Below are 121,896 nucleotides of genomic sequence, written 5' to 3'. Positions count from 1 at the left end.
CTCGCTATGTAACTCATATCTATATTTGTGTTCTTATAAAGTATAAATTTTGGTTTGATTTATAAATAAATTAAGTCAGCATATATATATATATATATATATATATATATATATGAAATCTAAGGAAAAAAATCAAATAATTGTTTTATTTTTTTATAAGAATATTTTACATAAAAATTATACCCACTCGCATTTTTTAATAAAATTAAATATTCATATATTTCAGGTGTTTAAAATTATATCTACACCAATATTTAAGATAATCTATTAATTTCTTTCTTTAAATAATCAAACAAATGTGAAAATCTATTTTAAAATTTAAAATCTAATTTAAAATTTTTAAATCATAAAATCAAAATTTTATATTTGTGTAATTCGTTTTCTTCAGTTTTCCTATTCAAGAAAAGGAGAAGATACTGTTGATTGATTTCTTAATTAATTAAAATTAGAAATATCACACAAGAGATTGCGAGGTGATGTGAATTGGAATTCAACGAGGAGACATTCATGCATATCTTGATATATTTCTCAATTTTTTTCATCTATTTTCTTATCAGGACGAGAATATCTAACACAAAACAGTAATAAATTAATTACAAAGTAATAAAAAAATATAAAAATAGATCTAAAATATAGATAGGTTTAATTTAATAAAGGAAAATTGGTCAGATAATATCCCAAGTAATTAAATTTAAACAAAACAAAAAGGAAAATAATAATTGTGATATATGAGAGAGATCCGCCGACAAGTGATAGGTTTGACCTTTCCTTGGTGTCTCTGCCTGCTCCTCAGACACACAAATAAAAATGACTTGATTATAAAACATAGTCCCTGTAGTTTATTAAAAATATCTAGTTAGTCCTTATGAGTTCAAAACTATATATTTGATCCTTATTATTGTGCTTCCTATCCTTTTATTCCATTTCATTTTTTCTAATTTTAAAAATAGAAAAAAAAGTAAATAATATGAAAATTTGTAAGAGAAAAGAAGGTTTTTTTTTAAAAAAACAAAATGTGTGTTTGATTAATTTTATAGAAAAGAAAAGATACATACAGAAGAGATTTAAACATATTTAATTGAAGAGATATAGATCAAAACATAAAATAAATATGTATTTAAAATAGTTTTGAGATGAATTTTTATTTTTTTAAATAAAAAATATATAAAACATATCTCCTTTATCTCTGTTGTTTTTTTTCTTAAAATATTAACTAAGTACTATTTAAATACTAAGTAGATGTTTAATATTGTGATGTAAGATATTTTTTAAAACTGTTTTTTGCTTAAAAATATATTAAATAGTTTTTCTTTTAATTTTTGATATCAATACATTAAAACACATTTTTTAAAAGCATTCAGAACTAGAAAGCTACTACCACACTTCTAAGAGTTTGTTTTGTATTGTGGTAACAATTACTTTTTAAAGTGTTTTTTTGCTTGAAAATACATCAAAATAATATATATATTTTTTATTTTTTAAAATTTATTTTCAATATCAGCATATCAAAATGATATAAAAACATAAAAAAATAATTTTAAATAAAGAAAAAAATAATTTGTTTTTCAAAAATACTTTTAAAATTAAAAAACAAACGGGTATAAATACTCTCTAAAATTAAACTTGATTTACATTAGTCAAAGGATTATTAAGTAATTATAAAAACTAAAGGGACTGTTTAATTTTTTAAGACTAAAGAACTAATATATAATTTACTCAATAAAAAATTATTATTTGAGCCGTCTCTCTTTTCCTCTTCCTTCCTCACAAAAACACCTCCTCCTCTCCCTGTCTCAGAAAACCCCCAAGACGAAGACCCAGATTTATGGATATTATGATAATCACAAGCAGCAGCAGCACAAGGGTTTCTTTGGATTTGACTGTTACATCAATAAATTTGGAGTCTTTTTCTATTTCTTCACCATTGTTTTCACCCTTTGATTGCTTGACCTTCTTTAACAACCTTCCTGGATAGCCAATTTTTCTTCTTTTTTCGTATTTCTGATACCTCATAAGGAAAAACGAGGTACTTTCATCACTTTTGGTTGTTCTTGATTCAAAACTTGTTAATTTATGAATACATATACAAGCAATTCTACTTCTTTTATGAATAATAAATCAAGGAGAGTCAAGTCCTCTGGGTGGGCTGCCTTTGACTTGAAACAGAGGCAGAAAGATGGTGAAGTTGATGGTAAGAATCCTTTTCCAGCTATTGGGGACCTGCCAGTTACTGGGGGTTTGAGGAGGAATGATGATTTTGGTGGTTTATCTTCAAAGTCTTTCTCTTCTGTGCTCCAACCTCCTGCTTCTGCTGGTTTTCCTGCTTTGAAGACACAGAATGTTAATAATTTGACCGCCAAAGTTGCTGATTTTTCTGCTTGTTATAGGGATTCCGATAAGGTTATTGAGGAGAAGAATGGTGGGAATGTTTTATTGGATTTGCAGAGGCTGAAAGAGATTCATGGCTGGGCTGATTGTAGCTTGATTGAGGATGTCATGGTCAGTGTGGATAATGATGCTGAAAAGGCTTGTGTTTTGTTGAATGGGATGGTTTCTAATGCTGACTTTGACGAGGATGAGGGAGCAAAATTTAACTCTGGTTTTAATAAGAGTCTTGCTGATGATATTGCTGATTTGAGCTCGACTCTTGAGGATGCTCTAAAAGATAATGATCATAACAATGATAATAACAGCATAGAATTGAGGGAGGATGTAGGTGTTTCCTCTTCAGTTGATGCTGCTGCAAACATGAAACTGATCTTGGGGCACTTGAAGTCTATACCTGTTGAGCCTGAATGGGAAGAGGATGATGTTTACTTGAGTCATCGAAAGAATGCTTTGAGAATGATGAGGTAAGTGTTTACAATCCCTCTGCGTGTTCCTGAGTAGGATGATATACTTCTTTTTAAATGAATTTCATTGAATGCCTTGTTAGGCACTGCTAGGCTGTAGGTATCAAACAGCGTAGTTATTATACTTGTCAATTGAAGACAACCGAGCTAGAACCTATGGGGCTGTGTAGCTCGACTTTATGTTGTCTGGGTTACATCACCTTATTCTCTTCATCATTTAAGTGCCCATATTAATATTACCTCGTTATTGTTCCCATGATTATGATTTAAGATTCATAAAAGTAAAGCATTTATCTTGAAATGCTTTGGTTTGGGAGGAGTTGCTTTTGTTATGATGATGTATTGAACTTTAAGAATGGCAACACCTGAAAGTCTCAAATTTTTTATTGAAAGGATGTCATGTTTGTAATTAAAGGATGTCTCGTTGTCAAAAGTCACATAGGAAAAGGGGGAGGGAGATACGGTTTCCACTTTGATAGCTATTTTGTAAGCTGTGTCAAAATACTGAAATTATAGAGATAGAGTTTCTGGTATTTTGAAGGTATGATGAGCATTTTGTTTTGAAGCTATGCCAGCTCTTATTATATTGAGTTATACTAATACGTGAAATACATTCCTTTTATCTGTTGGCATGTTCTTGGTCCTTATAATGTTTTAGAAAATAGTATTTCTCAACTCATGGTCTGGAATTGCCTATGATAAACATGTATTATTTGATTTTATTATGGTCACATTAGATTTTGGGAATTCTCAAAACCTTCCATTGAACAGGTTAGCATCTCAACATTCCAGGGCTGCCACTAATGCCTTTTTAAGAAGGGATCATTTTTCTGCTCAGCAGCACTCATTGAGAGCTCGAGAGAAATGGTCGGCTGCTGAACAACTCAATGCTAAGGCAGCCAAGGAAATTTTAAGCATACGAAATAGTGACAATGATCCATGGAAATTAGACTTGCACGGTCTTCATGCAGCAGAGGCTGGTCAAGCCTTGCAAGAACACCTGCTAAAAATTGAGACCCTGGTTCCAAACAATAGGTCAATTTCTCCATGTAGAATAAAGACAAAGAATGGGATTTTACATTCTTCACCATTTGATGCCTTTAGTACTGTAGATGCAGAGAACTTGGATAAGCAGCAGGCAACATTTAGACAGAGGCCAACATCGTTACAGGTCATAACAGGTATATCACTTCCCTCACTGAATATTAATGGATGTTTCTGTTCATTTGAACTTTAAAAACTATCAGTAATTGCTTTAAATCCACCTCAGTCCAGTTTAAGACAATTGTATACTGTATCAAGTGACATGGATGTGAATCTGGTCAATATTCAGATTCATCCCTTGTTATTGATGACCCCTTACTGTTTAATGTGTTATGATATGATAATTATTAACCATTGGCCCTTAAATCACATAACAAGCTCGCATGCATATCAAAGGGCTTGTTTTGTAAAACTGTCTTAGGCATATCATGTAGACGTTCACCCAACAATATACTAGACATCAGCACTTATTTTCTTCTATTCTACTGCAGGTGTAGGCAACCATAGCCGGGGGCAAGCTGCACTCCCAACAGCTGTGAAAAGTTTCCTCAATGATAACGGGTTAGAGATTCCCTCATCTCCTTCTTTCCTATCTGTTGTTCATACATTAGAAAGGAAAAAAATCACGTTCTAGTACACTTTTTTCACAGATATCGATTTGATGAGACGAGGCCAGGCGTGATCACTGTTAGGCCCAAATTCCGTCACAGATGAACTATCAACTAGTATACGAGAGTTCCGAATCATGTTATTTCACCCTGAGCCATAGATGCTACTTCATTGTTTTAGTTTGAGGGAATATTTCCGGCTTTGACTCAGCTTTGTATTATTAGTAAATGTTTGTTGAATGACACCCATGTATATTATTAGCTTGCATGATCTTTTTCTGTACTACGGAAATAATTGGCTCATTCCGTTATGGCAACCTCATAAATTATCGGGATCTGCCTCAATGTATTACACCTGAGTTATTGGTGGATTTATTAATGTTCTTGCTTCTGGATGGATGTTTGTTTACTCTGATTCCTGATCTTTCCCATCTTGACAAAAATGATCACTACCAATGCAAATTGGATGTATAATCATTCTTTAAGAGAAGGGGGCGGAGATGGCTCGCCATTGTCAAGCATACCAGTTTCGGACAATCCCATACTTCAATTTCTTCCAGAGATTTGCATGTCAGATTTGCACTACAAATGCTTCTCAATTCTTGTAAATATTTCAGTATCAGAAATCTTAAACTTCGGCAGATGGGATCTATGATGGAGTACCCGCTGCAGCTGCTGTTGCTTTCTTCACCCATACCCCTTCTTCATGTGATCTTGTTCCTCTATCTCCTCTATCTTTTACAACCTTAAACTTCAATCCTCACCAGGTTTCCGAGGTTTGGCAGCAAGACAAGAGGGAACAACTTCTTTATACTGCTACATCCAGAGCAATATAACTTTTTAAGACCAGAAAATATACCATTATAAGATGGCAATGATAATGGAGCAAAGCAGAAAGAAGAAGATAAAACAAAGCTAATCCATGCTAATGCAATCCTCAATGTCATTGAGCTCCAATTCAGTTGTATACTTTATCAAGGTACTGAAGATTTGCAGGTGAAATAACTTTCTGAAGCATGCTACTTCCTGTATGAGCATATCCTCTCCCATACATCCATTCCATTCGTGCAAATATTTGCAGGTAAGATTTGCAGCAAAATATTGCTCAACGATTAAAAAAAACATTGGATCAATATTAAATGAGAGGTTTTTCATCCTTAATCATTAAAGATTATCAAATAATTAAAAGCCAAAAAACTTTAAAGCCAATCAAATTCTCATTTGAAATCCCATCTTTAAAAAGGCTGTATCATCCAATTCAACATTAATATAAATAAAGTACACAACTTAAAAAAATTTCTACAAATAATAAATAAACAGAGGAATTAAAACACGATGCTAATCAGTAATTCAATGATATATTATTTATATTAAGGGAAGAGACATATCCTACCAAATAGACTTTACAAAGGGAAGAAGGATATCCTTAGTGTTAGGATGCTCCCACTCCACTACTGACCCCCCTGTTCTTTAGGATATATATCAATATCCTTAAGAGAAGGGGGAGGAGATGGCTGGCCATTTTCAAGCAACGGAAGACAAATTGGCATCCTCTTTAGCTTCTGGCATTTTCTTATCCAAATTTTTTTGATAGAATCGCAAATCAATTTTGAACTACAAATGCTTTTCTGTTCTGGTAATTCATACAATACTTCTTAATTTTGGGAGTTTGAATTCAGTGCTGCTGCTGAAGATTTCTTCACTCATAACCCTTTATTCATCTGATCTATTTCCTACTATCTCCTCCAGTTTCTCACAATCAAAAACTCTAATCTCTTCCAGGTTTACAGAAAATATATCATTATATAGCTAACTCCCCAATAAATACAGTCCAGCATTACGCCAATAATCTTCTTCTTTTCCGTTTTCAAACATGAGCTTGGATCTCTTTAAACGTGATGCTATCGATCCAGTGCTGTAGCCCTTCAGGCGAAAGGGATTCTCCTTGTTGAAGTCATAATCTTGATCGGACTGAGGTCTCGTTGTTGCTTCTGCTAACCCACGGCATGATCACAGTGGTTAATTTCCTATGTTAGCTGCTTCTAGCTCTTTATGTCTTCTTACTCGATCAGGAGGCTGTGTTTTGCGGGTGGATTTGCTCTTCTTCTGCTACAAGCCTAAGAGCTGCCTGTTGCTGTTTTATCGAACAGATTTTGATATGTATTTGCGGCGAGTCATGAAGCATCTCCCGGATTAGTTTTGCTTCTCATTGTTCTCCTTCGGTTTACTCCATTACCTTTGTCACCAATGCAGCAAGTTTTCCACGATTTCTTTAAGCCAATTATTTGCAGGCTTGGTGAACATAAACAATGATTCTGTAACCATAACATCTTTGTCAGTGAATTCTGCAACTCAGTCAAGTGCACAGTTGCAGCAAGAAATGAATCAATTGCTCCACTGTTGTCAACATCAACCTGCCAAAAACCCACAAGGAATTTGTTCAATTACCACTCAATTAACTGGTTGAAAAAATAAATAGAAACTACAGCAGTTTACAGCAAGATTAAAATGAGTGACAGAAAAACAGACCAACATTTTAATTATCAGATCAGGAAAAACCTCAAAAGAAAAGAAATCAATGTTACATCGAAAGCAGAACTGAAGAAAAATCAACTCCAAGCAACATGTTATTGCACTGCAGAAGGTACTAGAAAGCAATATCAGTGCATTTTAAGGAATTGTACCAACAAACCTGCGATGGTAGGCTTCAGCAGTGATTAAGTGAGTATAAATTGAATTTGGACAGAGTGAGTGCCAAAGTCTTGGTCCCATGCCCTCATCTCCACTGTTACATATTCTGAAGGTTAAGAGAAAGTGCATCAAAACCACTAAACGATTATGTATGCTAAAAGTTGATCTTAAACCAAGAACACGTAGTTAGGAACTGTCAGTGGCCCTTTAAAGGAAATTCCAAAAAGATAACTTGGATGCCTCTTCATAAAAAAATAAAAAAAAAAATCATGCATAAATCACACAAACAAATGAGTGAAAAGCTTGGCCTTCATTCATCTCCAAGCATACAACTCCATTGAGAGAGGTCACTAATGCAGGTAGAAGATAGAAAGATAGCAAACAAACACAGAGAAGACATGGATTTTTTATGAGCAAAAAGGTTAAATTCACAGTTTTATTCTAAAAGTAAGTATAATAATATTTGTAGAGGTTTACAAGACCATTAAATAAGTCAAAAAACTTTATTTCTGCTAGAAAACAAATCAAAATCCAAAAGCATAAAGAAAATTAACACAAAATCCAAAATAAAACAATATATCCAAAAAAATCTAGAAAAAATAACAAAATGAACCCAAACATCATTATTTAGGCTTAATTTCAAGAGATCCAACAGCCTAATGAAAGACAGAGGTTCTTAATAAAAAAACTACTTGTAAAATAACCTAAAAAAATTAAGCCTGATCCAATAAATAGGCATTTTATTATGTCTTTTTAAGCTATTCCATGTTTGAATTTTTTAGGCCATCCACATGGTCTCTCTGTGACAGATGCTCATTCGACTACTCAGAAACTTCCGTTTTTACAAAGTCCGGTTACATGAGTCACATTCCTGTTATTAACTCAATTGCCTCGTTCAATGTACCAATCTGCCTTACAATATGTTTAGCCTATTACTTGAGGGACTCCATCTCCATATTCGATCAGTCTGTACTGTATGCTAGCTAATTCACCAGTTATAAAGGCATGTGAAGAAAAGTATCTGATGAAGACCAGCAATATAACATAAAAGGCTAGAAAAGAAAATAGCCAAGAAACTTGGAAGTCATATCAAGTACCAATCATGAATCAGGCACAAGGACAAAATAAAACAGAAGATCAAGATAACACGGAGTCCTTAGGAGAACATCTGCAAGGGGGAAGACTTATACAAACCAGAAGCTGAAGGAAACAGATACCAGAGATACAAGACTTGTACAAACCAAAGAAATGATCAAGTGAAGATCGAGAGGCTTACATCAAATTTGATAGGCATTTCATGAACTCCAAACAGAGAAAGAAATCAGATTTGTCATAACACTGAATCCACATGGAAATTTGATTGTGTGAGCATATGCTGCACAATTAAGAATCATAGATGGAAACCTTTAAAAAATGAACCTATCGTTACAAATCAAGAGTAAGACTGGTCTAACAAGCATGGCTAGGAAAATTTGACGACATTACCTACAAGTCGATGATTAGATCTTTCAGTGCTCCAAGATAGCATGATTCCTAGACCATAAGGAAGGGGCATGTAGGGAGATATAAGTTAGGAAAAAAGAAGCAGAGAGATGGGAAAGAAGAAATCTCAAAAAAGAAAATGACTGAGGATTAAGGCTTACCACTAAGAAAATGATTTTTGAGTCGCAAAGGATAGCAGGACATCCTCTCACTTGCATGATATAAAGGACAAACATGAAGTCAGCTTCTTGAATTTGCGGGGTTCTTGCCAGTTCTTTGATGGTTTTTGCACTCCAACCTGTGTGGCAGAACAGAAACAGTTTATAAAATGGAGAACATAATCAAAGGGTTTTTGAGAAGCACACATACAAGTAGAACATATCACTTCCTTTTGGACGAATCGTATCTGAAATCATATAAGATGAATCGTGAGTGGTTGAGAGATACTCAGATAGACAGGAATTCAAACATGCATACCAAGACATAAAACAGCGATGACTAGAAGAACATCCTTAGCATCAGGATGCTCCCACTCCACTATTGTCTCCCACCGTTCTTCTGGTTTCATATAGATGGAAGGGGGAGGAGATGGCAGTCATTGTCAAGGATATCAGTTCCGAACAAACCCACCATTCCTTTGGATATATAATCCTTTCTTTTAAGAGAAGGAGTAGGAGATGGCCAGAGAGAGAAATTAAAACATGGTAGAGTGTAGGCATGATACTCACAGGTCTTCCGAAAGGAACCATTCCAAATCCATCATAATCATCGATCTCAAAAGAATAAAAAGCATTCAATCTCTTTCCAGCAAAATATTGTTCAACAGTAAAGACTTTGAATCAATGCTCTCTTTCAATCCATGTAAATCAGAACGTTGTCTTCCTTCACCATCTGCCTACAAAAAAATAAACAAAATGAGGCTAATGCATGTAAATCAGTAAGAATTTTTTTTTAAAAGGTTGGGATGATAACAACAAAAAAAGGAGTGTAATGGTCTTGAGAAAACCTTGTAGATGAATTGGCCAGAATGTGTTGCTCTCCAAATGTTTCACTTGTCTTCGTCTTGCTTCCTTACTAATATACATACATCAATCATGAAATGGTTATGGTTGAGGCTAATTCACTAAAATTAAATTAGAGAGAGAGAGAGAGAGAGGAATTAGAACAATATGCCTACCTATATGGGGGATAACTCGTATTCGTCGGGTCCCAAAAACTCTACGAAGGGACGAAGGACATCCTTAGCTTTAGGTTGCTCCCACTTCACCACTGACTCCCACCATTCTTTTGGATATATCTCGATTTCTTTAAGATAAAGGGGAGGAGATGGCTGGCCATTTTCAAGTAACGGAAGATAAATCGGTATTCTCTTCAGCTTCTGACATTTTACTATCCCAATTTGTTGGAGAGAGTCGCAGATCAGTTTTGCACTACAAAAACTTTTCAGTTCTGGTAATTCATACAATTTTAGAATTCTTAACTTTGGTAGTTTGAATTCGATGTTGCTGCTGCTTTCTTCACCCATATCTCCTTCTTCATTTGAACTTGTTGCTATTATCTCCTCCATTTCTTCACATTCTTCAACTCTAATACATTCCAGGTTTACGAGGTTTGGCAGCAAGACAAGAGGGAACAACTTCTTCGTTCTTCTACATCCATAACAATGCAACTTTTTAAGATATGAAAATATACCTTTATAAGATGGAGATGGAAGTGTAGCTGCACAGAACCAAGAAGATGAAACCAAGCTCTCCATGCTATTGCAATAGGAATTGTCCATGACCTCCAGATCAATTGCATAATTTATAAGAGAGGAAACATCATCACAATAAAAAATGATCAGTTGTTGAATGTCATTTGGGAACATGACCTGAAAATCTCCATCTTTATTGATATCCAAGTTACCCAACCAAACAGTTTTACCTCTATAATAACTTTCTATTTCATATTCCTCAAACTGTCCTACAAAAATTTTGGTACGTGGTTAGTGGTTGGGTTTCATCTCGAGATTTGAGATACTCCATAAAATCAGAGTAACCTTCAAAATGGCATTCCAAAGTTTCCAACTTTCTTAAGCACCTTACTTCCTTTCCTTTGACTGTTATCGGAGCACTAGGAATCTCCTCCTCTAATGCAAAGACTTGCAGCTGAGAGAATTTAGGTAATATCCCACTAGGAAACTCCTTTTCACCACATGCATGGAGTCTAAGATACCTCAGGTTGGATAGACATTCCATTCATTGAGGCATCTTTTCAAGTGCAGTCAAACAAAGATCTAACCTCCTCAGTGCCCTAGATTTTTTAATGATCGTACATCCCTTAAGTTCTCGCAGCCAATGAGCAATAATGCAGTGAGACTTATCAAGTCAGAGACAGAATCAGACAACTTTTCAATAAATGTGTAAGATAGATCGAGGACCTTGAGCCCAAGCAAGTGCTTGAAAAATGAATCTGCAATAAATCGCAACCCTTGATTAAGACATAGCAAATAAAGTTGAAAGATTGGGACACCTTGGTGAATGGCTTGAGGGAATTTCTTCAATTTGATTTTCTATTAGTGAAACTCTCGTAAAATTCTCCGTCCACTCCTCTGCAGTCGGCAATTTTCTTATTTGTGCACCTGCTTTAACCATGCCTTGAGAGTTCTCTTGCTGTATTTGGATGGCCATGTCCCTAATCAAATCATGCATCTTGACAGCTCTAGCACCATTATCATAGATAAATCTTTCCAATAAACAGACATTTTCAAGTTTATTAAGCATTGTGTGGCCCTCGTCATATGCTGATTGTCTGCTCCTTGCTCCTTTCATTATTCCCTCGTCGATCAAATATCCTATCAACTCCTCCCTTGTAATAACACGATTTTCAGGAAATAATGCACAATATAAGAGACATTGTTGTAATGCAAAATCATCTAACCGGTCATAACTAAACCTTAATAATTGGTATACCTCATCTTCCATGTCCTTCAATCTTGATTCTTTTAATTTCTTTAATGTATTCCTCTCCACTCATGCAGGTCATCCACTCCACTCAAGCTTCCTGCAATTGTAATAATTCCCAAAGGCAAACCCGCATATTCCCTTGCAACATCTATTGCAATTCGTTCCACTTCTAGAGAGAATGCTATGTCATGTCCAAGTTTCTCTATGAACAAAGTCCAGGCTTCTCTCTTAGAAAGTGGCTTCACTTTGATTTTATGTTGGCTACCTATGCGTTGACAAATCCTCTCTGATCGAGTTGTCATAATCAGCTTGCATCCTTTCAATGAGACAGGAATCCCCACTCTGTATAGTTCAAAAGAGTCCCACAAATCATCTAAAATGAGAATCCATTTTTTCTTCTTCGTTAGTTCTTTTGACAATTCCATAGCTCTATGCAGCTCATCCTCTTCATTGGAAAGATTTAAACCTATACGCCTTGAGATATTGTTCTGTAATTTATTAATGTTGAAATCTCGAGACACAGTAACCCAATAAACATGATAAGAAATGTCTGGTCTTCTGAGAAGCTCATTATAGATATGTTGCAACATTGTCGTCTTCCCAACTCCTCCCATCCCGTAAATGCCAATGATTAATACGTCATCATTCATTAACCAGAACCATATCATATTCGTATTCTCTTCAAATGCTCGACCCACTAGCTTTGTAGAGCTAGTAGGTAATGGATCTCCTCTGGTCTCACTTGTGTTGTATTTAAGGCCTCTGAAAGAGCTAGATCCTGCTCCAGGCTGCGCTACTTCTCCAGTCCCGTTCTCTAAATCATCCTCCATCAACAAATTATGGAGCTCATCCCAGTTTATTTCAATCGCTTGACCCATTATATCTAATGCTTGTATCCTTCCTGGGTCTCCAGCCAAACTGTCGACTTTATTGTTTCGTTCTTGTGGGCTGGCTGACATGGCATAATCATTAGCGTTGCTTGAACTTGCTAAGATTTTATGTCTTTTGCTGCCACCATGCATAGCTAGGAAGGCGGCTTCTTGAACTTCTCTGGGAACCTGACCACAAATGGAAACACCATGCCCTCTCTCTCCTGATAACGAGGCCCTAAAGTATAAAAAATACATAGATGTCAAAATATTCACAAAAAAAGGTAATTAATTGAAGTTAAATTAATTTAAAAAAAACATTCTAAACCTAAAATAATAAGTCAAGAGTTGCCCATTCAAATCCCGTGTTGTATGTTTGCTAAATTAATCTAAATCAATAACATTTTAGTTTCTTTACAATAAAATCATGTTGTTTTGGACCAAAAAATATTATCTTATTTTAAATAAAAAAATTAAAAAATCTTTGAAGTTGATTCGGTTGAGTCAACCAACTCGACTTATTTTAATTAGATCAAACTAGATTTTATCATGTTAACCTATAAATCGATTCAAAATAAAACTCAATCCTAGTTAAGTTTTGGATTAATAGTTTCCGGATTGACTCATCAACTCAAGTTTGTTCTAGGGTTAATCTATTATAAATCTTTTATATTCACCTAAAAAGATCAATTTTGTAAGTATTTAGATGAAAAAAAAGGAAGAAGCAGATCTGAATATATGATGATATGAAAGAGATAGCTCCTTTTCTTATATAATATCTACATCTTGTCTTATTTTATTTTATTTTATTGAAAAACAAATTCCACAGCTAGTCAATAGTTTTAGGATAACCAATACGCCTTGCAAAAATCAAGCAATTAAGCATGGAAAACAGTATGGTATAAAAATGAGAAAAATAACGAACATATAGTTTACCTGTGCCTGAAAATTATTCCCCAACTACGTGATGGTTTTGCTCAAATCAGAAAAAAATAAAATAAAATAAGAACAAAGAGAATGGTTTAGAAAATGGAGGTGTAAGGGAAAGGAAATTACTGTAAAACAATGGTAGATGTGGAAGATATTCTTACAGTAGCAACCCTTAGTAATTGAAATGATAAAGGCACATCAATCCACTGTACTTTACCTTGCAATCAGGGATAATAACAGTACCTAATCCCATTGAATTAGTATTTAATATCATACCTTCCACGTATAATATACCTTTAGAATATCTTATTGTATAGTATTTAATCAACAATATATGTTGTGGAAACTTTACAAGAAATTAATACTTGAGTTTCCAGTGTTAAATGAGTCTTAGGTTCCAAGAACTTGCTCAGAAAGACAGAAACTAACGATATATTTGGCGATGTGTTGTGGTATGGTTGAAAACTTATTTAGAGCTATTATTTTTTAAAATATTTTTTATTTTAAAATATATTAAAACAATATTTTTTAGTTTTTTAAAATTTATTTTTATATTAAAATATCAAAACAAACTAAAAATACCAAGGAGAACTCTATCAATAACTTCCTTGAGTTGTAGTTTTCTCTGCCACAATAACACACGATGGTGCAACAGTGCACTGTCTATATCCCACATATGCTCAGCATGGATTTACTTTGTAGCATTTTTGGTTCCCGAAGCCTAGCCAACCCCCAAGTCCCTGAGCTCCCCAGCTTTTACGGAAGCGCATGTAAACCAGTTGGATATATAAAACAGAGAAGCAAAATTATGGCCAGGCCATTCATAAAGATTAAGATTTGCCAATATTTGCAAAAAAGTATGGCAGAGAGTTAAACATAGTTTATCTGAGCATCAATCAGATGTTTTAGATCCATTGGTAGTGAGTCCTAGGGCATCTCCCAAGTTAAATGTGCTTCTCATTGTTCTCCTCCCGATTCCTCCATTGCCCTTCCTCATCATTGCAGCAAATTCACCATAGTCTATTTGTCCATCCTGCAACACAATTTCCATGATCACATGTTGTCAGAAGCTCCTACAACTACCAAAACAAATGTAATGTGCTTCTGAATGATTTGTCCGAGTAAAGCTCCGAGATTCTTTATTTTATGAGGGAAAAAAATGGATTGAAATGACAGTACATAATGGACTTACATTATCTTGATCGATTTCTTTAATCATCTCATCAAGGTGGAGCTCGCTTAGGCCAAACTCTTTGCAAGCTTGTTGAAGCTCATCAATGGTTATGTATCCACTGCTATCTTTGTCGAAGAATGAGAAAGCAGACACTAAATTTTCCTCTCTCTCCAATTTATTCAAGTGCACAGTGGCAGCAAGAAATTCACCATAATCAATTGTTCCACTGTTGTCAATATCAGCCTGCCAAACATACCCACAAAGCATGCACTTGTTCATTTTCAAGTCAAATGAATGGTCGAAAAAACAAAACAGAAACTACAGAGGATTCGAGCAAGTTCTCTTACAGCATCCATCAGATCCTTTATCTCAGACTCCATTAGTTCAGAGCCTACTCGCCTTAATCCATCTTTTAATTCATCAAAAGTTATTGTTCCACTGTTGTCTGTGTCTATCATTTTGAACAACTCTTTCAAACCACCAATCTCTTCTTCAGAAAGCCTATCTGCTATGACCTAAAATTCATTACAAGAATCACTACGCATCAGTTCAGTTGAGGTCAGCATTACACCATACAAACATAGCTACACTCATAGCTACACACATATGTGAGCAAGTGCGTGCAAGTGAGTCTGTATAAGTTTGTTCCAGGTATCAAAATTAATTATGAGTACTGAGTTACCAAACAAATGAAAAAAATTACAATTTCATTGAATATGTTAAACAACTAAGATTTAAAACTTAAGCAAGTAGAGTACTATATATCCAGTATCCCTCTATTTATATTATCTTCATGTTTCTTTAACATTCCATGTTCGTATTGAATCCATTATGAGTAAGATACTGAGTTTGACAACTAAGTTGATGATCTTTTGGAAAATGACTCCGACACCATGTTAAATATGATATTAAGGACTGTTGACTTTTCTAATCTACGCGTATGCAAGCACTTTTCTTATCTCTGTGTATGCGAGCAAAGAAGTCAATAAAGGGACCACCAAATAAAGTAGTTGTCATGCAAATAGTTGAAGCATCACTAGGCCCTGGTTTTTTAGAGGTAACATAATCAGTTTACTTAACAATCAACATGGTTGATTTAGTCATAGTTTTTTTCAACGGAACCAATAATATAATCCAAGAAAACTACTACACATCTGCAAGAACCTTACACGCAAAGCCATCTTCTTAAGCTTGTTCATTGCAGAGAACTGTTTCAGCCGCGATAAAACAGCAGAATCAAGAGGTTTATCTGGGGCAATTCTGTCATCCACGATCCATGGGTGGCCTGCACCACAGGTCACATAGGTATCATGATGCAGCAACATCCATCAATAATCACTGTGCTGGAACTTGTTTAAGCCTAATACTCCTAAATCCCTGTTTAAAGAAAATTGAAGAGTCTTACAGAGTACTTCATGGGCAGTTAGTCTTTTCTTTGGATTCCGTTCAAGCATTTTTCTAATCAGATCCTTGGCACTGTCTGAAATACTAGGCCATGGTTCGGATTCAAAATCTAATTTGCCTTGCAATATCTGCTTGAAGATCCCGATTTCAGTTTCTGACATTTATAGCAGAGTAAACGAAGAAAGAAATTATTGTCAGTAAAAGTCAGTAGCAGAAAAACTCAATTCTTAGTAACCATCCCTATCCAGAACTTGATTTGCCATCAGCACAGGAATAAAAGAATTATTACCGGCCCAAAAAGGCGGTACACCACTTAATAGTATGTACAAAATAATTCCTGCACTCCATACATCTGCTTCAGGTCCATAATGTTTGCGCAATACCTCTGGCGCAACATAGTATGGACTCCCAACAACATCACAAAAAGTTTCGCCTGAAAATCCACATAATTAAGTATGCGTCAGACTGAGGCAGACAACAATATCAAACGATGATAAGGTTGTGTTAAATAGCAATGGTTTCGGAGCAATGAGGGCAAAAAGTTGTAATTTTGAAATGTGACGCAATAATTGACTACAATCCACTTTGAAGATTTCTATTTATTCAGAATCATTGTTATGAAGTTTACAGGTACATGCAGGCAAACACGCATACTGTCAATCATAAGACAGAAGTTGTTTCCCAGGATGCAGAAGCTTACAATAAACCAAAGGAGTTTTTTTTTTCCAAAAGAAAATGTGTAAATGACATTTGTATAAGAATCTGATAACCTATATGAGGCCAAATTGTCCACGTATAGATGAGGTGAGAGAGAGAGATTTTAATAATCAGGTTTGAGAAAACTTTAAGATGAGAACACTCAGGATTTCAACAAGAGGAAAAGAAAGGAAAGCTGGAAGAATAACTGAAATGGTTGAGGGAGAAGAGAGGTGAAGCATGCACTGCTAGAACCTCTAGAAAATGAATCAAATTTAATTCATTCAACACAAGGACTAACACATTCGAAGTAAAATAGCTACCAAAAATAATCAACTTCGTGCAAACATGTTAAGGGATCGTATGAGGTACTGGCAAGCAACTTGTGACTAATTCTAAGCAATTATCTCATCTTAGAGCACTAGAATGGAGAGTATTGAGCATCAAATAACTTTGGTCGAGGGAAAAGAAACAAAATCTTTGAAGCACAACCACATTGTAGTTATATATTTCTTGGTTAATTATTGAAACATTGACTGCTGGGAGCACGCTGCGATAGTTGGCAAAGGCTCTTTTGGTCCAACAATGCAATGGCCCTGATTGGGTCCCCCACTTCAAGATAAAATCAACTATTTCAAGCAAGGAAGTATTCAAAGCCATTATTAAATGCATGGACACGCTTGACCAGAAAAATGATGCAGGTTCATTTTGAATGGTCAATGTCCAAGACTTCAAGGGCCACATTTCTGATTGAAGGGATCAATCACTCCTTGAAACAAGCTCATTGAACATTTGGTGTTCAATTCAAAAGCATTTCAAGAGATTGTGCAAGTTCGAGCCAGAGACATTAGTGTCTTAGTGATGATCAATTGTATTAGTAAAGTCCCAATTATCAAAAATCAATCCCAACTAAGGTAGTGAATATAATGATAACGAGGGTTTGGACATACAGTGAATGAACACACACATAATCCCAGATCAAAATCTTAATCAAGTCAGTCAAGAAAGCAGGCAACCCAAATCTAAATTCAATCAATAGCACCAAAACAAACACTAAATCTGAAGAAAAATAAAACCCATCAAAGAAAACACAAGCAAAACATAAAAAAAATTGGGAAAAAAGGTAACACCAAAGAACTGAAGGAACCAGACCTGGCTTGTAGAACACAGAAAGCCCAAAATCAGTGGCCTTAAGAGGAGCATCCTCCTCAACACTGTGAAGTAAGAAGTTCTCAGGCTTAAGATCTCTATGCATGACACCAAGTGAATGACATGCCTCAACAACCCCAACAATAGTTTTCATCAATTTAGCAGCCTCTTTTTCACTATAATGCCCTTTCTTAACAATCCTATCAAAAAGCTCACCTCCTTCACAAAGCTCCATCACCAAGTGAACACAAGAAATATCTTCGTATGCCCCACTAATCCTAACCACATGTGGGTGCTCTGACAAATGGTGCATTATCTGGATTTCTCTCCACACATCCTCATAATCTTCTTTGCAAAGAAGCTTTCTTTTTGGTATTGACTTGCAAGCATACTTTTTTCCTGAGGTTTTATGCGTACAAAGAAAAGTCGTACCAAACTGCCCTTGACCAAGCTTCCTCCCTAAGCTGTAATGGTCTCTTAAGTTCTGGGTCTTGTAAGGAAGCACCCATTTAGGCCTTGATGACAGTGGTGGAGCACTAGACGATGAGGGTTTTGGTTGATCATCCATGGTTAGAGACTCAAAACCTGGAGCGGGTTCGAAAGGAGTCAAGAAAAAGCTTCAGTCTTGGGTCTTGAATCCCTCTCTCCTTTTCTCTCTCTCTCTCTAGTGATGAGAACTGAGACAGAAGACTTTTTGCGCTGTCTGATGAATGGGTAAACTATAGCTTACTCCTTATAGTCTGAAACAACTCATTCATTAGTATTTGTAGTTTCATAAATTATATACTAATACAAAGTTTTTAAAATCAAAGTTATTAAACCCCATTCATCGTTGACCTATGATCCAGTCCAAGAAATATTTTACAAGTTTAATAGGTTAATTTATGTTGATTCAAGTTAATTAAAATGATGTTTTTTTAATTTTTTAAAGTAAAAACTACATCGTTTTGTAAAAAAAAATTAAAAAAATTAAATTGGATTTTGACAAAGTTTCTGATGTCAACTTTCTTCTAATTGTTTTTTAAATCTATCCTAGGTCCTAGATTATCTAGGTCCCGAGTTGAATTTATGCTATTATTTAATTTATTTGTTTCTTGATAAATAGAAAATTAGAAGTAGGTAAGCTGAAGAAATTTAACGAGAAAAGAAGGATTTTATGAAAAAAAGAACCAATGAATTAACCAAGGACTGTTTAATTATTTTTATATACTACAAGGTTTAATTAATTAGTCTTAATAATCTATAGGGACTAAGTTGCAATTAAGTCTATGATGAGTAGACTAGATTCTCTTTTGGGACACGGACACGAGTCTCTCTCTCTCTCTGTCTAGATTTCGATTGGAGCTTCTTTCTTTCTCTCTCTAGCTGACTGTGCATCTAACTTTTTCCCTAACTGAGATCTAGACAAATTCTCTTGTCTGTCTGAGATACCTTTCTCCCTTTTCTATGGGCTGCTTTGGCTTGTGGTTTGCGATCAAGTGGCCGGAGTCTTTCATTATTTTAGCAGCAAAACCTACAACTTGGGCTTTGATTGTCCAGAATTATGAGCAACTTTCATAACTCAAAAAATAATTCTTTTTCTGTTGGAATGATTCATGTTTTTTTTTTAATAAAAGATATATTTGGATTAGATTTTAGTTCATCTTTTTAATCTTATTAAAAATAGAGTATTCAAATTAGAATTATAATTTTAAAACTTGATTTATATAAACTATGAATTCAAATAAAAAAAATTAATTCAAGTTTTATTTTTTAAAAATATATTAAAACAATCCATATAAAATAAATTTTGTAGTAAAAATCAGCGAATGTTAACCTAATTAAATTACAGCACTTCCTTCTCTAGTTTATTTTTTTAAAAAAAATCTTATACCAATTCTAATGTTATATTAATTAGATTTAGATAATTCATGTTTATTCAAAGTTTTTTATTTTTTTTAAATAAACGATTCCATACAAAAATAAATTTTGTAAGAAGATATCTGTGAATTTTAACCTGATTAAATTAGACCACTTTCTTCTTTAATTTATTTATTTTAAAAAAAACTTAAATCAGTTTAAATCTTAAATTTTTGATTGACTTGTTAAAATGGTTTTGTAACTCTAATTAAAATTAGAGAATTTATAGTGATATGAAAAGAACATATCTATTAACTTTTAAATGAAAAATAAATTACTCTTTAAAAAAACTGTAAAGTTATAAAAAATGTTTAATTATTAAAACAGAAAAAGGTATTTATTGTGCATTAATGTTCATCGTAAAAGTTTATACATTTGTAGTTTATAGTTATATATAGCAGGAACAGTAATGCGTTTGAATTGATAAACAAAAAAAATTATATAATTGAAGAGCGATCCAATTTCTCTATACATCTATGGTGTGGTTCTGTACCTATTTTTGTTGGGGATACAAATGATACGGTAGATGCTGGGATGTGTCTCAAGAGAAAACTTACCTGGACAATAATAATAATAAAAAAAACTTTTGAGTAGAGCTTTGTTGCTATTTTGGAATGGAAAAAACAATAGAGATAAAAAAAAATATATGTTTTTTATATTTTTTGTCTTAAAAATATAAAAAATTAACTTCAAAACTATTTCAAAAACAAATTTATTTTATCTTGTGTTTTTGTTTATGTCTTTTTTAACAACATGTTTTGGAATTCTCTAAATTGAATTCAATTCAAAGATTTTAATATATATTATTTTTGTTTAGAACCATTTTAAGTGTCAATAATATAATTTTAAATGGAATTTAATTTCTAAAAATGATATAAAAATAAATTAGAAATCAACTTCTTTAATTGACTACACTAAAAAAAAGAAATTAACGTTGAAACTAGCTTCTTAAAATAAACGTTTATCCATCTCTTTTTTTTTAAGAAACCTTGGAAAAAATAAGGTGGAGGTGATAACAGTAATATAAAAAATAAAATGAATTCAATTTTTTTTAAATATGTAAATTCAATTTATTTGTCAATGTAATTAAAATTAAATATTATAATTAAATTTACTTACACTAGCGAATTGATCCAAATAGTTTACAATTAAATATATTTATGTTTTTAATCAAATAACTTAAGTTGTTAGGTGAAATTCTAATAATAATTTTATATTATTTTATAATACACCAACTCCAACTTAAATGAAAGTTTTTCGGCTTAAAACTCGTATAGACTTACATTATTTTATGTTTAATTTTTATCATATAAAGTAAAAATATAATAAGATTTAAATTCATAACAACTTGATCATTAAAATTATGATATCATGTAATAAAAATATTTTCACATAACTTTACTTATTAACTAAGATTCCCATTATAGTTTTATATTACTAACCGAACCTAATAAAATGTCTAGGGATAATAATGATAAATATCCGAACTAAATTATAACAAATTCAAGTGTAACATACAGAAGCATCCATCATTCCAAGCATCGAAAATAATATTTAAAATGATGGGTAAAATTAAACCTTTTGTATTCATCATTGTTCAAGTTTTTTTTACTGAGAACCATCCTGATGGAGGCACAAAAGGAACAGTATATTTATAGTATGGTCCTTGAATAACCAAATGCTATCACAAGTACTTTTCATCTTGCAAGTTGCTTGGTGGGACAAACAAACAAGGACTTGTGATGTCGTCGCTTGTTCTATGCACCAATTATTATCTTTTACAAATGTGTCTTTATGCATATGAGTCTATGCGGGAAGAATCAAGCAATTCTGCCGATGGATCCCACCTTTTCTTGGCTTTTCTGCCACACATAGATTCAGAAAATGGGAATTTTCCAAAATAATTCATTTGATTTGCATGTTTTGTTTTCTAGTTTGTTGATGATTTGATATGACATAAATTAACGTTGGTTTGAATTTTGAAGTGATTTTAACTTCAATTCATTTTTACAACATAGATAACACTTGGACATGTGATTTTCCCTTCATCTATGATGGAATTTACCTTGAAAAATATGAATGAAAAAACAAGAAAAACTAGATTTTTTACAAAATGGATCAAGCAGAGAGTTTTATTAGTAAGTAATTCTTTTCTAATAGTTTGCTCTCAGAATAGAGATTGTAACTTCTTAAATAACTATTAAATCGAATTTTACAGGATAATAATAATCAAAATCCTAATTCGAATAGAAAATAACATAAAACCTGAGAGTACACAAGATAGGTTCTCAGGGTCTCCTCCGGGAACCCGCAGAAACAAACCCAGTCCTGATGAACAGGAACAAAGGCCAGCTTTGAAGTCCTGTTTTACCCCCTCAATTCATACAAAAGTTGGATCACATGCAAGAAGCACACACATCATCCAAAATGTCCCATCTCTTAGCATTTTAGTTACTTCACAGCAAAAAAAAAAGAAAAAGAAGCTTATAGACACAGACGGGATAACGCAGCAAGCCAGCAACTGGCAAAAACACAGAAGAATGTTCTGGTGAAGGAGCTACCAGTACCTAGAAAATAGCACTAGCAAGGTTTTCAATAGATGATTCAAAGCCTGTCAAGGCAGGTTTTTCAGGATCCTTTTGTCGCTAAACGTTGCAAACACAAACAACTACGAATATAGAGGGGGGGGGGGGTGACAACAGGTTAGGAAGTACAAATCACTACAAACTAAATATTAATCAAGGTCCCTTGCCTATAAATACCAAGCTTTGATCTATAGTCATGGAGTCTTTTCTTGATCCTTTGTTGGAACCCGGAAAAGACTGTCAGTAACCACGAAAATGTCAAACACCCGGTCCTGGATTAGTTTAGAGAACTTCAAACGCCAGATGCTCTGGAATCCAAGCTGATGAGTTGAGGGGCAAACTGTTGCAGCTTTCTCTTTTGCGACATCAGCACTCATGCTAGTGGGGACGTCATGGATCTTTTTGTTTCGAGTAAATGGCATTAGTGCACTGCGTATGGGTATCTCATCTAATGAAACACAATTGCTTTATGTTTTCCAATCATTTTCCCTTTTTTTCTGAAATAGTATACTCTTGCTTCTTGCTTGGTTCAGTCGATAGCACCCGATCATTATGGCCAAGACTTTCAACACTAAATCAATCAATGACTCAAGAGATTTTGCACAATATTTGTCTTCTCATTCCATGTTCGGCTCCTCCTATTTCATCTCTGATAACCTGAGCTTCTTTTGAGGTGACTTCTAGTGGAACTACTTCAAAATCTCTGGTATTTTTGTCACTCGAAAATGGTATGGACTCTGCGACTTGACGAGGCAAGAAACTAACTTTGGTTCCACTATTAGTAAAAAGAAATGTCATCTTTTTGCCAGGGTGGAGGTCGTTGTACTGGTAGAATATCGTTGCGGCTGGGTTTTTTTTAATGGTTATCTTGTATCAGGATGAAGTTGATGGCAGTCCCCTGTGAAACAATATAATCAAATATTTTGTGGTTGCCATGTTTTTTCTACTATATATGTATACATGTTTTTTTTTTCTTATATTTATTGACCGAGGTTTCTTCCATTGATTATGGGAGCACATTTTCTAAGCGTAATACCAAATTGCAACTGTACTTCTGAATGTGAATACCTGATAAGGCTGGTTTTTCAGGATCACCTTCTTCTTAAGAAAACCAGGGCTTCCACACTAAAACAGGGTGAGGGGGTGCGTGTGTATGACAAACATAAACAGCTACGACAACAGGGAAGGGACGGAAGTACATACATATTATAAACAGCAACGACAGCAAGGCAGCAAACTTATTAAAGCCCTCTGCTGATCAATACCAAGCTTTTACCTATGGTCATGGAGTCATTTTTTTATCCTTCTTTGGCACCCAAACGAGAGTATCACTATCTAGAAAGTGACAAACAGCAGGTCCTGGTTTAATTTTGAGAACTTGAAACGCCATATGGTCTGGACTCCAAGCTGATGTGTTGAGGTGGCAAACCGTTACAGCTTTCACTTTTGTGCCATCAGCACCCACTAATGGAACCTCATCAACCTCTGTGTCTGCGATTACATGGCAATAGTGCACTGCATAAGGATATCTCATCTTGTGACACACTGCTGCTTTATGATCTCCAATCATTCTCACTTCGGCTGAAACCGTATACTCTTGCTTCTTGCCTGCTCCAGTCGAGAGTACCCGAACATTTTGGCCAAGCCTTTCAACAGTAAAATCAATTAATGACTCTAGAGATGTAGCACAATATTTGTCTTCTCCTTCCATCTTTGGCTCCTCGCATCCTCCTATTTCTTCTCTGATGACCTGAGCCTCTTTTGAGTTGACTTCTAGTGTAAAGTACTTCAAAATCTCTGGTATTTTGTCACTGGAAAATGGTATAGACTCTGCGATTTGACGAGGCAAGAAACTAACCTTGGTTCCACTATCCGTAAAAAGAACTTTCATTTTTTTACCTGGATGGAGATCGTCGTACTGGTAGAATATCGTTGAGTCAGGGAGGGCAGAGTTTAGGGATTTTTTATCGCCTCTTTTGTAGCCTCGTTTGCTATAAGTTATTCTATATCTTCTTAGGATAACAGCAGCACTTACGTTTTCATTAGCGAATTCTCTGGTGATTGAAGGATAATGACCAGGTTGTAGAAGATATCTCAGGGCTTTTGGCAATGGAGTGTTGGGCAACCTTGAGTACCAATACTTCTCAGTAGGTGGAGAAATATCGCTAGGGAGGAAGGTGGCAACTTTCTTTGGTAAAGGGACATTGTCAGCAGCCACAGCCACTGTCGTGTGGGTTACACCGATGGTATTAGCAGCGGTGGAGAAGGTGATGTAGAGGGAGAGAGTAAGAAAGAAGGGGAGGAGCAGTGCACAAGAATTGGCGAGAGACATTTTTTTGAAGATAATGAAGAAGTGAGCAAATACTATAACAAGTACTTGCCATCTTGCAAGTTGCTTGGTGGGACAAACAAACAAGGACTTGTGATGCCGTCGCTTGTTCTATACACCAATAATGTTATAATTATCTTTTACAAATGTGTTTTTAGGCATGTGAGTATATGCGGGAAGAATCAAGCAATTCTGCCGATGGATCCCACCTTTTCTTGGCTTTTCTGCCAAACATAGATTGAAAATGGAAATTTTCCAAAATAATTCATTTGATTTGCATGTTTTGTGTTCTGGTGAGGGAGCTACCAGTACCTAGAAAATAGCACTAGCAAGGTTTTCAATAGATGATTCAAAGCCTGTAAAGGCAGCCTTTTCAGCCTTTTTAGGATCTTTTTGTTAAGCTAAACGTTGCAAACACAAACAACTACGACACTAGAAGGGGGGTGACAACAGGTTAGGAAGTACAAATCACTACAAACTAAATATTAATCAAGGTCCCTTGCCTATAAAGACCAAGCTTTGATCTATGGTCATGGAGTCTTTTCTTGATCCTTTGTTGGAACCCGAGAAAGACTGTCAGTAACCACAAAAATGTCAAACTCCCGGTCCTGGCTTAGTTCAGAGAAGTTCAAACGTCAGATGCTCTGGAGTCCAAGCTGATGAGTTGAGTGGCAAACTGTTGCAGCTTTCACTTTTGCGCCATCAGCACCCACTAGTGGAAAGTAAATCCCATTAGTGGGTGCTGATGTCGCACCCACAGTGTCTTTATAAATGAATAAAGAAAGAAAAGATGTATATTCCATATAGAATTTGAGAAAGTAAATCTCTCTGTTCTCTTATCGCTTGAAGCCAAAGAATAAATCATATATATATTGTTCCTTAGAAGGTGGTTACAGAAGGCAGGAAAACCAGCTGTAATGACAGCTGGTATAACTGTAAAACAGCTATGACAAGTTAAGTAAATCACGTAACAGACTCTTCTAGCCTTGGTTTATCATCCCCTCTCAAGTGAAAGGGTTTGGCAACTATACGAAGCTGAGTTTTGAGGAACAAAAACCTTGAACTTGTGAGGTGCTTAGTCAATAGATCTGCTGGCTGCTCTTCAGTCAATAGATCTTTCCTCTTGTAACTTGATCTCAGATGAAGTGAAGATCGATTTCTATGTGCTTCGTTCTAACATGAAACACATAGTTCTTGCAGCAAGGGTTGCATCCTGTTGAAGATTGCTTCAAGAGCTGTCAAAGATTTTTCTGTTTATGTTATTTCTAATTCTCAGGCAAATAATGAGCTATTGTCCTAGTCTCTAGGAGTTAGTTAATCTGTTATCATGTTAACAGATCACAGCATGATTTAATGTTAGAAGTTTGCAGTTCTGTTTTTCTTAGTTTGAATATATATGTGTAACGATTGCAATGAAAGTATGCAATCAGATTATTCATTCAATTTGAAATAAATTCAAATACAATCTTTGCTGCCTCTTCTCTTCTTCCTATCTTTATTTCTTCTCATAAACATTTCTCTTTTAAATACTTTCACATCTAAACAATTTCAGCAGTAGCTAAGGCAAGGCTTCGATACTTAGATTCTAGACTACTGCGAGACACTACTTTTTATTTGGCAGAGGACCAAGAGATTAAGTTACCCCCTAGATAAACCAGATGTTAATCATTAGAAAACAGAGACTACAAGCTTGTATATTACTGTAATCAGATAGAGAGCAAATAGAGAGAACTCAAAGAAGTGAAGAGACTAAGAAACCATTTGACAACGTGGTGGCGTCTGTTTGGTAACACATGAACGCGAGTTACTGTTCATTGGGTCCCACGTGTTACAGCGTTTGAAACGGGAGAAAATGAGAAGCAGCTCCTGCCTGCTTTTTGCATGGCTCCACTGTTCACTAAACAATTTTATTTTTTTTTAACAGTGGAGGCATTTTTTTTTTAAACAGTGGAGGCATGCTTTCACTGTTCAGTGAACAAGTTTTTTTTTTTTTAAACCAGTACACTTAATTAGTTTCACTTGCATTGTTCACGTGAACGTGAACAACAACTTTAAAAAAAAAATTAATTTAAGGTGAATTAAATTTACTCGTACTGTAATCTTAATTTTATTTTTGATAATATTTTACCTAATTTTGTAGTTTTTGTCGGATGAATTTTGTACGTAATGAAATTATAGATAGTTTTTTTGTTAAAGTTATTTTTTATATATAAAGTGTGACTTATTTCATGATGTAATAGCAATAGTTAAATCCATAATATTTAAATTAAAAACCATCAATATTAAAATATATTTTTTAAAATTATTTTATAACCTCAATTTCAAAAGCATTCTTAACCAAACACATTAAAACTACTTTTTCTTCAACCTCAATTTCAACCACAGTTTTAACCAAATACCTATTTTTTCAAACCAACCTCAACTAAAAGTACTTTTTATAAAACAACTTTTTTTAAACCACAACCACAACCACTACCGCAATACCAAACACACTCTACATGAATTCCTTTTGTTTATTCAACTTAACCTCAGTCACACGAGATAATTGTTTATATAGTTGTAGTTAACAAACTAACAACCTTCAGCTAACAAACTAATTGCCTGCTATATTATGATTATGACAAGTGTCACAATCTAAAGTAATATACTCTAACATTCCCCCCTCAAGATCAGACTTGGAGAAACCAAGCATGAGATTGCAACAATGGGTGCGAAATAGAGGAGCACTCAACCCCTTGGTAAGAATATCAGCAAACTGTTCTTAAGAGGACACAAACTGCACTGAGAGCTGGTTACGTGAAACCCTTTCACGAACAAAATGCACATCCACTTCGATGTGCTTAGTCTTTTGATGCTGAACAGGATTGAAAGACAAGGCAATGGCTGACATATTATCACAAAAAAGAACAGGCACACCAGGTAGTGAAATTTGTAGAAATGCTAATAACTATTTTATCTAATCCAATTTAGCGGAGGTGAATGATAAAGCACGATACTCAGCTTCAGTCGAAGATCGAGAAATAGTTTGTTACTTCTTAGAGGACCATGAAATCGGATTGTTGCCCAAGAAGACCACCAAACCAGTTGTAGACCGCTTGTCATTAGGGTCCCCTGCCCAATCAGCATCACTAAAGGCTTTTAACTGCAAATCACCTTTAGTATAGGATAGACCAAGCTGCATAGTGCCCTTAAGGTATCGCAGTATACATTTAACAGCAGTAAAGTGAGACACCATGGGATTCTGCATAAACTGACATACTTGATGCACAGAAAAAGCAATGTCAGGCCTTGTGAAAGTTAAGTACTGCAGAGCCCCGACAATGCTTCTAAACAACGTAGGATTTGAGTAAGGTTCCCCATCCTTTTTGAGTAGCCAATGGTAAGGGAGACATGAAGTATCACAGGGTTTAGCTGCAACCATTTCAGATTTAGTCAACAGATCCTCAACATATTTAGTCTGTGATAGAAACAACCCGGTGGCAGTTCGAGTAATCTGGATCCCCAAGAAATAGTGGAGGAATCCTAAATCTTTGATATCAAATTTAGTAATAAAAGCACTAATAACTTGTGGAATTGCACTAAATGCACTCCCAGTGATAATAATATCATCCACATAGAGAAGCAGTATCACAATCACAGGACCAACATGTTTGACAAACAAAGAGGAATCAGAGTAGGTGGTTTCAAACCCCACAGAAAAAAGAAACTGAGTAAACTGATCATTCCAAGCCTTAGGCGCTTGTTTAAGTCCATAAAGAGATTTATGCAACTTACACACGAGATGAGAATGATTGGAATCTTCAAAACCAGGAGGCTGAGACATATAAACCTCCTCTTGAAGAATGCCATGCAAAAAAACATTTTTGACGTCTAATTGTCGTAAAGACCAATTGAAATGTGCAGCAAGAGCAAGAACTAACCTGACAGTTGTAGGTTTCACAACAGGACTAAACGTCTCCCCATAGTCCAATCCAGGTTCTTGACTGAAACCTTTAGCAACCAACCTTGCTTTATGTCTAGCAATAGAGCCATCGGAGTGTCTCTTGGCCTTAAAAATCCATTTACAGCCCACCAAATTCCTGTTTGCTGGCAATGAAGCTAGACTCCAAGTGCTTTGAGCATGTAAAGCATTCACTTCTTCTTTCATGGCTTGTAACCACACGAGAATTTTGACAGCAGACTTATAACTAGATGGTTCAACCAAGGACATATCAGCACCTCCCAAGTCCTGAATACTAGCTGAAAAGACCTTCTTCCTAAGAATCCCACTCTTGCTTCTAGTCTGCATTGGATGTAAATTGAGGGGAGGAATAGACAAGACCACTTGCAAATTATCAGGAATAAAACCATGAGATTCTGAACCAGAAGTAATGTTGATATCAGGTGCCACAGGAAACAGAGGAGAGGCGTGGAGTGGAGCAGCAATGGACTGGGAATGAGCAGAGATGACAGAAAGGACAGGTGTATGGGTATGAGGAGGAGGAGATGGAGAAGCTGGGATGGTTGGGACAATTACATTTTCTGGAGTTACTATAGGCACAGGACAAGTGGAAGGTTGGCAAGGTGATCGTGATGTTAGTGTGTTTGAATGTGTAGACAATAAATCTGGATATGGAAACTGTTGTTCATCAAATGTAACATGCCTAGAGATAAACAATCTCATTGTATGTACATGATAACACAAATAGCCTTTATATTTTATGGCATATCCAAGAAACACACATTTTGTAGTTTTAGCCTGCAATTTGGTGCTATTATAAGGTTTAAGGAGAGGAAAACAAGCACATCCAAAAATTCGTAGATGATTAAGGCTTGGAGATAAGCCGAATAACATCTCAAAAGGGGAGCTATGATGAAGAACAACAGTAGGCATACGATTGATTAAATATGTGGCTGTTTGACAAGTATAGGACCAAAACTGAGATAGTAATTTGGCTGTTTGTAACAAGGTGATAGTGGTTTCAATGATATGTCTATGTTTCCTCTCAGCTTCCCCATTTTGTTCAGGAGTCTATGGATATGAGAGGTGATGAGAAATGCCCATGTCAAGGAGAAAATTCTTCAATCTAGTGCTGGTATATTCTCCCCCCCATTAGTTTGAAGAGTTTTAATGGTGGATGTAAATTGATTAACAATAAAGGAATAAAACAGAACAAAAGTAGAGAACAAATCAGACTTGTTTACTAAAAGAAAAATCCAGCAATATCTGGTACATTCATCAACAAAGATGGTGTAGTATCGATAACCATCAACCAATGTACAAGGTGCAGGACCCCACAAATCAGTATGTATAGTTTCGAAAGGAATTACAGACTTATTGACATGCTGTGGAAAAGGTAGTTTGCTAAACTTCCCTTCAAGACATGGATGACACATTATAGGTGAGGTGGTTTTGGGAACATGCACATTAGCTTTATGTAACATCAAAGAGACAATGTTATTTGTAGGATAACCTAACCTATGATGCCACATATTGGACTGAACAAGTTGACCAAGAAAAACCTGAGCTGGATATGGCTGCTGGGAATTTGAAGGTGAGAAGGAGTGGATAGAATACAATCCATTACTGCACAACCCCCTGTAAATGATCTTCCCTGTGGCTTTGTCCTGAATCCAAAAACAGAAGGCATCAAATATAAGCCAACAATTATTATCAAGGCAAAGTCGATGGACTGACAATAGATTCTGAGTGAGTTGAGGAACACAAAGCACATAATTCAATTTAAGTGGAGAAAGTGATGAAGTAATGGTAGAATGACCAATATGAGACACTGTGAGACCTTCACCATTGGCAGTGTGAATTATTTCATTTGTTGGATACGGTGAGGCCAGTGACAGATTGCCCAAATCAGCTGTCATATGGTTGGTGGCACCAGAATCGGTCAACCACACTTGTGAAGGACCTGAAGAACATGAGGATGGAGAGGCAGAGTTAAGCCCCGTGTGCATGGCTTGTATTGGGGGCTGTTGGGTTGCTCTGTGTTGTGCTGATGTGACTGATACATGTTGAGAAGAAGCTGGAGATGAATTATACTGCAAGTTCTGTGGTGGCAGATGATAATAAGGCTGTGGAGAATAAGAAGCATTGGTGTGCACCCCAATGTAATTAGGACCCTTATCATTATAAAAGCAATACCAGGTGGAATGATTACTTCTTCCACAAATGTGACATTTTGTATGTTGAGGAGACGAATTTCCACAAAATGGGGCAGTGTGGCCCTCAGAGTTGTATAATTGACAAATTGGAAGCATTGATGCAGGAGGAGTTCGAAATTGCTGACCAGGAGATGAACCAAGAACTCCCAAATTAGAGTTGGGAAACACATGTGGCAAGGGAGAAAATGCTGGTCTAGAAGCATAAAATCTAGGTCCCTGAGTAAAGTGGCCTCTACCCCTGTGCTTATTCCCATTATAGGACTGAAAGCCTCTATTATTCACCTGAGATTGACCATGATTTACAGAGAAACTTTGTGACTGAAAAGGAGCCCCTCGTGTGGAACCTGTATTGGCAGCCATAGCTGTCATAAGAGGATTATAAGCTGAAGTGTCAACAATCACTTCTTCTACAAGTAATTGCGATCTAAAGTCTTTCAATGAGATCACACTTTATGCCCTCTAATAACACATCTGAAGGTGTTATATTCAGTAGGTAGACCATTCAAAGCAAGAATAACAATATCTTCATCTGCAAAGAAGACCCCAGTTGCAGAAAGGTAGTCCCTAGCCTCTTTAATTCGATGAAGGTACTGGGAAATTGAATCTGACCCCTTTTTAATTGTTTGCAGATTGGATTTCATCTGAAAAATGCTAGTCCTAGATACAATGGAGAATTGTTCCTTCAACCTAGTCCACAAATCCTTAGAACTTATACTACCAATTGCACAGGACATAGCAATAGGTGATAATATGGCAGTGATCAATTGCATAATAGCTCGGTCATGCATTTTCCATACTATATACTCATCAGTAGGGGAAGAAGAAGTAATACCAGATTCATCAGAGTTTGAGTCATGTTGAGGTGGACAAGGGAGCAAACCATTAACATACCTCATAATTCCATTGCTTTCAAGCAACAGTTGCAGCTGAAAGTTTCAATTGAGGTAGTTCGAATCATCAAGTTTGACATTAACTGATGTAGAAATAGAGGGAATAAGAGCTGTAATTGGAGATTGAAGTAGTTGAAGTTGTGAAGCAGTCACCATCGTGATTCTTGGATCAATCTGTGAATGAGACAATATACCAAACACTTGTTGTGCACAATTCAGAAAAATTACCAGTCAAGAAATGAAGATTAACACGAAGCACAAGAAACTTCAAATGTAAGTAGAACTGCAGAGGAAGAACAAAATTGAAGTAGAGGTAACAGAGAATATGGAAGCAACAGAGGATCAAGAATTTTAAGCGTGAGCAGCAATGTGCTCTAATACCATGTTAATCTTTAGAAAACAGAGACTACAAGCTTGTATATTACTGTAATCAGATAGAGAGCAAATAGAGAGAAGTGAAGAGACTAAATGAATTCCTTTTGTTTATTCAACTTAACCTCAGTCACACGAGATAATTGTTTATATAGTTGTAGTTAACAAACTAACAACCTTCAGCTAACAAACTAACTGCCTGCTATATTATGATTATGACAAGTGTCACAATCTAAAGTAATATACTCTAACACCAGATACCCACTTAAACTTCACCTATCATCAGGTTGAGCACCCTAGTCTACATCTATGAATCCTTTTATTGTCAAGTGGCTTGAGGGACTTAATAATAACCCATCTTGCATTGTTCCTCTTAGATACCACACGATCCTTTTGACTAAAAGCCAGTGAGCTGAGGTTGGCTGTTGCATGATTGACATGCCTTACTAACAATAAAAGCAATGTAAGGCCTTATTATTGTAAGATACTGAAGTGCCCCTACTACACTTCGATATTGAGTAACCTTTTCTATAGAATTACCATCAAACTTGGACAAATTCTGCCCAACAACATCAGGTGTTTTTACTGGTTTGGTATCAAACATTTCAGTTTTATGCAATAGATTTGAAACATATTTGGTTTGGCTCAAATTCATAGAGCCTTCATTATAAGAGATCTCTACACCTAGAAAGTAGGATAACTACCCCAAGTCTCTTAAGGCAAAAACAAAGTCAAGCTTAACAATGAGTGAAGAAATCTGTGTTGATTATATCATCAACACATACAAGGACTATCAAAGTTGTGGATTCACCAAAGTGTAGAAACATAAAACTATTAGTCCTAGAATTGCTGAATCCCCACTATAAAAGAGCAGAACCGAGTCTTTGAAACCAAGTTCCTGATGTTTATTTCACACCATATAAAGCCTTTTTCAATCTACACACTTTGGTTGGGAATTTACTGTCCACATATCCAGAAGGTTGAGACATGTATACCTGCTTTTCTAACTCACCATTTAGGAAAGCATTATGAACATTAAGCTGTCGAATTTCACACTTAAAACTAAGAGCAACAACAATATGATTTGAATAGTTGCAACCTTAACAATTGAACTAAAGGTTCTTAAAATAATCGAGACCATGAGTTTGGTTATACCTTTTAGCTACAAGCCTGGCTTTATACCTTTTTATGCTTCCATATGGCTTGTGTTTTAGCTTGTACACCCACTTACAGCCTATTATATTAACATCAGAAAGTTGTTCAATAAGATCCCAAGTGTGATTTCGACTCAATAATAAAATTAACAAAATATGAAAAAAGACCGTTAAATAAGCCATGTTTTATTTAATTACAAAATATAAAAAAAGATACATCATTCAAACAAAAATTGAGAATTTTTGCTTACTTGATGTGGGAATCATCCTTAATAAAATTTGAATCAGAATAGGGATGTTGATAAATTAAGTGTTGAGGTGGTCGGATTTGTAGTGGAAAGTTGATTTATGATAAAATAGAAGATATGTTGTTTGTTTATTACAGATATGGGAAGAAGAAGGAGAAATGGATGAGCAGGAGAGAAGGGTTGCTCATCAGGTCATAAATTTAATATTACAAATAGATTTATTGATGGGTTAATTTCTTTAATAATTTTGTATGTAAAAATGACATGTCATTGCACATTTCTACTTTTTTTTTATTCTTTTTTTTCCTACTGTAATTCCCTTGGTATATACTAAGATAATATTTCTTTTGATGTTCATCGATAGATACAACGAGGGACTATTTTGTCAGTAAAATTCACCATAATCTACTAACATAATTTTTCCATCAGTGTTTCTGTTTGTAGTTATCAATTTTTTAATAGTACGCATGTAGTATATGCACAACTAGGTGTGTTGCACATAGCTAACAATTTTCATTTCAAGTGTTTGCTCTCTCAAATAATTCATTTATACAAGAGTCAACATGTTTTTTTTTATAAAGATCCAATGGAATGAAATAAATCAAAATAATGTAATGGCTAGAAAATAAAAAGATGACATGGCAAAAAAAAAAGATATGAGAAAGAAAAGAATGTAAGAAAAAAAATTAGGTATCAAAGAAACATCAAAGTTCCAATGATGAAGCTTATAGTATCACTAGAAAGATTTTGTGAAATGAATCTATAGGTACTATTTAAAGTCAACATTGGAGGTAGCGATGAAAGTCTAGCAAGTGAGCATGTCCCTACTTTTAGACTACTCATCGTTTACTTTGAAGTTGACTTTTCATGGTGTCTATAGATTCAACACCATGCAAACATATCTTTTCTGTGGTACTTGGTGTTTTATCGTCAGAGTTTTGGTGTGTCTTTGATGCCTTCATTTTTATTTTCTCTTTCCTATCTTATTTTTTTTTGCCATGTTATTTTTTCTTTCTAGCTATTATATTATTTTATTTATTTCATGCCATTGAATCTTTATTAAAAAAAAAACATGTTGATTCCTGAATAAGTAATTTATTTAAGAGAGTAAAAACTTAAAATGACATTTGTTAGTGACATGCGCAGCACACCTTATTGCGCATATACTAAATGTGGGTATTAGCTACTATTTAGTTTGGAAATTATTTTTTCAGCTGTTTTGAGAAAAACTTGACTGCAGGTACTTTCTAGATGCATTGATACGAACACATGAAAGTTCATGGAAGAATCACCGAAAATCCAAACCTGTTTCATGACAAGGGCGTGCAGGATGGCTGTCACGGGCGACAAGGGTGTGCAGGATGGTTCCATATTTTAATATTATTTTTTTAAAAAATATTGTTTTAATTTTTTTAATTAAATATTATCTTTGCCCGGATCCTGAAATACTCGAAAACCACCAATCGAAGTAGAATTGACCAGTGCCGAACAATTATTGGTCATGAAAGGCGCTCCATTCCCCGCACATAGTGTTGCCGTTTTAATTGACCACTGCCGAACAAATTACGGGTCACCAAAGGCGCTCCATTTCCCCCCGCTTAGCGTTGCCTTTTTAATTGCTATCTCCTGTGCCAAAATAGTTGAAAACATTTTTCAAGGAAAGCCTTCAGAAAAATTTCAGAATTATCTTGTTTTTGTTCAGAAGAGAACTTGTAAGTTTTAATTTAGAGAAGCTATGGATTTTTAATTTATCCCGCTTTCAAGTAGTCAACGACATGCTTTTATGTGAAGCCGGAATTAGAAAAAAATAATAATCATGTTTGATTCCTTACAAATATTCTTATGGTTAACTGGGAATCCTGTGCTTGATTATGATATTTTCATCTCCTTTAACTTTTTTTCTTGATTTTTCTTTTCTTAGCATTTATCTAACGATTTGATAATTGTGTGGGCACAGGATGAACGTTTCTGGAACACCAAGAGTGCCAAAGGTTAGTCCCGATCATGTTTCTCTTGACATTGCCAAATTAGCAGAGTCCGTGGAACGAAAGTTGAAAAGCTTGCGTTCCTTTTCAGATCTGTGTTTCATCTACAGAGTTCCAAAACGACTACGTGAGTTAAATGAAAAGGCTTACACACCTCAAGTAATTTCCATTGGCCCATATCACCATGGAAAAAAAGAGCTACAAGAAATGGAAGAGCAAAAGAGACTGTACCTGAGGGAGTTTCTTGGATTGTGCAAGGTAAGTGTGAAGGATTTTATTGCAGCTATTGCAGAGAGAGAGAGTAGATTGCGTAATTGTTATGCAGAAACCACTGATAATCTAAGTAAAGAGGAATTTGTGGAAATGGTGTTGCTGGATTGCTCCTTTCTCATCATGTTCTTGCTGAAAGCATTTTCCTTTGATATCCAAGAAGCAAATACTGACCGCATATTCAATAAACTATGGATGAGAGAAGAAATACAGTTTGATTTGTGCTTGCTTGAAAATCAGCTTCCATTCTTCATTGTTGAGGACTTGTTCAATCTATCCAAAATACAGCACCATTGTGAGGAGCATTCCATGATTGAACTTACTCATGATCTCTTGTCAGATAAATGGTATTCATGGGTGCCAGAGGACATTTCGAAGCACTTCAAGTTGTCTAAAGCAGAGCATTTTGTTGGCTATCTAGCAATCTGTCAGCGGCCATCACAGCAGATGCAGCCAACTAAACTTGAAAATTTAACAATTCCTAGTGTAGCAGAGCTCCATCAAGCTGGAATGAAGTTCAAGGTAGGGTCCAGCATAAACCTACTCGACATAAAATTTGATGACAATAAAGGGACGTTGGAGATTCCACATAAAATTATAGACGATCATACAGAAATCCTATTAAGAAATCTCCAAGCCTTTGAGCAATGCCATTGCGGTGTAAATATATATGTATGTGACTACATTACAATGCTCTCTTTCCTTGTCCCCTCAGCTAAGGATGTGGAAATACTCGTTAAGAATGGAATCCTAGAAAATTGTCTCCCTGATAATGAAGCAGTTGCAAGCCTTTTCCGCAATCTTTCCAAGGAAAATACTCTCGCCATTGACACTTTCTACTATTCTGGTTTAGTTGAAGATCTGAACAAGTACTGCGGAAAACGGAGACACAAATGGAAGGCAACCTTGAAACAGAAGTATTTTGACAATCCATGGACAATAATCTCTCTTGTAGCAGCTACTGTTCTTCTCATACTCACTATCACACAAACAGTGTGTTCAATCATTCAAGTTGTTTGATTATGCTATTTCAGTTGTTTTCTATAAATTAACGGTGTATTCTGTAATCACATCCTATGAAATTACTATATATGTTCTTCAATAACTAATCAATTTTTCCTCCCTGTCTTGCTTTCTCTGCTACATAGTTAGCATAAATCAATTTTTTCTATTTGAGTTGACTCATTTCATTGAAGTCGCTACATTTTCCCCCACACACTGTTGCCTTTTTATTTCTATCTTCTCTTTTGGAACTTGTTTTCTCTTCATCAAAATTTTTTTTTTTTGCTTTATTTCTGTCTGCACTATTCTACTTTGATATATATTCGACGCTTTTCTATTGCTTTGTTTTTTCTAATCATATACATTTTGGAGTGTTAAATTCTTCGGAAAAACTTCACATAACGCTTTTTTCTATTTTTTAGAAATGAAGAGAGATCCTAAAATAATAAGAAAAGTAGAGAAAAGAATCTGAAAATATCTAGAAAAATAAAGAAAATTAAAACAACATATTCAGGGCTGAATTTAGGCATAATATTATCGACCTTCGATGAATACTAGCCAACCCGGGTAATTTTAAAAATTCATGAAAAATCATATGGAAGATAGATAAAGAAAAATTGTGCCTATTTTCTAATGATATAATGTTTAAATGATAAAATTATATCTATAAAAAATAATGAGAAAAGGAAAAAAAATAAACCAAGCAAAAACAGACCAGCATTCTAAATCTGGGCTAAAGTCTTAAATTTATCATCCTTTAAATCCTAAATCCGAGTTCAATCAATAAATTTAATTTTCAACTAATTTAATGTTGAATCATGAAATAATAAAAAATAAATTAAAAAAAACTCTTCAAATTAAAAAATTAACAATCAAATAATAGGGATCAAATTTGATAGGAAAAAACTCAATGAGGATGAAATTGTGAAAAAAAAAATAAAAAATAATCCCAAACATAATAAATAAAAATAAAAAAAATAAAAAGTAAATTTGAAAAATAAAAAAATAGAAGGGGTGAACTGAAAAAGGATTGTAATTTGACTTAAAATAATTTAAGATGATATTTTTTAAATTTATCACACAAAACCAGAACCTTTAGATTTAACAGTTACATGTTAAAGGATGGTAAAGGAGCATAATATATCTAAAACCCAGCACAATTCAATGGTGAAATACAAAGATATAGTCATTCAAGTTTATGCCATCAAGGTACTTTCTCTCTTTCATTTATTCATCCTAGGTATTTTTTATATAATTTTGCTATTTATATAGCAAATCTATAAAGAAAGATTCACATCATCCAATACAATTTAATAATTACAGTTGTTCCATTTAGGCCCTAGGATGTTGATTAAAAATTTAAAAATTAAAATGAATAATAAAATAAAACATTATTAAAAAGATAGTAATAATAATAATAAAAAGAAAGAAGTAAATATGTCCATGGATCCCATCTTATCTTTTCTTTGTTGGTTTGCTAGCCATATCTCAAAATGGAAAAACCCAAAAGAGCCCATTTGATTCGCTTTTTTTGCTTTTTTTGGATGTTGATGAGTTTTTTTACCATAATTTATGATTGAAGTATATTTTATGGCTACTTGATTAAATCTTACATAATTGTCGAAACAAGTAAAGTTTAGATTCACATCCACCTCAACATCATTTGTAAATTAATAAGCTTATTCTGTAAGACAAATACAGTAAGTTTATTACATGCATAAACCAAATCAGTCTATTTTTCTAAATTTCACTTGATTCCAAAACTTAAAAACTTGAGCACATGCCTGCACTGTGATCCGACTGTATTTTGAGCCACAAAATATTATTTCACAAGAAAGTAGGCACTCAGGGTGTCTCATCCGGGACAAATACAGTACTGATGAACTGGAACTAGGGCCACCTTGAAGATGTCATATTATGTCAACTTGAAGATGTCGCATTATATGTAATCTGATCCTAATGCTAGGAATCACACACATAAAACAAACTGCCAGTAAAGCTGAGAGGCACAGATGTGGTCATGCAGCAGCCGGAAACTCGCCAAAACATCCCACAATGATGACATCAACTGATTTTCTAGCAAATTGCAGTAATTAAATATTATACAAGTTTGGCCGACACAGAATGATCACAGTCATAGAGAACTTCAAGTACATTAACTTAACTGTAAAGGAGAGCATTAGTCATAGATCCATTACAATCCCAGATCCTAAACAAAATAAACTTGTATAGCTAGGCAGGCGTTAAAAGGATCCACTCCAAGGTGTCGAACTTCATCGATATCCCAAGAACAGTAAAGCGTGATCTCTACAATTAGCATCTTATATATAAGGTATGGTTCGTGTAAGTTGGTTCATTAGGTGGCCAAAAGGTCAGATGCCGGTCCTATTGCTTTGGATGATTTGGAATCAGCTGGAGCTCTTGTTTTAGCTTGTAAAACCTGTACAGTGTCTAAAGATCTAATTCCCACTCCTCTACGGGTAACTGGGTTTCTTCAAAATGGAACGAAAGATCACTAACATCCTATCTTCATGTAAATGCTTCAGGAGATGTATCGCTTTGATGTCTGTAAAGTATTAACAGCATTGGGAATCTCCAGCAGCCGGTCCTGGCTTAATTTTGAGAACTTCAAACGCCATAACTCTACGTGCAGGCAAGCCATCAAAGCATCTAATATATAATGCACACCGCACAGAAAATACACTTGGATGACGTCTTTTACTAGATGCATGTATTCACATATGTGTAAGCATATCTTACTCTTGCTACAACACGTTTCAGAATAATCAAATTTTTCCTACGATAATGTAATTAAGTGTCAATGCAACATGGCTGTTAGTTCTTCTTGATCGGAGCCTCCTCACCCCTATATAGATAATGTCACTTAGCTCTCTATCTTCAACCCACTTGTTTCAAAAAATGTCTCCAGCAAGTTCTTCTGCCCTGCTCCAACTCTTTCTTACTCTCTCCGTCCACATTACCTTTTCAATCGCTGTCAATACCATCGGTTTAAGCGGCAGGACAGTGGCTGCTGACACTGTCCCTTCAGCAAAGAAAGTGGCCAACTTCGTCCTTGGCGATATTTCTCCACCTACTGAGAAGTATTGGTACTCAAGGTTGCCCAACACTCCATTGCCAAGACCCCTAGGATATCTTCTACAACCTGGTCATTATCCTTCAATCTCCACAGAATTCGCTAATGAATAATTAAGTGCATGCTGCAGCTACTCAAAGAACCTATAAACAAGGATATAGATCTGTCAAGCATAAAACAGCCATAAAGTCTGCCCTCCCCGACTCAACGATATTCTACCTGTACAACGATCTCCATCTAGGTAAAAGGATGGGAATTCATTTTACTAATAGTGGGACCAAGGTTAGTTTCCTGCCTCGTCAGGTGGCGGAGTCTATACCATTTTCGAGTGACAAAATATATACGAGAGATTTTGAACTACTTTGCACTAGAAGTCAACTCAAAAGAGGCTCAGGTCATCAGAGATGAAATAGGAGGATGCGAGGAGCCAAACATGGAAGGAGAAGAAAAATTATGTGCTACATCTCTGGAGTCATTAATTGATTTTAGTGTTGAGAGGCTTGGCCAAAATGTTCGGGTACTCTCCACTGACGCAGGCAAGAAGCAAGAGTATACTGTTTCGGCCAAAGCGACAATGATTGGAGATCATAAAGCAGCAGTGTGTCACAAGATGAGATATCCTTATGCAGTGCACTATTGCCAAGTAATCGCAGACACAGAGGTTGATGAGGTTCCGTTAGTGGGTGCTGATGGCACAAGAGTGAAAGCTGTGACAGTTTGCCACCTCAACACATCAGCTTGGAGTCCAGACCATACGGCGTTTGAAGTTCTCAAAATTAAGCCAGGACCAGCTGTTTGTCACTTTCTCGATAGGGATACTCTCGTTTGGGTGCCAACGAAGGGATAAAGAGATGACTCCATGACAATATGTCAAAGCTTGGTCTTGATAAAAGGCCTTAATAAAATTTGCTGCTTTGTTGTCATAGCTATTTGTAATATGTATGTACTCCCGTTCCCTCCCCTGTTGCATGTCTTACCTGTTTGTGTTTGTAATGCATAAGCACTCCCCAGCCCTATTGTGTTGATCCCTTAAGAATAATAAAGAAACAGGACACTTACAAAAATTACGAATCACCACGGCAACTTGGTATGCTTTAGAAAATGTGAGATCCCATAATCAATGGAAGGAACCTCAGTCAAGAAATAAAATAAAAAAACAAAAATTTGTAAACATAAAAAGAAGAAGGAATTTGGACCGTAAGAGAGTGATATATAAAACCATTCTTTGTACTTCAATTGATAAATTAAATTTTTGAATTGAAATTATTTGATATGATATCAAGATTTAATAATTAAATAATTACAAGTTTGAATTTCACTATATAAAATCTAATTAAGGTGAATAGTATTGGTGAGTAGAATAGTATTGGTGAGTAGAAAACCTTAAAGAAAGCTGTACTAGGTGAAGGAAATACAACAAATCTTTTAGTAGATGAATGGTGACACTATAGGTGACCTGAGGTACCAAATAAATGGTGGGGTGCTGCTGTACAAGGAAGGAATTTATATCTATAAAAAATTTCCCCTCAAGTCAACAATCATTTAGCATATATATGACAATCCAACAGTAGGTCATTCAGAGATAACCCTAAGCCAACCAATGAGGGATTTTTGTTAGGTGGGAATGAAATTTAAAGTAAAGGACTATATTAGATAATGTGAGGCATGTCAAACAGCCAATGAAAAAAGCATAAAATTCAAAATAAAACATGAAAAAAAAAACACAAGAAAAATAACAAAATTACCAAATCCATGGGTTTTGAGAGAGATTTTTTATATCTAAAAAACCAAAAGTACATGTAGTGATGTAGTGGCTATTATAGAAAAAAAAACATTTTCCAAAAACTCCTATAAAAATCTAATATTGAAATAAAAAATTATAGTCCCACTAATTTATAAATGCATCTTCTATGTCATCTACATAATATGTTTGGAGCATATCCTTATTTAGTTATGACAAAACTATATATGACTACTCAGAATCATTTGTTATCACAAACTCAACTACATCTAAGACCCTAATAAAAAGAAGAAGATATAACCAAATGACTAAGTCATCTTCTCTAAGAACTTCTTGTTTGTACTAAAAAACACTAATTGCTTGAATTCATAATTAATTTCAGCTAATTCATACAAAATCCTTAAATTCAATAATTTATCCAAACATTCAACGCCACACAAAATTCATTAAAATCCAACCTATCTGACAAATCAACAAAAAACATAATTGATCAAAACTCATCCTAATTCATGTTATTTTCATGTTCATTTGCATGAAATATATCAACTCTAATTATATAAATTCATGGTAATTTATCAAAAACTAATCAAAAACCTTAATTTCAACAACTTAGCTGACAAATCACCGCAAGCATAATTGATTAAAATGAAACATAATTCATGCTATTTCCATGCTCATTATTAAAAATCAACCCTATTTTTATAAATTAATGGATATTAACACAATTCAATCAAACCGTAATTTTAAACAAACCTAATTTGTAAATTAAACTTTAATTTCAAATAAGCACAAATTAAACATAAATTAACTATGAAAAACACTAGGGAGTGGTGGAAGTCTATGCTCGTGACTTGTAAAGTGGTGTAGGGTTTATACTTTATGGATGGTGATTTTGACACTAAACTTGGTGAGATGGGAAGAGTGATTTTGACATAAATTAACTATGAAAAACACTTAATTAATACAAGTGTAGTTTGTTTTGAAAAGTGGTGTAGGGTTTATACTTTATGGATGGTGATTTTGACACTAAACTTGGTGAGATGGAAAGAGTGATTTTTGAGTGTATAAAGTTGTGTTTGTTTTTTAGGTAATTTTTATGGTTGTGAGTTGAAAAAAATTAGATTTTAAAAAATATTTTTAATTATTGTTAGTTGGATTTAAATATGTGTTTAGTAAAAATTATGGTTGAAGTTTATATGTAACAAAAAAAACATATATAAAATATTTAAATAAAATAAAAATATTTACAAAACTCAATTAAAACATATATAAAAACTACTACACAAAACTTATATTTTATATTTAATTTTTTAATGACTCTCACAGCATAAAATACACTTTCCTTGTTACTAAATAAATTATTGTATTTGTTTCACCACTAACATGAAAAACAAACGAGGTTAAACTAGCGGACAACAAACACGATATAAAGCTAGGACGGCAGTATCGATAAGTTTTTTAGAAAGAAAGAATATAAACAGCAAGTTTTTTATAAAGAGAAAAGCTACAACGGTGGTAGAGAAAAACAAACCAGGTTAAAATACAATTTAAAATTATAACATTCAATGGATATAATCACCATATCTAAACGTGATATTTTTAAATATTATAATTGTGAATTATCACGTATACAAAGTATACTATATGACTAATTTTTTTTTAAACTATACAATTTTTTGTCAATATTTCTAATTTTCTTCGCTAATATACAAAGTATACTATTTGATCAATTATCGCGTCTTGAATGCCGGGCAGACAAAGACAGGAGTGAGGGAAGGCGTGGTCACTATCAACCCCACACACTTGCACCGCCCGTAAGAGAGAGCGCAAGGACAAAGCTGCCCTCACTGCCTCGAGCAAGCAGCGCTGACAGCTCTGTCAGCGAGCGTCAAAAATGGAAGGAGTCGATTGCAAAATGATATGCCTCATTCCTTGAGCAACCCCATTTCTCTCTCTCTCTCTCTCAAACCCTATTGGCTACCAAGCAGACCTTGTGTCTTTGAGCTTGTCTCTACCTTTGACTTGTCAACTTCTCACTTCACACGCGTGTTGTTTTGCAGGATATAAACAAATTTACCTCCATAAATAATGTCACTTGCTCACTTCTTCATTATCTTCAAAAAATGTCTCTAGCCAATTCTTGTGCACTGCTCCTCCTCTTCTTTCTTACTCTCTCCCTCTACATTACCTTCTCCACCGCTGCCAATACCATCGGTGTATCCCACACGACAGTGGCTGTGGCTGCTGACAATGTCCCTTTACCAAAGAAAGTTGCCACCTTCCTCCCTAGCGATATTTCTTCACCTACTGAGAAGTATTGGTACTCAAGGTTGCCCAACACTCCATTGCCAAAAGCCCTGGAATATCTTCTACAACCTGGTCATTATCCTTCAATCACCAGAGAATTCGCTAATGAAAACGTAAGTGCTACTGTTATCCAAAGAATCTATAGAAGAGTTTACAAACGACACTATAAAAGAGGCGATAAAAAATCCCTAAAGTCTGCCCTCCCTGACTCAACGATATTCTACCAGTACAACGATCTCCATCCAGGTAAAAAAATGAAAATTCTTTTTACGGATAGTGGAACCAAGGTTAGTTTCTTGCCTCGTCAAATCGCAGAGTCTATACCATTTTCCAGTGACAAAATACCAGAGATTTTGAAGTACTTTGCACTAGAAGTCAACTCAAAAGAGGCTCAGGTTATCAGAGAAGAAATAGGAGGATGCGAGGAGCCAAACATGGAAGGAGAAGACAAATATTGTGCTACATCTCTAGAGTCATTAATTGATTATAGTGTTGAAAGGCTTGGCCAAAATGTTCGGGTACTCTCGACTGGAGCAGGCAAGAAGCAAGAGTATACGGTTTCAGCCGAAGTGAGAATGATTGGAGATCATAAAGCAGCAGTGTGTCACAAGATGAGATATCCTTATGCAGTGCACTATTGCCATGTAATCGCAGACACAGAGGTTGATGAGGTTCCATTAGTGGGTGCTGATGGCACAAGAGTGAAAGCAGTAACGGTTTGCCACCTGAACACGTCAGCTTGGAGTCCAGACCATATGGCGTTTCAAGTTCTCAAAATTAAGCCAGGACCTGCTGTTTGTCACTTTCTAGATAGTGATACTCTCGTTTGGGTGCCAAATAAGGATAAAAAAATGACTCCATGACCATAGGTAAAAGCTCGGTATTGATCAGCAGATCAGGGCTTTAATAAGTTTGCTGCCTTGCTGTCGTTGCTGTTTATAATATGTATGTACTCCGGTCCCTTCCCTGTTGTCGTAGCTGTTTATAATATCTATGTACTCCCGGTTCCTTCCCTGTTTATAATATCTATGTTCTCCGGTCCCTTACCTGTTGTCGTAGCTGTTTATGTTTGTCATATACACGCACCTCCTCACCCTGTTTTAGTGTGGAAGCCCTGGTTTCCTTAAGAAGGTGATCCTGAAAAACCAGCCTTATCAGGTATACACATTCAGAAGTACAGTTGCAATTTGGTATATATGCTTAGAAAATGTGATCCCATAATCAATGGAAGAAACCTCGGCCAATAACTAAAAGAAAAAACAAACAAACAAACAAACATATGTATACATATATAGTGGAAGGAATTTGGACTGAGAGAGAGTAATATAAACCATTTCGATTAAGTTTTAAGATTTATATGCTTTTAACATAGTATCAAATTCTTATTAAGTAGTTAATTAAGAGTTTAAATCGAATCTTGGCACGCTCGTTTTCTTTACTTAAATTAATAAAACTAAATATAAAATAATAATGATTCTGTATAAGTTTCAAGTAAAAAAAACTTCCATATTATGATTGCACTGCAGCACTCTCTGCCGTCCATGAACTGGTCATGAAAAATAGTCTTATAGTGTTGTAACTGCCATATAAGAGAATAGATATGGTGACCCTACAAGGCGGTTTAAAGAATCATAATTTTGAAAAAGCTTAATGACAGTCTGAAAACATAAATTACTAGCATGATGCTTGACTGAAACAGAGGGACCAGATGGCGATGACAGGTTATCGCACACCAGAAGATCTTTGAGTAGAGAAATTCGCACCAGAAATATGAAAATTCAAGCTACACTAAAAGAAAACAAAATGATTAGGAGACAAATTTTTTGAGTAAGATGCTTGAAGTTGATTCTTTCAATGAAATTGATACGGTGCCATAACTATTTTCAGCTGGAGAGCAATTTGGATATTGAGATCAAAGCCTTATTGTGGGAAATATCTATGGGTTCCTTTGCTTGGAATTATCGGGTATATCAGTTATGATCCACCCATGGTTGCTAGGGAGTTGGGGTCTCAGCAGTGCATTCCCAGAACTCTTGGTTCGGACCAATGTGGTAAAAGTTTTAAAGACATAGCCTCCTCGAGCATGATAGCTCAAACAAGAAAGCATGGGATATTCAGGGAATAGTAGAGCAACTATTGGCCCAAAGAGAGCTTATTATTCCCAACTTATATATACACAGTGGCGTCGTAATAAAAGGAGGTATTGTTGTCCTGCAACATTGGAGTCTTTCCAGGAGAACAATAACAGAGAAAACTTTTCCAAAGTTTCACAGAAATGAAAAAAAAAAAAAATAGATTCACCAATTTGGTCGACAAATGTTTTGCTGAAATATAATATTATTTCTAAAATTACAGTTGTTACACTTAGGCTTTATATTCCGGATGTTGATTAAAAATTTAAAAATTAAAATGAATAATAAAATAAAACATTATTAAAAAGATGATAATAATAATAATAAAAAGAAAGAAGTAAATTTGTCCATGGATCCCATGTTATCTTTTCTTTGTTGGTTTGCTAGCCGTATCTCAAAATGGAAAAGCCCAAAAGAGCCCATTTGATTTGCCTCTTCTTCTTCTTCTTCTTCTTCTTTTTTTTAATGTTGATGAGTTTTTTACCATAATTTATGATTGAAGTATATTTTATGGCTACTTAATTAAATCTTACATAATTGCCAAAACGATATGAAAGAGTGAAGTTTAGATTCACATCCACTCAACATCATTTGTAAATAAGCTTATTATGTAAGAGAAGGAAAGCAATTGTAGAGAGTAAGTTTATTATATGCATAAACCAAATCAGTCTATTTTTCTAAATTTCACTTGATTCCAAAACTTAAAAACTTGAGAACATGCCTGCACTGTGGTCCAACTAGATTTTGAGCCACACAATATTATTTCACAAGAAAGTAGGCACTCAGGGTGTCTCATCCAGGGACAAACACAGTACTGATGAACAGGAACCAGAGCCGCCTTGAAGATGTCATATTATGTCAACTTGAAGATGTCGCATTATATGCAATCTGATCCTAATGCATGGAATCACACACATCAAACAAACTGCCAGTAAAGCTGATAGGCACAGATGTGGTCATGCAGCAGCCGGAAACTCGCCAAAACATCCCACAATGATGACATCAACTGATTTTCTAGCAAATTGCAGTAATTAAATATTATACAAGTTTGGCCGACACAGAATGATAACCATAAAGAACTGCAAGTAAATTAACTTAACCGTAAGGGAGAGCATTCGTCATAGACCCATTACAATCCCAGATCCTAAACAAAATAAACTTGTATAGCTAGGCAGGCGTTAAAAGGATCCACTCCAAGGTGTCGAACTTCATCGATATCCCAAGAACAGTAAAGCGTTATCTCTACAATTAGCATCTATATATAAGGTATGGCTCGTGTAAGTTGGTTCATTAGGTGGCCAAAAGGTCAGATGCCGGTCCTATTGCTTTGGAATCAGCAGGAGCTCTTGTTTTAGCTTGTAAAACCTGTACAGTATCTAAAGATCAAATTCCCACTACTCTATGGGTAACTGGGTTTCTTCAAAATGGAACGAAAGATCACTAACATCCTATCTTCATGTAAAGGATTCTGGAGATGTATCGCTTTGATGCCTGTAAAGTATTAACATCATTGGGAATCTCCAGCATCTGTTGTTCTATATATTGCAAAGTACTAACCTAAATACTCTTTTCCTCTACTTCTGCCAAGAAAACCTACATTGCTAATGGTGATCTCTATAATAACCAACACTTACTTAAGTTTGAAACGTGTTATACCAAGGATAATGTGTTTACACTCGTAAATTCATGCATTTATTACAAACATGTCATATATAAGTGTATTTGTTGTGATATATGAATCTAAATTGCATGCTTGCATGTAGAGTAAGTGTCGAACACAAATAGCAACACCATATGGTCATGGAGTCGTGTTTTGATCATTTGCTGGCACCTAAAGTCCCAAATTAGAGTATCACTTGCAAGAGAGTGACAAGCAGCCGGTGCTGGCTTAATTTTGAGAACTTCAAACGCCAAATGGCCTGAACTTCAAACTTTTGTGATTCTTCCACAAAGGTCACAATGGACATGATTATTGATGACTTTTATAATAAATATACAGAGCCAATTGCACCAAAGGAGACACAGAGAGAGAAATTTTATTCGAATTAATGTCCTAATCTTGAAATGAATGTCATGCCTAATACATCCTTTTTTTTTATAATCATCGAGAGTATATTGAAAAGGCTATAAAGCGAATAGCCAAAGAGAAATACAAGAGATAAAAAAAAAAAAACTGATCTACTACAGCAAACAACAAGAAGACTACCTAAGATTTCTTATTACACCATAATTTGATGCCATCAGAAGATCTTAAGAGGTCATTTCCTGTATAATTGAAATTTAAATCTTGAGTATGCAACCAAATAGCAACCCGATGAAGGATGGTGGAGAAACAATCAAACAAGTTTATAGTTCCCTCCTCAAAAACAATTTTGTTCCTCAGCAACCATATACCCCAAATAGTACTACTTGAAATTAATCTCCAAGCTGATCTTTGGAATTTGCCATGTACCATTTCGGGCCACTGCAGAAGCAGCAAGTCAATTGTTCTCGGTAAACAACATTGGATACCCCACCAATCCAAAACTTTCATCCAAACACTCCTAGAAAAGTTACAATGTATAAAAAGATGCTTTGAGGTTTCCAAATTTGAGCTGCAAAAGACACATGAAGCTTGTGTGGCAGACAAAACAGTCCGTTGATGAAGAAAAGCTCTTGTACTAACTTTGTCCTGTACTGCCAACCAGAGAAACACCTGAACTTTCGGGGGGGGGCCTTTAATCCAAACATTGGCTTCGAAGACTCTATCAGTCGCAGAGAAGGTATTGTCAATTAGGGTGCAACACGATTTAACTGAGAAGCTTCCATCAGAGTTGCATGGCCATATAAGTTTGTCATCTTTTCCTTGACGAATTATCGTTGGCTCCAGCATTGAGAGCAAATGATGATATTGTTGCTCTTCATAAGATAAGAGCTTCCTACGCCAAACCAAATTCCATCGCCATTGATCATTCACCCATTGACCCATCTCATTAACCAAACCATTCCGAAAAGTAGAAATTTTGTAAAGCTTAGGGAAAATGCTACGTAAAGCATTTGATCCTATCCACACGTCAGACCAGAAAAAGATGGAGGATCCATCTCCAATCTTAAATTTAATGTTTTCACGCAATACTAAGCCGATGACACTATTTGGATCCAAGATTGACAAAACATCTTTCCAAAATGGGGAAATATGACCATGCAATTTTGGGATTCCATTCTCGAAAGTTGGGGAGTAAAAATGGGTTGTTACCTGTTTCCATAAGGCATGGTCTGGTAAACTTAGCCTCCATATCCATTTGAAAAGCATGGATATATTTTTTGACATTAAAGAACCCAACCCGAGGCCTCCTTCTTTTCTAGCTTTCACAACAATACACCACTGTACCTTGCAGATTTTCTTTTGCTTCGCCACTCCAGATCACAAGAATCTTCGTTGAATAGATGTTAGTATATTACAGACACCTTTCGGCATAAGAAAAGAAGACATATAATATACTGGCAATGAACTCAAGACACTTTTGATTAGGCAGATACGTCCTGCCATACTAAGCATACGACCTCTCCACATGCTCAACTTTCGTATGAAATTCTCAATAATAGGCTTCCATGTAGACAATATTTTAGGATTGGATCCTAAAGGCATGCCTAGATAAGAGCAAGGCAAGAAATCAAATCTGCAAAAGACTGAATATGTCATACTAGCACAAGTATCTTCCCCAACATTTATGCCAATTAAAGAGCTTTTATGGAAGTTAATGTGCAAACCTGAACAAATAGCGAACCACAACAGGATCCTTTTAACTGTTTTGACCATATGAAGATTAGCAGGCATGAAGATCAAAGTGTCGTCTGCATATTGTAGGTGACTGAGGTAAAAGCCGTCTCCAAAAGGGATACCTTTGAAAAGATCATTTGAAGCTGCTCTTTGAAACAAAACAGATAATCCCTCTGCTGCTATTAGAAAAAGGAATGGAGAAAGGGGGTCACCTTGGCGAATCCCACGGCCCATCAAGAATTCCTTAGAAGGAGATCCATTAATCAGCACTGATAATTTTGCAGTGGAGATGCAAGTGTTGATCCAATTAATCCATTTTTCACCAAAACCCATATGCCTCATAACCTGCTCTAAATAATCTCACTGCACACTATCGAAAGCTTTGTGAAAATCCACCTTAAAGATAAGGCTCGACACTCTGTGTCTTTTCAAGGAATGAACTGCTTCATTGGCAACCAAAAACCCATCAATTATTTGCCTCCCTGCCAAGAAAGCTGTTTGATTCTCACTGATAAGGTCATGCATAACCGCTTTCAGACGGCTAGAAAGAACCTTAGCCATTATCTTGTAAATGCCATGAATCAAACTAAGAGGCCTGAAATCTTTGAAGCCAACTGGGGAAGCTATCTTCGAAATTAGATGAACATAAGCATGATTGACTCCTTTTGGAAGCCTACCTGTTTTGAAGAAATTCTTGGCCAGGTCTAACAGATCATCTGCAATGAAATTCCAAGCAAGCCTGTAGAATTTGAAATTGAAACCATCTGGACCCGGACTCTTGCTCCCATCACAATCCCAAACACTCTGCTTTAATTCTTCCAAAGTGATATCTCGCTCCAAGCTAGCTGAAGAAGAAGCCGAGAGTGTTTTAAAACCAATAGGCCCTAAACCAATTCGGAATCTATCAGGACTTCTGAATAAGTTGGAGAAGTAGTTAACTGCTGCATCTTTTATGATCAGTAAACCTTCAACAACAGAACCATTATGAACCACTTTCAGGAGATGGTTTTTAGCCCTCCTGAAGTTAGCAACTAGATGGAAGAAACGCGTGTTGCGATCTCCCAGGTGACACCAAATTTGGCGAGACTTTTGACGCCACATGCTTTCTATATGCAAGTTACATTGCCACTGTTTCTTGATCAATGAATCAAGCGAGTTCTGCTCTGCAGTAGATAATTGCCCATACTCTGATTTCTTTTCTATAGCTGAAATATTGCTTTGGATCAATGACAAAGCAGTCTCCTGATGCCCAAAACCAACCCTATTCCACTGTCTTAGCCGAGTTGCCATAAAGCTGAGCTTCTTAATGAGCTTGAACTGACCTGAAAATTCATTGCAAGCTTCATCCCATATACCCTTTACGATATCTTTAAAATTTGGATGATGGAGCCAACAATCCATGAATTTGAAAGGAATCCAACCTTTTTCTGCAGGTGAAACCCCTAGGATTAAAGGGCAATGATCAGAGAACCCTCTTGGAAGCCGTCGAAGAGACAGAAGGGGGAATTGCAAATGACAACAAGGACTAGAAAAAATACGGTCTAGTTTACTCATGGATCCCCCACGAAACCAGGTGTACAAACCCTCTGACATGTTGTACTCAATTAGGTTGCAATCATCAATAAAAAGTCTAAAAGCCGTTGAACCCACCTTATTAATGAAGCCACTGCTTCTGTCACTTCGCAACATAGTTTCATTGAAGTTACCTGCTAAAAACCAAGGACACTCAAAAGCAGCCTTCAGAATACGAAGGTCTTTCCAAAGAAGAAGTCTGTCAGCTTGATTGCAAGGGGCATAAACACCTACCACCGCCCCTGAGAAGCCTGTCAAGATATTCTGCCCAAATAACCCGATCCAACCATGACCATACTCCACTGATGATACCGCAAACTTAGAGTTATCCCACATAGCCAGAATGCCCCCTTTAGTACCTTCAGCCTCATTACCAAACCAAGAAACATTACTGACGCTCCATAATTGAAAAACCAATCTGTCTGAGTAACTTTGTAACTTAGTTTCAAACAAAAAACAAACCTCTATATCAAAATCCCTGATTAACTTTGAAACTGTCCTCTTCTTTCTAGCTAACCCCAAACCACAAGAATTCCATGAAAGAATCTGCATAAGAAAAGAGATTTAAAATCCTTACAGAACAAAGAGGAACATCTGCTCACTGGGATGCTTCCCAATCAGCCTTCTCTTTACGCCTTTGCTGATTTATATAGGATGTGAAGTCATCTAAATTGTGAGGTTTTTCAATCTGCAAAACCTCTCCTATTTCCAGCATTAAACAAACCTCATCACCCTCAGAAGGTTTATTGTTTTCGTCATGAGCTAGCAAGTTCCTCCTGTTACACCTCTGTATTGTTGAGTCCTCAGAATACATCTCACTCGTATTGACTGTTTCATTCAAACTTCCATCAGCTGTAATCATCTTTGTACGTCGCAACTTCCTTCTTGTTTTTGCAGATAGAGCAATTGCACTCTCTTTTGTGTTTGCATCAGAGTGTAAAATAACTGGGTGATTCATGTGTTGCGGTTCCAGAATTACTATGGCTTGAGGATTGTATGTTGATTGAAGGGCTAAATCATTGTTTGATCCAAATGAAATAGAGAGCGTCAGATGGGCTTTGAGATCCACTGCCATAAACTGGGCTTTCAATCTAGGCCAATACAATACATCTTAAAGAGTTTCCTCCCTCTCTTGTTATTTTAAGTTTAAATTTTGAGTCTTAATATAAAAAAAAATTGTTCTTTTAAATTTTGGTACTCAGGGTCTCTCATCCAGGGACCCGCAGAGACAAATCCAGTGCTGATGAATAGGAAACAAGGCCGGCTTGAAGTCCTAGTTTCTCAACTCATCAAATCATTCAAGTGGCTGTGGAGGTATAGTAACCCAGACACTAGGCTTTGGAAGGATGTGGCTTCAAGTGCACACTGTCTTAATCACTCCTTTCATATTTCAATGGAAGAAATTAAAGACAAAAGTAGTGCATGGGGGAAGAATCTCTAATACTTAGTGTGTTCATATCCTATCCCTATTTAATCCTCACTCTATTTAATAGCGTTAAATTCTCACTCTAATTGTTAAAACTTTTGATTTTTATAAACTCAGTTGCTTTACGTGGTTATTTTACGTGGTTATTTTTAGTTATTTAAATTTTAATAACTAAAAAGTTACAAGCTTAAAATTAAATATACAGTAGTATAGATTTATGTAAATTTGAAATTAAAAAAAATTTCACTTGAGAATATATATTAAAAAAAATAAAATTATTTTTGAAACTATACTTAATACTTTAAATTTTAGATTAAAATATTTCTTTGATATTCTATTTCATATGCAAAATGGCCATAAAAAACCTATGTTGTAAAAAATATAAAGAACTTTGAGATCCCATATTCACTTTCTTTGCTACTTAATTAATAATTCTTACATGATAGTCAAAATATATGAAAGAGTAAAGTTTAGATTCAAATTCACCTCAACATCATTGTGAATAAGCTTATAGTTCAACGTAAACAGTGTTAAAATAATTTCGAGTTCAAACCTCATATTCGCAATGGTAACCAGTTGTAGAAAGTTTATTATATGCAGAGAGCAAATGATTCTTTTTTCTAAATTTCACTTGATTCCAAAACTTAAAAACCAGAACACATGCCTGCAATCGTGAATTAAGAAAATCTTGGCTATATGAAGCTCCTAGCTTGACAACAACGTTAATGAAAACAACTAAAACACATACAGAGAGTCTCTCCAGAAAAAGCTTGACATGTCCAGTAGCTTTACTATTCATAAGGGAACTTCACTTCAATGTATTGAGTAACAAACGTAGAGTCGAGGATTACAAATTCAAACTTTGAATAGATAAGGCGGGTTTCTTAGGATAACCTTCTTATTAAGCAAATTGCTAACATCTTGGACAACAGGACTTCCAAGAAAACAAGGTGGGGGGCTACATGTATATGACAAACACAAGCAGCAACGACAACGGGGAAGGGACCGGAAGTAAATGCATATTATAAACACTTATGACAACTGGGCAGCAAACTTATTAAGGACCTTTGCTGATCAATATCAAGCTTTTACCAATGATCATGGAGTCATTTTTTAATCCTTCTTTGGCACCCAAATGAGAGTATCGCTATCGAGAAAGTGACAGACAGCTGGTCCTGGCTTAATTTTGAGAACTTGAAACGCCATATGGTCTGGACTCCAAGCTGATGTGTTGAGGTGGCAAACTGTCACAGCTTTCACTTTTGTGCCATCAGCACCCACTAAGGGAACCTCATAAACCTCTGTGTCTGCGATTACATGGCAATAGTGCACTGCATAGGGATATCTCATCTTGTGACACACTGCTGCTTTATGATCTCCAATCATTGTCGCTTTGGCCGAAACAGTATACTCTTGCTTCTTGCCTGCGTCAGTGGAGAGTACGCGAACATTTTGGCCAAGCCTTTCAACACTAAAATCAATTAATGACTCCAGAGATGTAGCACAGAATTTTTCTTCTCCTTCCATGTTTGGCTCCTCACATCCTCCTATTTCATCTCTAATAACCTGAGCCTCTTTTGAGTTGACTTGTAGTGCAAAGTAGTTCAAAATCTCTGGTACTTTGTCACTCGAAAATGGTATAGACTCCGCAACCTGACGAGGCAGGAAACTAACCTTGGTCCCACTATTAGTAAAATGAATTCTCATCCTTTTACCTGGTTGGAGATCGTTGTACAGGTAGAATATCGTTGAGTCGGGGAGGGCAGACTTTATGGCTGTTTTATGCTTGACAGATCTATATCCTTGTTTATAGGTTCTTTGAGAAACTACAGCACTTACGTTTTCATTAGCGAATTCTGTGGAGATTGAAGGATAATGACCAGGTTGTAGAAGATATCCTAGGGCTTTTGGCAATGGAGTGTTGGGCAACCTTGAGTACCAATACTTCTCAGTAGGCGGAGAAATATCGCCAGGGAGGAAGGTGGCAACTTCCTTTTGTAAAGGGACAGTGTCAGCGGCCGCAGCCACAGCCACTGTCCTGCGGCTTACACCAATATTGGTATTGTCAGCGGTGGAAAAGTTAATGTGGAGGGAGAGAGTAAGAAAGAAGAGGAGGAGCAGTGCACAAGAATTGGCTGGAGACATTGTTTGAAACAAGTGGATTGAGAGATGTTGAAGGAGGGAGCAAGTGAGACATTATAAATAGAGGGAGTGAGGGAGGGGCCTTCCATCAAATCGCACTACAAAAAAGTACATATATAGAAGTAGAAGTTAATTATATTTAGTTCTAAGTAGGTAGTTTATAGAAAAAATAATTTATCAGTATTTGTGTTTTCACTATATATTAAATTTGTATGTTTCTAAGTTTTTATAATTTAGTAATTTTTTCATTTCATTTTTTTATTTTATTTTCTGTTCATTTACATTTCATTTCTTCTACTTAAAGAAAATTATACAAAGGAATATCTTTCACTTGTATCCTTCGTGATGCTCCCATAATGGTCACAATGCACGTAATTTATAATAAATATACAGAGCTAATTACATCACAAGAGAATTCGTCGAGAAATATTTTTTTTTTTCATGAATAATGCACTAATTTGGAAGTGGATGTCGTAGAAAAAAAAAACTCCCCTATTTATAATTTCAAAAGATAAAAAATAATTCTAAAATTATTACAGAGATATAATAAATCTTTGTATTTGTTCCTTTAACTGAGGATATTTGTATCATTCGTTTTTATCTTGAAAAAATAAATAAACACAACAAAAGAGTTTTCTTTATTATTATTATTATTATTATTATTATTATACATTCTAAGTTCAACTTTGGATTGGTATTAAAAAAACTTGAAAATTAACTCCAAAATAAGTATCCCTACTGGTCAGAATAAATAAAAAAATTAAACTTAGATTCACGTACGTGTGACAATATGATTATCCACATGTAGGAGCTCTAGAAGTAATGTCTGCTAGCTAATGTAATTAAAAAAAATGAAGACTAGAATAGTGATAAGGGTCTGAATTAAATTATAACGTATATTCAAGAAAGATATGCATCCACTGTATCGAGAATATTTGAAATGAGGAGCTTGATTAAATCTTTTCTCTTCATTTTTTTTTTTAACTAGTAATGTCTGCTAGCTGATGTAGAGCACAAAATGGAACAATACCTACAATGGTTACTTCATTAACTAAATACCAAGGACTCGTAATTAAGTTGCCAACTTGCAAGTTGCTTTATCTTGTATATTTTATGTAACCAATACTTATCTTATACTTTAATGGTTGGATATATCCTACAGTTTCTTTGGAGGTTCGAATTTCACTTTATTTGAATATTATTATGTATAGGATAGAATTACTTTCTATAACAATTCCCATAAATTAAAATTTATGAAAAGAGTTATTATTTATAGAACTATGAATTAAAAATTATAAGGACTACAAGGAAATTAAAAGTTTCTGGATTGTCACGCCTCCAAAGACTAGATAGAAATTAATAGGTTAATTTGATTTAATCATGGGTCAAATTAAATTTTAATTATATTTAAGAATTAATTTGGACTCAATTGAAGTATTTAATTAGTTACATGGACTTAATTCTATTTTAAATGGATCAAATTAATTTTATTAAAGGCTTAATTGGTAAAAAAATTAAGTTTGAGAGCATAATTTGTACTTACTTGAGAAAATTAAAATTTTAGGAGACATAATTTAATTTTCGTCAAGTCAATTGATTGAAATTATAGGCAAAATCATAAAAAAATAGTTTTAAGATCAATTAGGGGTTAAATTAAAAAAAAATCAGAGTCAATGACCAATTTGCAAAATGAGCAGAACTATAGGGACCCACTTGATTGAAATCAGGGGTGCAATTGAAAAAAATTAAAAGTTTAATAGTCAACTGAGGGTCAAATTATTTATATTCAAAACCAAAGACTTTAATGAAAAAGGTGCATAAATCTAGGGCTTATATTAAAGTTTTTTAGGGAAGAAATTGCATAAAATTAAAAGTTTAAAGTTAATCAAAGGTGTAATAGAGATAAATCAAAAATCAAAGGATCAAATTGAACTTTACCAAAACGGCACCCTTTTGTTTACTATTCATTTTCCTTTTTATTTTTCCTTTGAAAAAACTGTCGAGAAGGCTACTTTACTGGTGCATTTAATACCTCTACTTTTTACCAAATTTGGCAAAATTTGCACTAAAATAATCACCTGACATTAGAATACACCCCAGTATAGTCTATTTTGACCGATTGATACCATAACAGTCGTGATGCCAGTCTACAGAGGCCAACACAAGTAGTCTTTAACTGCCAAATTTGACCATTTATGGTATCTACTTTAAACCAACTGTTGAGATCCTTTTCAGCCAAACCAAGGGTTAAGATTTGACACCATTAAAGACAAAAGATCCATCTTCCACCCCTATATATAAATAGAGATGGATTTAAGTCTGAGGTGTGTTGCTCAATTGGTCAGACCCTAGGTTTTCTCCCTAGAGGCCACCAGTTCGAGTGCCACAAACCTCAAGGTCATTGGAGGCTTACATGATCATTAACTTCAGGGTCTTAGAGAATTAGTCAAAGTGCGTATAAGCTGGCCCGGACACTCATGGTTATAAAAAAAAATAAAGGTGGATTTCGTGGCCTAAGCATGGAGAAAATCAGGTCCAAAGCCACCCAAAAATTAGTTTTCCCTAGTTTTCCTTCCCAGTTGACACTTCTCTCTCTTCTTTCTCTCTTTTTTCCACCTCTCCAGCCACTTCCACCTCAGCACAACTGTGAACAAGAGTGGCGCAACCTTATCCACCAACCTATCTCCTCACTAACCATAGAATAGCCACCGCGAGCTCTTTTTTATCTCTCCTCTACAAGTTTCTTCTCCTTTCTCCCACAACTAACGTTGGCCACCATTTCTATCACCAATGACTCTTGAGCCACTAATTAAACCTCTTGATCACAACTGAAACTCTTTCACCAAATGAGCTTCTCCTCCTTCCATCCCTCTCTCTTCTCCCTGCAACCTACAACCATTTTGGTTGCATGCAAAACGTGAATTGTTCACGTTCTACAATATAATTAATTGGTAGTGGTGGGATAGACTTGATTCGGCTTACCCATCTGAGCTGGGTTAGGTCCAACCAATTTGAAAAAAAAAAGGACCAAATATGTTGGGCCAATATCAATAAAACCCTTTTGGGCCGCTAGTTGGCCCAAACAGGTTGGGTCGACCCAGCCCAATATAATAATAATTATAATATAATATTATAAAAAAAATATTTTCTTGCATTTTTTTACCGATTTTGTATGCTATCAAGTTGCATATTTACACTATAAGATACAGATCTGGTATTATAATAATTGGTTTTCTTCAAAATGTTTCTGAAATTTTTTAAAAATTCATAAAAATTTCATTTTTTAATTAATTTCTTCTTTCAAAAAACAAAAAAAATATTTTGTTTATACGGCCAAATCCTAAAAGTTTTTCAAGACAAAAAATTACATCTTTCTCATGTTTTAAAAATATGAAAAATAATAGATATCATAACCAATTTATGATTATTTGTTAGGGTTTGACCAAAACATCAAAAAACCTTTACAATCATTTTGTTCATTTTATATTAGGGTTTAGGTTTAGACTTTAATATTTGAGGGTGTAAAACTACACAATAGAGTATACTCTAAGGTATTAAAGATACAAAGTGAAAAATAAATGCGAAGTTAATTTTGAACTTTAGAACGGTTAGGATTTTAGCCCAATAAGGTAGAGACTTTCTCATGAAAGAAGATCTATCTTGGATCTTAAAAAAAGACCAACGAGTAGAAACTTGACTTAGAAAAACAATCAAACAACAATGCAGTTTACCTTAGGTAAGGTGCACTATGGGTGATGTGTCTTCTCCTTACACAATCAATCATTTACTTAGACTCTCGCAGACCATAGGTTTCTTAGTAACCTTAATATTAAGTGGTGACTTCTGAACCCTAATCTTAATTTTATGATTCAACTTAAAAACCTTTTTCCTTTTCCTAACAACTACCCTTCTTAGGGAGGCACCACATTCCAGAGTGCGTCGTTTGACGTTGCCCCATGACGGGATGGCTACTCCACTGGGGAACACCTTGTCTTGTTGGACTAAGTTTTGCTTATTTGATTATTTGTCTATTTGTCGTGATCTGTTTAATTTTAGCTTGTATTTTTACTACTTTAGCATTTTTATTTCTTATTTATGAATAAGTACATCGGGTATGGGTTAATGCCCTCATGATTTTGATTTCATGAGTAGACCTAATTCTATGTTAAGTGGGAGTAATGACCTTCCTCATGACTTTCAGTCGAGGTTCAAATTCATGAAACATCCAACTATGAATTGAATATTTACTCGGTAATGGCAGTTACATTGTGCCCCAACCATTTCTTGTAAACTCTTATATTGCCTTCATGTAAGGTAGTCATTGGGCAATTCATAGATCTTTTGAGACTAGATAGAACGTTTACCCTCATATAATGACCCTAGAACCTTCCTTTAGAGCATGAACTCCTTAGATATTTATTTTGCATGGATTTTTGCAATCCATATCCAATATGTATGTACATACATTTGCATCCATACACATACATCCATTCATTATAAATAACATATATACATATGCATTAGGTTGAAATATAGGTCCTCAAAGAATCTACAACACCTAACTTTGACTAAGAAATATGGAACACGAAGAGCGTGCACACCGTTATGTTTATTTCTAAGAAGAGTTGGAGTGTTTAAAAGCAAGTGTGGCTCACCTCACTAACTTACTCGAGCAAATACTTAGAAATGTCTTTGGTGAAGGTGAATTATTTTAAGTTAAAATTCTTTTTAGTTTTGATTCTTAACAATTTAAAAATGTGTTAAATTTTAAAATTATATTTAGATAATTGATGTTGTGTTTGTATTGTATAATTTAAAGTTAATTTTTATTTGAATTTAAATTGAAATCATGTATGTTGAATTAATATTTTGAAATTTATATATAAAATGTAAAGTGCAAGACCTCATAATGAAATGCCAAAATACTCTGAAACTCAAATTTATTATTACAATAAGAGAAACAGAATGTCAAACAAAATATAATTGACAACCTTGGTTAGGAATCCCTATCATAGCATATATGAATATCTATTCTCCTTTATTAACCGATAAAGGCTCCTCAAAATCAATCAAGTCTTTGACCGCTGCAAAACCTAAATCTTCTTGTTCTTATACATTTTTAATTAAGAACACTTGTGGCTCATACTCCACTTTCCATTGCATTCAAAACATAGGCCTTTCCAATGTTAGTTTTTGAATTGATAGGCTAGATTTTAGATCAACTCTAGATTGGTCTAAGAAAGTGGGTTTCCCTTGAATCTTATCGGTAATAGGCTTCCAACTTCAATAAACAACCATTAGGTTTTCCTCCTACATTTGAGCTAGCCTATAGGCCACAACAAGATTATAAGGATTTATCATCCTAACCCTAATTTTGATTTTCTTTTTCAGTCTTTCTAAAAACGAAATCAAATATTGAGAATCAAATAATACTCAAACTTTGTTTGAAATGAGTTTGAATTGGGATTTATAGTTTTCTATCGTAGTAATCTACTTTAGGTTGATAAGTGCTTTCATAGGGTCATCATAAGCAGATGTCATAAATTGAATCTGCAAAGACTTCACAAAAGATTCTCAATTGGTAATGGCTTCAATTTCTTCCATTTCTGGAAACCATGCAATGTTTTCCCTATTAAAGAGTAATATAAAACTGTTTTTGAGACCTCACCTAATAGTTTAAGTTTTTGGGTTGAGATAATAATGCAATATGAAGCTAATAAGACAACAATAGCATAAAAACCACTAGAATGTTAATGAGCGAAAAGCATTGTAGGTGTAAACTCTAAATTCATAATTTGATTCTCTAAAAATTAAATATATGGTGGCTATCTTTTTAAGAGGTTTTCAAAACCTTTAAATAGGCTAGGAAAACCTATCTATACCAGGAAACAACCTAAAGTCCCAAAACATCAAGGAAATTAAAATAAAATCCAAAATAAAATAATAAATCCAAAAAGTCCAAGGAAAATAACAAAACTAGCCCCAACTAGCAACTTTTAGGCCTTATTTTAAGAGATCCCATGGTTTAATAAGCAATGGAGAAGCTTAATAAAAGAGAAATGCCTATAGAATTTCCTGGAAAATTTTGAGTCATATATAATAGTTGGATATCATGTTATTTCAATTTTAAGGTGCTAACTTAGTTTGACATGACCAAACATCTTCCTCTTGGGTATAGACCTATCTCTGCTAGGTCATCCACAAAGTCTGCTTAGATCAAATTCTCATATGGTAGTGTCAGATCCTCACTCGAATACTTAGAACCTTTGGTTTCAACAAGCTCAGTTGTATAATATGGTTCTTTGATATGATATTAAAGCTTTGATAATCAAATAATCATGAGTTTAAATCTCATCACTCCCATTACAAATAATAAAATTAAGTATAAGGTGGTGTGAGTTTATACAAGTTTAAAGTTTAAAAAGTTTTCATTTGAGAATATATGTTAGAGAGATATAAAACTATTCTTGAAACCTTACTTAATAATTTTAATTTTAGATTGAGATAATTTTTTAATATTTTATTTCATATAAAAAATGATGATAAACAACCTAGTTGTAAAAAATATAAAAGAAGTTTGAGATCCCATGTTCACTTTCTTTGCTACATAGATAATTCTTACATGATTGTAAAAAATTATGAAAGAGTAAAGTTTAGATTCAAATTCTCCTCAGCATCATTTGTCAATAAGCTTATAGCTCAACGTATATAGTGGTTAAAATAATTTCGAGTTCAAACCTCATATTCGCAATGGTAAGTAATTGTAGAAAGTTTATTATTATGCAGAGACCAAATGATTCCTTTTTCTAAATTTCACTTGATTCCAAAACTTAAAAACTTGAACACACGCCTGCAATGCGATCCAAATTGATTTTAAGCCACACAATAAGCTCCTCCATATTAGAAGCTTGAGTTGTTCTGCAACAATATAAATTCACAAGACAGTAGGTCCTCAGGGTCTCTCATCCAGGGATCCGCAGATACAAACCTAGTCCCGATGAACGTGAACCAAGGCCAACTTTATGACCTGTTTTCACCACTCAAATCATACAAAAGTTCAATTACATACAAGAAGCGCACGCATCGACCAGATTGCCCCTTCTCTTGGCCTTTTGGTTTACTTTACAGCCAATAAAGCTAACAGGCACCGATGTGTGATAATGCAGCATCGGGCAAACTGACCAAAAGATCCCACAATGATGACTTCTTTTCTAACAAATTGTAATAACTAATTATACAAGTTTGGCCGACACAGAAGAGGATAAACATGAGCTGCCAGTAGATTAACATGAAAATAAAGGAGAGCAATAGTCATTAATCCATTACAATCCCATATCCTAAACAAAATAAACTTCTATAACTAAGTAGCCGGTAAAAAGGATCCACTCCAAGGTGTCCAACTTCATCTATATCCCAAGAACAGTAAAGCGGGATCTCTACAATTAGCATCTCATATATAAGATATGGTTCATGTAAGCTGGTTCATTTGGTGGTCAAAAGGTCAGATGCCGGTCCTATTGCTTTGGATGATTTGGAATCAGCAAGAGCTCTTGTTTTAGCTTGTAAAGCCTGTACAGTATCTAAATATCTAATCCTGCTACTCTATGGGTAACTGGGTTTCTTCAAAATGGAACAAAAGATCACTAACATCCTATCTTTTCTATCTTCATGTCAAGGCTTCAGGAGAGGTATTACTTTGATGCCTGTAAAGTATTGACAGCATTGGAAATCTCAAGCATCTGTTGCTCCATCTTCTTTCTCCATTTTCCGAAGTCCTTGAACATTTCCTGCAAAGACAGTATATGAACCGTGTGTTTAATTGAGCTCATACACCATGATAGGAGATAACGAGCAATTTATTTTGCACCGGCTATTATCAAACGTCACCTGAAAAAATGAATTGTCAAGTTCTGTCTTGGAATTGGCCGTGGCAGATGAATCTGAGGTCATATTAGCTTTATCTTCCTCCATCCTATTGGGTACCACCCCCTGCATATCTCTGTTTATACCACAGAAAGGCACAACAAACCTCAGATCATTAATAAAGATCCTTTTTCCTTTGTGGAGGGAGGAGTGTTTTGATAGATATAGTTCAAACACAAAGCCTTCTGTACCTTTTCTCAAAACTATGCATTGAAATTTTATGTCCTCTACTTACAAAAATAAATAAATAAACAAGAAGAAAAAAAAATTATCACCTTTTCATTTTGGCCATTTCTTCCTTGAGCAGCTCCAGCTCTCTTGCACAAACAGGCTCCTGAGAGGGGCTATCACAGGGTTTCAACCACAGTTGAGAGGCATTGTAGGGTTCTTTCAATGAGGCATTATACCCAACATTAACCAAATCCATGTTCTCTAGCCAAGGTGCAAAGTCTTCCCCTTGAATATTATCCAAGTTGGTGCTCTCCAACCAGTCCTCCCATCTTTCAGAAACTGGACTCAGGGTATTGCATTGCTTTGATGATTGCAAGCTGCTTAGTGAATTTGACATTTCCTTGAGTTGTTGTTCAATCTTCGACTTCCATGCCATCATCTCCTTATACTTTCCCTGTCCAAAGGAAAATTCAAGGGCAATTGATTGAGGTACACTGACAGGTGCAAAAAGTACATCAGAAGTTGAAGAAAGAATAAACAGAAGATAAGGTATTCCTGTGGTACCTGTAAACCACCCAAAGAACTTGAAATCTCCATCAGGCGCTGGTCTGTCTTACCTCTCCATTCCACAAATTCCTTGTAAATATCCTGTTGAAATGACAAAGACTTCAAATGGAGCCCTATAAAGCAATCCTAATAATTATGTTCATTTACTCCAGATTGTAACTCAATATTTACCCCAACATGGTTAGCTTGATGTTGCTCTTGATTCTTGGATACCAGCTCCTCCATATCCCTATAAGAGGAAGACTTGATTATTCAAGGAAGACAGCACACCTAAGCTTAAATAATTAAGATTTTTATCTAGTACTGTCTTTATTTACCTCGTCATTTTTGCTACTTCCTTTCTAAGCAGACTCAATTCTTCAGCAGAAACAGAATCCAGTGGCGCAACACTACCAGGCCTCAACCAGGATGGGGGAACATAGTTTGGATCTGGTACTCCAGCCTCCTGCTTAATTTTAACCAGGTCAGCACTCTCCAGCCAATACTCCATTTTCCCTTGAGTGTTATAACACCGACAGAACCGCTCAGTGCCACCCGGTGCCACCTTACCATCAATGTGCTTCAGTAGGTGGTCTAAGAGTCCAGTGTCACCAATGTGTTTACGAGCTACCATTCGCAGTGCTGACCGGGAAATGGGTTTCTCAAACACTGCCCCCTCAGCCTTCATGACCTCCAACATACTTTTCTCCGCCTGATTATACCTTCAAAACAGAAACACCATTCACTTCAAAAGGCACCATATGACGTGTTAACCCAACTGATAGGAAGAAAAAGAAAAATGGTTTACCATGTACCTGACTACTGACCATCTATCCATGACATTCTCCTTTTTTACTGCTATGGGATTCTCACGCTTTATTTGCTTACATTTATAAACAAGGCTAGTTTGCTTTGCTTTAGAACATCTCACAGCTCGTGCTTCTCTGGGTTCCTGAAGGGCATGATGCTTCCTCTTCTTAGCTTCTGGCAACACAAGAGACTCAGTTGTCCTAGCTTCATCATCTTTTACTTCTTCTTTGACAATGGCAGATGGAAATTGAGGGTTATTCCCATGCCCGGTGATGGCAGATGGAAGTTGAGGGTTCTGCTGTCCATGCTTGATAATGGGAGATGGAAGTTGAGGGTTATTTTCCCCTGGAGATGGATTGTTGTCAATGAACTCAATATGCCTGCTGATTCCCCATTGTACCATTCCAGTGCGTTTGATCTCCAACAAACACTCCCCTTTCCTTGTACTTTCTTCTCCACTGCCACAACTTTCAGGCGATTCTGAAGCACCTGCAGAAAATGAAGCACAATGAAAACCTCAAAAACACAACTGACTCCATGCATATGATCCCGTTGTCCAACAGAACAGGCTTTTAATTTCCACTACCTTTGTATGACTGCGACATCAAAAAGCACACGATCCCATAGTCCAGAAGCACACGTTATAGTTAAAGCTTCCCTTCAAACTATCTACAAAACACAAGAAAAAAATACAGTGTAAGCACTTTTACCCCTTGCCCCCCCCCCCCCCCCCCTCTCAATGAATGAAAAACACACAGCCATGAAAAAACTTTGTTAGATTAAAAATCAACTACTCTTCATATAGATGCACAAGCATGCACACAATGCCCCCATCAAAAACTTTGAAAACAAACATGATTACGCTGGTTCCTACAATAATGCAGCATACACCATGCATCAGTAATGAAATCTTGCGAGTTTTCACCATGCAGAAACCATCAGGTTCAATCATATGTCATATACATGGTAAACATACCCCAAACAAAAAGAGAAAAGCAGCAATCAAAACATTAAAATATGTTGCACTTTGTAAGTATGCATTGAGCAAGGAAACCCAAAGGAAAGAAAAACGAACAATAAACACATCAGTAATTGCATTCAAAACTTTTCAGTGTCCACATTCTTCGACAAAACAGTTTTCTTCCAAACTTATATACATACATACACACATGTGTGTACATATATACTGATAAAAAAAACAATTAAATGCATCACAAAACAACGCAGAGAACACGAAATCCAAAAACAAAAGGCAAATGCTTTTAAGTCCAACAATAACATCACTTAACACATCAAACTAAGATTCTTTCAAGTTCTCAACCAGTGCAAAGTAATAAAACAGCTTTCCAAAACACCTTGCCATCAGCATTTTCAAAATCTTTCACATACTTCCATAAGCATCATGATCCCACCCTCCAACAAACCCTCCTTAAAAAAACTATAAAAACAAAAACCACCGTTTATTTTTCTTTACCTGTTTGTTTCTTAGAAAAAAAAAATTCATGATCTCCACACCCATTCCCCTCTACTTTCCTCTTTTCCTCACAACCAAGCCACCAGAAACCCCATGCCCTTATCCCCATCACGCCGTCTCAGAAACCAAAACACGAAGAAGCCATAAACAAAATCAGGGTTTAGGGTTTTACCTCAAAATTAAAGGGTTTCTTCCTTAAACATTCATCAAGACATTGTTAAAAGAAATCCTAAAAAGAACACGAAAAGGAGGGGGGGGGGGGAATCGCAGAAAAAAAAAAGGATCATAGAAAGAAACAGTTAGGGCTTGCTTACCTTAGTGTGTTGTTGAGAATTTGTTGTCTGATTGATGGGTTTATGGAAATTCGAAGAGAGTCTGGAAGGTGTTTGTTTGTTTGTGTTAGGGCCGACACTGTAGCCTTAACGAAAAATGTTTTTTCAAGAAAAATAAATATAGAAATATTGAAATAATAAAATAATACTAAAACCCTAGCCAAACCAACCGCCAATTTCTCCTCCCGTAAAACAAATCTGAGTTTATTATTTTGGGCCTTTAAATAATAAAAATCATATGTTATTCTTTATTATTAAATTTATTTCGGCCTATCGAGTCCTAATCGAGATCAAATTTTTAAAAAAAATAATAAAAAATTAATCTAATTTGACTTGTGACTTGGTTGTTTCAATAGATTAACATTAATAAATCAACTGGTGACCTAGACTTAAACTGAATCACGAATCTAACTCTAATTTAATAATTTTGATTTAAATTATTTTTTAATTATTTGGATGGGTCCTTTTTAAAAGCATTTAAATTTTAAGTATATTTGGTATTGTAATAATAATTGTTTTTTAAAATATTTTTTATTTAAATTTTTTTTAAAAAAATTAATTTTAATTTTAATAAATCAAAATAATTTAAAAATATCAAAAAAATAATAATTTTTTTCAAAATCACAGAGCGTGGCGGAACAAACTCTTTGTTTACTATAGGTGAAAAAATGGTAATTGTGAGTGAAAATAAGGGTATTGAAGCAAGAAATAATTGCAATGTACAATTAATTAAAGAGCCAGGTCATCGATGAGCACGAACAATATAGAGAATTAATATTGGAATTTTTAGACTAAAGTGATTAATTGATTATTTTGCTTAACCATGGGGACTAAGAACAGTTAACTCAAAATATTTAAAAAATTTCTTTTCTTTTTGTTTCCTTTTACAAATTTATTACTGCAACATTATTCTTCTTCTTCTTCTTCCTTTCACAATCATCTTTTTATTGCTGATGTTGAGATTAAAAAATAATTTGATTGTGACTGCCAATTTGGTGTGTTCCTCAACAATTATGTTCAATTGTATTGTGGGAAGTTAGGTTGAGATTAAGATGATATTACTTGGACTAACTTATAAGAGGATAAGAACATACATGGATGGATTTTTTTAAACCAAGTGGATCTATTGATTAGTTTGCTGAGAAATTAGGGACCAAATAATAGTTTAGTCAAAATACTACACTTTTATCCATAGTTTTTAAACTTAAACGGAGTCTAAGATCTGGGTTAATTTTTTTTACAAGTTAATTTATATTGATTTATGTCGATTACAATATTATTTTGAATAAAAATTAAATAATTAAATTAAATTTTATATCGGGGAGTGATTTTTTTAACGTCATTAGCGGCAGGAAGCTAGGTTTAAAAGAATAAAAATAATTGTTTTTTTAAGTATTTTTTTATTTAAAAATATATATAAATTTTTTTTATTTTTTAAAAATTATTTTTTATTAGAAAACATTAAAAAAAATAACTTTTTTAAAAAAACAAAAATAATCACTATTGATATCAAAAAAAGAACGGATTTGCAGAAGCGTGTAGGAGAGACGTTTTGATGGGAATTTCTGGGTAGGAGAAATTTGTAGGCTTTTACCTGGCTTCTTCTCATTGTCCAAGCTTCACGAGCCGTTAAATTAGATATATACTTAGTTAAATTCACTAATTGTATTTCAAACCATCCAATTTATACATTTTTCTAATAAAATTGAATTGTGCTATTTTCAATTACAGTAGCCAATTGAAATTCTTATTCAACAGTTTAAAAAACATTAATTTCATGTTTTTTTTAATTAGTGAAACATGGTTTTAACAGCTTAGCTAAACACTCACGAAAAGTGTGTTTTGGTAATATAATATATAACGTTTTTGTAAAATTATTTTTTATTAAAAATATATTAAAATAATATTTCTTATATTTTAATTTTTTACATCAATGCAATAAAATCAAAAAAAAAAACCCTCAAAAGCATCAATTTTATACTTTTTGAGGGAAAAAAAACAATTTAAAAAACCTTTGAAAAATAAATTAAACCACAAAAACAAACATCCCCAATTAATATTTAATACCATTCCTGGCAACAAAACCCAAGGATTGTATTATTTGTTTTTTTTTAAATAAAAAAAACAAACTTAGCTAATTTGCCAAATATATATATATATATATATATATATATATATATATATATATTTTACCAAGACAAATTCTGCAGACTACGAGCACCAATGATCGTCATCAGGCATCAAACGCCCATATGCATCTTTTCATTAAAATATCTTTACAATTGCAAATATGTTTAAGAAAGTACAGGTATAAAATATTTGAAGAAAGAAGAAAGCAGCAGTCTCTATATCAAATCAACTTGTAAGAATGCAAACATAGTTTGAAGTTCGAATTTACGAGACAGTGCACAGACTCTCACCTCCTATTCCATGCCTCCTTACCCTATATCATGTTTTGCTTAAGAGGCAAAAATGAAGGAAAAAAACTTCTTCCTTCTCCATGGTAAAATTGGGTCATCTTCAGACAAAATTCCCACCATGTAATCAAAATTAATGGGATATATATATTTGTCACATATCAAGGGAAAGATGAATCTAGATCATCTTGATTCTCCTATCCATGCTATTCTCTAAATTCAGTTACTTGTGTACCAGTTCAGGGTTCAGACATGTTTCTTCTTCTCTACGTTGGCCACAGCCAACCGTTGACGTTTCTTCCAAGCTGGAATCCTACCCGGGAAAGCCCATTTCAGCAGCCTCTCCCACGTATAGCAGCTCAGAAACATGAGAACAGCCCAGATCAAAAGCTTGTTCCTCAATTCTGGTGGCAAGGGCACCAATTTCAACCAGTCATTCAAGTTCCTGAATAGATCAGAGGTGATCACTGTGAAGAAACCTGAAGCAGCCAAGAGGGCGTATAGGAACGGTTTGCTTTCTGTGATGCTCTGGTTGAAAGGATGACCGATATAGTTCACAGCAAAAGTGGCTAGCTGAAGCATCATGCTCACCATGTATGAAACAGTGTTGACAAGATTCGGATGAAAATTAGAGTCAGGCTCGATGCATTCATCAGGCATGTATTTCTCAGCACTTTTCACAGACAACATCAAGAAAAACAGGTGGATAGCAAACTGTCCCATGAGAGAAAGGAAGACGTAGAAGCAGAAAATATTAGGGTGGGGTCTTTCAGCTGAAAGTGTGGGAAGGGGCCGTGCTTGGGAGATGAAAAGGAAAAAGGCAGCAGTGAAGACGCCACTGATTGTCGCCTGCACATCACCAAGCTTGACGCCATCCAGATACATGACGCTCAACACATATGCTGTAGCAAGGCAGTTAAGACCAAGTATTTTAAACATCTGGAGGGTAGTCACTAAAGTACTTCGACCCTGACGAATTATGTCTGTCGTGGGGGCAACCGATGCATGCTTTGCTGTGAAGGGGGAAGCCATTGAGGCATCTCCGAGCTTGACAATGGGGGCTGAGCGACCATCACCCTCCTCGTTCATCTCTTCCATTAGCTTCTTCAACCTCTGTCGTTGCATTTCTGCTGGTGTCAGATGACGGTTACCAGCTGATTGGCTAGCAGAATCTGATCTTGATACAGCTTTACCTCTAGAAGAGCTTTCTCCATTTAAATTACTAACTTCAGGCTTCGGTTTTTTTGACTTTGAAAGCTTGGGAGTTCCATCTTTAGGTGTTTCTGATGACTTGTTTCCACTTTGTGTTGGAGGCACCGCATTCAACAATGCAACTCCTACGTGGGCCTGAAAAAAATGTATCAAATATTTATATTTCTCCTGCAATTTCTGGTTTTGGTACTGTGAAAACAGTTATAATGCTTTATTGTTGTTTCCTTATAAAGACTAAACGAGTTTTAGATGCCAAACTTCTTGTTTTATCTTCGCAGTTGTATATGCATCCCTAAAGGAGGTCTATCCTACCTGAGCTGAAATAATGAATTTCAATTGGTCCAAAAATTAAAATAGTAATTAAGAAGGAAAAAGGAAGAACCCTGGTTTCATGGACTACAGGGATGACCATCCAAGAATATGATCAGTAAGAATTAAAAGGTGTTTTACCAAACTTATTCGTGCACAAATAATTGGCAAATGTGTTTGCATTTATTATCATCGAACTTCAAACCAAAGATCAATTAATAATTAGCTATGAACTTCTTATCCACACATCCAGAAACAATACGTGCATGATAAAATTGGAGATTATTTACTCAAAAAATGAAAGTGCTGTACTTACCTGCTTTAGAGCACCAACATCATTGGTTCCATCCCCGCACATCAGAGTGATCCTCCCAACTGTTTTAAAAGTGGTCAAGATAAGTTCCTTTTGCTCTGGAGCAACTCTTGCAAAAACCTGAAACCATAATAATGGACATGCATCATCAAGATGAAACCATCATGGAAAATGATACCCAGATAAAAATGTGATTTAAAACCTTGACATAAGGGATGACTCGTAGAACAGCAGAACTCTGTTGCAACATTTCAATGCAGTCACCTCCAATACAGAGATCATGGGTCTCTGACAATTCTTCAGCCTCTTTGTCACTGACATTAATTGCATTTTGTTTTTCTCAGACTAAAGAATAAAAATTACAATTGATAGAAAGAGCAAGCAGGCTATCAGTATGTAGCATGAAGCATCAAAATAGACTACCCCCACTTTTCAAGAGATAATAACTTTACCCATAACTAATTCTCTCCATTTCATCAGGCGATATCCACTCATATCCCTGTCCACTCGATGGACAAAGAATTAATGCTGGTTTTGATATGATATGCACTTGGCTAGCAACATGGCAAGCTGTCAAAGCTTGGTCACCAGTGATCATCACCTGACAATAGAGAACAACATCATGAGAGCGCTATTTTCAACCAAACAAGGAATGTTTCAAAATTGCAGATACTCAATTTCCATTTATTGAGTACTGAAATATTGTGCTTAATCCACTAGGCTTATCCCTTAAACCCACAAGGGATGCTTCTTGAATCCATTAAAAAGAAGTTTAACATCTAACAAAAGATAGGTTAAAGCAACTTAAGCATACATGCAAATCCAGACAAAGTAAGCCCCATGCCTCATCACAAGAACAAATGAATGACGTGCATTTCACACTAAACTGCAACTTATTACTGTAATTATTCCTACAAGACATAAAAATCTCTAAATAATAATAAAAATATTAACATTAATAATTTAACAAAACAATTGGTGGAAGTATTTTATACTGCATCAAGCAACCATGAACTAACATGTATGAATAAACAAATTGTTCCCATCAAGTTTAGATTCAGCCAACTTAAAATAGTAAGAAGTTGCCACTTACCAAGTCATGAGACGAATTCTTTAATTCAGACAAAACAGCAGCTGAATCCGCTCTTATAGGGCAGTTAAATACCTGTTATTACCAGCATGTAAGATGACAAGAGTACAGAAAGTAACTACTAATAAGTGAATAATTAAACAAGAGCCTTTTTTTTTTGGTCTTGGGTGGGGTATGATATAACTACTGCAAGAAAATAGAAGGATTTGTTGCTTACAGCAAAGCCAGCAAATGTAAGACCAGTCTCCACTACATCTCTATCCAAGCTTCTAGCTTCACCAACCTTCATGAAAAAGAAAAAAGAAAATAAAAAAACAAAACAAAACAAGATAGGATATAACAACTTAACGTGAATACACATTAAACAATTTTATATAATGAGAAAATCCAAATAAAGTAAGCCCATCACAGGAACAAATAGGTGATGTGCATTTCACACTAGACTACAACATAGCACAGTAACTATTGCTCCAAAAATGACAAATTCATTTTAACTACCTGGGACAATTTGCTGCTTGAATTAGCCAGGGTAAAAGCAAAAGTTTCAAAATTGGCATTATAGAGAATTAAATTGATGCAATAAAGAGAAGAGAGAACTAAAAAGAAGATAACAAATATGTAAATTTCACATTCCTAAAATCTCCAGGGATGCACAAGCCATGTAATTCAATGTGACTTTCCAAAGAAAACAAACACTAGTGGAAATAGATGTGATACTTTCACATGAACAATAGTACAGTTTTATCCCATAATTGTATTTACCAGTTAAGACTCAATGTACCCTCAACATCTAGCCTTATGAATAACAAAACAATAACATTGGGAATCCAATAGTCATATTAGATGTGCAAGCAGCAAGACATAATAATTTCTTTCATGAAGAGTAGGTTCTAACAACCCTTTTCCTGGGTAGGTCAGAAAACCAAGTATCAAGTACATAAAACAGCCAAAATCAAAATGGAAGATACTCACTATTTAAGTAAAAATCAAGGAGAGAAGAAGCAAAAGGTATCAGAAACTTACTGTCATGTCCGGAAGGTTCTTGAAAGCAAGGGCCAGAACCCGAGACCCTTGACGTGTGTATTTTTTATATGTATCAACATATGATGATGGCAGATCAACAAGTCTATCCTGGATTGTTTCAGGAGCACCCTAAAAACACCCAAAAACATCATGATATTACCTTAAGGACAGTAAGATAAAGCCTGCTATAAAATCAGCTACTGTATTTCTCATATTATTGTATTTGCAAGACAAGGAAATAAAAAAAATGATCAATAGTCAAGCAACAAATAAGAATGTTGGGATGGCAAAGAATTTGCAAAATGTTTGTCATCATGTAGCAGTTGATGCCTAGGACCATAATTAGATTAGCTTCCAATACGCTCCTTTGTGAAAAAAATAAAAAAAAATAAATGATAGTAGTCCAACTAAGTGATTGAAATAATTAAAAACAAAATAAATATTTGCAGACTCGTTTGCGCACACAAACAGGTCAATAAACCTAAATCAGCACATTGCTAGTCAAATTCACTCAAGCACATCAACTCATACAAAAACCATATGCAACCAACTGACCTTCACGAATGCCAAGAATTCCTCTTGTATGCGAACAACAACTGCCATTCGTTTCAAATGGGATGCAAAGTGGTGTCTCTGGACAATCTGAACAGCATTACCACCTCCTCTGCAATTAATAAGAATGGTAAATAATTGCATTGAACTTGATAATGAAAAAACCCTCAAGCATAAGAATGATTTGGAGTATGTTTTGATCTGTTTTTAATGTCCTTTCATTTTCTCCATTTCATGTCCTCATTAGTACATACTTCATGTCTACATGGTTTACCTCCATATAGCATTTTCAATACATTTATCACTTGTCAAAATATAATTTTTCAGAGGAAAACTGCAAATTTCATGCACTCAGAAAAATAAATAAACCAATATATCTAACACATTGAAACTCCCTCCTTATAGACCTCTTAGAGTAGATGGTAGCCTGGTACACTGACTCATTGGATTACGATCCAGAGTTTGTTACAAAAAAAGACTGTCATGAAACCATTTGTCTTCCCCACTAGCTACCAGCTAGTTGTTTCACAGACTTGCTCATCTGAGGAATCCCAATAGACATGATAGTTTGTCTGTTTATATGAGAATTGAAAACCAGTTTGAAACTTAATAGTTGAGTGATCTTCTCCGATTAGCTAGTTTGGACCATAATTAGAAAATTTAGAATGTTCCAAACAAAAAGCAATACATGAAAATGAACTCAAACTATAGTGCAAACTCGTCATTGCCTGCAATCAAGTTCCTTTCTTTTTCCTTTTCTTTTCATGACTTGTTTCCCTTCAATTCATTTTCTTATAATAGCAATACAATATAGAAATTTTTTTAACAGATCAGGAGCATAAAAGATCTCAACTAAAATATATTATAGTCAGAGATTAAGCAGACAAGAGAAGGACATTACATAAATACAAATGAATCCATAGAGCACTTCCACAACTTACTTCTTGGGCATGGCCTTTTCATCAGATTTATAACTCCAGTCTATTCCCTTCAGCGCAGCCTTCTCAAGTGGATCACCAACCTGCAAGCAATTATGAAAGTGTAATATTATCAAGGGACAATGAACATATTGAGAGGGTTTTAGCCCATGTCACACAAATGCTAATATCAGAAAACAATTTGCTCATGCTAACTGGAAAACATTACAAGCAGGGCACTTCACGATGCATCAAGGACAATGAATAGCATGCAATTTGGCTTTTCTAGTGGGAGAAAATAGAAAGAACGCTGAATTCTGTGGTGCTTTCAGTAAAATCTAGCAGCTAATTTCCAAAGACCTCAATGAGACTAATTCCAAGCAGTATCATTTCATGTTTCATTCTCTCAAAGATGTGTTCTGCAGAAACAGCTCACACACTGCATTACAGGAGGAAAGGCTTGGAAGCTAATAAAACAAAATGATAAGATGATAATGGATACAAACCTAATAACCTGATGCACCAAAATTCTTACAGGGCTGTGTAACAATGCCTAGCATTGATGACTGACCATACCCTCCTTTTTACTTTTACATTTTCCATCCATTTAAAATCCAGAATTAGTATGGAAATGTGAAATAATAAATCTGATCGAACTCCATCCTTGGCTTCTAATTGATTCTCAAAAAGGTTAGGAGCCAGAAGGTATCTATATAGAGATCTTCAAAGTTGATTCTGAGTCCAGTTACTAGTTGTGACAATCAAAGGAGGATCAAGAAGAGGATGATTCAAATCTCATTCAAACTTCGATTTCCTTCAGCAAAAAAGAAGCAAACATCTCTTTACGAGTGTTAATTTCATGCAAGCCTTAAAGTCCTAGAGGCAAAAAAAAAAGCCAATCAAGTTCATTATTTATCAAATGACTACATAAATTACACAGCGGAGCCAGCTCAAATTCTGATTATAAGAAAATGAAACCTTATTAACTGTGAAGTTTAGGGTGTATTAAAATAAACTTTATCTGAGCCATCATAATAGAATAAAACCTAATTTTTGCATCCATACATCAATAGAGGCATTTTTTTCTCTATCAGCTGGCAGAGTACATTGGAGGAATAGGCAGCAGGTGATACACTCATTATGGGAATACAGGCCTTTGTAAAATGTGCACATCTTCATAGATGAAATTTACAACATAAGGAGATTCAACTATACCATAAGTTTGTTTATATGCTGTAATCTTATGCATTTCAACTAAATTTCTTTCATCCAAGGAAAAACAAATGTAAAGGTGAACTGATGGAAAGTGGCTCACAACCAAAAATTCAGGGATTCTAGGAACAGTATGCCAAAAATTATGTAAGCATACCAGCTTGTTGTCCACAAACACCAATGCGTGACAAGAGGCCAAAATCTCAGCTGTACAGGCAGGCACTTTGGTCATATCAGTTTCTAAATCTGTACTCTCTGTCTGCCCAACAACACCACAGAACTCCTGCAAACCAACAGGAAGAAAGCAATTTGAATAAGGAATTTGATATCAATAAACTGATGCGCATAACATCACATTATGTGAGAAGCGTACCATGTCATCTGATGTGAGTGTTCCAGTTTTATCAAAACAACATATATCAACCTGCAGACAAAAATGATGATAGCAATTAATATAAGATAAAATATAGGAGCACAAACACTAACATTCACTGCCCCTGATCACCATTAAGGAAACAGCTTCAACATACAAACAAGAAAAAGTGTTTGTCATAACAAGTACTGTACGAGTCTATGAGTTGATATTTATACGCATGTGTTCAGTTTTTTAATAGGCTGCAGTTTCTTGTTAAGACACACCAACTCTAAAACCTTTATCATATCTTGAAAGCAAAAGAAGGAATAGCAACCCAACTAAAACAGGCATGGCAACCAATTCATTTCAGAAAAGTAAACAACATTGCTGATTTAATGAGAAGAGTAGTGATTGAAGGACTGACAAGTGAGAGAAAGAAAGGATGACCATCTGACTGAGTTAACTTACCTTTCCTGCAAAAGGAATGCGAAAGGGTTCGGTACAAAATATTCCACGCCGAGCCAATGCAATAAGAGATGTATTAACTGCTATTGATAATTCCATCGGCAGCTCAGGTGGAATCACAGATGTTATGATAAGTGAACAACTTAGGAAAAGCTTGTACTTGCTCCTTGTGGGATCCTCTAATCCCTGCATTAAGGAAATCCCATTAGCATAGGACAACTTGTACAGTATGCTTAATAGTACCTCAAAAAGAAAAAAAATCACTTGCCTTTTTAAGTACATAACCAGCAGCAATGATTGCAAACACAAGTAGAAATAGTATGAACAAGCCACTTTCCCAACTGTTGGCAGTAACCTTCAGCAAGTACAATAAAATGATAATTAAAGGAGGACCAGAATCAAAACGTTTCAAGAAAGTTTCAGCAAACCTTACTCAACTAAGAATTAAATTAAGTACCCTTTCTGTGGAAAACAAAATGGTCCTCATCAGTTTCCCTTGACTCGTTTCAAACCCAGTTCGTAGAACAACAGCTAGACAGCCGCCATCGGGAGCCCTTAGGGGAAAGGTCTAAGTCCATGAAGAATTAAGGTTATCAGTTGAAACTGTAAATACACTAAAAAAAACAAGGAAGGAAAAGAAGTGCTCAAGAATTCAATAAGCAATGTTGCTAATTAACACGACCAACCTTATCTGGAGTATGCTGCAATATTTTAGTCCCGCCAAATAAAACGTGGTTCTTATCACGTTTGGCTGATAACTTCTCCTCAGTTCCCCTACCCATGATTGAAACCTAAAAAAAAAATTCCACTGTCAGAAGTTCTAAGAAGCAAGGGATTTAAACAAATACCAAATATAAAAACCCAGCAGCCTTGGAGATAATTGCTAGCATAAAAAAGACTTTTTCTTTATCCTTTTGTTAGAGACAAAACATAAAAGAGCATCATGTCAGTCTAACAAAGCTGCAGACAAAATATAATTCAATTGCAGTAACCATTTTTATATGAAAAAATTTAGGCTTCATATTAGAACATTGTAATCACAAGCATTAATAAATGAACACAAATCTCACAAATGGCCCGTCACATTTTTTTTAAGAAGGGCTTGTAACAATAAAATAGCCTATTTGTCAAAGCCCAACAACCCAAACATAAAACCTCCATCCAGATCCTCAACCACATGCCAAATCTAGTGTCAGATAATAACATTTCAAAAGCTCTTAAAACAACATTTATTAGAAAACAGAAAAGAGACTACCTTCCATTGGGGAGTAGACTCGCCTGTGAGAATGGCTTCATTCACAATGGCACTTCCAGCCAATAGAAGCAGGTCAGCTGGTACAGACTTGTCTTCCCCATTCTGACCAGAGGAGCGTCCAATGGAGACAACATCCCCAGGTAAAAGATCAGTTCCAGAGAGTTTCACCCACCTAAAATCATGTTGATGGCATGATTCCACATATCTACCATAATTATGATTTACAAAAGCACTCAAATCACATAAAAAATACATACTTCCCACATCGATGCACCATTACAGTCTGGGTGTCCACTCTAACACGTCTTAGCTCGCTTAGAGTCTTCAACCGACTCTTTGCCATTGTTGACTCAAACATGAACAGCATAAAGAGGGTGAACAAGCTGTAGTACCAAAATTCATCCAAGCACCAAAGCCCCACACAGAATACCTATACAGATACACATTGCAAACGCCAGAGGAGAATGTCAGAATGAAAAGATAAAAAGGGTAAAGCATAAAATAATAATACAAGTTGAAATAGAGTCCTAATAATAGAGAAAAAGAGAAAAAGGATGAGGATTAAGGACAAAACCTGAAATACAAAAAAAGGCTCCATGCACTGCTCTTTCAATAATTTTTGGAATGTGGGTTGCGGATATTCAAATCTATAAAATCATAAACAATCCCCATCAAGAAGTGGAACAAAATAAAAACACAGATAAACAATGCTTCAAATGTTCAGGCACGATGAAAAATTCATGATATCATTCCAGGGACAAGAAAGAGCTATGTCGAATCCTTATTTAATACATAGAAAATCTAATAGACAAACAATTCAAGACATCAAAAGTCCAGCAATTAAGTTCCATATACAAGGGATTAAATTAAATGCATTTGATGTAGTAGTTTTAAATGAGAATGTGGAAAAAAAAAGTTAGATCAGAAGAACCTAGAATCTAATATTGTCATTCCAAATGATAAAATCCCTCAAAAGTTAATTTGGTTTTGCTATCCTTAACAAGCATCAACCAAAAGTTAGTCCCACTGTTCATTTATTGCCATTAATACTGCAAGGTTATTAGAAATGAAAATCCAGAAAAATAGCAGGATCAAAGGAACTGGTGCAGAGACACTGGAAGCAAGAAACAAACTGACAACCCACAAGGAAAGAGCCAGTTAACAATGAAATGGAAGGACACTTGGGAGACCTTTTCCCATGAAAAGATTGATATACTCTGGTATGCTTAATTTTATAGATCACAAATATTGGACATACAAATGAATGAAACAGATAGAAAAACTCACACATTCCGTCCCCATTTCTCAGCAGCAGCAGCTACCTTAGCCTCAGAGCCATGGCCAGTGCTTTTAAGATAGTAGCCAAATGTTTCCTTGGTAGGGTAAGGAAGCTTGCGAAACGTCCCATTCTCCTTTGAATAGATGAAACACTGCTTTCTGAAATCAAAGTAGAATTCTTCCACATCCCCTGACGTTGAGGATGCTGCTGACTATGCATGCAAGTAAAGGAAATTTTCAGGGAAAAACAAAGAGTAGGTGACAAAGCGAAGTTATAACCATATAAACTAGAAAACTCAGTATTGATTAATCTTACATAGTTAATAAAATTACTCTCAACTCCTAATGCTGCCTACGGATTTAGATTTGACTTTGGGTGCATATTCAAGCAAGGGACAAAAGGAGATATTCAGCCAAGCTTAAATTCAGTGAGAAAAAAGCTTAAACAATTGGTTATGCAAGTTGGTTTTAAGTTTTTTCAAGCTATTTTCACTGATGCTGTTTCTAGTTAGTATGGTCAAGGGCAATTCTATAATTTCCTGGACCACAGGAAATTTAGTGGTATGGTCAGGCATTTATTTTCCTGCTTTATTTCTTTTCTTAGTCATTAAATAAGTGACTTGTTTATGTTTCTTAGATAGGAATCCTCATGCTTTACTACATAGGAATCCAACTGTTAGCAATAACACAAGCCGATATAAACATGCTTCTGGTATTTCAATGGAATATGACCAAATTATTATGAATAATGTGCTGCCTTTTACTTTGAGAGTGTGATGCTTTCCTCATCAGGGAGTGTAATTCCTTAAAACCCCAGTGTGATGTTTCGGTTCTTATTCTAGAAGTGATTCCTTGGATCTATTAGTGTTAGTAGTTTTGTTTCTTTTTTCTTTAATTTATATACTCTCAGACTTGGGTTTTCAATTTCTAAAGCCCTAAAACATTATAATCTGCAACTCCAGCAGTAAAAAAAATCAACTACAAACTTCCACAGGATCACCAAATGTAAGTTGTAACTTTTGCAGTTGAATCTAGGTCAACCATCCAGTGCAAAACTCATTTTTCAAATCATGCAATACTTTTGAAAAAGTCATATGACATTAGAAACAAGCATATTTGCAAAATGATGATAATGGCATTTTTAAACATGACATACAAAGGTTAACAGAAGTTTATTAATTTAAACTTTTTGATTAGGACATTGTCCTGATTTAATTCAACTTGAGACACTATGTCGACCAATCAATGTAGACAAACCCTCCACTACCAAAGTTCAGAAAAATCACAAGATCCCATCGATAAAAACTCCAGCCAGATGACCCACTTCCTCACCATGAAATTTCAGAAAATGATTTTTGCCCATTTGAGCATTTGTTCCCATTCAAAATATATGAAATTAAATGAAAAATATGCCACCATACCAGCACATGCATTGCATTCAATTCTATCCTTAACTCCCCTGAAAAAAAAATTAGTGAAGTGAATCCATTTTTAGCTTTCATCCAACCTTCATCCTCACCACCTCAAAAATCATCCAACTTTCATCAAATCCACTAACAAAAACTACATTTCCCTAGCAGCTAAAATACCATCACCACCATGAGCACACAATTCTTCTATCATTCTATAGTTGACATCATTTTCACTCCCCCGAAAAAACAATCTGCAAAATGAATCCATTATTATCCTACATCAACTAAGAACATCCAATTATCAGTCCAATCTACCAACATAGAGAGAAAAAAATCATTTCCACTTAAATAAATAAATAAATAACCCTTACTTGTTGACGAATATGCAAGGGCACAACTTCTTTAGAACCAGAAAACTTCGCCGGCGTAACTTTACATGAATCCGCAGCATAAATATCATTAACCTAAACACAAAACCCCCAAATCACAAAACAAAACCCTAACCAAAGCCCCAAAATCCAGAACCAAACACACGCAAACAGCTATCTTACCTTACTATACTGAACAAAGCACTTGAAATCAACAGACCAGGCAGTGAAAAGCAAAGCCAGAACATGAATCGAAACGAGTCCACCAAGAACAATTAAAGCATCAACAATGTCAATGCTCGGCACAATCGTGACCATCCAAACCGCATACAGAATTGCAAATGGCAAAATATCGAATCTCCATGGCCATTTCTTCTTCCTTATCAAATCTACTCTCTCCACTACTTTCCCTCCTACATTAAACGTCAACACCATCGCTGTCCAGGATCGGATTAAACCCTAATCAGTCCAAGAAACTCAAATTAGAACCCTAAAGCGTAAAGCATGGTGGTAATTGGGCTGAGAGAGTGAGAGGAGATCGGAATCGGTTGCGACTCAGAGTGTTGAGTTGTGACTCGGTCGGGTTAGTGGAGGAAACTCCCTAAAGCGTGAAGTATTGATCGCAGTAACGAATTTGAGACAACATAAATAAAGCACCCAAAGTTTGAGGCTTAAAGCAATTATATTATAGTCCTTATAGTTTGTACACATTATTAATTAATCCTTATAGTATAATAAATAACTAATTAGTCCTTATCATTTAGGATATTTTAAAGCAATGATTGGCCAATGACCAATGGTGACCATCTTCAATTTAATATCATTATTTTTTCTCAAAATCTCATCAAAAATTCAAATCTTTTATTTTTTTCCTTTTTCTAATTTCTCAAGAAATAAATTATTAGTGATTTAAATGGAGACATGATTGTTTAATTCATACGTGACGATAATAATTCTTTATAAAAATTAAAATATTTTTTATATATTTATAGTAATAACAAAAAACTACCAATGCAATACAATTAACTTTCTTATATTTTATTTATAAAATAAAAGTATAAATAATTTGTTAATAACTTAATACTATAAATTTTATTTACAAGATTACGAGTCAATTTTGATTTTTAAACGGATTAATTTATTTTTTTAGCCTAAATTAATTTAAATCCTGATTTTAGTTAGATCTCAAATTAAGTGACCAGACTAATTTAAATTTGATAATTATACCTCAAGTACTTTAAACGCATTCAAAGTGTAATCATAAAATTTTTTATAATTATAATGCAAAATTGGAAATAACATTTGTTATTAATTAATCGAGTTTGGTGCCCAATTCCTTTGATTTAATTTTTAATTTTTAAAACTTATTAAAGAGTGTTTGGATCTGTAATTATGTGTGGGAAAATATTGGTTGAGCCATTGATAACAACATCTCATTACTAAAGGGATCGTAAACAACTTCCAATCATGGGCAAACAACATTACTGGAAATTAACCATGTCTTCTAGACCTGACAGAGATTCATTCCATTGTCTAGTCTCAGAACAACATGCATGCATGCATGGAGAATATATACTTTTTTTTTTATTGCTTTAACCCTAATCGACATTCATATTCTCCAGGAATTAAGCTCTCTCTGATGAAAACTTCGCTCATAAGAAAATTGCTCATAGGTGCTGGAGGGATCGGATCACAAGGGATTTGCACAGGTGAGCTGTTAGTGACAGACCGCAAACAAGATAAAGTGTACTGATTTAAGTTAAAGCTACAAAAAGCAAAAAGGTGGAACACGACTATTGCTTGTACTGATTTAAGTTAAAGCTACAAAAAGCACAGCTTCCTTTTGCTTGTGCTCATACATTTTCAGATGAGCTTTTTCAAAGATGGAACTCTGGGTGGGTCCACACGTTAACTCACTGAAGCTCGATAATTGGCTTCTCCTTCTTTTGTTGAAGTTTTTAGTTATATGCAGCACTAATCAAAATAAATAAATTAAATTAAATTAAATTAAAAAGAACTATGAACTATCAGTAAAGTTGTTCCTTCCTTCCTTCCTAGCAACTTCTTTCTTGTCAAACAACACGACTATTTTCCTTTCCACATCTCATCACAATGAACTAGCTTAACCTATACTCTTCTCTGATCTGTGCTTCTTCTTCTTCTTCTTCTGAATACTGCCACAGCAAACCAGCACTTGAAGAACATCGATCATTAGCTGAATCCAGGTATATTATTTTTTGTTCTTCACATGTTATTATTGTTTCGATCTTTTAAGTGCCAGAACAAGTTGTAGAAATTTTATTGAGAAACTTTGGAGTTAGGATCATATTCTATAGTTCCCAGAACTAATTAAATTTGTCTTTCTCTGTTTCTGTAATTCTTGAATTCATTGTTTTTTCTTTTTCATTTCTTTACTGTTTTTATTTTTTTTTAATTTCAGTTTCAACATTCCCTTTTACAATTAATGTAACCTCCATTAATTTTCATTCAATATTTTGACCCTGATCGATCCATTTTGGCATCATGTTGACAGATCCTTTTCTTTTCTTTTCTACAGAGCCACTGATCAAAATGCTTCGACGGGATGGTCCGGTTTTGCATCGTGTTGACACATCTTTTTGGGAATATGTTGAAAAGATGGATGGTGGTCGCAAGAGGTGTAATTTTTGTAGGCATTTATTTGCCAAAGGTACTTCCATTTCGAGGATCAAATTGCATTTAGCAGGAGTGACATGCCGTGGTGTTAAAATTTGTGGACAAGTGCCTCAAGATGTCCAAGACGCAGCCCTTGCAGCAATTGATGGCCCTCCAGAAAAGAAACTTAAAACTGTAGCAGGCTCAAGCAATAACGAGGTCACGAATGCAATTTCAGCTTCAGCACAACAACAGAACAATGAAATGATGATGGCACAACAACGAGAAGATCTTTGGCTCGAAGATTTGATGGCTAGCATCCCTATTGAAGACATGGAGCTTCTGGAGAGAGGTAGATTTCATGAGAGGCCATCATTTAATCAAGCTGATGAGCATCGAGGAGATCCATCCCAACCAACACATGATCAACTCTGTTCTCCATCAGTAAACAATGATGCCACCATGAATGTTGCACAAGACGTAGTTGGAGTTCAGGGCATGGAACAAGGTGGGGAGGAAGAGAGACTTTGTTCGCATTTAGACATGGACAATAGCATGGAAAACACTGGTGAAGGATCTGTTCAGCATGTTGACAGAATTGTCTCTCCTTGGAGACACGCGATTGATGAAAATTATAGTAGAAGAGGTGCAACAGAAAGATTAGTGCAGCCTGGCGTAGGTGGAAGCTCTTCTGGAGTCAATGTGAATCATACTGCCATTTCAACCAGTCCACAAGAAAAAAACAATGAAGTCTACAATTTGACAGGAGATGGAACAAGTATACAAGCACCAGATATGTATGAAAAAAGCTGGGTGGAGAAAATTAATTCGTTAATGGATGATGGTATACAGAATGCGATTGGAGTCGCGCAGCCTGGCGCAGGAGCTAGCTCTTCTGGAGTCCTTAAATACAACCCAAGTGAGACTAGAGGAGCTCCTCTACCAACTGGCTCTACAAAGCTAGTGGGTCGAGCATTTGAAGAGAATAAAAATGTGATACGGTCTTGGTTGATGGACAATGAAGTCTCTATCATTGGCATTTACGGAATGGGGGAGCTGGTAAAACCACAATGCTGAAACATGTCTATAACGAACTTCTACAAATTGCAGATATTTCTCATCATGTTTACTGGGCGACCGTATCTCAAGATTTCAGCATTCAAAAATTGCAGAAGAAGATCGCAAAACGTATAAAGTTATCTCTTTCTAATGAAGAGGAGGAGTTGCACATAGCTGCGGAATTGTCACTGGAACTAATGAAGAAACAAAAATGGATTCTAATTTTAGATGATTTGTGGAATTCTTTTGAGCTACAAGAAGTGGGAATTCCTGTACCATTGAAAGGATGCAAGCTGATTATGACAACTCGATCAAAAGAGGTTTGTGGACGAATGGATTGCCGAAACAATATCATAGTGAATCCTCTTTCTGATGGAGATGCTTGGACTTTGTTCAGGGAGATCCTTGGACATGACACACATCTCTCTACAGAAGTGGAACAAATTGCAAAATCTATCACAAAGGAGTGTGATGGTTTGCCGCTAGGAATTAAAACAATGGCTGGAACCATGAAGGTGGTGGATGGCATACACGGGTGGAGTAATGCTTTAGAACGACTGAGACAATCAAGAGTTGGGCCAAATGGCATGGAAAAGGTATTTTCATCATTGAGATTTAGTTACACCCACCTAAGCGATGTAGCTCTGCAACAATGTTTCTTGTATTGTGCATTATTTCCAGAAGACTCTGCTATCAATAGACTGGAATTGATATGTTATTTGATTGATATGGGAGTAATAAAAGGGCTGACGAGTAGGAAGGCAGAATTTGATGAAGGCCATTCGATGCTTGATAGACTTGAAAAAGTCTGCCTATTGGAAAGAATACGTGATGGTGGTGCTGTAATGATGCATGACTTGATTAGGGATATGGCCATCCAAATACTGGAAGAGAACTCTCAAGCCATTGTAAAAGCCGGTGCACAATTAAAAGAATTGCCGGATACAGAGGAGTGGAAAGAGAAACTTACGACCGTTTCACTAATGCACAACCAAATTCAAGAGATTTGTTCCAGCCATTCAGTGAGGTGTCCAAATCTGTCAACCTTATTGCTATGTAGTAATCATAGGTTGCGATTCATTGCGGGTTCACTTTTCGAGCAAATGCATGTGCTCAAGGTCCTCGATCTGTCTAAAACAGCTATTGAATGTTTGCCTGATTCTGTCTCTGATTTGGTGGGTCTCACTTCATTGTTGCTCAAAGATTGTCCGAGGTTAAGCCGTGTACCAACATTGAAAAAGCTCAGGGCACTGAAAAGGTTAGATCTCGCTCGTGCTCCACTTAAAAACATTCCTCATGGCATGGAATGTCTATCCAGCCTGAGGTATCTAAGAATGAATGGATGTGGTGAAAACAGTTTTCCCTGTGGGATATTACCTAAACTCTCTCACCTGCAAGTCTTTAAACTAGAGGAACAGATTCTATGGGAAGAAAGAAGTTACCCGGAGGAAAGATATGCTCCAGTAACAGTTGAAGGAAAGGAAGTAGGATGCTTGAGGAAGTTGGAAAGTTTGGAATGCCATTTTGAAGATCACTCTAACTACCTGGAGTATCTCAAATCTCGGGATGAGACCCAATCACTAAGCATATACAAAATTGTTATAGGACAGATCAAGGCACATGAACTTTGGGAATTCAAGTACAGTGGTCAGGGAAGTAAAATGGTTGTTTTGGGTAATTTGAATATCAATAGAGATGGAGATTTTCCGGTCATCTCCTCAAATGACATTCAAAAACTAATTTGTAAATGTATCGATGCGAGAAGTTTAGGCGATGTTTTGTCATTAAAGTATGCAACTGAACTGGAGTATATCAAGATTTTGAATTGCAATAGCATGGAGAGGTTGGTTTCATCTTCTTGGTTATGCTCTGCTCCACTACCACAGCCATCTCCATCTTATAATGGTATATTTTCTGGTCTTAAATGGTTTTATTGTTCTGGTTGTAAGGGTATGAAGAAGTTGTTCCCTCCTGTCTTGCTGCCATACCTTGTAAACCTAGAAAAGATTGTTGTTGATGGATGTGAGAAAATGGAGGAGATAATAGGTGGAGCAAGATCGGATGAAGAAGGGGACATGGGTGAAGAAAGCAGCATCAGGAACACCGAATTCAAACTCCCAAAGTTGAGAGAACTGTACTTGGCAGATTTACCAGAACTAAAAAGCATTTGTAGTGCAAAACTGATTTGCGATTCTCTCCAAGTAATTGAAGTAAGGAATTGCAGTATCACGGAAATCATGGTTCCATCTTCTTGGATTCGCCTTGCAAACCTAGAAGAGATTATTGTTGAAGGATGTGAGAAAATGGAGGAGATAATAGGTGGAGCAAGATCGGATGAAGAAGGGGACATGGGTGAAGAAAGCAGCATCAGAAACACCGAATTCAAACTCCCAAAGTTGAGAGAACTGCACTTGGAAGATTTACCAGAACTAAAAAGCATTTGTAGTGCAAAACTGATTTGCGATTCTCTCCAAGTAATTGGAGTATTGAATTGTGAGAAGCTGAAGAGGATGGGAATTTGTCTTCCGTTACTTGAAAATGGCCAGCCATCTCCTCCCCCTTCTCTTGAATTCATCAGGGTAGATCCAGAAGAATGGTGGGAGTCAGTAGTGGAGTGGGAGCATCCTAACGCTAAGGATGTCCTTCGTCCCTTTGTAGAGTTTTGGTAAGCATCGTTCTTTCTGAATCTCTCAATTTGCTTTTAATTTAAGTTTAATGAATGAGAATCAATTGTTGTGTGTATACAAGACAGGAAAATTCTCAATGTATCTACTGTACTTGGTGTGGAATTGAATGACTCTCTCATCTTTTGCTGGCTTCAAAGTTTATGGCTTTGAATTACTAATTGGTGATCTTTCTATTTAATAAAGATTAATGGAAAGAAAGCATATTGCCTCTTCCCAATTCACTATCATCAAATATTGATCTCAAGTTTATGGCACTGCAAAATCTTTGTTTGCTTCTCATTCCTTTTTGCATCAAACATCCAGATTGGTTCAAATGAAATGTCCTTCATTTATATTGCCAGTTTATATATATTTTTTTCAAATAATCTTTTTCAATTATTATTTTTTGTAATTAAAATTTAACATTATATATCCATCCTATCAAATTTCTCCACGATGAACATCTAAAAAAACATTATATTAATTTATCATTAAAGTAACCCAATAAAAGAATAGATCTACTCAGTCACCTTAAATTAAATCACCGACTAGTAATAAATTATTTTTTCAAATTACAGGGGAATCACTATTCACATGTACTCCACAGTGTATTACTTTTTTTTTTTTTGCACTTTTCCCTTTTTTTGACCCTTTTTTCACCACAGTGTAGTATTTTCCTTTCTTTTTTTGTTTTTCCATCAGTAATTTCTTCTTCTTTTTTTCAAAATTATCTTTGTCAATTTTTAATATTGAGCTGGTTAAAAATTTTGTTTTGTAATTTTTTTCCTTTAAAATACTGTGAATTGTTACGGTGTTTTCCCATATGATTTTTCTATTTTATTTTTTTATTTTTTAAAATTATATTTATTGATTTTATTTTTTTAATATTGAGCTAATTGTGAATTTAGTTTTGTAATTTTTTTTCTTTAAAACATTGTTGATTGCTACAATGTTTCTCCACATGGTTTTTTTTATGATTTTCTCCAAAATTATCTTTTTTGATTTTATTTTTTTAATATTGAGCTGGTTAATAATTACAGTTTACAATATGTGAGGAAATCATTATAGCTTTCCTCGCAAATTATTGTGGTCCCACATGGTTTTTTTTTTATGTTTTGTTATGTTTTTTTCCTAAAATTGTCTTTGTCAATTTTATTTTTTAAATATTAAGCTTGTTAAGAATTATAATTACAAGTACATACAAGTAAGGCTAAATCATGCGGGGAAAACACTGTAATTTTCCTCACAAAACACTATGGATTGATATAGTTTTTCCTCACATAGTTTTTTTCCAGTTTCTTTTGTGTTTTTTTTGTAATATTTTTTTTTAAAATTATCTTTGTTGATTTTATTTTTTTAATATTGAGTTGATTAGAATTTAACTTTATAATAAAGCTTAATCATGTGGGAAAAACACTATAGCTTTCCTCACAAAACATTATAGATTGCTATAGTGTGTCTTCACATGGTTTTTTTTCTTATGATTTTTTCAAAATTATCTTTGTTAATTTTATTTTTTTTAATATTGAGTTGGTTGAGAATTACAATTATAAGTCATTACAAATAAGACTAAATTATGTGGGGAGGTACGTAGCTTTCATCACAAAACACTGTGAAGTGCTACAGTGTTTCCAACAAGGGTTTTTTTCCCCTTTTTTTTCATGTTTTTTAATTATATTTTTTTCTAAAATTGTTTTTGTCGATTTTATTTTTTTTAATATTAAGCTGATTGAGAATTTAGCTTTGTAATTTGTTTTTCTTTAAAACACTGTGAATTGCTGCAGTGTTTCCTCACACGATTTTTTTATGATTGTTTTCAAAATTATCTTTGTTGATTTTTTTCATATTGAGTTGGTTAAGAATTATAATTATAATAAAACTAAATCCTATGGGGAAAGAATTGTTATTTGTTTTTTTTTTCTAAAATTGTCTTTGTCAATTTTTTTTTTTAATATTGAGCTTATTGAAAATTTAGCTTTGTAATTTTTTTCTTTAAAACACTTTGAATTGCTGCAGTGTTTTTTCACATGATTGTTTTTTATGATTTTTCCCAAAATTATCTTTGTCAATTTTTTTTTTAATATTGAGTTGGTTGATAATTATAATTACAATAAAACTAAATCATATGGGGAAAGCGTTGCAGTTTTCCTTACAAAACACTGTGGATTGCTACAGTTTTTCTCTAAATGTTTTTTTTTATGATTTTTTCTAAAATTATCTTTGTCGATTTTATTGGGAAAGCACTGTAGTTTTCCTCACAAAACATTGTCATTTGCTACAACTTTTTTCCTCACGGGTTTTTTTCCTTCCAAAATTATTTTTGTCGATTTTTTTTTAATATTAAGTTGGTAGAAAATTTCGCTTTGTAATTTTTTTTATTAACAGAAAAGCTAAATCATATGACGAAAGCACAGTATCTTTCCTCACAAAATACTATGGATTGCTACAAATCATTTTGTTCAGTCTCTACGTTTTTTATCACCAACACAACTTTTTTTTCCGTCATGAAATATTAACTCCATCGTATTTTTAGTTTTTATTACTTATCTAGCGCTAGTTAACAATTATAATACTATCATGTATATTTGTTTTATAAATCCACGGCAGCACGTGAATATACCATCTCGTACAAATATAAAAGAGAAAATAAATTAAGGAAAGATAGATATTCCTGGATTCTTATTACATCCTCCAGTTATAATCACAAGAACAGAAGCAGCTTGCTCGAGGAAGTCGGAAAATTTGGAATGCCATTTTGAACAAGTCTCTGACTTCGCAGCGTTTCTCAAATCTCAAGCACTGGGCATGGACAAAAATTTTGCCCGATTGTGGAACGAATATGAACATAAGATAATGAATACAAATTTTCACACAAGTAAAGCACTCGGGTTTGAATCACTTCAGAATCAGCAGTGGAGATTTTCAGGTTTGTGCGATGTTTCATCATTGAAGTATGCAACCGAACTGGATGTCATGCGTTACGGAATTTTCACTTCAGAATCAGCAGTGGAGATTTTCAGGAAGATTGTAACTGGTGGAATTTTTGGAAAATACCGTTGCCCGAGATTGAGTTGTAGTCTATGCCTTACGGAGAGATGGTTCCGCCGTAATAACAAGATGATAAGTGGATTGAAATGTCCACAAAAGTACAGATACGATCAAGATTCTTCCATTCGTTCCAATTTCTTTGCCAGAAGTGACGCTGTGTTAACGTATTGCATTTCGCAGTACTGGTGTATGATTTGTAAGCAATGCATCTTGTATTGGAAGTTAGAGGTACTCGAGAAAAGCCCCTTGTTAATAAAATCTTGTGTAATTTGAGGGTACTGTTTTTGAGTTGCAATCGGAAATGGCTCTTGCATTATTTGTTCATATTTGTGCTCTGCTCCAATGGAACGTAGAGAACATTGTTGTTTGACCTGATAAAGAGCGTGAAACTTCTGACATAAAACAAAATAAGCATAAGAAAATCCCAAATAAAATAATCTGACAAGAAAAATGAAAGAAAAAGTAAAACTAGAACCGGATACGTCTGCGGGAGAAGAGAGGTAGTATCAAATTTTGCATCCAAACAGTCTTTTTTATCATACTATTTTGATTTTTTTTAAGTAAGGACTTCTGTTTAAATCACTCAATGGAAAGTGAAAAATGGCATTGTTTCTGAGAGAAAAAAGCAGAATTGAATGGAAATATGGATGAAAAATCTGAAAAATGGATGAAACTAGTAATTTTATAGTTGGAGGCTTCTTTTTTTTCTGTTCATCTTATTTAACCGATTAATATTTTATCTTAACAATTGTAGGAAGTTTCTGAACAGATATCCATGTATAAAACGAAGCAGTAGAAATTAGAAGTTGCTGATGAACCCTTTCATGAATAGAGAGTATATCTTCATGGAATCGATAACATTGACTTATTATCTTTAGCTTGATCGTTTAAAGCCTGAGTACGATCTGCTGCAAAAGTTATCAATGCCCCCCCGCTTCTGATTCAAGAGCGCAAGAAATCCTTAATCATCTGGAGAGAACGATGATGTCTGAAAATCAGACTTGTTACTTTCGAAAGAAGCAAACGATAGAAACTCACAGATATCGGAGAATTTATTCTCATGGTCATTCGTTTCATCCTCCGAGGCATCAACTCTTTCATTATCATCCTCTGTTTCGCTGACACTTGCTATGGATTCCATTGAAATAGGCAAGAAGATAATTTCAGAACTGCATCATAAAACCATTTCAAATAATATCTTACATCATTAATTTTTCAGTTTCGCAACACAAATTTTTAAGGCTAGGAACCAGTCAGTTCATAAAAACAATGCGACAACCAGACTGGGAAGTTAGACGTTGCCTATTACAGCCTGTGTTGTTCACAAAGTCCTGAATGAGCTTATGCTATGGTATATTTTTAATATTTTTAATTTAGATATTATTAAATATTTAAATATTTTTAATTCTAGTATCGGTAAATATTACTAAAAAAAAATATAGTATTTCTAACTCTACTTCAATGAATAAATTAATAAAATAAATTTAAATTTATGTATATGTATTTTTTTAAAAATTCACAAACTAATTATACAATGAAATATTAAAAAAATACTTCATGATATCACAATGGTTTGGTAAGATATATATAAAAACAATATAAGGATGTGTTTTGCCCAATATATTTTTTGTCCAAACCGGCTGGCTGGGCCGAGTCCTGGCCCGGTCTCAGCCCCCTCATTTTCTTTTTTTTTCTGTGGTGGTTCTGACGCAGCCGGCCTGGTCCGGCTGACATAAACAGGAAACAAATGAGTTACAATTCACTTGCTACAGAAACAGGAAACAAGTGAATCGATTCACTGCTACTGTAGCTCTGAATTATAATTCACAGCTACTTAGCACGTGAATTATAATGCAAAGGAAAACGGGGAATGAAAAACAAAAAAACTCACCTGATGCGGAGAGACGAGGTCGAAAACGATGGTGATGGCTTGCTCTGGACAACGCTTCAGTTTTTCTTCTCTGTCTGTCTGTGTGTTCCTGGGTTTTTCTGTTCTCTCTAGTTTTCCTGCGTGTTCTTCTATTTTCTGGGAAAAGCCTCCTCCCCTGTTCGTCCTCCTGTTTGCGTCCCCTGTGCACTTCTGGGTTTTTCACCTCTGGTTATGTTTTGTTCACCCCCATTCTCCCCGTTTTCTTTACGGGTGAGATGAAGAAGATGAATAGTGTATATTGAAACGACGCCGTTTTTGGGATGGGAACGGCCGTTTGCAATTTGGTCCTTTAGGTTTTGACATTTTTTAATGAAGCCCCTGGATAACATTTAATTGGACCCCTGTATGTTTGCGACTTGTATAAACCAGTCCTTGGTTTCTGAGTTTTCCAATTAAGTCCTTAATTGACTCTTCAACTTTTAATTCTTTCACATTTACCCCTAGAAAAATGAATTAAGCTCCCTACAGTACCCAGTATTTTTCACGTTTGCCCCTGAATCCATTAATTAAATTAATTCCAAGTTCCATTAAGTCCCAAAACTTATTAATTCTTCAATTAAGCCCTTGCTTTGGTTAATTAAACTAATCCAAAGTTTAATTAAATCCTCAAACTTCCAATTATATTGAATTAACCTTGATTTTAATTTATTCTTCATTCATTTCATTTTTATTTGTTTTTCATCATCATTTTTTCATTTTTTTTTTCATTTTTTCATCATTTTATTACTATTATTTTATTTTTTTCATTATTTTTATAGAAAATATAGTAAAAACAAAAATAAAAATAAAAAAATAAAAAATTAAGTTATGATAGACATCATTATTGATAACATGAATTATCTTTTAAAAAAATATTTTGTTGGAATAATTATATATTTTTTATTTAGAAATGTTAAGTAAAGATTAATATTATAGTACTGATATTATAGTACATAAAAGGAGCTATGTTGAATCAATGATGTAGAACTATCATGATTTATATTAGTTATTTTACTTAATTATAATATGGTGTGATTGATGTTAGGTTTTATATTAATATATTTTTAATCATGATAATATTACTAGGTTGTAATATCTTTTTAATCATTAATTATAATATTACTACGTTGTAATATCTTTTTAATCATGACGCCCAGTTAAAGTCTTCCTTGGGAAAAAAGCTCCCAGGCTTTGAAAAAAGGTTCGTGGAAAAAATGCTCAAGCAAGAGCTATAAAGAAATTTCCTTGCTCCTTTTCCTTTACACGTTACCTTTTTATCTTTGGTAATTATTGCCTTACTAATAATTTGCAAGAAGTCACATTCTGTCTCCGAAACAATACTGGCTCTACTAATCTTCAAGCGTCAGTACTTTACTCTTGATCAGCTAACCTTTCCGATTGCTGCAATTTGGTGGGATCCGACCATCTCATAAACACCATATAGAGGTAAACAGTGAGATTGTTGCTTCTGATTGCATGCATGTAGTTTTCTTTGTTTTCATCTTCTCAGTAATATTAGTTTTTGCATGACAGCAATATTGACACTAAGAAGATTGCCAGAAAATAATTGTTACAGGGGATTGTATGCTGTCGTGTTTTTGCTAGCAACTCTTCTTTCCTTCTTTGAAACTATATATAAATTTAGGGACTGACTTGGAAATTAATAAAAAAAATAATAACCGTGTTTGGGTAGTTGAAAGAAAGTGACGTCCCAGGAATAGCCCTTGAGTTCTGAGTCTGAGACGTCAAACTAAGGCAGCTGGAAGCCGTATTGATCAGCTAACATCTCTCTCCGATTGCTACAATTTCATAGCTGCTGGAATCCAACCAACCCTTTCGTTATATACAGGTATAACTAACCTCTTCTTTTGCTTCTTTCTTGTTTCAATTTCACGCCTCTACTCAAAACAATAATTTGAAAGCTTTACGTTCATACATATCATTGACAAGTTTCTTCTATTTTAGAATGCAGAAGGAAAAACGTAAACAATCCAAAGATGAAGAAAACGATTCATCCTCGCGAAAGAGAAGAAAAGCAGACCTCAGTAAGCCTGTCAGTTTTGTCTCCACAGGTAAAGTAGAAATATGTCGTGCTGAGAGCATAATAATAAAAATTATTCATTGGTACTCATCTAACAATATTATCGTGTAGCATGTAGTCGTTTTTCTTTCCTAGATGCACAAAATTATTCATTGATCATCTAACATCATTAACATCTAGCATGTAGTCGTTTTTGTTTTCATGTTTACAGCAATATTAACACAAAGAAGATTGCCAAAGAAAATAATTGTTTGATGGGATTTTATGTTGTCATGTTTTTGCTAGTAAATCTTCCTCGCCTCTTTCTTGTTTTAATTTCATTTCTTGACAAATAACTTTGATTTCATAAAAAAAATAAAAAAAGCACACTTGCCAAAGCTTTTATGTTTACATCATTCAGTTATGTCCCTTCCATCTCTTTTTTAGTTCAAGATTATTATTGAATTAGCAATCAAAATCAGTTTATTTAGTTTATCATTTGCAAGTTCATGATTTGCTGTCAATATATATATATATATATATATATATAATGAAAATCAAGGAAATTTATTAAGCTGGCCATCTAGTGGATGGAAATCCAGCATAACAAAGAAAAGATAAACAAAAGTTATAGAGGAATGTAGCATTATAAATTACAGACACTAATTACTCCTTGTCGGTACACACTCCCTATTTCTTAACAGATCCATACTAGTATATATAAAACTAGAATTATAGGAACAAATTCAAGATGCAACCTTGTGAAAGAAAAGACAGAAAACATATTCCCAATCCAAAGTGATAGCTTCAAATATGAATTTGTTCCTAGTATGCCAAACAAGCCAAGCTATTCCATAGAAAAATCCTTTCTAAATGAATGCATTATATGTATTCAAACCCGGGTAAATGAGTCTATCATAGATAATAGAACACAACTTAATCGTGTAGTGTCCTTTACCATTTAAAGTCTGTATTTTTCTTTCTTCTTTATAACTGTGAAGGTCAATGCGATTAATGAAATTCAGCATACTATGAAGGTGATCTGTATCATTGTTTCTCATACATCGATTCCATTTTAGATTCCAATACCAGCAACCAGCAACCATCATCCCAAAACCCTGTACTATTGATAGTACTAAGTTGTTGAGCTGACATTCGATATAATCAAAGATAAAGATTAGGAAGAGGCATGTCATCAACCCAAATATCATTCCAAAACCGAACTCGAGAAGATTGATCACCAGAGTTAATAATAAAGAAAATACCTGACCAGATAGTAGATAGACACTTTGAAAACAAAGACATACCTTTCTAAATCCGTGCTTTGTACTTGCTATTGCTATTGATGAAATCTACCTAGCCTTCTTGGTTTTTTGATCCCTTTATATGATGGTTGCGATAGAAGAATCAATAAACATAGCATTTTAAACAATTCAATGACTCATAAGAAAATTAAAGCCCATAAAAAAGAGTGAATGACATTTAAGAAGACAAGCACTCTAGTTTTTTTGAAAAACAAAGGAACTCGTTTGGGACCGGTCACTAGATTGAATTAAATGAATTAATAGATTGATTTAGAAACAGTAGTTAAATCGATAGAATTACTTTTCCTATTTAGAATAAGAATTTTTGGGTTAATATAATTTCTTAATTGTTTAGGACTTTAATGAAAAATTCTTTCCACTCAAACTTTCTTCTAATTCTTTGGTCTTACTTTTTTACTTTGTTGTCTAGAAACTCTTACCACACTATTTTTCTTCCAACATTCTACTTGGTTCACATTATTCTCTCAAGTGAAAGTCTTTTTGTACAGGTTTATATTATCTTGAGCTTAATTTTTATCAAATAAATGAGAATGATGAGATTCGAACTTGTGACCGCTTGGTCATTAAGACTCTGATACCATATCAAAGAATCATCTCAATCTAATAGCTTAAACTGTTAGGTGAGGTTCAAAGATATAATATATATTATTCTCTAACACCCTTCAAACTCTATAATCTCTAAAAACAAATCCAATAACATTGGTGATAAATGATACCAACAACATCCAATTGTGGTCTCTTGCAAACTTAAGATTCATCACTATCAACCTTGTCATTGTTGTGGGGGTGACATAACATCATCTTCATCCTCATATTTTAATTCAAGTGTGTAATCTTCGGAGTGTTGAATTGATGAGAATTTCATACTGAAAGAAGGTCCAATCTCTGCTACTGTTATATGAAACTGCTCCCCATTTAAAACCAAATGAAGTCTGTCATGCAATGAGTCTATAGATGGTGTAACAAGTAATACACGTGCTCCAGAAATGTAGCCGTGACCAACACTACTTAAATCATATCCAATGACCATTCCTTATGTGCTAAAGTATTATAAATAAAATCATTGTTCCATGCTGCCAAAGGTAACTTGATGCAGACGGAAGTAGAAGACAATAAAATAAAGAAAAAACACAAGAATTTTAATGAGTAATAAAGCTGCTAATGTAAATCCCAAGTTTATAGGGTTTATTTTCTATAAAATAATAATAAATAAGTCTTCCTTCTTAAAAAGTTTAGAAAACATTAAATAGGCTACAAACCTTACTTCAAACTAGGAAATAAAATAAGAATACAAAATTACAAAGGAATGAAGCATAAAATATGAAAATAGCACAAAATCTAAAAATATCAAGAAAAATCACAAAAAAAATACCAAAATCAAGGTTACGGGGCAAGATTTTTCAAAATCTAAAGATCTGACAATCGAAGTAGAAATTCTATAGTCGGATAAAAAATTATGACTATTTTGAGTTATTATTATGGTAGGTCATGACCAACTCTCTTCTTGAGCCTAGACCTGTTCCACTAATCCATAAATATATTTATTAGATCATCCATATAATTAATTATCAAAAAAAGATCATCCATATAATTTGTCTTATGTAAACCATCGTCTAGTTATGGCAAATTCATATATAACTATTTAGAATCACTTATTATTATAAGTCAAATTACATCATAACCCTAAGACATTAACCATGCAAACCTATCAACAACCCTGTCTGCTCATATCCATGGTCTGACTTCCCTATTCAAAGATATCTGACTCAAGTGCTTCAATCATGGAATCATAAGTGTTGAACGTTAAAGTTTCTTGAATAGCTCCCAAGAATCTAAATCCAACCAGTCCCAAACCACTTCGCAATAAATTTGTCTATTGCTAATTTATTATAAATACACTCCTTGCTCCATTGCTAATTTATTGCGCTATAATTTCTGCAGCTGCCATGACAGAGCCAGAGTCTTCTCGATCTAGACCAAAAGGGGCCTATGATGTATTTTTGAGTTTTAGAGGAGAAGATAATCGCAAGAATTTTACAGATCATTTATATACTGCCTTAGACCAAGCAGGAATCCACACTTTTCGAGATCATAATGAAATTCCTAGAGGTGAAGAAATCTCCAAACATCTCCTCAAGGCAATTCAAGAATCAAAGATATATATAGTGGTGTTCTCAAAAGGATATGCTTCTTCTAGATGGTGTCTTAATGAACTTGTAGAGATTCTTGAGTGCAAAAAGAGGAAAACCGGTCAGATTGTTCTTCCTGTATTCTATGACATTCATCCTTCAGAAGTGAGAAAACAGACCGGCAGTTTTGCAAAAGCATTTGATAGACATGAAGAACGTTTTAAAAAGAAGGTGAAGGAATGGAGAAAAGCTCTTGAGGAAGCCGGAAATCTATGTGGATGGAATCTCAATGAAATGGAAAATGGGTATGACTTTTCTGTCTAAGATTCACTTGTACGCATTTATGGAGTAATTATACATTAGATTTTACCATGTGAAACAATAAAAAAATTAGCATACTTAATTGTCTCTCTATTAAAGACTTGCTTTTGTCTATGAGCAGGCACGAATCAAAATTTATCCAAGACATCATCAAGGATGTGTTGAATAAATTGGATCCCAAGTACATAAATGTTGCTACTAACCTGGTAGGTATTGATCGCCTTGTCCATACTATTAGTGACTTCCTAAGTACTGCAACAGATGAAGTTTGCATTGTGGGCATACATGGGATGCCAGGAATAGGAAAGACGACTATAGCAAAAGTTGTATTTAATCAACTCTGCTATGGATTCGAGGGAAGCTGTTTTCTTTCTAATGTCAATGAAACTTCAGAACAATCGAATGGTCTTGTTCTTTTACAAGAACAACTTCTTCATGATATCTTAAAACAAAATGGTGCTAACATCGATAATGTTGATAGAGGAATGGTTCTGATCAAAGAACGACTTTGTCACAAAAGAGTTCTAGTTGTTTTTGATGATGTGGCTCATCTGAAACAACTAAATGCTTTGATGGGAGAGCGAAGTTGGTTTGGTCCCGGAAGTATAGTAATAATTACAACTAAAGATGAACGCTTGCTTCTTAAAGTGGATCGAACATATCAGGTAGAAGAATTGAAACGAGATGCGTCCCTTCAGCTTTTCAGTTGGCATGCCTTCAGGGACACCAAGCCAGCAAAAGATTATGTTGAGGTTTCGAATGATGTAGTTGATTACTGTGGAGGGCTTCCTTTAGCCCTTGAGGTTTTAGGTTCTTGTTTGTCTGGGAAAAACAAATCTAGGTGGAAATGTGTAATTGACAAATTGAGAAAAATTCCAAACCGTGATATTCAGGAAAAACTTAGAATAAGTTTTGACAAACTGGATGACCATAAACTAAAAAATACATTTCTTGACATTGCATGCTTTTTTATTGGTAGAAATAAAGAATATGTAGCAAATGTACTAGAGGTTCGTTGTGGATACCATCCAGAAGATGATTTGGGAACTCTCAGTGAAAGGTCTCTGATTAAAGTTAATGCTTCTGGAAAGATAAGCATGCATGATCTATTACGAGACATGGGAAGGGAGATCGTTCATAAAGAGTCACCTAACCACCCTGGAAAACGCAGCCGAATTTGGCAATGTGAGGATGCGTGGAATGTACTCAGCAAACAGAAGGTAATAAATAAATGCATACACAACAGCATAATGATGCACGTTTATTTTCTTTTTAAACTTCTTGCGTACAATCACTTGGAAGTTGTATTGATTTTTTTATGTTTTTTCAGGGAACGAATGTTGTAGAGGGTATAGTGCTGGATGTGAGATCATCAGAAGATAAATTAGTGAGCACAAGATCATTTAAAAAGATGAGATGCTTGAAGTTACTGCAAATTAATGGAGTACATTTGACTGGACCCTTCACACTGCTTTCTGAAGAGTTGATATGGATTTGTTGGCTTGAGTGCCCTTTGAAATATTTTCCATCCAATTTGACTTTGGACAACCTAGTTGTTCTTGATATGCAATATAGTAACATCAAAGAACTGTGGAACCAAAAAAAGGTAAGAAATAGACTACAATCCCCTAAAATTTGTGCATTATGTAATTTATATTTTCTAGTTATAGCTTTTGATCATTATTTCTTTTTGTTATTTTCCTCACTATTCTGACAGATTCTCAACAAACTGAGAATCCTTAATCTCAGTTATTCAAAGCAACTTGTTAAAACACCAAACTTGCACAGTTCCAGTTTAGAGAAACTAATACTTGAAGGTTGCTCGAGTTTAGTTGAGTTGCATCAATCTGTTGGACATTTAAAGAGCCTTGTTTTCTTGAATATAAAGGGATGTTGGAGGCTAAAGATTCTTCCTGAAAGTATTTGTGATGTAAAGTCTCTTGAAAGCTTGAATATTTCTGGGTGTTCACAACTTGAAAAGTTGCCCGAGCGCATGGGTGATATTGAGTCCTTTACTCAGCTGTTTGCAGATGGAATAGAGAATGAGCAATTTTTAGCTTCAATTGAACATTTAAAGTATGTAAGGAAGTTGTCATTGTGCGGATACAATTTCAATCTGGACTCACCATCATCTACATCCTGGCCTTCACCAATTTCATCTTGGATATCAGCAAGTATTCCAAATTGGGAAACTTTGCTGCCAACTTCATTCACTGGTTGGAGATTATTGAGAAAACTAAGACTTGCTTATTATGGTTTGTCTGAACGCGCAACTAATTCTGTTGATTTTGGTTGTTTTTCCTCTCTCGTAGAATTGAATCTATCAGGAAACAATTTCTTCAGTCTGCCTTCTGGCATCGGGGTCCTTCCTAAGCTGCGAGTCTTGAGAGTGTCGTATTGCAGCAATCTTGTATCAATCTCAGAGCTTCCCTCAAATTTAAAATTCTTGGATGCAATCGGGTGCACATCAATGGAAAGAGTAAGACTGCCAGTCCTGTCAAAAAAAAATGAAAATCTGTCTCTATATAGGTGTTCAAATTTAGTAGAGATTCAGGGCATGGAAGGTCTAAGTAGTCATGGCTGGATTATTTCCTCTGATACCGCCTGCGATTTATCAAATAATAAGAAGAAGAGTGTTGTTGAGGTACTTTTTCTGTCTCTCTTGCACACAAATAAAAATAAACACACAATTGGCACATACTCTCTCCCCCTCTCCCTCTCTCTCTCTCTCTATATATATATATAGTATCCAAAATTTCAGCACTCTTTGAAATCTAATATATGCAGGCATTGTGCAATGGTGGTTATGGATATCATATTCGCTCCTATGATGCCAAATTGGTTATGGGAATCTATTATAATAAGTTGCCAAAGGGGTTCACCTACCATGGAGAAGGATGTTCATTATCATTTCATACACCTCCAGTTTTCCAAGGGTTGATTTTTTGGGCTTTCAGTACAAGGATTTTTTTGAGTAGTAGCCATACAATCAATGCTATTATTAAAAAAAAGAGCAACGGTATTCAATTGTTTGAAGCTACACAAGTAGTCGGACTCTATTCCCCTATTAGCTGGATGGGATACGTAAGTTTAAGTGAGATGGCAATGGAAGAATGTTGTGGGCACGAAGAGTTGGAATTGTATGTGAATTTGGGTGGCGAAGACATTAATGTGAAACAATGTGGGATCCAAGTGATAGTAGATTTGGATTCATTTGAAGAGGCAGAGTGGGATCATGGCATTGGAAACCAAGAGTTAGAAGTTGGAAGTGATGCAGTAGTACCTTCACCACCAAATCATCTGCTTCATCATCCCCTTTATGGTTCAGTAGCATTTAATACAGTTGAACAGTGGAAAGATTATTTATTTAGGAAGAGTATTTATCCACTTCGTGCAGGAACATTAACCTGATTTCAATTAGTCGAAGGATTTCTTTGTGAAAGTTCCGTCCTTTATGCCCTCCTAGGTCTGATGATATTATCGCCTTGTTGTATAAAATTAGTAAGTAAATAAAGCATTTTATTTTTGAGTTAGGAAAATGATTGAAACATTGGGCTTTGATTGCTTGAAAAGTTATCCAACTTGGTTAAAATTCTACTAGCCTGATTTTATTGCTTTCATTTTTAGTTTGGCGTAACATCTTAGATGATAAACTAGGTGTATCACAAATAATAATTCACGTGGATTTTTCAATTAATAATTTCACGTGAACTAAATGTTACGCTTCTACTAATCTGATTTCTTTGGCTTAAAATTTGGAGAATTAATTGATACAATTAAGAATTAAAGGGACCAAAATTGAAAATTAAAAATAGAAAATTGAAATCATCCCAAGAAAAATAATTGATATAAATATAGATAAAAAAAATTAAAGTCTCTTTAGTTTTCCATTAACTCCTAATTTAAGAAGCAAATCAGTCACTAATGGGTTATTTGAGGGGAGAATAATTGTTATGCACTAAAATTGACCACTATATTTACATCTCAAAGCATCACCAACACCTTTAGTGAATTCCAAACCATTAACCATTTTTCACTCAAATAGTTAATCAAGTTTGGTATCTCTCATTCTCTAGGATGATCATGCCGATATTAGTAAACCTTACTAACATTATTAGCCTCCCGTGCTCGAGATCGACTAATTAAATTCAAGAAGCGGTCATCAGTGAAGTCCACTAATATAGTTCACTATTTTTAACCAAACCAATTAGCCCAGTCTATTTTCATTTCTCATTTATTTCATCTAATCAATTCTCCTTTTGACAACATCAACATGTATACTATCCAAAAATTAAACAGATTTCTAAGGTTACAGATATTTAAGAAAGGTATAGATATAGGACACCTACCTACTGCAGAAGCTCGGCTTACGCTCTTTTGTTGCTGTTGTGCCCCTCCCGTGGTCCCTCTTGAATCCATAAGCATACTACATTATTTCTTACTCAAGTTACATTTCACATAATATTAATAGCAACAACAACATTGACTCTCTTTTTACAATTGTGTTTCCATTACATCTCTTACGATTATGGTTCATTATAAAATCATAACTAACATCATAAATTTAGTTTCGAATATGGCTTATTTCTTTTCAAACGCTAAGACATGACATTACACATTTTCTGAGAGAAGAAAACTTGATTCTACCCCTAACATGACTAAATTTCCTGTTTTGACAACTTATTGAAACTACCAGCATAGATTGCAGCTTGACCTCTCCTCAGATATTTATCTATCTCTAGAGTTCTAGAGCTTCAAATTAAGTGAGGTCAGACTGTTTGGAAAGATAACATCCTTGGATATAACTTCCATGAAGAAAATTTTCCAAAATTTTATTATTTTTAAACCTGAATCCTCTCTAGAATCAAGGTGATGAATTTGTCCAGTTTTCATCAATGGTTTAAATTAACAAACCTTCAATTATCTTCATTTCCCTCTCTTCTCTTAAGACAACTATTTCTACATTATATGCATGGTAACCAACCTAAATATGACCTTCCAAGAGCTGTTTAAGCTAATTTGACTGTTTTTGTGTAAAGTGGTCAAGAACTATTTTAAGAAATATACATATCATTGAATTTTGCGTTTCTTCTACATTTCACAACTCCTTATAAGACAAGCCATAAGTTATGTTGTTACCCAATTTTTGACCCCTCTTTTTGATAAGTTTTCAAAAAAATTAAAAATAGCAAAAAAAATAATGAAAACCCAAAAAAATATATTCTTGATATATTTGCATCGTTTTTCGCATTTTCAACGTTGTCTCAAAAATAATTTAAATTTTCAAATGTCTTTTGAATGCGCTCGACTTTTAACACATCATTTTTTAAATCATTGATTTTTCTCATTAAGTCGACATTAATATTACTCGTTTTAAAAAAAAAATTAAAATACAAAAAAATAAGAAAAATAAAAATTTACAAAAAAGAAAGATGTTGAGGGACCATGTTTAGGGACCAAACAATATTTTACCTATAAATAGGAGTCTCCAACACACACAAAAGAGGGGGACAATTTTGAAAAATTGGGAAAACACAAGAAAACCCTAAACCTAAACCTATCTTTACCAACACAAGTTGTCGCCCTCGGTAGCTTTTGGTTTTCTTTCTCCCAACCGTTCTTTCCCTGCACCCGAAGTACCCTCCCCTCCTCTCTCAGCCATTTCTAGCTCCACCCGACAGACCCACCAACCACTTCTCCTGAACCAGCCGCCAGCTCACCAAGACCAAAAAGAGGGCAGAGCCATTTCCTCCTGACTCCCTCGCTCTCTCGATAGTTCCTCCTTCTTCACCATCACCGACCAACTTCACAAGACCCGAATCAAACCCTCCAATAGTAGCCCACACACAATGGCACCTACAAATCTAGCCCCATTTCCAACCAGACAACACTCATTTCTCCTCCATCTCCGCCGACCAGACACGACAGAAGCACAGTCGCCGACAACCTCTTGGTCTTTCTGCCAACTACCAGAAACAAAGAAGAAGGCGAAACAAAAAAAAGGGCAGATCTGTAGAGAGAGAAGTAGATTAAAAAAAGGGGAAGAAACAGATCTAAAAAAGGGGAAGACCGAGAATAGATCTGAAAAAGAAAGAAAAATTAAAACCAACTGTTTGTTGTGTTTTTGGTTGTTTTTGCATGTCACCACTGGCATAGAAAGATAAAGAAGAAGACGTTCTCGATCCACCGATTTTGTTGCCTTCACTGTCGCACGTGTGCGGCGTCGCGGCGATCGTCCTCCACCCTAATCATCAGGTGTGTGTATCTGGAAAATATGGGGAGACAAGGAATTCTTGTCTCTTATCAATGAAAAAAATGAAATGGCAGTCACCATCTAGTATTATGGTCACTAGGAACCCTAACTGGTCTCAGAGATCGGGTATGGAGACTGGTTGCGTAAAGGGAAGGTATTAGCACCCCAAATACGCCCTACCTAAGGTAAGCTGCATTGTTTTATTTGTCTGATCAAAATCTAAGGTTTGGTCGTGTTTTCTAACTGTTGGTCCTATCTATCTAAGATTCAAGAAAAGCCCTCCTAAAAAAGAAGGTTCTTATCTTAATGGGGTAATAAAACCTAACCGTTCTAGCGTAAAAAAAAACTACCTTTTTAATATCGGGAGTACGTTTTACGTGTAAATTCATAATCCCGGATATTAAAAGAAAACAAAATAATTTTTTTAGATTTTTTGAAATATTGGCCAAGTTCTCGTGACTTTAATAAACTGGTTATTAAAGCCAAAATGCATGCTAAAACATAATAATTTTTTTTTGAAGTTTTATTTGTTGTATGAAAATACAATATGATTTTTTTTGCTTTTAGAGACTTGGCCGTATGCATGAAAGCAAAAACATTTTTTTTTTCAAAGTTTTGACGAAAACCGGGTATTTTAATACTAGATTTGTATTTTTACGATATAAAAATACAAACCAGCATTAAGCAAAATTTAGTAAAAAATACGCGGGAAATCACAAATTTTTTGAAAATATATTTTTTTTGAAAGTTTTTTTTATGAACTAGGCCAGACCAAAAAAAAATCTGGGCCGAAGCCCACTATTCATGCATGAACAGAAGGCATGAATTAACTCACGCCTGCTGTTCATGCAGTGAACATCGGGGGAAAAGAGGAAGAAGAAGAAGAAGGGGGAGGAAGGCTGACCTGCGATGGCGGTGGTCTGGCCGGCGTGAAGGGCAGCGTGGTGCCAGCGGTGGCAGCAAAGGTGGCTGAAGCGGCGGTCTTTCTTCTTCTCCCCTCTTCTTCGCTATACTGGTTTCTTCCTTTGTTTTTCGTTCTCTCTGTCAACAAGGTTTCTTCCCTCTCTGCAGTGGATGTGTGGCCTCCCTCCTATTAGTAGTGGATCACAGTCGCGGGGGAGAGGCACGGCGGCAGGTGCTGCCGGTTTTTCTTCTTTCCAGTGTGTGTTGTCTCTATCAACAACGTCCTTCTCTCTCTGTCGTGGTTGTGCTGTTGACAGCTCACAGTGCTGGTGGCAATTGGGGAACTGGGGGAGCTGCTTGGGTGGTGGTTCTCCTTCCCTTCTCAACGTTGTCCTCTATTTCTGTTCTGTTTCTCTTCTCCCTCTCTGGTTCTGCTGGCGTTGGCAGCGTTGATGGTGGCAAGATGACGGTGCTGTTGTGGCGGTGGAGAGGAAGCACATCGGTGGTGCCTAGGTGGTGAGTAACAGTCCTTCTTCTCCTCTGTGCAGTGACCCCCCAGTCTCTGTTCTTCTCTTTTTTTTCGAAAGTTTTCCCCCTCTATTTTATTGTTTTGGCTTCAGTTTTTTCTGTTCCTTCACTCTGCTCGGTCTTGCTTCCCTCTCTGTCACTGCCCTTCTCTCTTTCTCCGAAATTTTGCCCCCCTTGCTGGTTCCTCCTTCTTCTATTTATAAGCAAGCGGAGAGAGAGCCCCCTGCTCTGTCCCATCATGCATGGTGCAGGGGGAGCTGGGCTACCTTACCTCTGCAGGGTAAAGTGGCCGGCGTTTGCAGGGCATGGTGCCCCTTTCTTGGCAAGGTATGGGTTTATAGGTATGGGTTTTGTGCAAGTGGGAGGGGAAAGAGAGCGGGAAAAATGATTTTAAAAAAATCCTCTTCTCCCCTGCCTCTGTATTTGCAGGGGAGAAGAACTGCACAGTGTCGTTCAAAACGGCACCGAGCAGTTTGTTTTTTTTTTCCTTTTTTTTGAAGAAAAGAATAAATATATAAATAAAATTTGGGAGTGACCCAAAAATGGGTTATGACATTCACCATCGACGACGAGTGAACCCATGCGCCGCCAATGGCAATGGCGCGTGGAGCAATGCGCCGCTACTATTCCTGCAACCTTAGAGGGCTTCCCAACACTGTTATTGATTTTAGGGGGGTCTATTTCATAATTTCTGAATTGTATAATATGTTGTTTGATTTATTTTGTAATATGTAAATGTGGGTGTGTGAGTACAAATAGTGAAAAGTAATGAGTGGGTGTTCATATTTTCTTTTATGTATGTTTTTTAATGATAAAAACCAAAAAGACAAAAAAATTAAAAAAAAAGAATTAAATGTTTTAATTTGCATATGGCCAAGTGTCTTAAAAATGCAAAGACAATCGTATTGTATTTTACATTAAAAATTAAGAATATGTTTTTGTATATATTTTGGGATTTAATACCAGTTTATTAAAGCCTTGGGAATTTGACCTATATTTCAAAAAATACCAAAAACATATTTTGTTTTCTTTTGGTATTCAGGATTATGATCTTATATGTTAGACGTATTCTTGATATTAAATAGAAAAGTTTGTTTTGTTTTTATTGATGTTAGAGCAATTATTTTTTCTTTACCCGGTAAGATAAGAATCTCCTTACTAAGAACAAATTTTCTTCTCTTTTTAATAAGTCATTGATAAGACAACTTTCAAAACCTTTAGATCAATCAAACCACAAAGCAGCTTACCTCATGTAGGGTGCGCTAGGGGTGCTAATACCTTCCCTAGCCACAACCAATCTCTTACCCGTGAATCTCTGACAAAGACCAATACATTTGGGTTTCCTAGTAACCCTGAACCAAATATTAGATGGTGACTCCTCAAATCAATTGAACAAATGAAGAAAACGTCATCGACACCGCGCGAGCACGTGCGACAGGCTATACATATGAAGAAAACATCATCTACCTCGCGTAACACATGCATTCGATGAAGTTCCCTACTATTAAGTTATCATGATTCCCTTATTAGTAAACTTCTTACCACACCTAATCCACTCATCATTAACATATGAAATCTCAAAACTGCTCCTCCCCCTCTTTAATTTAGCCTTGGCCAAACCTTGGTGTAAGGGAACCAAAGGTTTCCTTCTCCTTCTTATGCAATTATATAACTTATTTAGTCATTATTCATATTATAACAACACATTACAAGGATTTTACCAATAAAATCAAATTTTCTTTTCCTTCCATTCAACCCCTAAATGGCCGGCCACTCTTGTTCGTTTGGCCATTGATTTTTCTTTGGTATTTTTACATGATTTCATGTTTAAGGAAACTTATAATACTTCAACTAACTCAATTTCTACAATTCCCCTAGATTTAACTCAAGAACCCTCATTTTCAATTTCAAGATTGGTGCACAATTCCTAATCGAATTTAAAATAGTTTTCACAATTAGGTTTAAGACTCTTTACCTGGATGAAATTTGGATTTCAATTATAAATTGGTTGAAAATTTTTAACTCCTCCCTCCTTACATGCAGTCGACCCTCTCCCTTTATTTCCCTCACAATTTATTCACTTGATTTCTTGTTAATTTCCTTGCTAAAGGATGTTTTCTTTACCTAGTAATCTAGAACTTGTATAGATATAACAATTTTGGTGTTTTTCTCTCAAATTTTGGTGGAACAAATTTGAAATCCCCCCTTCTATTTGTCTCATTGTTGTCGACCTCATAGAGGAGAGAATGGGGTATTTATAGTCCCATTTTTTTAATTAAATTGTGGCCCTATTCTTTCTTCCTTTTATAATTTGAGTGGTACTCCTTTTTATCTTTTAAAACCCCCCTTAACAACTAAATTTATTTAGTTTTTTCATACATTTAACCTCACCTTCTTCATCATAGGGTTAATTTAAAGTTCTTTCTTTTTTTTGTAAAATTTCATCCTCGAGGTTTACATTGGTAGAAGGCAATAGAGGGTTGTTGTGTGGAGGAGGAAGAAAAAACAGCGGTAAAGAGGAAAAAGAAGAAATTGGCGGTGGTGGTTGTTGTTACTGCTGCTAATGAGAAGATGAGGTTGCAGGGGTGTTGGGTTGTCGTTGGTCACAACGTGAGTGAGTTGGAGTGGCTAAGATAATAAAAGAAAGAGAGGAGGAGGTTGACATATGATAAAAAAAAAAAAAAAATTGGGGGAGGGGCTGATTTTTTCCCAACTTTGCACCTTTATTTCATGATCTCAATACCTTGAATCTACCTATATTTATGACATTTTGTCTTCATCCAAGAAAAATCATGGCCCTTAATTCAATTGGAAAGGACCCCAACCGTTGGCTCAAAGGTGAAATCATAGACTGTGAAAATTGGCTACTAAAGGATAGTCGGGTCGATCATTTTAGGGTAGTGGTGCGGCAACTGTAGGGGCAATCGGTTGGTAACGCCTAGTACAATGTCAGGTCATTATGGTGGTGTATGGTTTCCACGGTTTAATGGGGAGAAGAAGCATTTAATGCCCCTGAAAAATAACCATCTGAGCAATTGTTTTGGACAAAAAGTAAAGGATGATGAACAATAACAAGACAACAAGTCGTTGGTCTGTTCTTGTTTTTATTGGTTACTGTTTGAGAAAACATGTTGTTTTGGTCAATACGTGTTGTTTCACTTAAATGAAATGACGTTGTTTTGGCTTTTAGGGTTTTAATTTAGGGATTTGACCAAAGTTTAATTTAGTCCCTTGGCTTTTGATTTCTTTCAATTGCATCCCTAATCGACCCGAAGCTTTTGATTTTATGCAATTTTACCCCTATAAAATTTCAATGTCTTTTTCATTATGCTCCTTAGTTGTAAATTTAAGCAAATTGACCCTCAATTAACCATTAAACTTTCAATTTCACATCTTTCTTCAACCAAATTAAGTCCCTGAAGTCTAGCACCTTTTTCAAAAAGGTCCTTGGCTATAAATTTGTTCAATTTGACCCCTAATTGACCCTACACTTTGATTTTCTTGTGATTTTACCCCTGATTTCAATCAATTGACTTTGTAAAAATTAAGTTTGGTCTTTTAAAAATAGTTAAACTTTAATTTGGCCCATTATTAAATCAAATTCGCCTATTAAAAATTTAATAATGTCTTTGAACTTAATTTTTATGCAGATATGCCCAATAATTATTTAATTTGACCTTTAATTTAAATTGCCTTTGCAGTCTTGGGTATAACGAGGTATAATTATACTCTAAATTTTGTCCAAAAGTTTGGCCCAATTTTTCTGTATGTACCTAGAATCTTCTTCAACTAGCGTTTGCCACATTGTCAGTCTTTTTGTTATTATGACTTTTTTTTGTCAAGAAAAAAAAGTAAATTTTAAATAATAATCCGAAAATGAATTATAACATAAGATTGTAGAGTTGTTTTATGGGCTTTATATTAATATATTTAATAAATCATGAAGAAAAATAATATTATTCGAGTCAAATGAGAGAATGTTAGATGTTGTTAGAGAATAATATAAATCATATCTTAGGACCTCACCTAACAGCATAAGCTTTTGGGTTGAAATGGTTCTTTGACATGGTATCAGAGCCTTGATGACCAAGCGATCACGAGTTCAAATCTCACCATCCTCATTTATTTGATAAAATTAAGCACAAGGTAATGTGGGCCTGTGCAAGTTTCAAGCCCAAAGAGCTTTCACTTGAGGGGGTGTGTTAGAGAATAATATAAATCATATCCTAGAACCTCACTTAACAGCTTAAGATTTTTGGGTTGAGATGGTTCTTTGACAGATACGAACCACATAAATTATGACTTCTTAAATGGTTTAACAAATATTAATGTGAAAATGCTATTGGTCAATTTTAAGTAGTTTTTTATTTGATAATCGCATGTATATGAGATATATAATAAGTATATTCAGAAAATTGGTTTCTCTGTACCATAACTGTTTGTTTTCTTCCATCACATCATAGATATACGTGAAAATAATTAAATGTTAGAAGAGAAACATATTTTTTTCATCAATTTACTTTCATGATTGATTCTCTCAAAAAGCTTGCTATGAATCAAAGCAAGTAATCAATTATGAAAGAGATAACTGCACACTCTATATCTCGATTACTATAAGAAAGAGAAAAAAAACTGCAGATATTAATCTCTTGGAAAACCTTTTCAAAAACGATAATAAAAACAGGGAAACGAAAAAAAAAGTCTTTTGGAAAACAAGATAAAAAAAAATCTTTCGGTACATATATAAGTATATTATAGAAACAAGGCATCAGAATATCTGTAAATATATTACAGGGAAGTCTAACTTCTTAATCAAAAGTAAAAACAGAAGGTTCAGTTGACGCCAGTCAAAGTCTTCCTTGGGAAAAGAGCTCCCAGGCTTTGAAAAAGGTTCGTGGAAATTTATACCATTCGATTTTGAGAGTATCGGATTAGACCCGATCACGGCTGAGAGATGGAGACAGCCGATATATTGCATGGTAAAGGTCTTATTAATTTGCCGTGTGGAATATCGTTCCATTTGACTCTGATGCTGTCAAAACCTCCCCAACAACCCAGTTGACAAAATAGACCATACACCTGCTTTTACACTGCTTTAGTTCTCAAGAAAACTTTTAGATGCTCAAGCAAGAGCTATAAAGAAATTTCCTTGCTCCTTTTCCTTTACACGTTACCTTTTTATCTTTGGTAATTATTGCCTTACTAATAATTTGCAAGAAGTCACATTCTGTCTCCGAAACAATACTGGCTCTACTAATCTTCAAGCGTCAGTACTTTACTCTTGATCAGCTAACCTTTCCGATTGCTGCAATTTGGTGGGATCCGACCATCTCATAAACACCATATAGAGGTAAACAGTTGTTAGGATACTAGCATGCAAACCCGACAAGATAAAAAGCAAGAGATAGGATAAAATAAGAAATGAAACACACAAGAATTTACGTGGTTCACCCAACTTGGCTACGTCCACGGGCAAGTATAGAAGGATTTTACTAAGTAATGTGGGAATTACAACCTCTCTCAAATAATAGGAGAACAACTAAGAATCTCTCTATTACTAGGAGAAAACACCTCACTTACTCTCTCACAAATACCTCACAACTTTGTGGGATTACTCTCTCTTCACTCTCCTCTTCTTCTTCTCTAACTTGGTGTACCAAATAAGCTTGAAGTCATTGCCTATTTATAGCCAAGAGTGAGGGGACAAAGGCTATAAATCATGGCACCAATTATGCCACAAATTATGCCATAAATCATGGCACCAATTATGCCAACTACTCCACTAATTTTTGTCTTCCACCAATTAATTAAGTGGTGGCTTTACATTCTCCCACTTGAAGACTTTGATGATTTAATCAAGTCTTCACACTTGATCATCTGTGATTCTTCTATCCTTTCTATATTTGCCCTCTTCATGCTGCTTACGTTTCTGCTAGGCCATAAGAGGATCTGCACCATATATACTTATCAGTGTTGACTGGTTTGGTCAAAGCATCTGCTGGGTTTTCCTTTGTGTGAATCTTTTGAAAGTCCACACTTCCATCTTCCACCACTTCACGAACAAAGTGATACTGAACATCTATGTGTTTTGTTCTTGAATGAAACGCTGGATTCCTTGCAATATGCAAGGCACTCTGACTATCACAATACAAAGGAATCTTCTCTTGTTTGTGTTCGAGCTCCTCCATAAGTTTCTTCATCCATATTGCTTCTTTACAAGCTTGTGTAGCTGCCATGTACTCAGCTTCTGTTGTGGATAAAGCTACAACAGTCTGAAGTTTAGAGATCCAGCTCACAACTCCTCCTGCAATTATGAACACATAGCCTATAGTGGATTTTCTTTTCTCAAGGTCACCAGCAAAATCTGAGTCAACATAACCTCTGACAGTAAATTCTGATCCTCCATAACATAATGCAACATCTGAGGTACCCTTGATGTATCTCAAGATCCTCTTAATAGTATTCCAATGCTCTCTACCAGGATTTGCCATGTATCGACTAGCTGCTCCCACTGCTTGTGCAATGTCTGGTCTTGTACATATCATGGCAAACATTAAACTTCCCACTGCTGATGCATACGGTACTCGAGACATCTCCATCCTCTCTGCTTCATTGCTAGGAGACATACTTGAGGATAATTTGAAGTTAATAGGAAGTGGGGTGGAAATTGGCTTACAATCTTGCATGTTGAAGCGACGCAAGATCTTCTTCAAATAATTCTTCTGAGAAAGCCAAATCTTCCTCTTACTTCTGTCTCGGTGAATTTGCATCCCTAGAATCTTGTTTGCTGGTCCCAAGTCCTTCATATCAAACTCCCTAGCCAACTGTGCCTTCAATTCTTGGACTCGATCTTTGTTGGGGCCTATCACCAACATGTCATCCACGTACAACAACAGAATGATGAAAACATCATCTTCTTCAAACCTCTTGTAATACGTACAATGGTCTGAACTGAGTCTGTTGTACCCAAGGCTAATTATGAAGGAATCAAATCTCTTGTACCAACACCTCGGCGCCTGTTTGAGACCGTATAGAGATTTGTTCAACCTGCAAACCAAGTTCTCCTTGCCTGTTTCAGCAAAACCCTCTGGTTGGAGCATATAAATTTCTTCTTCAAGTTCTCCATGAAGAAATGCAGTTTTCACATCTAACTGCTCTAGATGAAGATCAAATATAGCACACATTGCCAAGACTACTCTGATTGTAGTAAGTCGTACCACCGGAGAAAATATCTCATTGAAGTCTATTCCTTCTTTCTGAGCATATCCTTTCACCACCAATCTTGCACGATACCGCTCCACTTGATCATTGCCATCACGTTTTATCTTGTAAACCCATTTGTTGCCAATGGCCTTTCTTCCTTGTGGTAGCGGAACAAGATCCCAAGTGTTATTCTTGTGCAGAGCTTCAATCTCCTCTTGCATTGCTGTCATCCACATAGATACATCTGTGCTTTTGATAGCCTCATGGAAAGTTGATGGCTCTCCATCCTCTGTTAGAAGACAATATGCAATATTGCTCTCAGTACTATATTCTGAGTGCCAAGCCGGTGGTCTTCTTTCACGAGTCGACCGCCGAACTTCATGAGTTTCAGACTCTATTTGTTCTTGCTCTTCATGCTCTGGTGCATCTTCAGAAGAAGTATGATTCTGAGTATTTTCAATCTGGACTGCTGTAGTCTCCTTTAGAATGCTATTATGTTCTTCCATTTGCATTTTACCTTCTGCAAATATGACATCTCTGCTGATGACTACTTTGTGGGCAGTGGGATCCCACAAGCGATACCCCTTCACTCCATCAGCATATCCCAAGAATACACATTTTCTGGATTTTGAATCCAGCTTGCTAACTTCTTGTGTATTGTACATCACGTACACAGGACTTCCAAATATATGCAATCGAGAATAATCAGCTGGCTTCCCAGTCCACATCTCCATCGGTGTCTTCAGCTCAATTGCAGTTGATGGAGATCGATTTATCACATAACAAGCGGTATTGACTGCTTCTGCCCAGAATGACTTTCCTAGACCTGCAGCCTTCAACATTGCTCTTGTTCTTTCTAATAGAGTTCTGTTCATCCGCTCTGCCACTCCATTTTGTTGTGGAGTGTATGCCGTTGTGAACTGCCTTTTGATACCTTCATGTTGACAGAAGTTATCAAATTCATCACTGGTATATTCTCCTCCATTGTCAGTCCTCAAACACTTGATCTTCTTTTCAGATTCAAGTTCCACTCGCGCTTTGAAAGTTTTAAAGACTGCGAACACATCTGCCTTCCTTCTAATTGGATACACCCAACATCTCCTGGAGAAGTCATCTATAAATGATACAAAGTATCTTGCTCCTCCCAAGGATACAACCGGTGCTTGCCAAACATCAGAGTGAATCAGGTCTAAGATGCATTTGCTCTTAGTTGTTGATGTGCCAAACTTTAACCTGTGTTGTTTACTTGTAACACAGTGCTCACAAAAGGGTAAAGTAACCTTTGTAAGCCCAGGGAGTAACTTCTGATCAGAGAGAACTTTCAAACCTTTCTCTGACATGTGGCCTAGTTTTTGATGCCACATCATCGTCTTCTCTTCTGCAGGACTGGCTGATGCGATTGACGCTTCTGCCCCATGATGTGTTTCTCCCATTAATACAAACATGTTTGCAACTGTCTTTCTCGCCTTTAAAACCACCAGCGCTCCTTTGACAATTTTCATTATTCCATTGTCTGTTTGGATCTTACAGCCAAGACTATCAAATTGTCCTACGGACAAAAGATTCTTCTTCAAGTCTTTCACATGCCGCACTCCTGAAATAGTGCGAATCAAGCCATCATACATCTTCAATTTGATGGTGCCAATGCCATCAATCTCTACAGCATGATTATCACCCATGAACACTTTGCCTCCAGAGATGGGTTCATATGTATGGAACCAATCTCGATTAGGAGTCATATGCCATGTTGCTCCTGAATCCATTAGCCAGACGTCAGTAAGCTCTTCTTTATCTGTAGAGATTGTCGCTGCTTCACTATATAAAACCTCCCCATCTTCTGAGGTGCTCGCAACACATCCTTGAGGTTTTGATGACTCTGCAGTGTTCTCTATACCCTTTTTGAACCAACAATCCCTTTTGAAGTGCCCTTTTCTGCCACAGTTGTAGCATTTCACAGTCTTCTTGCTTCTTGATTTGGACCTCCCTTGCCTTTGACTCCCACTGGAGCCACGCTCCGTTGATCTCCCTCTTGACACCAATAATGCCTCTGCTTGGTTTGAACTATTTCTGTCTCCTTTATTTTTGCGCCTATTTTCTTCTTCCAAGATGGCGGCTGCAACATCATCAAAGACTAAATAGTCTGTGAGGATATTATTGGTCAAGTTGATAATGAGCTGATCATACGAATCTGGAAGACTTTGAAGTAGAAGCTCTGCACGTTCACTTTCCTCTATTTGTTGACCCAACGTAGTGAGTTGTGAAAATAGAGTCCTTATTGTGTTGATGTGGTCAGTCACCGCCGTGGTTTCTGCCATTCGAAGGGTATAAAGTCTCCGCTTTAAGAAAATCTTATTGTGCAAAGACTTGGACTCATATAGCTTTGTTAGAGTCTCCCATATCTCCTTAGTTGTTTTCTTCTCCGCCACACTTGATAATACTTCATCAGCTAATGCTAAATGTATGTTAGCAGTAGCATTGCCATCCATCTCATTCCATTTTGCATTATCAGTGATCTCCGCGGGTCGATCCCCAATTGCTGCCAAGCAATTGTCTTTCCTTAAGATTGCCTTGATTCTCATTTTCCACAATGAAAAATTGCTCCCCTTGAACCTCTCAATCTCGTACTTTGCTGCCATTTTATTCACCGTGATCTATTCAGCTATCACCGTTTCACCGATCTGTAACGTATATAGAACTAGTATCGTGTAAATAATACTTCACTAAGTAAGTTCCCAGGAAAGATTGGAGGGGTCACAAATGGTCCCGCTTAAAACCCAATCTCCTTAGACAGAACTTCCTAGCCTGTATTTATTTACCGCACTGATTTTCTATAGCGCCAATAGTATCGTATGTAAACAGTATCGTATGGATGAATAGTGCGTTAGACGTGAATAGTAACCGTATACACGAATGACTTTTGTGTATTAACAACACCAACCAAGAAGGCTCTGATACCACTGTTAGGATACTAGCATGCAAACCCGACAAGATAAAAAGCAAGAGATAGGATAAAATGAGAAATGAGACACACAAGAATTTACGTGGTTCACCCAACTTGGCTACGTCCACGGGCAAGTATAGAAGGATTTTACTAAGTAATGTGGGAATTACAACCTCTCTCAAATAATAGGAGAACAACTAAGAATCTCTCTATTACTAGGAGAAAACACCTCACTTACTCTCTCACAAATACCTCACAACTTTGTGGGATTACTCTCTCTTCACTCTCCTCTTCTTCTTCTCTAACTTGGTGTACCAAATAAGCTTGAAGTCATTGCCTATTTATAGCCAAGAGTGAGGGGACAAAGGCCATAAATCATGGCACCAATTATGCCACAAATTATGCCATAAATCATGGCACCAATTATGCCAACTACTCCACTAATTTTTGTCTTCCACCAATTAATTAAGTGGTGGCTTTACAACAGTGAGATTGTTGCTTCTGATTGCATGCATGTAGTTTTTTTTGTTTTCATCTTCTCAGTAATATTAGTTTTTGCATGACAGCAATATTGACACTAAGAAGATTGCCAGAAAATAATTGTTACAGGGGATTGTATGCTGTCGTGTTTTTGCTAGCAACTCTTCTTTCCTTCTTTGAAACTATATATAAATTTAGGGACTGACTTGGAAATTAATAAAAAAAAATAATCGTGTTTGGGTAGTTGAAAGAAAGTGACGTCCCAGGAATAGCCCTTGAGTTCTGAGTCTGAGACGTCAAACTAAGGCAGCTGGAAGCCGTATTGATCAGCTAACATCTCTCTCCGATTGCTACAATTTCATAGCTGCTGGAATCCAACCAACCCTTTCGTTATATAGAGGTATAACTAACCTCTTCTTTTGCTTCTTTCTTGTTTCAATTTCACGCCTCTACTCAAAACAATAATTTGAAAGCTTTACGTTCATACATATCATTGACAAGTTTCTTCTATTTTAGAATGCAGAAGGAAAAACGTAAACAATCCAAAGATGAAGAAAACGATTCATCCTCGCGAAAGAGAAGAAAAGCAGACCTCAGTAAGCCTGTCAGTTTTGTCGCCACAGGTAAAGTAGAAATATGTCGTGCTGAGAGTATAATAATAAAAATTATTCATTGGTTATCTAACAATATTATCGTGTAGCATGTAGTCGTTTTTCTTTCCTTGATGCACAAAATTATTCATTGGTCATCTAACATCATTAACATGTAGCTTGTAGTCGTTTTTGTTTTCATGTTTACAGCAATATTAACACTAAGAAGATTACCCAAGAAAATAATTGTTAGATGGGATTTTATGTTGTATGTTCTTGCTAGTAAATCTTCCTCGCCTCTTTCGCCACCAAAGCTTTTATGTTTACATCATTTCATCTCTTTTTTAGTTCATTTCATTTGCCCGTGATCCGCTGCAAGTTGAAGTATTTCCCAAATAACTTGGATTAAGCGTGAGTGTCAAGCTCAAATACTATGGATCTGGCAGTTCAAAGTGCTTGAATCTGATATAATTTAGATGGTTATTAAACCCAAAACACTTGGGTCTAATTTGGCAGACCCAAGTCAGATCTAACACGGTTACTAAACCTAATCAAAGAGAGATAATTAAAGAAAATACAACCAAATATTTAAAGTGTGAAAGTTTTACCTCCTTTCCTGTACAAACCTTTTCTGGAATTCTAATGAAACCATACATATTACAAGGAGGAGGAAAATCACTCTTCTCAACTCAACTCAAACTCTTACACTCGCAACACTCTCTCTCTTTCTCTTGGAGTTTAGCTCACTAGTTTTTTCTTACACATTATGTTGTGCTTCTGCTGCCAATTTATAGCAAAAGATGTGCAACAAGTTGGAAAAGATACAACTCATTCCAACAATGTATGCCACTGTGGTTATGATTTCTATTATTTCTTTGCATATTTAGTGGAAGGAGAAAGACAAAGGGCATGTTTGTTGGAGTTCCTGGTCTGACTTAGTCCTATCTATGTACCCATGAGTGTCTATTGAATCTGTCCGGTAATCATTAAATTAAGAACACTAAATTTTGGAATATCCTAGCAAATATCTTTTGACTTACTGATAATCCACTGCTAAATAATGGAAATGTTGAACAATGGTCAGAAATGAAGAATTCCACTGACAAATATCATCAATCCGTTTGTTTCTGTGAAAGTTCTATCTCAGCACATTCATATGTGTTGCCTCTGATGATCGCTTTACATGCATTCCTTGCTAGTAACTACAAGAAAACAGATTCCTTCTTCAATTCATTGCTGCATTGCTAATTTCTTGTGCCGTAATTTCTGCGGCTTCCATGACAGAGCTAGAGTCTTCTCGATCTAGACCAAAAGGTGGGGGAATAGGATTTATTTTTTGATGATTTTTTTTTCTAAGCTCAGGGCATGGCATGGAATGTCTATCCAACTTGAGGTATCTAAGAATGAATAAATACAGTGAAAAGAAGTTTTCCGGTGGAATATTACCTAAACTCCCTCACCTGCAAGTCTTTATACCAGAGGAGTCGTTTCCTGTCATTGGGCTGTGATTGCTTGAAAAGTTATCCAACTTTGGTTGAAATTTTAGGCTGTGGTTGCTTAAAATTCTACTAGCGATTTTATTGCTTTCATTTTTAGTTTGGCATGACATCTTAGAAGATAAAAGAAGGTGTTGTTAGGTTGGTAGCCATTAATGTGCAACAACCATTGACAATTGCAGCAGCCACCATTGTCAAAGAGGGCTGCTAGGTGCAGCCACCATTGTTGAATGAGCTGGAGTTTGGCAGCCACCAATGTTGACAACAAAGCAAGAAGGTTGCCATGAAATGCCTATAAAAGAGGCATGTTTTGTGAGAGCAAAATGTGAGAGTTGTGAGAACGTGAAGAGAAGAGAGGAAGAGAGAAAGAGGAGCTGCTGCCATGGGCAGCAGCCCTGCTGCCATATACAGCAGAGTGTGTGAGCTGGGAGTTGAGTGATCCTCCTCCATGTATTTGTTTTGTATCCTTTCTCTAATCTCTAATGATATTAACCTCTCCCGTGGATGTAGGCGATTTGCCGAACCACGTTAAATATTGTGTCAGTGTGCTTTCCCTCCTATGAGCAATTATCAGTACATCACCGGTCGGATTCCCCTACAATTGGTATCAGAGCACATGGTTTAAAGTGGTGTTTGATTTTGCTCAAAAATGAAAGTTGTCAAAATTGTGTTTTGACCATACCACTGTGTAGAGGAGGAAGAGACGAAGCCACTGTTGAAAACCGCGTCGAAATCGGAAGTCGGAAACAGTCGCACGCGCCGACACGCGCCGACGGGGTGGCTGGCCACGCGCACAGACGCGCGCCACGCGTCGCACGCGTCTTCTTCGCCCGGATGGGCTGACCCGACCCGAATACCAGACGACCCGACCCACGTGCCAGACCCGGATAATGATGACGTCATCATGACATCATCATGACGCCAGCATACACAGTCAGCATGCCATGTCAGCGTCCAGTCAGCAGACACGTCAGCACAGTAGGACCCACTTGCCACGTCACCAAGCCGAGCTGAGCCGAGCCGAGCTCAGCCGAGCCGTTTTGGAGCCGAGCCGAGCTGCGAAGCCGTGGGATAGGATTCTGTGCAGCAGAGTCTACATGCAACCGGATCTGAGATTAAATCTGAGCCGTTGATCAGGCCAGAATTGTTTTAATCAAATTTTAGCCGTCTGATGTGCGATTTGGACGATTCAAGACATGTTTCCAGCTAATTTGATCGTTCCGGATGCAATGGTACGGTCCGATCGTTGAGATTCGAGACCAAAAATGGCGGTGGTGAATTATGAAAGAGAGATTGCCCGATCAGGAGGCATCTGAAGGTCATCATGGTGGTCGATAGAGATGAAGAAGAAGAAGACTCACATGTTTACCCAATTACATGTGTTGAACTGCTAAGTGGGGAAGTTTTTCAGCTGCCTTGAAGGAAGGCAAAATTGGGACACTCTGAACACCCGATCATGTGGATAATTTGAGGTGAAGAGTGGAAATTGACCAAGACCAATCTTGACGAATCTAAGCACTGGTAGTCTCGCCAGATGTTGAGAAATCATGTATTAAACCAGTATATTCCAGATCACTTGTAAAGAAAAGCCGCAACAAAGCTAGCAAATGGTTGTATATACGGAAAGACAGTACGATGGATAGATATGGCCTGAGAAGTTCTGTCTAGGAGATTGGGTTTTAAGCGGGACCAGTGTGACCCCTCCAATCTTTCCTGGGAACTTGCTTAGTGGAAGGATTATCCATACGGTACTATTTTCGTATATATAGCAGTTTGTAATGAAACAGTTGAAGACTAGCAAGACGACGGCATAAAGGAACAGTTGGGTTCCATATGTTCAAGGATCTGATGGAGTGGTGATTTCTCCAAAGAAGTTAGATTCGGTGACTGTGATTTCTCGAGGGGAGAATTGATGAAGACCCTGATAATGGAAGAGAAATACAGCAAGGGGATAAAGATTGGCACCCTATTTTGACTTGGACAGGTGTTGTGACAGGATGAGCTGCTGTCAAACATAAGCAAGGAATAGGGAGAAAATCTGGAGAACAGAAATTGCACGAGGGCACACGGAGATTGTGTAGAGTACCCGTAGGATCCAATGAGGTACTGTAATGAGACAACAGGTGCAAGGAGAAGAAGTGTTCCCAGATGAAGCTCAGAGCAGAGACTGTTAAAGTTTGTACAACAGGAAGTCTCTTATGCTCTTGATGAAGACAACAGGCGAAGACCTTTCCAATGCATGCAAGGATGGAAAGAGAGCTGTTGTAGAGGCACCTAATTGAGGGGGTGCAAATGCCTGTGATACAAGGCAACCGCCTGTGATGAAAGGCGAAGACACCAAGAGAGTTGGTGTAGGTGGAGCTATCAAGCAGAAAGGCGTAGAAGCTCCAAACATAGAAATCGAGGTGGAGGATTGCGAGGAGCGAGGAGTATACCGCAACTTTCTCTTTCTATGTAGTCAGTGGCAGTAATCTCTCCCAAGTCCACATGGTGGTAGAGAATCTTGGAGCCACTGGAAGCATCTCAGCTGAAGGAGGATGCGACCGCCTATAAAAGGCGAAAACACCTTAGATGGAAGGTGTGTGAGGGCCATGATAGGAGCCCCATTTCAGACCGTCTTATGTCAACGGGCGAAGACACCTTAGAGAAGGTGTGAGGGCCATGAGAAGAGCCCCAGTTCAGACCGCCGCATGACAACGGGCGAAGACACCTTAGAGAAGGTGTATGGGCCACGATAGGAGCCCAAGTTCAGAACAACCCCAGAGCCAATGTGATGGCTGGATATGAGTGGACAGATGGATAGCCAATGAAGTGGCTATGATGAGTATGGAGACAAATGCAGGATTGACTTTCATGGATATTGCCCCCATGCTAAAGATCAATGAGCTAGAAGACATTTGCCTTGGACAATAAGTGTGTGACTTGTGGAGCACTAAGACGCGGCTGCTATGAAAAAGCAGAAGGGCATGCGCAGGTTCCGGGAACGAGTTGACTCTTGTCAAGGTGGTGAGCTCGGTAATGGCATTGTAATACTCAGAGTATGAAGACAGATATGGATCAACCTTTAATGGGCTGCCCCCATAGGCGAAGGTGGAGAGCTACCTGGACTCTTACGACTAAGAGCGAGAGACTCATGGAGAAGTAAGGCGTGGTTCCTAGGGTGGAACAGAGGGCAGGCGCAACTCCTGGATGAGTAGACTCTTGGAAGAGTGGTGGGCTTGTGATCATATTGAGATACTCAGATAATGACTGTCGCACTTGGAAATAGAAATTTCTGTTTGAGGGGGTGTTGTAAGCCTTGATGTAAGGCTTGATGAATCATTCCGGACCGAGCATGGTTGATACGCTCGAAGGGGAATGTTGTGTTCCAGAGACAAGCGTTAACACTCTTCAGATGTGAAGTGGCAGACCATCTGGTTGTAGTGATCCTTTTGTGTGAGAAAAGGTGTGCTTTGGTAACTCTGGTGATTGAAAGGTTTGGCAAGTACCTGTAAACTTGGCCACAGACGCTCTCGGAATGGTAGGTTTGGAAAAGCTACAGGATGCAAGCTTGTGCTGAAGAAGCAAGAGGACAGTTGCCCCACATGAATGGCAAAGGGGGTGATTGTTAGGTTGGTTGCCATTAATGTGCAACAACCATTGACAATTGCAGCAGCCACCATTGTCAAAGAGGGCTGCTAGGTGCAGCCACCATTGTTGAATGAGCTGGAGTTTGGCAGCCACCAATGTTGACAACAAAGCAAGAAGGTTGCCATGAAATGCCTATAAAAGAGGCATGTTTTGTGAGAGCAAAATGTGAGAGTTGTGAGAACGTGAAGAGAAGAGAGGAAGAGAGAAAAAGGAGCTGCTGCCATGGGCAGCAGCCCTGCTGCCATATACAGCAGAGTGTGTGAGCTGGGAGTTGAGTGATCCTCCTCCATGTATTTGTTTTGTATCCTTTCTCTAATCTCTAATGATATTAACCTCTCCCGTGGATGTAGGCGATTTGCCGAACCACGTTAAATATTGTGTCAGTGTGCTTTCCCTCCTATGAGCAATTATCAGTACAT

The 121,896-nt window shown here is 35.6% G+C and overlaps 10 protein-coding genes, 1 long non-coding RNA gene and 4 pseudogenes across 14 annotated transcripts; 7 read left to right on the top strand and 8 right to left on the bottom strand.

Annotated features, from left to right (window-relative positions):
- Positions 1 to 1,722: 1,722 nt before the first annotated feature.
- LOC133668178 (uncharacterized) lies at positions 1,723 to 4,899 on the top strand. The gene is made up of 4 exons (XM_062087923.1): positions 1,723 to 2,852; positions 3,624 to 4,033; positions 4,388 to 4,457; positions 4,547 to 4,899. Exons 1-4 carry the CDS (start codon positions 2,074 to 2,076, stop codon positions 4,608 to 4,610), a joined length of 1,323 nt encoding a protein of 440 aa, XP_061943907.1. The 5' UTR covers positions 1,723 to 2,073; the 3' UTR covers positions 4,611 to 4,899.
- Positions 4,900 to 6,198: 1,299 nt separating this feature from the next.
- On the bottom strand, positions 6,199 to 12,719 carry LOC133668175 (probable disease resistance protein At4g27220; annotated as a pseudogene).
- Positions 12,720 to 14,218: 1,499 nt separating this feature from the next.
- On the bottom strand, positions 14,219 to 18,538 carry LOC133668176 (calcium-dependent protein kinase SK5). Its single transcript, XM_062087918.1, has 7 exons — positions 17,848 to 18,538; positions 16,289 to 16,432; positions 16,001 to 16,153; positions 15,765 to 15,880; positions 14,943 to 15,110; positions 14,614 to 14,838; positions 14,219 to 14,454 (listed from the first exon to the last, which is right to left on the bottom strand). Exons 1-7 carry the CDS (start codon positions 18,410 to 18,412, stop codon positions 14,314 to 14,316), a joined length of 1,512 nt encoding a protein of 503 aa, XP_061943902.1. The 5' UTR covers positions 18,413 to 18,538; the 3' UTR covers positions 14,219 to 14,313.
- Positions 18,539 to 21,903: 3,365 nt separating this feature from the next.
- On the bottom strand, positions 21,904 to 23,201 carry LOC133668144 (BURP domain protein RD22-like; annotated as a pseudogene).
- Positions 23,202 to 23,380: 179 nt separating this feature from the next.
- Positions 23,381 to 24,686, bottom strand: LOC133668407 (BURP domain protein RD22-like). The gene has a single exon (XM_062088223.1). The coding sequence runs from the start codon at positions 24,658 to 24,660 to the stop codon at positions 23,611 to 23,613; it is 1,050 nt and encodes a 349-aa protein (XP_061944207.1). The 5' UTR covers positions 24,661 to 24,686; the 3' UTR covers positions 23,381 to 23,610.
- Positions 24,687 to 34,945: 10,259 nt separating this feature from the next.
- LOC133668052 (UPF0481 protein At3g47200-like) lies at positions 34,946 to 36,856 on the top strand. 2 transcript variants are annotated; one of them, XM_062087793.1, is made up of 3 exons: positions 34,947 to 35,189; positions 35,435 to 35,468; positions 35,554 to 36,856. In XM_062087793.1, the coding sequence occupies exon 3, from the start codon at positions 35,670 to 35,672 to the stop codon at positions 36,750 to 36,752; it is 1,083 nt and encodes a 360-aa protein (XP_061943777.1). In that variant the 5' UTR covers positions 34,947 to 35,189; positions 35,435 to 35,468; positions 35,554 to 35,669; the 3' UTR covers positions 36,753 to 36,856. The 2 variants fall into 2 exon arrangements, with proteins under 2 accessions (XP_061943776.1, XP_061943777.1); XM_062087792.1 differs by having other exon boundaries at positions 34,946 to 35,189; positions 35,435 to 36,856.
- Positions 36,857 to 38,843: 1,987 nt separating this feature from the next.
- On the top strand, positions 38,844 to 40,892 carry LOC133668184 (BURP domain protein RD22-like; annotated as a pseudogene).
- A 2,757-nt stretch (positions 40,893 to 43,649) lies between these two features.
- LOC133668706 (BURP domain protein RD22-like) lies at positions 43,650 to 44,918 on the top strand. Its single transcript, XM_062088656.1, has one exon. It carries the CDS (start codon positions 43,693 to 43,695, stop codon positions 44,737 to 44,739), a length of 1,047 nt encoding a protein of 348 aa, XP_061944640.1. The 5' UTR covers positions 43,650 to 43,692; the 3' UTR covers positions 44,740 to 44,918.
- Positions 44,919 to 47,298: 2,380 nt separating this feature from the next.
- LOC133668143 (uncharacterized) lies at positions 47,299 to 52,415 on the bottom strand. Its single transcript, XM_062087879.1, has 7 exons — positions 52,065 to 52,415; positions 51,803 to 51,886; positions 50,140 to 51,706; positions 49,759 to 50,037; positions 49,490 to 49,638; positions 48,674 to 49,243; positions 47,299 to 47,373 (listed from the first exon to the last, which is right to left on the bottom strand). The coding sequence occupies exons 1-7, from the start codon at positions 52,413 to 52,415 to the stop codon at positions 47,299 to 47,301; spliced, it is 3,075 nt and encodes a 1,024-aa protein (XP_061943863.1).
- A 1,109-nt stretch (positions 52,416 to 53,524) lies between these two features.
- On the bottom strand, positions 53,525 to 54,951 carry LOC133668215 (BURP domain protein RD22-like). Its single transcript, XM_062087984.1, has one exon. The coding sequence runs from the start codon at positions 54,909 to 54,911 to the stop codon at positions 53,880 to 53,882; it is 1,032 nt and encodes a 343-aa protein (XP_061943968.1). The 5' UTR covers positions 54,912 to 54,951; the 3' UTR covers positions 53,525 to 53,879.
- Positions 54,952 to 62,167: 7,216 nt separating this feature from the next.
- On the bottom strand, positions 62,168 to 66,299 carry LOC133667960 (protein DYAD). Of its 2 annotated transcripts, none has more exons than XM_062087677.1 (9): positions 66,147 to 66,299; positions 64,945 to 65,027; positions 64,364 to 64,847; positions 63,887 to 64,270; positions 63,741 to 63,798; positions 63,567 to 63,650; positions 63,107 to 63,456; positions 62,796 to 62,907; positions 62,168 to 62,695 (listed from the first exon to the last, which is right to left on the bottom strand). In XM_062087677.1, exons 2-9 carry the CDS (start codon positions 64,961 to 64,963, stop codon positions 62,600 to 62,602), a joined length of 1,587 nt encoding a protein of 528 aa, XP_061943661.1. In that variant the 5' UTR covers positions 64,964 to 65,027; positions 66,147 to 66,299; the 3' UTR covers positions 62,168 to 62,599. The 2 variants fall into 2 exon arrangements, with proteins under 2 accessions (XP_061943661.1, XP_061943662.1); XM_062087678.1 differs by lacking the exon at positions 66,147 to 66,299 and adding an exon at positions 65,833 to 66,086.
- A 2,089-nt stretch (positions 66,300 to 68,388) lies between these two features.
- LOC133667840 (probable manganese-transporting ATPase PDR2) lies at positions 68,389 to 80,972 on the bottom strand. Its single transcript, XM_062087516.1, has 21 exons — positions 80,526 to 80,972; positions 80,346 to 80,438; positions 78,572 to 78,774; positions 77,859 to 77,931; positions 77,542 to 77,714; positions 77,285 to 77,456; positions 76,716 to 76,820; positions 76,487 to 76,597; positions 76,298 to 76,384; positions 76,033 to 76,215; positions 75,583 to 75,633; positions 75,367 to 75,492; positions 74,022 to 74,101; positions 73,084 to 73,192; positions 72,529 to 72,657; positions 71,723 to 71,788; positions 71,509 to 71,580; positions 70,868 to 71,016; positions 70,618 to 70,729; positions 70,419 to 70,535; positions 68,389 to 69,928 (listed from the first exon to the last, which is right to left on the bottom strand). The coding sequence occupies exons 1-21, from the start codon at positions 80,775 to 80,777 to the stop codon at positions 68,828 to 68,830; spliced, it is 3,564 nt and encodes a 1,187-aa protein (XP_061943500.1). The 5' UTR covers positions 80,778 to 80,972; the 3' UTR covers positions 68,389 to 68,827.
- Positions 80,973 to 82,232: 1,260 nt separating this feature from the next.
- On the top strand, positions 82,233 to 86,824 carry LOC133668018 (probable disease resistance protein At4g27220; annotated as a pseudogene).
- A 6,122-nt stretch (positions 86,825 to 92,946) lies between these two features.
- Positions 92,947 to 101,001, top strand: LOC133668019 (disease resistance protein RUN1-like). Of its 2 annotated transcripts, XM_062087752.1 has the most exons (8): positions 92,947 to 93,104; positions 93,352 to 93,507; positions 93,624 to 93,730; positions 96,945 to 97,437; positions 97,575 to 98,673; positions 98,784 to 99,059; positions 99,171 to 100,097; positions 100,241 to 101,001. In XM_062087752.1, exons 3-8 carry the CDS (start codon positions 93,625 to 93,627, stop codon positions 100,862 to 100,864), a joined length of 3,525 nt encoding a protein of 1,174 aa, XP_061943736.1. In that variant the 5' UTR covers positions 92,947 to 93,104; positions 93,352 to 93,507; position 93,624; the 3' UTR covers positions 100,865 to 101,001. The 2 variants fall into 2 exon arrangements, with proteins under 2 accessions (XP_061943736.1, XP_061943737.1); XM_062087753.1 differs by lacking the exon at positions 92,947 to 93,104 and having other exon boundaries at positions 93,113 to 93,507.
- A 15,011-nt stretch (positions 101,002 to 116,012) lies between these two features.
- Positions 116,013 to 116,664, top strand: LOC133706249 (uncharacterized). Its single transcript, XR_009844474.1, has 2 exons — positions 116,013 to 116,161; positions 116,278 to 116,664. It is a non-coding gene; the product is annotated as an uncharacterized LOC133706249 (long non-coding RNA).
- The last annotated feature ends 5,232 nt before the right edge of the window (positions 116,665 to 121,896 follow it).

This window comes from Populus nigra, chromosome 11 (assembly GCF_951802175.1).
Source record: "Populus nigra chromosome 11, ddPopNigr1.1, whole genome shotgun sequence".
In the NCBI taxonomy this organism is placed as follows: Eukaryota; Viridiplantae; Streptophyta; class Magnoliopsida; order Malpighiales; family Salicaceae; genus Populus; species Populus nigra.
This window is presented reverse-complemented; position numbering and strand designations above follow the sequence as displayed.

Excerpts from the sequence above, each read along its gene's own strand:
- LOC133668178 (XM_062087923.1), top strand. The coding sequence starts at position 2,074 with ATGAATACATATACAAGCAATTCTACTTCTTTTATGAATAATAAATCA. Across the intron at positions 2,853-3,623 it reads AATGCTTTGAGAATGATGAG|GTTAGCATCTCAACATTCCA; the intron begins GTAAGTGTTTAC and ends TCCATTGAACAG. Across the intron at positions 4,034-4,387 it reads ATCGTTACAGGTCATAACAG|GTGTAGGCAACCATAGCCGG; the intron begins GTATATCACTTC and ends ATTCTACTGCAG.
- LOC133668176 (XM_062087918.1), bottom strand. The coding sequence starts at position 18,412 with ATGGATGATCAACCAAAACCCTCATCGTCTAGTGCTCCACCACTGTCA. Across the intron at positions 14,839-14,942 it reads TAAAGGATCTGATGGATGCT|GCTGATATTGACAACAGTGG; the intron begins GTAAGAGAACTT and ends TATGTTTGGCAG. Across the intron at positions 14,455-14,613 it reads AAGAAATCGATCAAGATAAT|GATGGACAAATAGACTATGG; the intron begins GTAAGTCCATTA and ends ATTGTGTTGCAG.
- LOC133668407 (XM_062088223.1), bottom strand. The coding sequence starts at position 24,660 with ATGTCTCTCGCCAATTCTTGTGCACTGCTCCTCCCCTTCTTTCTTACT.
- LOC133668052 (XM_062087792.1), top strand. The coding sequence starts at position 35,436 with ATGAACGTTTCTGGAACACCAAGAGTGCCAAAGGTTAGTCCCGATCAT.
- LOC133668706 (XM_062088656.1), top strand. The coding sequence starts at position 43,693 with ATGTCTCTAGCCAATTCTTGTGCACTGCTCCTCCTCTTCTTTCTTACT.
- LOC133668143 (XM_062087879.1), bottom strand. The coding sequence starts at position 52,415 with ATGGCAGTGGATCTCAAAGCCCATCTGACGCTCTCTATTTCATTTGGA. Across the intron at positions 51,707-51,802 it reads TCAGGGATTTTGATATAGAG|GCTGAAGGTACTAAAGGGGG; the intron begins GTTTGTTTTTTG and ends TTTGGTAATGAG. Across the intron at positions 49,639-49,758 it reads GTGGTTCGCTATTTGTTCAG|GCATGCCTTTAGGATCCAAT; the intron begins GTTTGCACATTA and ends GCTCTTATCTAG.
- LOC133668215 (XM_062087984.1), bottom strand. The coding sequence starts at position 54,911 with ATGTCTCCAGCCAATTCTTGTGCACTGCTCCTCCTCTTCTTTCTTACT.
- LOC133667960 (XM_062087677.1), bottom strand. Across the intron at positions 63,651-63,740 it reads ATCAAGCTAACCATGTTGGG|GATATTTACAAGGAATTTGT; the intron begins GTAAATATTGAG and ends TCATTTCAACAG. Across the intron at positions 62,696-62,795 it reads TTGACAATTCATTTTTTCAG|GAAATGTTCAAGGACTTCGG; the intron begins GTGACGTTTGAT and ends CTGTCTTTGCAG.
- LOC133667840 (XM_062087516.1), bottom strand. The coding sequence starts at position 80,777 with ATGGTGTTGACGTTTAATGTAGGAGGGAAAGTAGTGGAGAGAGTAGAT. Across the intron at positions 77,715-77,858 it reads AGCCTTTTTTTGTATTTCAG|GTATTCTGTGTGGGGCTTTG; the intron begins GTTTTGTCCTTA and ends GTATCTGTATAG. Across the intron at positions 70,730-70,867 it reads ATGGAGAGAATTAGTTATGG|TGACAAAGAGGCTGAAGAAT; the intron begins GTAAAGTTATTA and ends AATTAATGTCAG.
- LOC133668019 (XM_062087752.1), top strand. The coding sequence starts at position 93,625 with ATGCAGAAGGAAAAACGTAAACAATCCAAAGATGAAGAAAACGATTCA. Across the intron at positions 98,674-98,783 it reads ATGTACTCAGCAAACAGAAG|GGAACGAATGTTGTAGAGGG; the intron begins GTAATAAATAAA and ends ATGTTTTTTCAG. Across the intron at positions 100,098-100,240 it reads AGAAGAAGAGTGTTGTTGAG|GCATTGTGCAATGGTGGTTA; the intron begins GTACTTTTTCTG and ends TAATATATGCAG.